The sequence below is a fragment of the Felis catus genome, chromosome A1 (assembly GCF_018350175.1).
Source record: "Felis catus isolate Fca126 chromosome A1, F.catus_Fca126_mat1.0, whole genome shotgun sequence".
Classification (NCBI taxonomy): Eukaryota; Metazoa; Chordata; class Mammalia; order Carnivora; family Felidae; genus Felis; species Felis catus.
In genome coordinates, this window is record NC_058368.1 from 85199959 (window position 1) to 85344137 (window position 144179).

Sequence of the window (144179 nt, forward strand, 5' to 3'; positions counted from 1 at the left end):
TTAACTTGAGCAAAAAGCATCAGAAATGAAAGATTTTAGTTCCATTTTATCATGTCATCTAAAAAACAAGAAAGTAAGCATACACAAAAATACCATAAAAGTCTCTAATGTGCAATAACAGAATTAATATACATGATAAAAGTTGAATGATGATTATTATATTTGTAAAATAAACAATAGAAACAGAAAGTATCAGCAGGTTCAGGAAGTGAACACTTGAAATCTCATGTCTGTTTCAGAGGGAAGAAGAGGCAAGTAGGAAGTATGGATGTACAATGACAGTATGTGGAAGAAAGAAAAGGGAACACTAAAATAATGTGCCATCAACCAGAAGAAGAAGAAGGAGAAGAAGAAGAAGAAAGAAAGAAAAGAAAAGAAAAGAAAAGAAAAGAAAAGAAAAAGAAAGGAAACAAGAGGGCAGGAAAAGGATAAACTGAGGAACAACACCAGTAGCAATCAGGATGAAGGGACAATAAGTTTTCAGGTATATTTAAAATCTGAATCAGAAATTTAATTAAATAAGAATAGACTTAAAGCCCCAACACCAAATAATGGCAGAAATTGTCAGACTGGATAAAGAAGAATTTGAATTACACTGTCTATAAATGATGTGTTGTAAAGAGAGATACACATAAAAAAAATAAAGGATAGAAAGGAGGTGCCAAGATGGCAGGGCAGCATGGAAGTTCTCTGTTTCTCTCAACCAAGAAATACAGCTAGATCAGCACCAAATCATTTTGCATACATAGAAAATTGATCTGAGAATTAACACAATGATCTGCATAATTTGAGACCCAGAACTTGGCAGGTATGTGGCACAGGTGAACTGGGGGAGAGATAAGACACAGAAAGTAGGGAGCTCTTTTTGTGGAGAGTAGACAGAGAAAGGAGGGGGAGGAGTACAGGAAAAAGACTCCCCCAAAAGTGGCTGCAGAGAAAGAGAAAGAGTGGAAAGACCCACAAGTGACTGAACAAGAGAGGGAGAAAGGAGAGGGTTTCAATACCAGTAAGAATCTATGAACAGCGGAGAGCAGAGTTGGAAATTCTGCAGCTCAGTGCCTGGTGGTGCTCTGGTTGGGAGGAAGGGAGGATCCCCCGGAAGTAGGTAGCAAGGTCCAAGAGGTCTGCTAGCCACAAGGGGAGAAGTGGCTCCTGTGCTAGGAGGGAATTTGGTAGAATTTGCCTCCCCAGAGGCAAAGATCCTAGCAGACCCCAGAGAACAGTCATGTTTGCTGGTATTGGGACAAAGATGCCAGAGTGTGGTCAAACCTGGTACCAGCTGTGTGTTGCGATTTACCATAACCCCTGAACCTCTGTTGCTGTGCAACTGTAAAAAAATTTTCTGGGGCAAGCCAACACGTGGCTACAATCTCTGAGGCTCTGCAGCAGCATGATCACACAAACATTCCCCCGAGGGCAAGCCAATACCTAGCATTGCTCTGCAAGACCCTCCCCCAGAGGGTCCCAGCCACAGGGTGTCAGAAATGAGGGGGTTGGAAACACAGCCCCATCTAAGATAAATGTCGGGAGGGAGGTACTGCCTGGCAGGCTGATGGCTTGGATATGGACAGGGATAGTGTAAAAGCAGGGAGTGGACAGAAGCTGGAGACAATGAAGGGGTGCTTGATTGTCAGTAGGTGAGATTGCAATGTTCCTGTGCCAGAGATGGGGAAAGCTGTGTGCCACCGCTTTCACCTCTCCCATGCACGCACATAGATGGACCTGCACATTCACAAAACGCAGATCCACCTCCATTAACTAAGCAGCAAGTGAAGTGAAGAACGGAACCATTACACAAAGCCCCTTCCAACTGCATCAACCAAGCCTTAGAGGACCACCACAAGTCTTTCCACCTGCATAGTGTATGGACAATAAAATGCTTCATAGTTTGACTTCTAGGGGAAATGGATGGAATTTCATTCGAATTTCATTCTGTTTGCTGGCCCATCTATTCGTTTCTTTTTGTTTTTCTTTTCTCTTATTTTTGGATACAAAAAGAGAAAAAATATTTTTAATTTTCGTTTTCATAAAAATATTTTTATTTTTTTCTATATTTTTTGTAATTTTTAAAATTTTATTTTACTTTCTTCATCTCATTTTATTCTATTTTACTGAATAAATCTTTGTAAATTTTGTAAATGTTTTCTTACTTTTTTTTTCTTTTCTTTTCTCTCCCTTCTCTATCAAGCTTCTTTCAACAAACAGACCAAAACACACTTAGGATCTAGCTTCTTTTATGTGACTTTTTTGTTTTTCAAATTTTTAATTTTTTAAAAATTTTATAAGTTCATTTTCTTCTATTAAAATGACAAAATGAAGGAATTCACCCAAAAGAAAGAACAGGAATAAATGAAAGCCAGGGACTTAATCAAAATGCCAGAATTAGAATTTATAACCAGGATAATAAGAATACTAGTCTGGGTTGAATAAAGTAGAGAAATGCTTTCTGCGGAGATAAAAAAGAGTAAAATCTAGTCAGGATGAAAATAAAAATGCTGTAACTGAATTGCTGTCTTGATGATTACCATGGTGGCAAGGGTGGATGAAGCAGAGCAATGAATCAGTGATATAGAACACAATATTATGGAAAATAATGAAGCAGAAAAACAAGAGGGAAACTGAGGCAAAAGAGCACAATATAAGAATTGGATAACTCAGAATAAAAAGTACATGAAAGCCAATTAAAATCATAACACCATAGCCCAAAATCTCTGGGATGCAGCAAAGGCAGTCGTAAGAGGGATGTTTATAGCAATTCAGGCCTTCCTAAAGAAGGAAGAAAGGTCTCAGATAAACAAAGTAACCTACACCTTAAAGAGCTGGAAAAAGTATAGCAAATAAAACCCTAAACCAGCAGAAGATGGGAAACAATAAAGATTTGAGCAGAAATTAATGTTATTGATATAATTAAAAAACAAACAAACAAACAAACAAAAACAGAATACAGTAATGGGACCAGAAGCTGGTTCTTTGAATAAATTAGCAAAATTGATAAACCCCCAGCAAGCCAGTTTGATCAAAAACAAAAGGACCCAAATAAATGAAATCAAGAATGAAAGAGGAGAGATCACAACCAACACTGCAGAAATGTGAACAATAATAAGAAAATATTATGCACAATTATATGCCAATAAACTGGTCAATCTGGAAGAAACAGACAAATTCCTAGAAACATAAACTACCAAAACTGAAATAGGAAGAAATAGAATATTTGAACTGACACATAACCAGTGAAGAAACTGAATTAGTAATCAAAAATCACCCAAAACAAGAGTCTAGGGCCAGATGGCTGTCCAGGAGAATTTTTTATTGAATGAATTTTCATTCAAAAGGAATGAAGTTTTGTCATTTGCAACAATGTGGATGGAACTAAAGTCTATTATGCTAAGCAAAGTTAGTGAGTCAGAGAAAGACAAATATCATACGACTTCATTCATATGTGGAACTTAAAAAACAAAACAGATGAATATAGGGGAAGGGAAGCAAAAATAATATAACAGGGAGGGGGACAAATATAATAGACTCTTAAATATAGAGAATAAACTGAGGGTTGCTGGAGGGGTCGTGGGTGGGAAGATGGGCTAAATGGACCAGGGATATTAAGGAAGACACTTGTTGGGATGAGCACTGGGTGTTATATGTAGGGGATGAATCACTGGATTCTACTCCTGCAATCAGTATTGCACTGTATGCTAAAAACTTGTATTTAGGTAAAAATAATAGATCAGTAATAAAATATACCTTAAAAAAGTAAAGCATAGAATAAAGAAATATACAATGGACATAGTAAGCAATGGGAAAATGGAATAACCAGTGACATTTAGCAAATAAATTTCAAAGTGAAGACTATTGCAAGACATAATCAAGAGTATTACATAATGGAAAAAAAGAGACAGCTTCAAGAAAGACATAATATTCCAAATTATGTAACAGTGTAACAGAACATCCAATTCAATAAAGCCAAGTATTTATAGAAGTGCAAGGAAAACTTGGCCACAAATCAAAGAGATTTTAAAATCCTCTTTCTAAGTGATTGATAAATGCTAAGTAATTATCAGTAAAAATATCAGTAAGCATATAGAATTTCCAAATACTGTCACAAAATTTCATACAGTTAAACATTTAAACAACACACTATCTTCAGAACACAAGTTCAATGTGTAGAGAAGAAAAAATTCTGTGCCATCTTAGAGTCTCTGTCTGGACCAAAGAATTAAATTTACACAAAATGAGATTAACAGGAGAAAAGTGTACAAGTTTCATTGAGGTTTTACATATCCATGAAAGTCTTCACGAGGCAATGAAGACCCAAAGTTGTGACCAGAGCAGGAAATGTTGTTTTTCAAAAGAGGGAACAATGAATTTCTGAAGAATTTGCAATGCAGAGGGGTTTGGGCTACAGGTAGAAATGATGAAGAATTAACAAGGTTTGTTTTTACAGCCTCGTCAGTCCTAAATTCCCTGTCTCTGGTGATAAGGATGTCTTCCTCCTTGTATAGGAGGGCACATTTCACAGGGAGTTTTATCTCCTGCTTTCATAATAAAAAGGAGGGTTGTTAGAGCCTGTAACAAAAAAGGAATCAACATGCCAAAGTGGCATATATTGGAGTGAGATGCTCCGAATACCTTCATACTCTCAGGAAGTGAATATGGAAAGTTCATCAAGACAGACAATAGGCTGGCCATTAAATCATTCTCAATATTGTTCAAAGGAAGGAAATCATATGAAGCATATTTTCTAATAATAGAGTTAAATTAGAATTCAATAAAAATAATGTTTATAAAAATCCCTCCCCAAATTGGGAATTGAGTAACTATTTCTACGTAAACCTTGGGAATGAGAAAAAATAAAGAACAGAAATAGAAAATACCTTGAACGTATTTTAATATTGACAACAAAAGCACAACACAAAATTTGTGGCTTCTTCCTAATGCAGCACTTCATGGTGAAATTGTAACTTTAAATGCTTTCATCAGAATAACAGGTTGAAAATATGTAATGCAAATTTCCACATAACATAACCAGAAAGGCCATACTTTACTGAAAGTAGGTAACAGAAAATAGTAATATGGATAAACCTAACTAAAAGTTAAGTAGAAAATATATACAGAATACAAGAATTCAAGCCAAATAAATATTGGTTCTCTGAAAAAATAATAAAATATGTATGACCCTATTGAGTAAAAAAGAGAGAATTCACAAATTATCAATAGGGGTGCATAGGTAGTGCAGTAGTTTAAGCTTCTGACTCTGGTTTGGGCTCTGGTTATGATCAAACAGTTTTATGGGTTTGAGCCCTAACTAAGGCTCCACACTGACAAGTGTGGAGAGTGCTTGGGGTTCTCTCTCTCTCTCCCTCTCTCTCTTCCCCTCACCCACTTATGCTGTCTCTTACTCTCTCAAAATAAGCAAACAAACAAAATAGAATGAAAAATAAAATACCACTGTGTATTCTATGGATTATAAGAGAAAATTATTAAATAATTTTAGTCTAATTACAAATTGAATTTCAGTACACTAAAACAGTGGCTGTTTATTTGGCCTGTAGATGTAGAAGTCCACTGGGCCCAAAGGCACTTCCCCCTGGGGGCTATCACACAGTCAGGCCATGACTGAGTCTGGGTCACATGACTGGCAAGATTGGTATCAGGGCTGAGAAGACTTGTACACGACACATTTTCATGGACTGAACTTGAAGTAACTGAATGTTTTTGTACAGTTTGTGGGGTCAGATGCCTTCTGGAGAATTTGCACATGAATGCCAAGACCACACTCACATTGCAGGTGGTGTTGTGTCCTGTACAAAAGACTGACTAGAATTTTCTGCAAGTGGGGAAATTGGAAATGGAAACAATTAAGTTGTAACCAAGAAGTAATTCAAGTTGTTACCATAAAGATGATTGAGCCAATTCTTCTAACTTTTGCAGTAAAGTTCCTGAAGTGTTTTTACAAAACCACTCTCTTCTCTCCTACAGTCACAGGAACTATGTTGGCAGATACCACTTATCTTGGAGAATAAAATTGCTGATATGGGATATTTAAAGGACCATTTGTTTCCCAAGATCCAGGATAAATAAGAATTTTCAGAATTCTTAAAATCCAAGAAAATAAAACTAAGTAAGCCTTTGAGAACTACTCACAGATGCCAGCATGGACTTAGGTCTCTTTCTGTCCACAAATTTGTACCTATGAGAACAGAGATAGGTGCCGTTTTCTGTGCATAACCTATGTTTCCCCTCCATTGTCCACAATTTGACTGAAGAGTAAAGTCCAAAGTCAAAACAAACAAGGTTGCAGTGGTCCTTGTTGGAGGCCCACAGGCCTGTGGCTTCCCTAAGTCTAACCCTGTGAGTAAGAGACACTCTACCTCCCAGCCCAGCCTTGTCTCCCTGTGCACCTGCTCTGTGCTGGGGCAGAGCCAGGTAATGGGTCCTGGGAACCTGGAGGGAGGCTGGCCTCTGGGTCTGGAAGCCAGGAGCCCCTTGTCTCAGTGAAGGTGCAGTGCCAGGGATGCCCCTCCAGGCTGACCCCACCAGGGCCACCCCTCTTTCACTGCCAGACTGGGTTCAGGCAGTTCTGCTTGTAACTCAAGCTCTGGACTCCCAGTCAGAAACCTGAAGTTCTTAGAGGTGCCAGAGCATCTTCTGTGGATGCAGGTGGGAAGAGGAGTGGGCTGTGACCTCTGCCCTGTGCCTGAGGGCTCACCCTGGGCTGAGTGGCAGTACTTGTTCTGGGCTGTCTGGTGGTGCTGTACTTGTCAGTAGTTATCCTCAGCACAGGCTCATGGGCTGCCCTCACTGGGACTTGTGCAAAGTTGCCTGTGATGGTAGAAGACCTTCTTGGGTGTAAGTGAGACTGTGCAGGGTGTACCCCAGAAGGTGGACTGTCGCTGTGCTCTGTCCCTTAGCATCCTTCCCCTGTCATGGCCTCCTCCCTTCCCCACAGGTTGGAGCCTCCCCTTCTCCCTCTGTGTGCCTGTGGTGCTGTGGAACCTGGATGGGCTGGGGGTGACCCTGTGGAGGCCAGTAGGCTCCCCATTCAGGTGGTACAGGCACGGAGTGTGGTGGGCACTTCCTGTTGGCCCCACTGTATACCACATGGCCCTGATGGCATGGGAGCTTCATGTCTGACCTTCCTAAAACGGGGCTTGGTGTTGTTGCTGGCCACACCTCTAACACACTTTCCTGCCTTTCCTGAGCCACCTGTTGCCTCCCTTCTTGTAGTCCTTCTTCCTGGGTCAGGACCTCAGTTTCTACTGCCCTGATTGCTTGGCCTGGTGCATGGTGTAGACCATCAGAAATGCCGTCCAGGCCCCATCAATAGGAACTCTGCCCCCCCCCCCCAGCTTCTCAGATGGTTTTCTAGCCAGAACCTTCTCCTGGGCATTGACTCTCCCCTGGTCACTTAGGCTGCTATCTTCCAGGTTCTGTTGCTGCTGTTTCGGTGGCCACCCTTCATACCACAGGTGTCAGAACCTGGCCTGCAGGGGGGATCCCTGGAGCAGAGAAGAAAGAGGAAGAGGTCAGTACACAGCAGTAGCCACAGAGGGCACACGGTTGTAAGTATCAATATTTTTTTTTAATTGCTGGATGACATTTTGCTATACAGGGTTTATCATACTCTGTTTCTCCATTCTTTTCCTCATGATTATTTTATTGGGTCTGATATGTGATTATTATAGAAAAAACTGGTATAAACATTTATGTACCAACTTTTTATTTATTTTCAAGTGTTTATTTTGAGAGGGGTGCAGGGAGAGAGAGAGGGACAGAGAATCCCAAGCAGGCTCTCAGCTGTCACCACAGAGCCCCACCCAGGCTCGAACTCAGGAACCCCTGAGATCATGACCTGAGCTGAAATCAAGAGTTGGGCGTTTAACTGACTGCCCCGCGCAGGCACCCCTTACCAACTTTTTATAATCATATATTACTAATAAAATTACTAAATGTTTAGAAGTATAATTGCTGGGTCATAGGATAGGCACATGTTAGATTTTATGTTTGTACATTTTGCCTGAGTGATATATGTTTTTCTGTAACTTTCACCAGCTTTACTAAAATATTATTAATATAGCATATGTGACTTTAAGGTGCATAACATGATTATTTGATAAACTTAATATATTGTGAAATCGTTACCACAGTAAGATTAACTGACACCTCTATTCTCTCAAATAATTTCCATTTATATAGCAATAACATTTCAAATCAAATTTTTAAATAACTTTCAAGTACAGGTGTGCCTGGGTGGCTCAGTTGGTTAAGTGTCCAACTCTTGAATTCGGCTCAGGTCATGATCTCATAATTTGTGGGGTAGAGCTCTGAGTCAGACTCTGCACTGACAGAACAGAGCTTGCTTGCTATTCTCTATCCCTCTCTTCTGCCCCTCCCCCCCTTCTCATTATAAATTTAAAAAAATAAAAAATAAAAAAACTTTCAAGTACATAATACAGTATTGTTAATTATAGGTACCATTCTATACATTTGATCTCAAGACCTTATGGCTCTTATAGGTGGAATTTTGTGCCATGTGACCAACATCTGCCTGCAGCCAACATTCTAATTTCTATTTCTGACTTAGAGATTTTTTAAAATTTTATTTCATTTTATTCATTTATTCATTTTATTTTAATTTTTTTAATATTTATTTTTGAGAGAGAGAGAGAGAGAGACAGAGAGAGAGGATGACACAGAATACAAAGCAGACTCCAGGCTCTCAGCTGTCAGCACAGAATCTGACCTGGGGCTCAAACCCATGAACCGTAAGATCATGACCTGAGCTGAAGTTTAGTGCTTAACCAACTGAGCCACCCAGACCCCTATTTTATTTTATGTTTAATGTTTATTTATTTTTCAGAGATAGATAAAGAGAGAGAACCAGTGGGAGAAGAGCAGAGAGAGGGGGACAGAGGATCTGAAGTAGGATCTACACTGAAAGCACAGAGCCCAATGAGGGGCTCAACCTAACGACTATGAGAGCATGACCTGAGCCAAAGTTGGACGACCGAGCCACTCAGGCAATCCCTGACTTCAGATTGTTTAGACTCCACATATAATAAGGGAGAACATATAGTTCTAACTTTTTCACTTATCACAATGCACTAAATAGTAATTCATGTTGTAAATGGCAGAATCCCCTCCGTTTTATGGATGAATAAGATTCTATTATATATTTATATACCACATTTTCTTTATCCACTTATCCATCAGTGGAAACAGGTTGGAAACAGTGGAAACGTTTCCATATCTTGGCTCTTGGGAATAATGCTCCAGTGAACATGGGGTGCACAAATCTCTTAATAATTATATCATTTCTTTGGATATATAACCAAAATGAGATTACTACACTACATGCTGGTTTCTATTTTTAATTTTCTTAAAGACTCTTCATGATGGTTTCCTTAGTGGCTGTAACAAGTTACATTCCCACCAACAGTGCACAAAGGTTCCTTTTTCTCCATATCTTAGCCAACACTTGTCATCTCTTGTCTTTTGAATAGTAGCCATTCTAACTGGTATGAAGTGATACGTTGTTGTGGTTTTGATTGTATTTCCTTGATGAGGAGTGTTTGGAGACAAGGTCCTTGGGGACTGGACTGATCTGAGATGGGCTGGGGTTTCTGGCCATGGGAACTGGCTTGATGCTGGGGTGAGATGAAAGCATGGATCTGTGGTAGTTGGCCTGGCACTGGGCCCAGGTAGAGGCCTTAATTTGCCCAGGTGGAGCCCAGGTTAGCAGTGACTGCTTGGAGCCTGTGGTCACAGAAATCACCTGGGCTGCAGGAGCTAGACAGGGCCAGAGTGGGCCAGGAACCTGAGTTCATGGTGGCTGCCTGTGGATCACCAGAACTGCCTAAGTCTGCAGAAGTCACCTGAGACCACTGGAGCGGATATGTGCTGTGCAGAGCCAGAAGCTTGTGTTAGCAGGAGCCTTCAGGGATCCACCTAGTGCCATGGGGTCATCTTTGTGCTGGGGCTGGCTAGAACAGGGCACATGGTTGAATTGGGCTGTCACTTCACTCTCCTCCCCTGGGGAAGCTCTATTTTCTTGCCCTGGTGCTGTCCAGGTATGTGGGAACAATGATAGAGGTAATGTGATTCTATCTTTCCTACCCTACTCAATGTATCTTTTCTTGTCTCTGTGCTTTATTCCGGAACTCTACTTCCTTACTTGGAATTCTTGGCTCTTGTGAAGGTATTTTTGTGCCTGAATAGTTATTCAAATGGAAGTTTCCATGATATGGGGCAATGGGTTTTAGAAGTTTCTATGCCACCTTTTTGTTAATGTCAGTCTCCCTCATGATATATTGATCAATGTGTCCTGCCCCATTATATTTCCTTCCTTCATTTGTTGGAGATAAGTGTTCATGAATGTTCAGGTCTATTTCTACAGACTTTCTTTTCCTTCATTTATTTACATTTAATGCCCAATCCGTAGTCTTCATTACTGGAGCACTGGAGTAAACCTCTACATCAGACAGTGTAAATCATCTAAATCCGATAGATTTCAATTAAATATTTTTCCACAATTCTTTCTATTATTCATACTCTTGTTTTTTTAAATAAATTTTATAATTACTTTGTTAATTTCTCCCAAAAATTATGCTTAAATGTGGTTAAGATTGAAATAAATCTTATCCTTTGGGTTTTTAATTTCAGTTATGACATTATTGACCTCTGTATTTTTCTTTCTTTACCTTTGTATGGTTTTCATTTTTTTCAATACCTCAAATTTGTCTTCCAACTTCTCAAACATTTTATCCGTAGATATTTAAATCTATGTCAAATAACACTGGCATTTATTTTGAGGTTTATTTCCCCATTAGAATTGAAGATTTCTGTTTGTTTTTTCTGTAGAAAACAAAACTCTTTTACTCTATCACCATTTCCTAGAAATCTACCCGGCATATGTTTTATGCTAAAAGTGTTAACTAAATCAATGAGTAACAAGAAAAAGTTATATTTCTTAAATTCAATGTCACAAATTCATTTTTCTTTTTTAAGGACATTCAAGTCAATTTACATCATTTTTAATATGGACACATTTCCATCCCACTGCTTGAAAATTTAATCAAATTATAAAGGCTGTTGTAGTTACTGGGATAGATAAATGGTGCCCTGAAAACACCAATGGTACGAATTCTGTGCTGTCTTAAATGTCCAAAATGTCTTAAATTGCAGAGCTTTCTGTTTGCCAAATGGAAGGATATCACCGTCTTGCAAACCAATCTCTCAGTGTCACATGTATACCATCCTACTCACAAGGGACACAAACACTAATTCATTAGCTCCAGTTCTCAAAATCTGGCACATTCTTGTTTTTTATTTCAGTAACTTTACAGTTGTCATAATTGTAAGGCAAGAAATATACTATTTTCTCATACTTGAAAAGTATGAACAAACAGATACTCAAAACCCTTTTAGCCACTGTGAATTTTGTATTGGCATACTTTAGTGATACCACTGGAATACGTGCTCACATTGAAATAAAATTTACTTTACATCATCTTGTTGATTATGATCTGTTCTAATAGAATACAAAACATAAGCCAAAACATTTGAAACCCTCCCTTGAATGATCCTAGTCTGGAAACACTTCCACATAAGAAGCTTTTGCTCCTATATGAATATAGTGCCACTAAGAATTCGTTTTGAAAATCTCAATAGAGTTTCTTCTCTTGTTGAGGTGATGGTGTTAACAGGTTTCATCAAAGATAACAGATTATTTCTCTCATTTGTTAGACTTTCTTTGTGATAATTTTTTTTTGTTTGTGTAGCTTTTTATATCTGAAGATAACTAGCTCCTCTCAGTGTTGTTTGGAACTTTGTACATGCTAATACATTTCACTAAGTAAATTATATTCTCACTTGGAATTTGTCACCCTTGCCTAAATCAAACAAAAAAACAAACAAACAAATGCCAAAGAACTCATAATGGCATTTTTACCTATTTTTCAATTCCTCTTTGTGCAATAGAAAACTGGATAATTAAGAAAGAGAAAAAGGAAATATTAAAGTAGAAGAGAGGCCTGGATAATGTATATATTAAAATTGATAATGTACAAATAAGGGGACCTGTTTTTTTTAAACACTTATTTATTTTTGAGGAGAGTTCAAGTGGGGGAGGGGGAGACAGAGGAGGCAGAGGATCTGAAGTGGGCTCTGCACTGACAGCAGTGAGCCCAATGTGGGGCTTGAACTCAGCAGCTGGGAGATCATGACCTGAGCAGAAGTCAGACACTCAACCAACTGAGCCACCCAGGCACCCTGAGAAGACCTGGTTTTATTAGAGTAGACTCATTATAATTCATGTGACTTCCATGGGGCTGAGTAGCATGTTGCTAAAAAAGAAATATTTTAGTTGAGAAAAAGAAGATATATTTGCTAATTGAGGATTAGGAGTAACTCTTTAGTTGAGGACTGCATAGTGTCATGTAGGATGGGTAAATTCACTTGGGGGCTGCCAGCACAAACCAGAGTAGGCATAAAGCAGTTCCTTTACCATCATAAGGTAAGGATGTTCTGGTAATCATATTGCAATATTGAAATGTATCAAATCAACATGTTGTATACCTTAAACTTACACAATGTTCTATGCCAATTATATCTCAATAAAGATGAAACACTAAAACATTTTAAAAGAACCAGACAGGTAAGTAACTTTGTTCTTTTCACACTGCACTTACTCTCTTTTGAAAACAGTGTGCACAGGGGTGCTTGGGTGGCTCAGTTGGTTATGCATCCAACTTTGGCCCAGATCATGATCTCACAGTTTGAGTTTGAGCTCTGCATTGGGCTCTGTGCTGTCAGTGCAGAGATTGCTTCAGATCCTCTGTCTCCCTCTCTCTCTGCCCCTCCCGTTTGTACACTCTCTCTCAAAAATAAATATTAAAAAAATAATAAAATAAAAGGTGTGCCCACTGCATACCTGTATACTTTGGAAATTTATATCTTATCATTTAATCTTCCTAGAGTTTTGGGATACACAGAAAGAAAAGCAAGTCTATCAAGAGAAATTGACCCATGTGATGGAGCATAATTTATGTAAACCTTCTTAAGTCACTGAAAAAATGACAGGAAAGAAAAAGTGTAGAACCAGAACAAATGAAAATATTGAGTGGAGGGAAAATGATGAATTAATTTCAGGGTTCACCTTATACTATGCAAACTTTAAGCCTATTTGTTCACCTTACATTTTAGGGTCTGCTTCCTTCTGATACTCTTACAAAATATATTCTTTAGGGATAGTCACTATTATGTGAAGAACACATGGTTTTGTTATTCTCCAAGGTGCTGTACAGAATTTGCATCATATCATCAGACTAATCACTTACTATAATCAAGAGGGTAAACAACCCAAGGTTTGGGTAAGTGACTACCTGAACTGGATCATTATAGACCTGTGTGCATGTTGGATTTGTGTGTAATACCATTAAGGACAATTTACACCCTTTACAGGAAATGATTTTTTATGAAGTCAGTGGTAGAAACTTTGATACCAAATTATTTCAACTATCAAAGATATTCTTCTTTCTGTATATTGAGGTTACAAAATACTTAGAATATATGTATTATGTGTCAATGTTTCCGATATGGTATTTTTTTATTTTTATGGTTGAGGAATGAAAAAATAATAATTTTTGGCAAGTCTCACTGTTCTGAAATTCACATGCTTTTAAAATTTTGTGAAAATTATTCTTGAAAGTCTAATGTAGAGTTGTGAAGTTTGAGCATGAGATATTTGAGGTCATGAATAAAAAATTGCATGGTGAAAAGATACTTGCCACATAATTATGAAGAGTTAGGAGAACTGTAGATGGTGACAGATGATAATTAGAATTGTGAGCACTGCATAATGTAGAGAATTGTCAAATCACTATATTATACACCTGAACCTAATATAAAATTGTATTTCAACTATACTTCAATATACAACTTTTTTAAAAGTCAATTTGAAGAAACATTACATAAAATTGGAAAGTCCCTAGTATTGCTTGTGAGGTTTTATAGAAGCAATGTAATTGTATATATTCATATAATTGTACCATACAGCCTCTATTAAACGTTTTAGTTTTTAAGCCAGTCCATTCAACTTGGAAAGAGGTAGTGGAAATTATCTGCCCTTTTTGTAGTACACATAGGGACTTAATTTTATTTTCTTCTCTCAAATGTGTTAATGTTTGGATCATAGCAAAACTGATAGAACAATTCTGTTTTTTTTCTAAATAATCAAATGTATGCCCAATAAAATGTCATTTTTATTCAAGCTATATGTAATTAGGGTTGCATTTGGTGGTGTGAGATGTTTGGTACATTTTATTATTTCTATATGGGATTTTTACATTTTTACATACAAATTGTAATGGCAAAACAGGGATGAGGGTTCCAGGACCATCACCAACCTGTTTTTTGTGGATTTTCCAGTTGCCCCAGTTCCAGTTCTCCTTTTCTTCCACTTCTTTCTGGTCTACCTCATGAATTTATTTGGAAACACAGTCATTATCACCTTAGTCATTCTGAACTCCATTCTACAGATAACCATATATTTCTTCCTCTGTATCTGGCTGGCTTTTCTTAACATGCTGTTTGTATCATTGTTTTCCTCCAGGTGTTCTTAAACTGTTACGAGCAGAAAAGGCATATATTACTTCTGCTTGAGCAGGACACAACTGAGTACTGTCTCCTTGTATTGACGGCTTTGGATTTCTCCACGATCATTTGTTACCTCTATGACCTTGTCTATTTGTGGCATTGCCTCTGGGGGCCTAGACATCTGTAGTGGTGCCTCTCTACTTCACAATCCTATTTCATGGTCCATAAATTCTTGAATATATTTTCTGGTAATAGCCTATTCTTCTTCACACATGTTCTCTGCTGAAGTATCCTTACAAAAGACCATGATGGTCATAGGTTGGGCTAGGACAATGTTATTCCCATTCCCCCTCATTATACTCTCTTACCTTCATTTCTTAGTGGCTGTGATGAAAGTAGAATCAACTAAGGAAAACCAGCAACAACAACAAAAACCTCCAAACGTACTTCCCTCATTATTGTGGTGACCATACAGTATGGAACAGGATTGATCACTAACATGAAGCCCAAATCTCTCTATTCATCAGAGGGAGACAAACTGATTTTGTTCTATATGGTCATCAACCTTATGTTGAATCCTTTCATTTGTAGCTTGAGAAACAAGAAAGGGAAGGTAGTTGTGTGAAGTCTTGAGGAAAATAAATCTATACATATCTTTAATAAATAAAACAAAGGAAAATACATATTTATATGGATTATTTGACCACTAGAAGCATTTTTGAAGTTCTAACTTGCACCTCTTATATCATGTGTTCTCTTAGTTTTTTTTTTTTGGTTGTATTCAAATTTTCATATTTTTCAAATTATGTTTCAAATAATTATAATTTATGCTTAATAATTTAATAGTTTAATAATTATTTATATTTAAATAATTACATTTTAACCGAGGTTAGTGACAATTAATTAATACTTTGAATAAATAATTTTAAGTAATTTTCCAAATGAAATGTAAATTGTTTAAAAACAATAATAGCATTGTCGAATATTTAGGTAATTTTACACAATATTTTTTTTCCAAATTTGAATGGATTTCTCAGAACTAATGACGATATGGAGCAAATTAGGAAAGCATATATATTTTTAATTTTTTTAAGGTTTATTTATTTTTGAGAGAAAGAGAGAGAGAGAGAGACAGAGTGTGAGCAGAGGAGCGGCAGAGAGAGAGGGAGACATAGAATCTGAAGCAGGCTCCAAGCTGGAGCCCATCACGGGGCTTGAACTCATGAACCGTGAGATCATGACCTGAGTTGATGTTGGATGCTTAACTGACTGAGTCACCCAAGCACCCCTATGAATGCATATATTGATCATACTAAAGAGGGCTTTTGTCCTCTCTACCATGAGCTTTACAGAAATTTTTAAATTTATGCTACTTTCCTTGTATGTGTGCATATACTGATTATTGTGAAACATAATGACAATAGTTACGGATTACAGCTATCTTCACCATAACTATGATTTTTTATGTAACAGAAATATTTCTTCAAATATCAGCTGTATGTTTCATAGGTTAATATTTTTGTAACAAGACACTGTTCGCTACCAAAATTTGTATTCACATTATGAAGCCTAAGAAAATTGTGTATACAACTATCAAATTTAAATTATAATGGGATTCACAATAATGTCAGAAGTTATACTGGCAATAGAATGAAATTCCTGTGAATTTATTTTATGCACTCAATGAAAAAAAAAGGAACATTATAAAAATTAATTTAACTTATTTTGTAGTAGATAACATCAGTATATCATTTAACTGCTCTAAAAACTCCATTCCTGAAATTTAAACTGATATATTAATAGATAAGGCATCATTTGCTATCCATGCATAAGGAAATATGGACTATAAATGAGGGAAGTTAATTAAAGAAAGTATTAATTTAAGTAAATTGTCATGTTTTATACATTTGCATGTAAAATTTTACACACCTGGTAAAATATCATCTTTAGAGTATAGTAACAGTGGCTGTATTGAAAAATCTAGTTCTGATTTCCACACAAGGATACGATTATGGCAAACTTAATGGTTGATAAATATCAACAAACATGTTTGACAAATTATGTAATTCATACACACTCTTGAAAATCAGAAATTCATTACATGTTTATTTAAAGTGTATGTTGTTTTGAGCTATTGCTATGAAATATATATTGCCAAAAACCCACATTATAAAGAATAATGTGAGTGTGTGTGTGTGTGTGTGTGTGTGTGTGTAGATTTTTCAAAGACTAAATAAATGCCTGAACCCACTTAACAGAATCATATGTATTATTCAATATAATATGCACCAAGCAGGCATGAGTGCTCAGCCTCTATATACATGTGCAGATTATTATTTTTCTTTTTCTCCTCCTCCTCCTCCCTTTCTTCCTCCTTACCTATGTTTTCCTATCCTTTCTACTAAGTCCCCTAACTAGCAGCTGGATAACTTCTGTGATCTAACAAGTGTGGCATAAGCCATGACAATACTGGCTGAAACCCAGTATATTCGGGGTCACCATATTGAGTGCCTTATTTATAATCATTTTATAAATGTACCATACTTAGGACCTTATTTATATAATAATTTTATAAATATAAAATCACACTGATAAAGACAACTGTGTGCTATCATCAAATAATACTCTTAGATATTCTCCATCAATCAAGGATCAAGAAAAGATAGAACTAATTCCTATCACCTTTTAAAATCTGACCATGTATAAAGATGGAAACCCAATTCCTGCATATTCTTCTCACATGCCATTGGCTAAACTAGTCTGTGAATGAAGTGGGAAATACCAAGTAAAGATTTACAAACTCATCTTGGCTTGCTTCACTGCTTACTTAGATGTGGTATTCATCCCTTGAGGTATCCACCACTAAATTACCAGCTGACATCATGTTTCATCTTCTTGAAGAACATTCCTTATTATATGTTTCTGCACTGGTACCATTAGCTCAGTTTTTATGTTAAAAAAAACTACCTTTATTTATTAATTTTTTTGTTTATTTCCTGAAAATTTGATAATATATTCCAAATGTCAAGATATTTTACCCATATGTGTGTGTGTGTGTGTGTGTGTGTGTGTGTATCACCAAGTAGTTACTTAATACATTTCTCTGTATAGTACAAATAACACACACATCAGGCTCAACATTCAGAAAATTTTTTTTCTTAATACTGAGTTCATAATAAAATTTTCCCAAGTGAGAGCAGAAAGTCATGATAGAAAGGAGATGTATTTTCTATTATCTCAATGTAAAACAATATAAATTAATAAAATATACTTTCCCAGTTGTACTGCTTTCATCTCCACATTTTTTCCACTTGTCTGCATGAATAGAGAGGTGTTTCCCTCATGATGAATACTTTGAACAATTATTGATGTGTCTGTTGTCCATCTGTATGTCTTCTTTGGAAAAAAAATGTCCATTCATGGCTTCTGCCCATTTTTTAATTGTATTATTCCTTTTTTTCGGGTGTTGAATTGTACACGTTTTTTATATTTTTTGGATAATAACTCTATCACATTCCTCATTTATAGTTATCTTCTCCAATTATGTAGTTGTCTTTTAGTTTTGTTGACTATTCCCTTCACTGTGCAGAAGCTTTTTATTTTGATGAAGTCCCAATAGTTTATTGTAGATTTTGTTTCCTTTGCTTCTGAATACATATCTAGTAAGAATTAGCTATCAGCAGATGTCAAAGTGGTTACTGCCTGCATTCTCCTCTATGATTTTAATGGTTTCATGCCTCACATTTAGGTCTTTCATACATTTAGAATTTATTTTTTATTATGGTGTAAGAAAGTAGTCCAGATTCATTCTTTTGCAGGTTGTTGTCCAATTTTCTCAACACCATTTGTTGAAGAGGCTGTCTCTTTTCCGTTGGACATTTTTTCCTACTTTGTCAAATATTAATTATCCATATAGTCATAGGCTCATTTACAGGTTTTCTATTTTGTTCCATTGATCCATGTGTCTGTTTTGTAAAAGTACCCTACCGTCTTTATGTCTAAAACTTTGTAATATAACTTGATGTTCAGAATTGTGATGCCTTCCACTTTACTTTTCTTTTTCAAGATTACTTTGGCTCCCTGGGGTCTTTTGTGGTTCCATAATTTTAGTATTTTAGGATTGTTAGAAATCTGTGAAAACTGCTGGTGGTATTTTGATAGAGGTTGCATTTAATGTGTAGATTGCTTTGGACGATATAGACATCTTAACAACATTCATTCTTCCAATCCATGAGCATGGATTTTTTTTTCTAATTCTTTGTGTTACCCTCAATCTTTCATCACTGTTTTATAATTTTCATGGTATAGATCTTTTACCTCTTTGGTTAGGTTTATTCCTATGTATCTCATGGTTTTGGTGTAATTGTAAATGGAAGGGATTTCATGATTCCTCTTTCTGTTGCTTCATCAGTGGTGTATAGAAATGTAACAGATTCCTGTACATTGATTTTGTATCCTGTGAGTTTACTGAATTTGTGTATCATTTCTAGCAATTTTTTGGTGGAGTCTTTTGTTCTTTTTATATAGAGTATCATGTCATCTGCAAATAGTTAAAAGTTTGACTTCTTCCTTCCCAATTTGGTTACCTTTTATTTATTTTTGTTGTCTCATTGTTGAGACAAGGATTTCCAGTACTATGTTTTAAATAACAGTGATAAGAGTGGACGTCTCTGTCTTGTTTCTGACCATAGAGTAAAACCTCTCAGTTTTTCCCCACTGAGGATAATATTAGCTATGGGCTTTCCATATATGGCCTTTGTAAAGTTGTGGTATGTCCCCTTTAACCTATCTTGTTGAGGGCTTTAATCATGAATAGATGTTGTACTTTATCAAATTATTTTTCAGCATTTACTAAAAGGATTATAGGTTCTTATCTTTTCTTTTATTAATGTGGTATATCTCATTGATTTGCAAATATTGAAATACCCTTGCAGCTTGGGAATATATCCCACTTGATTGTGGTGAATGATTCTTTTAATGTACTGTTGGATTCAATATCCTAGTATTTTGTTGAGAATTTTTGCATTCATGTTAATCAGACATATTGGCCTGTAGTTCTCTTTTTAGCGGAATTTTTGTCTTGTTTTGGGATCAAGGTAATACTGGCCTCACATAATGAGTTTGGAAGTTTTCTTTCCACTTATATTTTTTTGTTAGTTTCAGAAGACTAGATATTAACACTTCTTTAAATAATTGGTAGAATTCCCCTGTGAAGCCATATGACCCTGGACTTTTGTTTGTTGGTAGGCTTTTGATTTAGTTTTTCAATTTCTTTGCTGTTTTTTTGTCTGGTCAAGTTTTCTATTTCTTCCTGTTCCAGTCTTGGTAATTTACATGTATCTAGGAATTTATCCATTTTTTCCAGGTTGTCCATTTTGTTGGCATATAAGTTTTCATAATATTCTCTGATAATTGTGTCTCTGTGGTGTTTTTGTTAGTTCTCCTCTCTGATTTGTGATTTTATTTATTTTGGTCCTTTCTCTTTTCTCTTTGAGAAATATAGATAGAAGTTTAACAATTTTATTCATTTTTTTTCCAAAGAACTAGATCCTGGCTTCCTTGATCTGTTCTTTGTTTTTTTTTGTTTTTGTTTTTGTTTTTGTTTTTGTTTTTGTTTTTAGTTTCTACATCATTGATTTCTGCTCTAATATTCATCATTACCCTTCTTCTACTGCCTTTAGGTTTAATTTGTTGTTTTTCTAGTTTCTTTAGGTGTAAGGTCAGGTTGTTTGAGATTTTTCTTGCTTCTTGAAGTATACCTGTATTGCTATATACTTCCCTCTTATGACCCTTTCTTAATCCCAAAGGTTTTGGGTGGTCAACTTTTCATTCTAATTTGTTTCCATGCATTTTAAAAATTTATTCTTTGATTTCATTGTAGACCCATTTATTCTTTAGTTGCACGTTGTTTAACCACCATATATTTGTGGTCTTTCTGAATATTTTCTTGTGGCAAGTTTCATAACATTGTGGTCCCAAAAATATACATGGTATAATCTCAGTATTTTTGTACTTGGTGAGGCCTGATTAGTGACCTAGTATGTGATCTATTCTGAAAAATGTTCCATGGGTACTTGCAAAGAATTTGTATTCTGCTGCTTTTGGGTGAAATGTTCTGAATATATCTGTTAAGTCCATATGGTCAGTGTGTCATTGAAAGCCACTTTTCTCCTAGTTGATTTTCTGCTTAGATGTTCTATCCATTGTCATAAGTGTGGTGTTAAAGTCCTCTACTATTTTAATACTGTCAGTGAGTTCCTTTATGTTTGTGATTAATTTATTTATATATTTGGACACTTCAAGTTGGGGCATAAATATTTATAACTGCTAGATCTTCTTATTGGATAGTCCCCTTTATTATGATACAGTGTCCTTCTTTATCTCTTGTTATAGACTTGGTTTAAAATTGAGTTTGTCTGATATAAATGTTGCTACTCTGGTTTTTATTTTATGACCATTTGCATGATAAATGTTTCTCTATCACCTTAATTTCAATCTGCAGGTGTCTTTAGTATCTAAAATGAGTCTCTTGTAGGTAGCATATAGTTGTATCTTCTTTTTGTTTTTGTTTTTGTGTTTTATTTCCCATTGTGCTACTCTATATCTTTTGATTGGAGCATTTAATCCATTTACATTCAGAGTAATTACTAACAGATATGTATTTAGTGCCATTTTAGTATTTGTTTTGTCATTGTTTTTGGAGATTTTCTCTTTTCCTTTCTTGTGTTTGTTACTTTTGGTATTTCCTTTCCACTCAAAGAACCCCCTCTAATATTTCTTGTAGGGCTTGTTTAATTTAATGGTCATGAACTCCTTTAGTTTCATGAACTCCTTTAGTTTCTGGGAAACTTTATCTCTCCTATTCTGAAAGATAGCCTTGATGGATATCTGTATTCTTGGCTACAGATTTTTTTTTCCCCATTCAGCACACTGAATATATCACACCACTGCTTTCCAGCCTGACATGTTTCTGTCGAGAGATCTTTAGCTAGCTTTGTGGGTCTTCCCTTGTCAGTTAAGGAATTATTTTGTCTTTCTGCTTTTAAGATTTTTTTCTTTGTCACTATATTTTGTGATTTAATTACAATATATCTTGATGTTGGCCTGCTTTTGTTGATTTTGATGGGAATTCTCTGTGGATGCCTGTTTCATTTTATAGATTAAGTAAATTTTCAGTTATTATTTCCCCAAATAAATTTTCTTTTCCTTTTTCTCTCTTCTCCCTCTTTTGGGACTCCTTTGACATGAATGTTATGATGTTTTATGTAGTCATTGAGTTCCCCAAGTCTATTCTCCTGTTCCATAATTCTTCATTTTCTTTTGTTCAGCTTCAATTATATTGTCTTCTATATCACTTATTGCACTGAGTCTGTTTTGAATTTGTTATTGCATTTTTCATTTGTTTTTTCTTAACTATTTTATCTCTGCAGTAAGGGCCTCCCTGAAGTATCCCATTCTTTTTTGCAGCCTGACAAGTATCCTTATGATTGCTACTTTAAATTATCCATCAGGCATATCACTTATATCTGTTTTACTTAGATATCTGTCCATGACCTCATCTTACTGTTTTCTTGGGATGAACTCCTATGTCTTGACATTTTGTCTAAGTCTCTGTCTTCTGTGTGTTAGAAAAGCCAGTTACGTTTCCTGTTTCTGAGAGTAATGGCTTTATGACGAAGAGGTCTTATAATCTTCAGAGCCTAGTGCTTCAGTGAGTGTCTCTGGTGTTTGCTGTCTGCATTCTGCTGCTGTGTTTTGGTCAGTCATCTGCAGAGGTCAATGTTTCGACCTTGGGCAGTGTGGTGAGTTTTAAATAGGTGTGCTGTGGTCTGCTTGTTGAGTATTGATGATACTTCCACTAGAACTAAAGCCTTACAGAACTCTCTGGTCACAGATGTGTTGTGCATGAGAGTTTCTGCTAGTCTTCTAGGGAAGGATGCACTTCACTGGGACTTAGGCACATTTGCTGAGAAGAGCAGTAGCATCAGAGCACATGAGGGTGGGACTTGGTATAATCAGGTTAGAAAGCCAGTATTGGTGCTGTGTACTGAAGTTGATTTATGCTGGAGGGAGGGGAGGGAAATGCATAAGCCAGCTCCTTTGTCCAGGGTGAGGTATCTCAGCACTTGCTGTTCTTAGGGAAGCACTCCTAGCAGAGATAATAATCTCCCCCTCATGTGTCCCATGCATTTTTCGGATCTCCATTTTCATGTTGTTTGTCTATTGGCTGTTTACCTGGAAGGAGCAACACAGTGCTTATTGGACTGTATCCCAGCCAAACCTGCTGATCCTTAAAACTCCAAACTCATTGGACATGTTGTGGCAAGGGCCAGTGCTGATCTTCTGGGGGACGGTTTAATCAGGCTGGGACCAACACAGGTTTGACCAAGAAGTGAAGTTTCACCAGAGTACAGTGGCATGGGACCTCCAGCAAGCAAGCTAGGCATCAGTGTCAGGGTTAGCTGTTCTCGGCAGGTGTTTCTGAATCTATGCTGGGTGGAGGGAAATGGTGCCTGTGGGCTCCTTTGTCTCAGAAAGACATCTCTTTAAATGCCACCTCTCAAATATGTGCTCCAGGAATATGTGAACAATGTCTACCCTGGGAATCTTACACACTTCTCCTTGCCATCTTCCACAGGCTTTCTCTCCAGGAGTAGGGCAGCACCCTCAGGGCTCTATCCAAACCATGTTCACTAACCTTTAAAACTCCAGGCTTTAAGCTCATCTGGTTGTCAGACCTCACAAAAATCAGCTCCTCTCATTTTCCCAGTCAATGGCTTTGAGGAAATGTTCTCCTTGTGCATTCCAATGCAGACTCTATTCCCTCTTACCCTTCTCCACAACAACGGTTCCTTCTGATCTGCACCCTGGAAATCCATTTTCCCCCTAAAACACATCTCCACACTTCCTATGTCCTACAATGTGTCTTCTTCATTCCCTTTAGTTGTATGGTTTGTTCTGACAGTCTTCAGGTTGATTTCTGGGGTCTTTGGAATGATTTGATAATTATCTAGTTGTGTTGGTGGGAGGAGATGAGCCTAGGGTTCTCCTACCTGGCTGCCATCTTCTCTTCCTAATAAAAAGAATCTTAAAAACAGAGAACAAACTGATGGTTACAAGAGGGGAGGTTGGTGGGGTTTGGGTGAAATAGATAAAGGGGATTAGGATTACAATTTTCTTGATGAACGTTGAGAAATGTATAGAATTGGTGAATCAGTATATTGTACATATGTAACTAATACAACACTATATTTTAATTACATGTGAATAAAAATGAATAAGTAAATACATAATAAATATCATTAATCATCCAGGATATCATATCAAGACTACAGTGAGAGGAAGATGGTGGTGTAGGAGGACACTGGGCTCAACTCATCCTGCTGATCCACTCACATCTTAGATTCCACCCACATCTGCCTAAATAACCCAGAAAACTGCCAGAAGACTAGAAGAATGGACTCTCGCAGGCAAGCATAGAAAAGAGGCCCATGGAAGAGGGTAGGAAGGGCGGACAGGCGGTGTGTGCTACACGGACTGGCGGGAGGGAGCCAGGGAGGTGCAGGGGCAGCCGACTGGGCAAGGCAGAGCCCCTGAACTCTGGCTTGCAAAAGCTGAGGGGTCAAACTCTGAGTTCTGACAGCTAGTGGGACTTAACATCTGGAATGTTCAAAGTCAATAGCTCTGCTCTTGGAGTGCGGGGAGGGTGAGTGGACAACAGGAGGGAGAGTCGTTGAGCCCTAGAAGACAGAGGTCAGCTCGGCAGGGGAACAAAGGCCTTGAAAAGCTCCACCTCCCTCTCCCATCCCCAGTTGAAATTCCAAAGGGAACCAGTTCCTGTCACCTAACTTGCTTGCACCACACAAACACCCAATGCTGGGCTTCTGTGGATCCATCCCTCTGATGGGTCAGCCTCTCTCAAGGTGCTGCAGGGCCCCTCCCCCAGGGGAGCTCCTACAGCAAAGGGAGCTAAACCTGCCCCTTCTGCCTCTATGCACTTTGTGGATCCACCCTGGCTAATACACCAGATCCCATCAAAGCAGCACCAAAAGCCTTGCGGTCTGCAAGTAGCCCAGACAGGGGCCACACCACTCCACAGTGAGTCCTGCTTGTAGGAGAGGGGAAAATAAGGTACACACCAGTCTGTCTGTGGCCCAAGCAGTGGGCTGGGGGTAGACATCAGGTCTGTGGCCCCACCCACAAACACAAGTTACTCCTGACAGCACAGGGGAAGTACCCTGCAGTTTGGAGCCACCTCAGGGACTACCCAAAATGAAGAAACAGAAGAATGAGGAGAACCTCAAAATAAACTCCAGGAAGTAGCGACAGCTAATGAATTGATCAAAAATGATTTAAGCAATATAATGGAACAAGAATTTGGAATAACAGTCATAAAATTAATCACTCTGCTTGAAAAAAGCATAAAAGATATCAGAGAATTTATTGCTACAGAGATCAAGGGACTAAGAAATAGTCATCAGGAGCTAAAATATGCTATAAATGAGGTGCAAAATAAAATGGAGGTGGCCATAGCACAGACTGAAGAGGCAGAGGAGAGAATAGGTGAATTAGAAGTTGAAATTATGGAAAAAGAGGAAACTGAGAAAAAGAGAGTTAAAAAAGTCCAGGAGTATGAGGGGAGAATTAGAGAACTAAGTGATGCAATCAAACTGAACAATATCCGTATCATAGAAATTCCAGAAGAGCCCCCAAATATATAAAACAATTAATCACAAACATAAGCAACCTTAGTGATAAGAATGTGGTAATGGTAGGGGACTTTAATACCCCACTTACAACAATAGATAGATCATCTAGTCACAAGATCAATAAAGAAACAAGGGCCCTGAATGATACATTGGATCAGATGGACTTGACAGGTATATTTAGAACTCTGCATCCCAAAGCAACAGAATATACTTTCCTCTCAACTGCACATGGAACATTCTCCAAGATAGATCATATACTGGGTCACAAAACAGCCCTTCATAAGAATAGAATAATTGAGATCATACCATGCACTCTTTCAGACCACAATGCTATGAAACTTGAAATCAACCATAGGAAAAAGTTTGGAAAACCTCAAAGTCATGGAAGCTAAATATCACCCTATTAAAGAATGAATGGGTCAACCAGGCAATTAGAGAAGAAATTTAAAAATATATGAAAACAAATGAAAATGAAAATTTAACAATCCAATTACTTTGGGATGCAGTGAAGGCAGTCCTGAGAGGAAAATACATTGCAATCCAGGTCTATCTCAAGAAACAAGAAAAATCCAAAATACAGAATCTAACAGCACACCTAAAGGAACTAGAAGCAGAACAGCAAAGACACCGCAAACACAGCAGAAGAGAAATAACAAAGATCAGAGCAGAAATAAACAATATACAATCTAAAAAAAACTGTAGAGCAGATCAATGAAACCAAGAGTTGGTTTTCTGAAAAATTAACAAAACTGATAAACCTCTAGCCAGGCTTCTCAAAAAGAAAAGGGAGATGACCCAAATAGATAAAATCATGAATGAAAATGGAATTATTACAACCAATCCCTCAGAAATACAAGCAAATATCAGGGAATGCTATGAAAAACTATATGCCAACAAACTGGACAACCTGGTAGAAATGGACAAATTCCTAAGCACCCATACACTTCCAAAACTCAAACAGGAAGAAATAGAATACTTGAACAGACCCATAACCAGCAAAGAAATTGAATCAATTATCCAAAATCTCCCAACAAATTAGAGTCCGGGACCAGAAGGCTTTCCTGGGGAATTCTACAAGACAATTAAAGCAGAGATAATACCAGGCCTTCCAAAGATGTTCCAAAAAATAGAAAGGGAAGGAAAACTTCCAGACTCATTCTATGAAGCCAGCATTACTTTGATTCCTAAACCAGACAGATACCCAGCAAGAAAAAGAGAACTACAGGCCAATATTCCTGATGAATATGGATGCAAAAATTCTCCATAAGATAGTAGCAAATCAAATTAAACAGCATATAAAAATAATTATTCACCATGATTAAGTGGGATTCATTCCTGGGCTGCAGAGCTGGTTCAAAATTCACAAATCAATCAATAGGATACATCACATTAATAAAAGAAAAGAACCATATGATCCTGTCAATCGATGCAGAAAAAGCATTTGACAAAATTCAGCATCCTTTCTTAATAAAAACCCTCAATAAAGTTGGGATAAAAGGAACATACTTAAACATCATAGAAAACATTTATGAAAAGCCCACAGCTAATATCATCCTCAATGGGGAAAAACTGAGACCTTTCCCCTGAGATCAGGTACACGACAGGGATGTCCACTCTCACCACTGTGGTTTAACATAGTGTTGGAAGTTCTAGCATCAGCAATAAGGCAACAAAAGGAAATCAAAGGCATCAAAATTGGCAAAGATGAAATCAAGCATTCACTGGTTGCAGATGATATGATATTATACACGGAAAACCAGATGGACTCCGCCAAAAGTGTGCTAGAACTGATACATGAATTCAGCAAAATTGCAGGATACAAAATCAATGTACAGAAATCAGCTGCATTCTTATACACTAAAAATGAAGCAGCATAGAGACAAATTAAAAAACTGATCCCATTCACAATGACACCAAGAATTATAAAATACCTAGGAATAAATCTAACCAAAGATGTAAAAGATCTGTATGCTGAAAACTATAGAAAGCTTATGAATGAAATTGAAGAAGATATAAAGAGATGGAAAAACATTCCATGTTCATGGATTGGAAGAATAAATATTGTTACAATGTCAATACTACTCAAAGCTATCTACACATTCAATGCAATCCCAATCAAAATTGCACCAGCATTTTTCTCAAAGCTAGAACAAGCAATCCTAAAATTTGTATGGAATATCAAAAGACCCCGAATAGCCAAAGTAATATTGAAGAAGACCAATGCAGGAGGCATCACAATCCCAGACTAGAGCCTCTAGTACAAAGCTGTAATCATCAAGAGAGCATGGTATTGGCACAGAAACAGACACATAGACCAATGGAATAGAATACAGACTGCAGAATTGGACCCACAAAAGTATGGCCAACTAACCTTTGACAAATCAGGAAAGAATATCCAATGGAAAAAAAGACAGTCTCTTTAACAAATGGTGCTGGGAGAACTGGACAGCAACATAGAGAAGAATGAAACTAGACCACTTTCTTACACCATTCACAAAAATAAACTCAGAATGGATAAAGGGCCTGAATGTGAGACAGGAAACCATCCAAACACTAGAGGAGAAAGAAAAGAAAAAAAAAACAAAACAAAACAAAAAAACAACAAAAAAAAAACCTCTCTGACCTCAGCCGCAGCAATTGCTTACTTGACATATCTCCAAAGGCAAGGGAATTAAAAGCAATAATGAACTATTGGGACCTCATCAAGATAAAAAGTTTCTGCACTGCAAAGGAAACTATCAACAAAACAAAAAGGCAACCAATGGAATGGGAAAAGATATTTGCAAATGACATATCAGACAAAGGGCTAGTTCCAAAATCTATAAAGAACTCACCAAACTCCACACTCAAAACAAATAATCCAGTGAAGAAATGGGCAGAAAACATGAATAGACACTTCTCTAAAGAAGACATCCGGATGACCAACAGGCACATGAAAAGATGCTCAACATCGCTCCGTGTCAGGGAAATACAAATCAAAACCACACTGAGATACCACCTTACACCAGTCAGAGTGGCTAAAGTAAACAAATCAGGAGACTATAGATACTGGAGAGGATGTGGAGAATTGGGAACCCTTTTGCATTGTTGGTGGGAATGCAAACTGGTGCAGCCACTCTGGAAAACAGTGTGGAGGTTCCTCAAAACATTAAAAATAGATCTACCCTATGTCCCAACAGTAGCACTGCTAGGAATTTACCCAAGGGATACAGAAGTGCTGATGCACAGGGGTTCTTGTACCCCAATGTTTATAGCAGCATTTTCAACAATAGCCAAATTATGGAAAGAGCGTAAATGTCCATCAACTGATGAATGGATAAAGAAATTGTGGTTTATATACACAATAAAATACTACTTGGCAATGAGAAAGGATGAAATATGGCCGTTTGTAGCAACGTGGATGGAACTGGATATTGTTATGCTAGGTGAAATAAGTCATACAGAGAAAGACAGATACTATATATATATATATATATATATATATATATATATATTTACTCTTATGTGGATCCTGAGAAACTTAACAGAAGACCATGGGGGAGGGGAAGGAAAAAAAAAGTTAGAGAAGGAGGGAGCCAAACCATAAGAGACTCTTAAAAAGTGAGAATAAACTGACGGTGATGAGAGTGGGAGGGAGGGGACGGTGGGTCATAGGCATTGAGGAGGGCACCTGCTGGGATGAGCACTGGATGTTGTATGGAACCGAATTTGACAATAAATTTCATTAAAAAAAGACTACCGTGAGATATCACCTTATACCTTTTAGAATGAATCAAATCAAAAAGAAAAGAAATAAGAGCTGGCAAGGCTGTGGAGGAAAAGCAGCCCTTGTGCACTATTGTGGGAATGTAAACTGGGGCAGCCACTGGTGGATTCGGTGCGGAGGTTCTTCAAAAAATTCAAAATAGGGATACCATATGTTCCATCAATCCCACTGCTGTGTATTTACACAAAGAAAAGTCCTAATTCAAAAAGACAGAGTCACCCTATGTTTGTACAAGCATTATTTATAATACTCAAGAAGTAGGGGTGCTGGGTGGCATAGCTGATTGAGCATCTGACTCTTGATTTCAGCCCAGGTCACGATCCCAGGGTTGTGGGACTGAGTCCCACATCAGGCTCTGCAATGAGCATGGAGCTTGCTTAAGATCCTTTCTCTCTCTCTCTCTCTCTCCCTCTCTCACTCTTTTTCTCTCTCTCTCCCACCTTTTCCTCTCACTAATACACACTCTCTCTATAAAATAAAAAAAATAGTCAAGATATAGAAACAACCCAAGTGTCGACTGATAAATGATAAAGCAGATGTGTGTACATACAGTAGAATATTAGTTAGGCATAAAAAAGAATGAGAGCTTCCCATTTGAAAAACACGGATGGATCTAGTATGTATCCTACTAAGTGACTTAATCAGAAGAGAGAGAGCAAATATCATGATTTCATTTATATGTGAAATCTAACAAACAAAATAAATGAACAAAGAAACCAAGAAACAAAAGCCAGACTGCTAAAAATAGAGAACTGGTGGTTGCCACTGGGAAGGTGGGGGTGAGGAATGGATAAAATAGATAAAAAGGATTAAGATGTGCAAACTTCCAATCCAGAAGTACTGTACTTAACACAAGTAGGTCAGGGGGATGAAAAGTACGGCATAGGAAATGTAGTCAATGATACTGTATGAACACTGTATGGTGACAGACTATGACTACACGTATTGTGGTGAGCATTGTGTGATGTGGGAATCATTGCATCAACATGTTGTATTCTTGAAATTCATACAACATTGTCTGTTAATTATACTTCATTTAGAATAAATAAAATAATAATAAAAGATAAAAAATTAAAAAAAAATCAACCTGGGACTAATTTAGGTCGAATTGCTTAGTATCTCTCTCCCATTGTATTTCAAGGCCAGTGTGTGGACATGCTATACTTCTTGTTCTTTTTTTTTTAAGTTTATTTATTTATTTTGAGAGTGAAAGAGACAACATGAGTGGGTAAGGACAGAGAGAGGGAGACAGAGAGACAATCCCAAGCAGGCTCTGCACTGCCAGCAGAGTCTGACACAGGGTTAGAACCCACAAAATCGTAAGATCATGACCTGAACTGAAATCAAGAGTCAGGCGCTTAACTGACTGAGCCACCCAGGTGCCCCACTCCTTGTTCTTAATGCTGCTGAGAATATTTTTCTCCCACTCTATTTTGGAAACATCTTTTAAGTTTCATGTTAGGGAAGTACAAACTAAATCATCCCTCACTGAAACTATTCACTTAACTACCTAGTCTCCCTTATAGATGACACCTGTGTTTTTGTTTGTTTGTTTGTTTTATATCTAAGTCTGCCATTTGGTCTCACCAATTTGACAACACATCAGGTCTTTGACTCTTTCCTGTAATGTGATTTTTTTAATCTCACTTGTCCCTAATCATATTTTGCACTTTGTTGTCATCTATAATGGAACCATATGAAATTGCAAATTTGGTTAGCCATACTATTAAGTATGACATTGTATCAGTCCCTATAGCTCAAAAAGCTATGACAACAGCAATTTTTAAATTTTAACTTGTATCTCATTGTTTGCTCTTTGCCATCGGAGACTCTAATATCTGTCACTCCTTTTCCCTTATCTCCAACTACCTGGACAGATCTAACCTGCCTTTCAACATATGTGTCAGATTCTAAACTACAGGCTTAGTGATCTTAAACCAAAGACAAACAGGTAGGACAAGGTCATAATAAGTTGATCATATCCTACTCCCTAGATACTAAATTTGATGCCAAATCCACCTATGACTTTAGTCAGTTGTCAATTCCAATTTGCAAAAGGACTATGAAATGCCTTTGACATATTCTTCAAAACCTATCCTCACTTTTTATAGTAAAAAAATCTGATGGCATTATCCTGGACTTAAAAACTGAAATGTAATCAAGATAAGTTCCCATGTGAGATCTTGCACATTGTCTGGCCTCTTTTTCTTTAAATGCTCATCAGATTGCAATGATCCTGTCTCTTTCCCTCCTACAGTAAATGCTTTTCTTATTGAATCTTGATATGTCCAGTTTCCCTAGTTCCCTTCCATTTTAGTCTCAGACTATCAATGATACAGATTTTTGTCCACTAGTGGATGGACACTTCCCACAAATGTTCAAAGTTACTCAGACAATAAATTTTACCATCTAACAAAAATACACATACCCCATTAACATCCCACCTTTTCTCACCTCTTCACAAATGCTTTTTTCAGGGTAATTTTGCTTTCATGCACAAATGCTTCTCTTTCTTTATAAAACCATTCCCTCTACCATCATTGTATGGTGTGCACCCTCCTCAGGCCAAAAACTCCACCCTTTCCAGGAAAACACTAACTCTGTGTTGAGAACTTTTACGAAAAATTTTCAGTCCTCACTTTCCATACATAATGCCTTTTCCTTTTGAGACCTCTCTCATCCCTTAGAAGAATATGCTTAACCACCTTATAAATGTTCTACTTCTGTGACTGTTCTTTCTTATTCCCCCCATCTTTTTTTTTTGTTCCTCTCCCATAACTTAAAATTCATATTTTGAATTCCCTCTGTGCTTGCTCATTTATTTGTGTTATACTCTTTTGCTGAGAAATTTTCTTTATCCCCATATTTTCAATTACCATCTATATGTTAAAATCTTCCACATTTTTAATTTATTTTGGGGAAGAGAGAGAGAAAGAGAGAGGTCATGATTAGTGGAGGGAGGGAGGAAGAGAGGGAGGGAGAGAGAGTGAGGGAGGGAGAGAGAGATCGAGAGAGAGAGAGAGGGAGAGAGAGAATCCCAAGCAGGCTCTGCACTGTCAGGGCAGAGCCCAACTTGGGGTTTGATCCCATGAACCATGAGATCATTATCTGAACTGAAATCAAGAGTCAGCCGAACCATGAGATCATTATCTGAACTGAAATCAAGAGTCAGCCACCCAGACTGAGACACCCAGGCACCCACAATCTTCTAAAAATTTAACTGTAGATCAAGCCACAACTTTAAGCTCCAGATACAAGTATCCAATTGTATTTCATATCATTTTTTGAAGTCTCTCATATGTGTATAAATACTTTTTTTATCTCAATATGCAGAGCCCAGGACTTTCATTACCATAGATGTGCCCAACAATTAACGCTAAAGGGAGTATTCTGGTTGAAATGAAAAGATGATAGACAGTAACTGTAGGTCATATGAAGCTATAAAGATCTCCAATAACATAGAACATAGAACAAAGTATTATAATTTTGGTTTTTAACTCTATTTCTTATTTATTCTGACTTAAAGTTTAAGCACATTAAAACAATGTTAAATCTATTTTAAATGGAAGTCAGCATCATGGTGGCATGAGGTGTCCCTCCTTTGCAACTTCCTCTTTATTTACAATAAATAAGACATTCATACATGATCAAAAGTGACTCTGTGGAAGTGGCTGGACCCAACACCAAACTCCAAGGGAGTCACCGGCATGAACATCTGCTTACAGATGTAGGCAGAAAGATGTAAGTATGGGCATTGTAAAGAGCTGGATTCAGCAAACCTGCCCCACACCCTCTCAGGTGAAGTTGGGAAAAAACTAGAGTCTGCTGACTTGTACAGATACCCATGGACAAGAAAGAATTTATAGCCACACATCCTCACCAAGAGGACATGCCAAGAACCAAGAAAACTAAATGGAGAAATGTTGTCTTCAACAAATGCTGTTGGGAAAACTAGATAGCCATATATAAAGAAAAATGAATTTGTATTTCTACCTTATATCACTCACAAAAATTCATGTGACATGGATTAAAGATTAACATAAGACCTGAAACCTTAAAACTTCTACAAAAAAAAAAAAAAACTAAACTAAAAAAACATGAAAGAAGCTTCTTGACACTGAACTTGACAATGATTTTTTTTTTTGGATATGACACACAAAAATACAAGCAACACATGTAAAAATCAACAAGTGAGGCTACAACAAACTAAAAAGCATTTGCCCAGCAAAAGAAAAAACAAAATAAACACATAACCTATGGAATGGGAGAAAATGTTTGCAATCCATATGTCAGATAAGGAGTTGAGACATATAAATAATATCCAACTGGACAACAACAAACAATCTGATCAAAAACTGAACAGGAACTGATACAGGAACTGAACAGAACTTTTTCCAAAGGAGATATCCAGATAGTCAACAGGTACTTGAAAAGATACTCAACATCACTAATTATCAGGGAAATGCAAATCAAAACCACAATGAGACATCACCTCATACCTGTTGGAATGACTACCATGAGGTAGACAAGACGTGGTCAGTGGTAAGGAGAATGTGGAGAAAATGGAACCCTTGTGTGCTATTGGTAAAATGTAAATTGGTTCACTTAGTATGGAAATCAGTTTGGAAGTTCCTAAAACAATTTAAAAAAGAAAAAAGAAAAAGAAAAAGGAAAGGAACTACCATATGATCTAATAATCCTACTTCTGGGAATATAACCAAAGAAGATAGAGTCAGTATCTCAAAGAAAATTCTGCACTCTTACATTCAGTGAGGCATTATTCACAGGAGTTAAGATGTTAATGTTTTGTCAATGAATGAATGGATAAAGAATATGTGGTGTTTATGTACAATGGGATATTATTTGGGCATGAAAAGGAAGGCATTTGGGGCATCACTGATGTAACTCTAGGGCATTTTGCTAAGTGAGATAAGTCAGACAGAGTAAGACAAACAATGAATGACATCACTTATATATGAAATCTAAAAAAGCCGCACTTGTAAAAACTGAGAGTGGAATAGTGGTTAACAGGGGCAGGGCAGCAGTAGGGTAGGGACATGCTAAAGGATACAAACTTGTAACGAGTAGTAAGTTTTGGAAAACTAATGCACAAGCAGCAAAAAGGTAAAAATGAAGTATTGAAACCAAGATGAATAAAAAAGAGAATGAAGAATAGAGAAGATCAAAGGAGCCGAAAGTGAAATGGGGACACTGGGGCCCAGATCTTAAGATCTCATCCTGCCCTATCGTGCACTTCCGCTAGGTGCGTCTGTGAGGATGATCCAGTGAGGGCTAGGGGACAGCACAGTCGGGACAACGCTCCTCACCAACCCCAAAGAGCCCCAAAGAGTCTGAAGAGTGGTTACGTGGCTTGGGCAGTTTGACAGATGTAGCCAGAGCCTCCGTTAGGTTCCATCTTTATATTTGCCATTGCTGGGTGACAGGGAGAACCACACTTCTGGGATTCACTGTGCACATACCGTGGGGAGTCACTACTTTTCTGCATGGAGTGTTTGCAGTAGGGGTCCACCGGGAGGCTGCTGTCCTCTACAGCAGACTGTATGCGTGAATAAACAAAGCCGACCTTAAAGCAGGTTAGTAAATTCTGTTTTCCTTGTTTTCCTGAGGACCAGAGCCACAGAGCACACTTACAGAATGCTGGGAAGAACCGCTAAGACTTGTTAGCTACAGGGCATCGCAAATCCCAGATGGGTGCCCTCAAGCAGTTCTCCAAAAAATTGCTCTTCACAAGGAATAATTTGTTTAGCTTGTAAAAACTAAGGTTTCCTTTTTTTTTCTTTTTTAATTTTCATATAGACACTAGAAAGACCCTTAGGTCATCGTAACACACTATGTTCCTATCACACCTTATTGTCGGAAAACACTGCTTGCATGCCCTCACCTAACTGGTTTTCTGGTTCTCCCAGGTTTTGGTGTCTCCTTACCTTACCTGAGATGGTCCGAGAAGGCTGACATCAGTCACCTACTGCAGTTTTGGTGCACAATGAGATGAGACAGAAAGTAGCAGGAAACAGACAGAGACAGGAGCACCTTTCGGGCACCATATTTGTTCCCTCCGTTTTGGTAAAGCCCAGAGGGTCGCTTGCTTGTTTGCGCTCAGTCTCACCCCACAGAACCCACAGCTGTGGGGTCTGTGAGCACATCCGCTCCTGACCATGGCTCTCAGAGGTTCCCAGGCTGTGGTTAGACAGTGACTGCGCTTGCGCACCTGCTGGCCGGACCTCAGAGGAGCAGTGTGGGCCGTATTTGCACATGCGCAGCAGTCTAGTGCTCACAGAAGTAAGTTTGCAGGCCTTGCGTAGGTGGTGTTTGTGCATGCGTCCTCTCCATCCCCTTCAGCATGGCTCTGTCCTCTCCCTCATGGCTTGGCCGGGTTTGCGGCAGATTGATGTCCCTTTCTGAGGAGGTGGCTACTGGGATGAGGACACAGTGTTGCATGATAGCTACAGGTCACAATGGACAGGAAAATTGTAAAGGCAGCCTAGGGGGTGGGGAGGCGGAAGTTCCAGGGGGCATGCAGGTGGCCTTTTGTTCAGGAGGAGGGTGGGGACGCAGAGGACACGGCTCCCGGTGGCCGCTCCACCTCAGCTCTCAGACGTCGGTGTGGTCCTGGACTGGCGGTGCCCACGCGAAGGCCCTGAGGTCAGTCCACATCTCTCTACACGAGGGGTTCCGAGGAAAGGGGCTGTGGGGTCTCCGGAGAGGGGGCATCCTGCGCAGCATAGTGAGATTGGTACAACAGAGTAGGACCATGACCTAGACCAGGGTTAGAGCCCTGAGGAGGAACCTGACCTGGACCTTAGGAAGTGCGGGGACAGCCTCATCATAATTGGATGGAGGAGTCTGCCCTGGATGGGGCGGGAATCACCGAGGAGGTGAGGGCAGAGGAGTGTGGGGGAGAACCTGACACAGGGGAACCCTGAGCAGGACAGGGGAGGATCCAGACTGTGGTCAGGGTTGGGTTGATCCTGATCCAGAACAAGGAGGAAGGGGACTTAGGTCTACATGGAAAAGGCTTCCGAAGGGTGGAGTAAGTGAAAAACTCAGATAAAGTGGTTTGTCTTTGCTCAGATGGAAGTTATGGACACTTTTCTTGGGCATAGTGAGTCCACAGTGAAAGTAGTGAGCTGTTTTAGGCCTGAGGTCTGTGAGAGAGTCAGGAGCCAGCAGGGACTGTGTGCACAGTTGTGTGTCATTCACTGCACAAGGTCGTGCAAGTCATTCACTGCACAAAGGCAGCTGGCTGAGGGGTGAGGGGAGGGGTCTGCAGTCTGGCCTGTGCTCTGGGCTGTGTGGACATCCTGGTGCTGGGGATGCCTTCCTCTGGCTCTTACACAGGCACCACATGCTGACAGACTGTATAGGGATGGGGGCCGAATCTGCCCAAAGGACTCCTCTGTCTGAATCACAACGCTACAGGATGTGTGTGCTCATGAGCTCCTTGTGTGGGGAGGCTGGCTGCAGGAAACTGTCTAAGTTTAAGGGCAAGAAGTAACCTGCCTCCCCTTTCTTGGTGTGTTAGTGACAGGCAGCCATGGACAGCAACCTGAAGTTGCTGTGTGATGGCTCCCGAAGCTTCCAGATGTTGCACATTTTCAACAAGTCTGTGGGGAAGCTGCAGGGGCTGCTGTGCAAGGGGGAGTACGCCCTGCTGAAGCACTTGCTCATATTTGAGAGTGACTTTATACAGGTGAGGTGTCCCACCCCCTCCTCCTCCCTCCCTTTCATTCTTTTCTGTCCACAGCAATTTATTGAAGACTTGTTACATGCTGAGTGCACAGAGAGTCTTCAGTGACATCTCCAGCAGGTAGAGGAGAGATACAGTTGTTCTGTTTTGTTTTTTTCACTTACTTATGTACACACCCAGTTTTAACAGGTGGCTGATCCCTCCCATACTTGCATCAGAGGTATTATTGTTTAGAGGAAAACAAAAACCAAACATGAATATGGTTTACTCTTCTGGACACACTTCCCTTGTTGCATTTCCATTTCTCCCCAGTTACCACTATCTCAAATTTGGTCATTATTCTCATGCAGGTTTTGTCCTTTCCTATATATTTACTTATTTTTTAAAGTTTACTTATTTATTTTGAGAGAGAAAGAGCAGGGGACAGGCAGAGAGAGAGAGAGAGAGAGAGAGACAGAATCCAAGCAGGCTCCACGCTGTTAGTGCAGAGCCTGATGTGGGGCTCGAACTCACAACCGCAAGATCATGACCTGAGGTGAAACCAAGAGGTGGAAGCTTAACCGACTGAGCCGCCCAGATGCCTCTGTCCCCTTCTATATGCTTACTAAATGTTTTATGACTCTGGGAGGCACAGTGCAGTCTTCTCATGTTGTACCTATGGATGTTCGACATGATTTCACACGGGCTGTGCCATTTGCAGCTTGCTTTTTCTCGTTCAGTGTGTCGTAGGAACTTGAGGCTCCACAGTCCTTCTTATTTTTCTGATTCTCTCCAATATCCAAAGCAAAAAACAATTTGGTGTCCATTTCCTGTGAGCCTTACAACAACCTTTCTATGGAGGCACAACAGACATCCCCATTTTGCTCAGGAGCAAACTGAGTTCCAGAGAGTAAAGTGAGTTTCTCAGACCATCAGGTGGCTGAGGCCCAGGTTTTCTGGATTTCAGCTCAAAGAATTTCTAGTCTGTACTGGTTTCTGGATGAAGGTGTGGGTCATGGCAGTGCAAACCAGATGTTGGATGTGAGCAACTACACACCTTGTGAGTGTGAGAGAGGAGGGGAAAGGAAACACATGAGGACCAGCCAGGGAGCTGCATGATTTATCATTGATTCTCAACCTCGACAAGTCCTTGGAATTACCCGCAAAGTGTAGGAAACACTGTACCCAGGACCCACTCCCAAGATTCCTGCGGAATGACTCAGGCTCTCTGGGCAGCAGACACTTCTGAGCTTCCAGCTGATTGAAATGTACAGGCAGGATTAGGGATCAGTAAACACATGCAGACACAAGACACAAATGATTAATCTTGCTCAACTATTTGACAGTTTGGCGTAAGTGGTTGCATTATGCCCCTTTATCCTTAAATTCTTCATGCATCTTCTCAGAACTTGGACTTTGCTTGTGCAACCATGATGCAATTTGTTGAAATTTGATATTGATAGAATGTGTGTTACATTTTCTCATTTGTCTGAATAATAGCTGTATTTCCTAATCCAGAATCATGGATTACACTTGATTGTCACACCTCTTTAATCCTTTAGTCCAGAATGATCCCTTTGCATTTCATTGTTTTTTTGCATTAGAATTTTTGAGGTGAAAAAAGCTTTTTAAAAATAAAAATTAATAAAACGTTCATTTTGCACAAACTCTACACTTGATCTTAGCCAAAAGGCCGAGAAGCGATATTTTGGGGGGAAAATTCTAAATTTGTTTACTTAGACACTTACTGAGAAGTGCTCAAGTTATGTCCAGTGTCTTATTGTTGAAATTATGGTGATGAACAACTTTGTGTGTGTGCAAGTAAATGTAGAATACATTTTCAGAAGTTGAATTGCTGGGTCTTAGGCTGTGCATGTTTTTGTTATTTTACTAGTGATCACATGCACTTCTAGGTAGGAAAATAACACATGCACCTTGAGGAAGGGGGGTTTGGCTCCTATGACAGGTCAGATTGCAGAGGGAGATGTGAATCAGTTCTGTTGATACAGGGCTTGAACTACCTGTGAGGGAACACTATCATCCCTTTGAGTTCTTGCCACAGGCCAATAACTGCGGTGGCCACTTTATTTAGGAGCAGAGCAGAGGAGTGCAGATGCAAGAGAATGTAAGATAAGGCCTTTTCCTGTTTCTTCCAACAACAGATCAACAAAAGAGGAGAAGTGATTGATGTGCACAACAGCGTGCAAATGGTGACAGTGGGCATTGCATACACTAGCCAAAACCTAACAATACCTGATATCGTGTTGCTGGCACAGCCAGCTGTGAGCTATGCAGTCAGTGCCAGAAATGACCAAGATACCCAGGGAAAGGGCTTCAAGTCCACAAAGAGCTTGGAGCTGACTGGGTGACTCCAGGAATTTTAGTGCCTCCCTGTAAGATGTATCCAGGAGGAACATGACCATCAGGCACATGATTCCCCATAACACAGAGCCCTCCGTGACCAGACCAGTAGCGGTGGGGTGGATTCAGAGGAGAAATCAGACACAGCTATAGGATCCACAAGGCTTTGTTGGGAAAGTGGTTGTTGATTAGGTAGGAAGGGTTATGGGAATAAGACTGGAAGAAAAGCTGGGAACAAATAGTAGGAGGCCTTGCATGGCAGAGTCAGTGAGGGGTTAATTCCTACAGTTTTGGGAGGTGGTCAGGAGACATCAAGGGTTTTTTTAAAATTTTTTTTAACATTTATATATTTTTGAGAGATAGAGAGTGTGTGTGAGCAAATGGGGGAGGGGCAGAGAGAGAGGGAGACACAGAATCTGAAGCAGGTTCCAGGCTCTGAGCTGTCAGCACAGAGCCCAACATGGGGCTCTAACTCATGAACCATGAGATCATCACCTGAGCCGAAGTCTGATGTTTAACCAACTGAACCACCTTGACGCCCCAGGAGCTATCAAGCTTTAGTCAGGAGTGCGATGAGTTACATGATGTACCCTGAATTCAGACTGAACCTGTCAGTGCTAAGGAGGTGGATGTGAGGGCTGAGATCAAGTGGACAGGGCTCATGGAATGCTTCAAGAGAGGATTAAATTCTGACTAGCCCTAGAGATCCCCTTACTCCTCCTTCCCACCTACCCCAACCTAATCCCCCACTTTGCTCCCCAACAGGCTGCTTCCTTTGAAGTTTGTGAAGATATCCATCTACAATTAAAAAAAAAAGTTCCACTTGAAGCTTGTCACTGGACGCTCTTTTTACCTACAATTTTGCATCCCCCAGATGCAAAGGAAGATCTGTTTGCATGCTGGGAAGACTTAGTGTACCTGCGGAGACCACCAGTAGAGGCTTACAGTGGGACCCTGGGCCAGCCGGCGGGTGACATCATCTCCATTCCTGTGCTGGAGGGGGAGAACAAGAAGAAACCAGCAGTAAGTCTCTGCAGAGACTCTTGGAGAAGGGCCAGGGTGATTTGGAAAAGCTGCCAAGTCTCCTCCAGGCTTCTCTCTGAGGCTTAGCGGGAGAAGGCATTTCATTTGGAAGGATTCAGGCCAAATAAGGCACCGTGTATAGACCTTCCTACCTTGGAAAGGTTCCAAGTGCTTCTGAATATCTGTGGTCCCTTAGATGTCACCTCCTCTAATCTCATACCCAGTGTTGTAATGCCCTCAACAGCATCCCCGCTGTCCAGTGCATTCTGGAACGATGACCATGACAGCCCAGGCAATCTGATCTGCTGTGGGATACTTTCAAATAGTAGAAAGTCTTTCCTTGATTTCTGTATACATCTGTGGCCTGGCAGCATGCCCTGTGTATATGTGCACATTTTGTTCTTAAGCATAAGACTGTAAAATGGCATAGCTCTTGACCAGCAGCCTCACTTTTAGGAATCTGTTTTGCAGAAATGCTAAGACGTGTATGAGATAAAAGTGTGAGGATGGTCGCTGGTGAATGGTAGTGGTTCTTTTCTGGCAGTGGAACTATGCGCAAAAAGTGGGGTGAGTGCTGTGGGGGTGCAAGAGCAGGGGTTACTGCATCCGCTGGACTTGATGACCTCAAAGTCTCTCCTAATTATAATCTTGAGTGGTTTGCTTCAGGAAGGCAAGTGACAGTCTTCCAGTCTCACACTCTTCTCTGCTTCCCTGTTTTCTCCACTCGGCACAGGCCATGGAGCTCCACAGAGAAGGGGACCAAGATCGGCTCAGCATCCAGAGCCTTCCCATGGTTGCTGATGTGTCTGCAGCCACTTGCAGTGTTGCTTACACTGGTGGGGAAGGAGTCCAGCAGCATGGTTCCCACACACGCTGTGTGCTGAGGAATACACAGTCTTTTCTGATCCCAGCACCCACAGGGCCTGACTGCTTGGCAGCTCCAGGGGCACTGGTAACTCTCAGAGGCAGCAGTGTGGTTTCAGGAGGGCAGACCATCAGCAGACCTGTTACAGAGACCACTGAAGGCCCGAAAGTGGAAGCCTTCATGTCAGCCCTTCAGAGGGAAGGCGATGTGAGCAGAGTCTCCCAGCTCCAGGCGGAAGCCTCAGGGCAGAGAAAGGAAAAGGAACAAGCTCCCACCCAAAGGCCTGACCATCTTGGTAGGGTTGGGGAGGACAGTTCTTCCCTATCGTCACATAGAACTACTTGGGGAGAGAAAACAGAGGAGCAGAGCAGCCTGCAGGGCCAAGGACACGGCTCCCCCTTCCCTGAATATTCCAGGCTCAGCTCCACCCTGAATGGGTCCTGGTGGGTGCCCATATATCCCTCCCTTCTTGCTTTCCGTTGGCTTTACCTCATTCACTCATTTTCAGATGCCTAGGACTCAGGTGTGCAAGGTGAATCAGGGTGAGGGAAAGGATAGCCTAAGTAGCTCATGGTACAGGAGAAGGAACTGGACCCTCCTTTTCTCACTGCAGAGAATCCCAAATGCTAAAATCACGGATAGCACAGGAAATGAGCACCACAATCAGAAAACATATTGTGAGTTTGGTATGGACTGGCTATGCCGGTCTCTGAACTGTGAGCTCTGAGAGTGAGGGGACATGCATGGAGGTCACCTCCACTGTGCAGTGAGTAGATAGCTCCTAAGGAAGAAAACTAAAATTCCCCTCCTCCTCCTCCTCCTCCTCCTCCTCCTCCTCCTCTTCCTCCTTCTTCTTCTTCTTCTTCTTCTTCTTCTTCTTCTTCTTCTTCTTCTTCTCCCTTTCCCTCTCCATCTCCCTCTCCCTCTCCTCCTTCCCTCGTCTTCTTCCTTCTCCTTCCTCCTCCTCCTCCTCCTCCTCCACTGCTTTTCTTCTTCTTCTTCTTTTTCTTCGTCTTCTCCTCCTCCTCCTCCTTCTTCTCCTTCTTTGTCTTCTTTCATCTTCTTCCTTCTTCTCCTCTTCCTCCTCCTCCTTCTTCTCCTTCTTTGTCTTCTTTCATCTTCTTCCATCTTCTTTCTTCTCCTCCTCCTCCTCCTCTTCTTCTCCTTCTTCTCCTTCTTTGTCTTCTTTCATCTTTGTGGGGGGCTGGGCCCCGGTGCCAGGCTGAGACCGGGTCGAGCAACATTCCCTGTTGACTTAGCCAACCCGGTGGTTCCCCCTCCCATTACCACACTTTCAAGGGCATACAAAAGCCTTGTCAAGGCTGAGAAAGTTAATTCCTGAAGCCTGTGGTCTGCAGGTGTTGGCAGTAATGCTACCTCCCTTTTTCCACCCCAAGTCAGATAGAAACAAACATGGGAATTGTGTTTTGCTAGCAAGCTTATCAACAAGGTCTTGTTGTGACCCGTTTAGAAAATTCACCAGGAACACAGAACTAAATGTTTTGGTTGGCAGCGATTATGTGAAACCTGTTTATTAGAATGGCCTGACCCATAAGAGTCTGGATATAAAAGATTGTGTACAGCAACAATAAAGCCGTCACTTGGGCCCTCAGCCCAGGGGACCCTCCTGTTCCCAAACTTTCTTCTCTCTCTTTTTTCTTGCATTCCCCTACCCTCAGGACCCTGACATCGGTGTTTGTCATGCCGGTCATGACACATCTTCTTCCATCTTCTTTCTTCTTCTTCTTCTTCTTCTTCTTCTTCTTCTTCTTCTTCTTCTTCTTTCTTCCTTCTTCTTTCTTCTTTCTTCTGTGTTTGTTTATTTTTCAGAGAGAGCAAATGGATGCAAGTGGGGCAGGGACAGAGAGAGAGAGAGAATCCCAAGCAGGCTCTGCACCATCAGTGCAGAACTCAACACGAGGCTCAAACTTATGAACCATGAGATCATGACCTGAACCAAAACCAAGAGTCGGGCGCTTAACTGACTGAGCCACCCAGGTGCCCCATTTTCTGCTTGCATTAATTGGGATCCACTGTTAGGATCCCTTTTTTGTTTCTATTCAACTGTTTATTTATGATGTGTCTGTATATTCTATGGGTTATAATTATTTTATTTTTTTACTACTCTAAGACCAATAAAAACTCCTTCACGTTGTATCCTGTTTCTTTAACAAGCCCCACCTTTTCTTTTTAGAACTTTCTGGCACTTCCAGATATCCCAGCTCATATTTTCCTACAGCATCCTTGCAATCAACTGCTTCTCCAAGAAGTCTCACCCCTTTTTCTTTTTTTAATGCATATTCATTTTTGAGAGACACAGAGTACGAACAGGGGAGGGGCAGAGAGAGAGAGGGAGACACAGAATCCGAAGCAGGCTCCAGGCTCCAAGCTGTCAGCACAGAGCCCGACGTGGGGCTCAAACTCACCGAACTGCGAGATCACAACCTGAGCTGAAGTCAGATGCTTAGCTGACTGAGTTATGTAGGCGCCTCTTGCTCTGGCTCTTTACTATTGAAAAATGGTGTTTACGTATCAAGATCTTGTCACTACATTGTACTTGTTTTGACTAGGTTTGTTCTGTTTTGTCTTTCAGGTCATCTCAGAAACTGAGGAGTAGCTGGTCTAAAACCATGTCAGGTAGGGGACCATCATCAGAGGTTGGGTCTTTATCCCTGCAACTCTTGTGAAGCTCTTCCTGGTCTCGAGGGAACACACGTTAGCCATTCATGAAAGTCAGAGATATCAACTAGCATGGATATCACATGCCATCACAAGTCACCCACACATTTCAAAGATGGGGAAACATAATTTTTCTGAAGTGGGTCAATTTATTTATTTCTTGAAGCACTGAAATGCCTCCTACATGCCTTGACCTGTGACAATAGCTGGCATATATAAAAAAGCAAGGCAGAGTGGGGAGTGCCTCCACATATAGATATTTACACGTATCTATGTATCTAGAGCTTACACAGTCTCAAAGTGTGGAGCCAGCTGGGTGAGTTTAGGAAGCTCACAGCTCAGTGTCCTTGGAGCAGCAGGGGATACATGGGGGAAAATGTGCCCAGGCAGTTGGAGTGATGGATCTACAGAGACATGTGGGGCACAGAAGTGATTTGACCACACCTGTACTTTTAATGGTCCCTGCATACATGAGCTCAGGAAAGATGGAATCTGAGAAGCCATTAGGACTGTGGCCATGCAGGGAGAGATGGTAAAAGGCCCAAACAGCAGGCACCTGGAGCAGTTGTGGTCATGGACCCTATAGAACATATGAATGATTAGGCAAGGGAGTGAGGGCTGAACGAGGATGTGAAATGACACACAGGTTTTCCACATGATGAGTGGATGGTAGTGCTGCTCATAGAGGTGGGAAGAATCAAGGGGATGAGCAAATGCACTGTTAGTGAACTAATCTGGACAGATCTGACTTGGTCTTGGTATATCAAAGTGTTCCAGTTTAATAGGACCGGATCATTACTCTTTAGGTACAACACTGGCTTTGTGCGTGTTGTGTGTCAGAGTCTTTTGCTCTGAACAAGATAGGGTAAGGTGTGCAGCCTAGTGAGTAAAGCCTGTAAGGGGCTCACAGTCTCTGTAGGGAGATAAGCTGTATTGAGGGTATAAAACTGAAGCATGAGTCAGAGTTGGAACAATGCTTCCCCAGTACCACATGCTAAAGGGAAAGAGGAAACATGTTCAGGAGACACTCACTGGTCAAGTGTGGCTCAAGTTCAGTGAAGGAGCAGTTGCCAACGAGATGTTTAAAATGAGTGGGTCCAGATTGCCACAGGCTTCAAATACCATGTGCATAAGTTCATATTTGATTGTGGGCTTTTTTTTTCATTTTTAATATTTTATTTCTTTTAAGTTTATTTATTTATTTTGAGAGAGACAGAGAAAGAAAATGCAGGAGGGGCAGAGAGAGAGAGAAAGAATCCTAAGGAGGCTCTGCACTGTCAGCACAGAACCCAATGTGGGGCTCAAACTCACGGCGAGATGATGACCTTTAGCCAAACCAAGAGTCAGTTGCTTAACTGACTGAGCCACCCAGGTACCCTGATTGTGGGCTTTTTGTTAACACAAGGAATGATAATGTTCAATGGTAGAATCCATGAGTGAATTAAGTGAGGGTCACAATAAAAATAACTTCCTTTCCTCATTGTCAGTGGGGTTACCTTCACTGTTTCTCATCCTGACTCACTTTCAGTTCTTCAGAGCCCTCCCAATAGTTGTTTCTTCAGAGCTTCAGAGCTCTTCCTAATGCACAGGCAGCAGAAACCAGTTCCTGACAGCAAGAGCTTCAGTGAGATAAGTTCTTTACTAAGAAATAATAATATTGGTGAGGTAGGGACAGTGTGGAGGGGAAGAGCATGGAGGCAGTCAGGCAGTCAGCAGGGTGTGGTGAGGGCTTGCCATCTGTGACCATGGAGGCGGTAACTATGTATGTCCATCATAAGGGTCATGAGAGCAAGCTATTTCCAGATAGCTTCCTTTGTGCATTGCGTAATTAAGACTTGCCTTTTCACCATAAAACACTATTGTCTTTTTAAATTTACATGTTCCACAGCATAGTAATGACCTCAAAAGATTTTGTGACATCCCCTAAGCTGGTGCCTAAGACCCCAGTTCCCTGCCTGGCACAGTCCCACTCACACCTTTCCTCCTAGAGCCCACAGTAGAGCTGCTCCTCGCCCTCACCACTGTCTGTCTTTGGGTCCTCAGGCTGTCCTCAAGGTCACATCCTGTCAGCCAAGGAGCACCTCCTTCTCCCTCCTCATTCTTTTTCCTCTGAAGGTCGACTGACAGAGATATTACATCTGTTGGATTAATAAAGAAAGGATACTCATGGTGGAGGAGAAAGAGTAGAGACCCATGTTTCAGTAATTAGAGTAAGAAAAGCCATCATCTAGAGTTAAGCAATTCCACATCTAGGTCAGTACCCGCAGGAAACTCACACACGTGTTCCAGAAGAAAACAATGAGAATTGTGGAGCAAAGCACAGAAAATCTCTCCCATGTTCATCAACTGGAGAATTGATGAATTGTGGTTATGCATGTGCCTTGGGATAGTACACAACACTGGCAGCTGTGCACATCAGCATGGGTGAGTCTCACTGCTGAATGACAGAAGCAGGTCGAACATAGAACCCCATTTCTAGAATGGTTTGAAAATGAGATCAAACAAGACATGGTTACATATTTGGTAGTTTCTCTTGAGAAAAGTATGCCTGTGGTGGAAAAGAGATGTCATGTTGAAAATATGCATAAAATGTTCAACGATGCTGGAAATTTTCCTATTTCATAAATAAGGTTTTGTATATACAAGTATGAAATTTTCACATTTTAACATTTTTGAAGGCAGAATGATCCCTAAGTGACATTGTTGTCATTGTCACAGAAATAACCAATTTATTTTAGCAAATTTTCATATATTTACAAGAGTGACATGTGTCAAAAATTAGCCTGAAGTACTAATGACTTAATGAGTATCGAATACAGATTTGTAGGGACAAGTCATTGTGTCCATTTAGTTGGCATTGGTTTTCTCTCTTGAACCACTGGCCTTGTAGTTCAAGTGAAATACGGATTTTTTATTTAATCCATACATGTATGACACATGGAGTGTCTCACATATGTGATGTATTTTGTGATAAATAATCTATGGTCTTCATATCTCCATCTGTATACAGATACAAAGATCTGTAATTTAGGACTCCTCAACAGGGGCATGGGAGGGATTGTGGCACAGACTTCTAGTTGACTACTTCATGTCCATTCTTCCTTTCCTTACTAAAGACCTTAATCTAATTGGGAAGAGTTCCCGCCCCCACCCCTCATAGCACTGATTTCTTACTGCCTGAGGACAATTAGAGAAGAAAATGGGGCTTATTAACATTGTTAGTAAGTGCCCCGCTTGTTGAAATGAACCTTTTAATATTTCATCACTTTTTAAAAATATATTTTCATGGGGCACCTACGTGGCTCAATTGGTTGGGCGTCTGACTCTCGGTCTTGTATCAGGTCATAATTTCATGGGTTTGTGAGTTTGAATCCCACATCAGGCTACACACTGTCAGTGCGGAGCCCTCTCTGTGTCCCTCCCTTGCTTGTGTGCTCTATCAGAATAAATAAATGAACTTCAAAACAAACTTAAAATATATACATATATTGAACACACACACACACACATACACACACACACACACACACACACACACACACACACATATATATATGTATATGTATGCTAACTTTTCTTATTAGAGATGTTAAGATTTTACATTTTATTTGCCAGTGTGGCATTGTATTGTGGTCTACTCAAGTGTTTGAACACATCCTATGGAGAATGATGATCTTTGAGTTTGTATCTCACCTGGCTAGGTTCAGCCATAGGTCCTACTGTCACCTGTGGTTTTTGCTTTCTACATCGGTATTTCCAGTGTGATTGCTATCTGTCCCCATTCAGTGTGCATAGTTTGGAGTCTATGGAAGTCTACCACATACTTTTGTTTTCAAAGATTTGGATATGCTCTTTACTTTTAGATTCAGGCTTCTACAGTCTGGATACAAGTCTAGTTTATACACAGATTCATAGGATTGCTTATTATCTCAGCTACCTCCCCACCATTTTCGTATTCCTAGGGGTCTTTTCCTGGTCTTCTTACTAGAAACTGGAACTTTTGTTATGTTGTTCTGATGTGCACTTTCCATGACTGTGTCTGTTTCCCTCCCAGGCAATGAGAGGATGTGGAACAAAAGACCAACAGGAATGCTTGCTTCCCATACTCGTAGGATTACAGATCCCGTAGTCAGAGAGGAGTGTTCTGCCTCCATCCTATTATATATGCCCATCTGGTCACTGTGGGTACTGGTGCCACAGGATTAGAGAGCTCTTTCTGTGAGCTATCAATATGAAGTTCTAGGTTTCAGGTTTCCTTTGACTACAGGCTAAGAGAAACCAGAAGAATAATTTTGTAAAAATTAAAAAGGACAATTTTTTTTTGTTAGGTAGTACTTCAATATATATTTTCCTCAAGTATTTCATTATGTATCTATAAAATCTAGGGGCGCCTGGGTGGCTCAGTCGGTTGAGCATCTGACTTCAGCTCAGGTCATGATCTCGCAGTCTGTGAGTTCAAGCCCCACGTCAGGCTCTGTGAAGACAGCTCAGAGCCTGGAGCCTCCTTCGGATTCTGTGTCTCCCTCTCTCTCTGCCCCTCCCCAGCTCATGCTCTTTCTCTGTGTCAAAAATAAATAAACGTTAAAAAATTTAAAAAAATAAAATAAAATCTATAGATTTATATTTCCACTACCATAATATTGTTGCCAATAAAGTTAACAATCATGGCTTAATAATTCAGTAACTATTTAAATTTCCTTAATCATCTCATGATATTTTCAGTAGGTTCATGCTAAATAAGACTCAGACTAGATCCATGCCTTGTGTTTGGCTCATATGTCATTTAATTTTATGGCAAAAAATTGTGGTCTATGTTTGTAAATAATCTATGAAGAATTGAAAAAAAATATGTATTCAGCCATTGCCTTGTGGAGTGTTTTCTGAGTGTCACAGTTTTGTGTAAGTCTAAGGTATCCTCACTGATGTTCATCTTTTTAGTTCTATCAATTACTAAGAGATTTAAATATTTGACTATAATCCTAGATATGTTGGCTTTGCCTTCCAGGTCTACCAGTTCTTTTTGTTTTTCCCATGTATTTTGAAACATATCTATTTTTTTTTTAATTTTTTTTTCAACATTTATTTATTTTTGGGACAGAGAGAGACAGAGCATGAACGGGGGAGGGGCAGAGAGAGAGGGAGACACAGAATCGGACACAGGCTCCAGGCTCTGAGCCATCAGCCCAGAGCCCGATGCGGGGCTCGAACTCACGGACCGCGAGATCGTGACCTGGCTGAAGTCGGACGCTTAACCGACTGCGCCACCCAGGCGCCCCGAAACATATCTATTTGATGAATAAACATTTAAGATTTGTTTTTGATACATTGGCTCTTTTATCATCTTGAAATGGCCATCTTTATTCCTGATGATATTATACATTCTGAAATCTGATTTGCCAGATATTAGTAAAGAGCCACTCCACCTATTTGGATATTATTATTAGCATAGTGCTTTTCCCTCCTTTTATTTTTAATGTTTGTTTCTATATAGTGAGTTTTTTATAGTGTTTCTTTTTAAATATTTTAATGTTTATTTATTTTTGAGAGAGAGAGAGAGAGAGAGAGAGAGGGAACAGGAGGGGGAGGGGCAGAGAGAGACGGAGACCCAGAATCTGAAGCAGGCTTCAAGCTCTGAGCTGTTAGCACAGAGCCCAATGCCGGGCTCGAACTCACAAACCGTGAAATCATGACCTGGGCCAAAGTTGGACGCCCAACCTACTGAGCCACCCAGGTGCCCTATAGTGAGTTTCTTATACACAGAACATAGTCGAGTCATGTTTATATGTGTCTAATTTGACAAATTTTGTGTTTTAATTGAGTCACTTGGGCTACATATAATCAACGTTACTAGTGATATGTTTGCATTTAATTGTACCACATTTCTGTTTATTTTCTATTTGGCCCGTGTGTTCTGTGGTGTCTTTTTCCTATTATTTTGGCTTTGTTTTTGATTAAATAGTTTTGGGTGATTACATGTTATTGCCTGATAGATTCTTAACCAAGTGTTTACAGTATATATAGTTAATTCATCATAATCTAACTTCAAGTAATACTATATTCAGGTAAAGTTAAAAAACATGCAGTAGTTTACTTCTGTTTACCCCTCTTCTGGATTTTGCACTATACTTGACATACATTTTACTTTCACTTAAATTAGAAAAGCCACACCACTATGTTATTCATTTTCTGTTAGTCATACCATTGTTTCTTAAAGAGATTTAAATATTTAAATATTAAAATATAGTTTTCTCTACTTTTATCATTTTTCATTCTTTCCACTCTTTTTGTAGATCCTGATCTTTATCTGTTATAGTTTCCTTACAATTAGACAACATCTTTTTTTTTTTTTTCTCAAATTGACCTTAGTGGCATTTATTAAATAATCTAGTCAAGGACAGCAAAATGTACATTCACTTCATGTGCACATAAAACATTTAACAAAATAGGTCTGTTTTTTCTTAAGAGTTTATTTAAATTCCAGTCAGTTAACATACAATGTAATGTTTCAGCTGTAGGGTATTGTGATTCAACAATTTCATACATTACCTGGTTCTCATCACAACAGGTGCACTCCTTAATCTCCATCACCTATTCACTCTGTCACTTCACCCACCTATCCTCTGGTAATGATTAGTTTTTTTTCTCTGTAGAGTCTGTTTCTTGATTTGTCTCTCTTTTTTCCCTTTTGTTCATTTGTTTCTTAAATTCCACATATGAGTGAAATTACATGATACTTGTCTTTCTCTAACTGACTTCACTTAGCATAATAATCTCTAGCTCTATCCATGTCCTTGCAAATGGTAAGAATTTATTCTTTTTGATGGGTTAGTAAATATTCCATTGTAGATGTATATACCATATCTTCTTTATCCATTCATCAAAACAAGAGTACTTGGGCTGTTTCCATAATTTGGCTATTGTTGATAATACTGCTATAAACATTGAGGTAAATGTATCCCTTTGAATTAGTATTTTTGTATCCTTTGGATAAATATCTAATAGTGCAATTGCTGGATATTAAGGTAGTTCTACTTTTCATTTTTTTTTGAGGAACTTCCATACTCTTTCCCTCAGTAGCTGCTCTAGTTTGTGTTCCCTCCAGCAGTGAAAAAGGTGGTTCTCCACCCACTTTGGAGAACATCTTTTAAAATTTCTTTTATTTTGGATGTAATGAATTCTTTTAACATTTGTATGTCTGAATAAGTCTCTGTATTATATATACTTTTGAATGTATTTTGCTAGATGAAGAATTCCATATTTATTTTAAAATATTAGTACTTTAAAGAAATTTCTGTATTTTATTTGTACTGTTTCCATTGAGAAGTCTGCTGTGATCTCACTCATATGTGGAACTTAAGAAACAAAACAAATGATCATAGGGGAAAGAAGAGAGAGGCAACCAAGAAACAGATTCTTAATTATAGAGAACGAATTGAGGATTCTCAGAGGGGAGGTGGGTGGAGGATGGGATAAATAGGTGACGGGCATTAAGGACTGCACTTGTGATGAGCACGGTGTTCTATGGAATTGTTGAATCACTGTGTTGAACACTTGAAACTACTATAATACTGTATGTTAACTAACTGGCATTGAAATTAAAAAAAAAACCCTCTTTTTCTGTTAGCCTACTTAAGTTAACACACAATCCCATTATAGGATTAGTAGTTTCTAAATGTAACTGTATATTTACTTTTACCTGTGTTCTGTACTTTGATATGTTTTCATGTCTCTGATAATTGTCCTTTTATTTCACCCTGAAGAACTACAGCAGCATTTTTTGCGAGGCACATCTAATGGTGATGAATTTCCCTCAGCTTTTGTTTGTTAAATTATTTATTTGTCTTTTGTATCTGAAGGATAACTTTGCCAGATAGAGCAGTTTTGTTTTTGTTTTTGTTTTTTGCTTTGTTTGTTTGTTTGTTTGTTTTTCTGGAAATTGTTTTCTTTTAGCACTTTGAATATGCCATTCCATTGTCTCCTGGTCTTGAGGGTTTCTTCTGAGAAATCCACTGATAGCCTCAGGGGGTTTACTTTGTAGGTTTCAATATATCTTTCTCTGGGTGCTTTTAGGATTCTCTTTGTCTTTGATATTTGACTGTATCATCATTATATGCCTTAGAGAAGGTTGTTTTGAATTGATATAATAGAATGATCTATTAGCTTTGTGAAACTGGATGTCCAATTGTCTCCAGGTTTGCTAAGTTCTAAGCTATTATTTCTTTGAGTAAACTTTCTGCTCCCCTCTGTTCTCCTTCTGCAACTCCAGTGATTCTGTTTGTATATTTGCTAGTGGTCTGTACATCTGTATCATTTATTCACTGCTTTTTTTTCTTTCCTGTTTTTTTTTTCATTTTCTCCTCTGATTGGGTAATTTCACAGTTCTTATTCTGTAGCTCACTAATTCTGTCTTTCATATTGCCTAGTCTATTTTAAATGCCCTCTGTTCCATCATTTGCCTAACTTATTGTAATCTTCAGCTGCAGAATTTGTTTCTCTCTTATGAGTTCTCTCTTTGTTAAATTCCTAATCTGTCCTCCACGTATTATTTTCCCAATTTCATTGAATTCTCTCTTTTTTTCTTGAAGTTCTTCAGTTTCCTCAAAATGGCTATTTTAAACTCTTTATCAAATAGATAGAAAAATCTTCTGTCTTTGATTTTAAATATTTGAGGTTTATTGTTATCTTTCAGAGGTGACAGGTTTCCTTGATTCTTCATGTTCCTTGGAGTTTTTACATTTGAAGTAGCAGACATCTCAGATCTTTAATAGGGAGTGGGATACACTGTTTGTTGGTCCTGTTATATATGTGGCTTTCTCCAACTTTCTGTGGATGTATTGCTTCACACTGCTTGCTCCCTCTTGTGGCAGAATTCATAAGATTTTATGTCTTTCCTGGTTCTTATTATTAACAGTCCCAGTATCTGAAAACCTCTTTCTTGTATTTTGCAGTGTGGCACCATAGGTAAAGCTTGTGTTTTCTAAATGATGGAGAATGTTCTCACTATGGCACCTGGGAGCACACACACAGGAAGCCTGCCTCCAGTGAAGGAAAGTGTGAATTTAACACTTGGGGCATCAAGGGTGCTTAAGGCCTCCTTGTGGACCCTTATGTGAGGTTTACTCAGAGGCTTACATATAAGCTTTCTTCTGAAGTGCTGTGTCCAGTCAGCAGGGCTGTATCCTTTAATGAACTTTAGCATTCTTATCTGCATCTTTATCTGTTCCTCCTCCCAGTCATCTCCATGACTGGATTCAGTAGGTTGTGTGCTGCTGTAGAGAACCAGGCTTCTTCTTCTTGCACAGCTAGGGTAACCAGGACGCATGCCCACTGTGGGAGAGGTCATCTTTGGCCAGTTTGGCCCCATGCTCTGTTGTTCAGGGAAGGAGAAGTACTGACAGAGTTTCTCATATGCTGTCCAGTATATTCAAACCTCTTCTTTTTTTTTTTTCTTTGAATTATTTTTTAAGTTTATTTATTTACTTGAGAGAGAGAGAGAGAGAGAGAGAGAGTAGAGGAGGGGCAGAGAGAGAGGGAGACACAGAATCTGCAGCAGGTTCCAGGCTCTGAGCTGTCAGCACAGAGCCTGACACAGAGCTCAAACCCATGGATTGTCACATCATGACCTCACTGAAGTTGGACACTTAACCAACTTAACCACCCGGGTGCCCCAGCAAACTCATTTCTTACTTGCTCCCTCCGGATACTCTAACATTCCCTCGGCAAGGCTGGACTTCTGCAGAGTCTCTTTCCTTGGAGGTGGACTGCCTAAGTCAGCACTCTGCAGGTTTTCCCTAGCTGCAGCCAGGGGTTTTGGGGCTGGGTTTGTCAGCTCATATTGATTCTGCAGCCCATACTGAAGTCTGTCCTCAAATTACCATATGCTCAGTGGGTGAAAATTCTTACGTGTCCCTTGGCATGTGTCCCTGGATCCCACAGCTCCCAGAGGGGCACTCTTGTTTGTGGATAAAGGTCCCCTTAGTTGCTAAAAAGGGGGACAAAAAGAGGGACATCTGTGCCACTGTGATGGTGATCTCATCAGCCATTCCTTATGTGTAGGATTGCTACTGACAGATTTTCACAGCTCACTGTCTGTATTCCTGAATGATAACTTTGCTGAATGTAGAATTCCTGATTTACCGGTTTTTCTTTCAGCACTTGAGAAATGTGCCACCTCCTTCTGACTTCCATAGTTTCAGATGAAAAATCTACTTTCATTTAGATGTGTTTTCTTGTACAGGAACTGTCATTTCTTTCTGTCTGCTTTTACTACTTTTTTCTTATCAGTGGTTTCTAAAACTTTTATGATGTTATATCTTGTCATACATTTCTTTGGGTTATTCCTACTTGAGGTTCACTAATTTTTTTTTATTTTTGAGAGAAAGCAAGAGCATGAGTGGGGGGAGGGGCAGAGGAAGAGACAGAGGGAAAGAGAGAGAATCTTAAGCAGGCTACATGCTCAGCATTGGACCCAACATTGGCCTTAGTCTCATGACCCTGATATTATGGTCTGAGACAAAATCGAGTTGGATGTTCAAACAACTGAGCCATCGAGGGGCCCCTATTGGTTTTTTTTTTTTTTTTTTGAATATGTAAGTTTATGTCTTTCACTAAATTAGGGGACTTTTAACAATTATTTAAGTGTTCTCTCCATCCCACATTCTGTGTCCTCTTCTTCCTCTGTAATACCAATCTGATTACTTTATTTTTGTGACACAGATTGATGAGCTCTGTTCATTTAACTTTTGTTCTATTTTCTCTCTGTTGTTCAGATTGACTAAATTATATTGATCTGCCATAATGTTCACTAATCTTAACTTCAGTCATCATGATTCTATGGAGACTATTATAGAATATTTTTATTTCAGTTATTGTTGTTTACTTCTATAATTTTTATTTGGCTCTTTTTTTTATATCTTCTATTTCTTTACTGAAGTTCACTTTTTCATCTTTACTGTTATTTAGAATTTATTATTGACATGTTTTTATAATATCTGCTTTAATTATTTTTTCAGATAATTTCAACAGATGATTCGTCTTAGTATTCAAATTGGTTGATTGACCTTTCTTATATTTTTGATTTTTCTGTTTCCTGGTATGAAGAGGAGTTTCCAGTTGTATACTGGGCTTTTGGGCTTATGTTACAGCCTGTTCTAGTCTTCTGTTCTAGCTGATATTTGTACCATATTTAAGTATAGCATCCAAAGCCTACTTTGGATTACTGCCATTGCTATTTGGTAATATTATATGGTATTTGAGGGATGATGGACTTGGGGGATGGAAGATATTTCTGCTGCTCTCATCTCCAGGTACTCTGTGCTTATGAGTTTGCACTCTTTCTCTGCTGTTGTTCCTGGAGGAGAGAAGTGCTGACTTGTATTCTCTTCTGTTACCCAGAAGAGGGCAAAAGCCACAGGGTCTAGGTGGAGAGTTAGGAGACCCTAGTCCTGATTCCTTGCTGGGGTGGGTGGAAGGCCACTGGTTCCCTTGCCTGGATCATATTCTGTTGCTAGGTGGAGATGCAGGTGTGTCTTCATATGTATGGCTCCCTGCCTTGGACTGGAGGGCCAAAGACACTGGTGCCTTCCTGCTTTCTCTTGCCACTGGATGTAGAAATGGGGGGTGTCAGGTTAAGCACCAGGAGAGGGAACATAGGTGAGAAGAGGGGTCCACCTGTTGCCTCCTGGTGTGGGTTGGTGATGAGGTCAGGTGATGAGTGGATTCTATAGTCAGCAGGTTTGGGACAGGGAATGGGTTAATACCACTAGCTGTGCTGGCAGCACTGATGCAGGTAGATGAAACCAGGCACTGCCACAAGTCATGGGTCTTCCTGCTAAGGCCTGTGGTTAGCTGACCTACACTAGATGTGAGTGGGTGGTGCTTCCAGATTAGGTTGGGCTAAGTCATATGCTGCCATCCATTTGACTTTCTCCTGTATCTGTGAGTTGACTTTAGACCATGGTCTGTTATGAACTGGGCTGAAGAAACTTATCTGTGAAAGCTTTGTCCTGCATTTCTCTAGTTACCTCTGAGTCCAGCAGACTTACCTGGGGTTGTCCATAAGAGTGATAGAGGCAGAAACAAGCAAGTGTGCTTGCATAGGTAATTTCCAACCCTCTACATAACTTCCACTAACTTCCAGTGGCCCAAGTAAGTGACATGGCTGAGTCCAGGGAAGGAAATCTGGGCCAACGAAATGAAAGTCAACTATATATATATTTTTAAATATTTTAAAATACTTCTTTTTTTAAGTTTATTTATTTACTTTGAGAAAGAGAGAGTGACAGGGAGAGAGTGAGAGTGTGTGTGTGTGTGTGTGTGAGTGGGGAAGGGGCAGAGAGAGGAAGAGAGAGAGAATCTCAAGCAGACTCCATGTTGTCACTGCAGAGCCTCACATGGGGCTCATTCCCATGGCTGTGAGATCATGATCTGAACAGAAACCAACAGTCAACTGCCTGAGCCATTTGGGTGTCTGTCAACTATATTTTTAAAGATATATGCCTAATGAAAAAATTTTGAAAAAAATTAAAAGAATGCTGATTACAAAGTTAAGATATGTGGTCATTAAATGAGTGATTGCTTTATAATATTTTGTAAAACTTCACATTATTTCGTAGAAGTTTTCAGTGTATGTTTTACTTTTAGGAATACAAAATACTAGGGTTAATTTCAGGAGGATCTACCAAGTGGATCTGGGAAATATAGTGTATTTTTATTGTTTTAGAATCTGAGGAGGGTTAATGTTACAACCAGGTCATATATTGATCTAAGAGGACAGGTAGAAGGAAGGGAATTGCCGGTGTAACTTATGCACATGTGTTTTGTTCCTTAGACTTGGAAGGTCACTGTCAGTTTCCTTGTTGGTTGTCAGGAAATTAGAAAATGTACCAAACATTCAGTTACTGGTTGTAGTTCCCTCAGAAAGATGAACCAGGAGCTATGCCTTGGGCAAAAGAATCAATCCCTTAACAAAAGTTACAGTTACTTAAAGTTTGCAGTCTTTCATTATATTGGAGAACATGTTTTTCCCTAGGAAAATAAATATCATAGGACAGTGATGTCACGATTTATATGCATCAGTATTAAGAATTATGCACTAAATTTTAGTCAGTGGTGAATTATTTATCTATATTAGACAATTTAAAGTCAATAAAGGCTCATTTAATGAGCATAGAATTATGAAGACCAACCCATGGTCTCCTGGGTGTTTGTGACCATGAGTTCACCCATTTTTTGGTTATTAACTTGGCAACTAAAGTAATACATTGATGTAGATGAGTCTACAATAAGTTTACTTGGATGAGAAGAAGAGGGATTAGAAAACTGCTGCCATGTTTTGAGGACAGTTAAAACCAGGTCATGGAAGTAATATTGACCCAGTTGGCAGGTGTTGAATATGAGTATTTCCTGCAGTGTGTTTGAGGTCACAGCTGTCATTGCCTTAGACAGACACAGTGGCAGAAAAAGAGACTACAAGCCCAGGTTTCCAGTGTTCAGGATCCTCATCTCACCTCTGAGAGAGAAAGAGAGAGAGAGAGAGAGAGAGAGAGAGAGAGAGAGAGAGAAAGCAGGGGAGGGGCAGAGAAAGAGGGAGAGAGAGAATCCCAAGCAGGCTTTACACTCTCAAGAACAGAGCCCAACATAAATTGGGGCCTGAAGTGAAATCAAGGGTCAGACACTTAACTTAGTCAGCCAGGCATCCCGAGGTTTTTTAATGAACATTTTGTCATATACTGATTATAAACCTTCTCCTTCTCTCTAAATGTAGTATCTACCTTGATGGTTAACATGATAGAGTAGTTTTGTAGTAATACTCATTTTTAATTAAAGAAAAAAAATATTGAAATGATTTTTTAAAGAAATAATACAAAGAATCCCTTGTACATTTAGCCCAGTGTCCCCTAGTGTTATTTGGAAAAACTATAGTATCACAACCAGAATATTGACATTAATAAAATTCATCAATGATATTCAAGTTTCAACAGGTTTTTATATGTATTAAATTCTATATACTTTTTATGCATTTATTCTTGAATACCCACAACCATAGACAAGATAATGTTAGTACCACCAACATTTGGATGTACTGTGTTGCCATTTTATAAACATATCCACTCAACATCATCCTAACAATGTCACTAAGTCCCTGCGGTCACTAATCTGATGATTTCTAAAATGTCATTTCAAAATTCTTATTCACGTACAGAATCTTACAGTGTGTAAACTTTTGGGATTGGCTTTTTACTCAACATAAATTCCATGAAAACCATCAAATTTTGTGTTTATTAATAGTTTATTTTTACTGATGAACATTATTCCATTGTATGTATTATAATATTTGTTTAACATTTCATCTGTTGAAAGATATACAGTCTATTCTAGTTATGAGATTATTACAAACAAAACTTTTTTGAACATTCTTTTATAAGTTTTAGTTGGGACCTAAATTTTCATATCTTCGAGACAAATACTAAGGAGTGAAATTGCCTGATCAGTCTAAGAAACTTCCAGACCATTTTCCAGGATGGATTGATCATTTTATATTCCAACCAGAACTGTATGAATGATCAAGATTCTCTGCACCTATCCTCACTCTGTGTTGTCAATCTTTTTTAGTTTAGCAATTCTAATTGATCTGTAGTAATATCTCAATGTATTTTTAATTTGCATTTCCCTTAGGCTGAAGGTAGTTGAACATCTTTTCACATGTTTATTTTTCATCTCCATATTCTCTTTAAAATGAAATGTATGCTCATGTTTTGTCTGTTTTCTAGAGTTACATGGTTTATCAGATACATTGCAAATATTTTCTTCCACCTGCACTTTGTTTTTTTATTATCATCATAACATATTTTATGTAAAAATTTTTGAAGGGGAGTCCAATATGGCAGAGAAGTAGGAGGACCTGAAGTTCCTTAGTTCCTCAAACACAGCAATGTTGAGGCCAAAGGACTTTGAATTCCAAGAGTCTGGGCTGCAGAGAGACAGAGATGTCTCCAGGGGCCCATGGGGACAACTTGGAGGCCATAGGTATATGATTGTGAACTGAGAGAGACAGAACAGGTGACCTAGGCACAGAGGGGAGGGATCCCCTTCTGTGGAGAGACAAAGGGAAGTGAAAGAGAGGCTGTGGAAGTGTAGGATTGTATCCCATGGACCAGGACAGAGAAAGATCCATTCTCTAACTGCGGGGCTTTCTCCAGAACTGGGGCCGGCTGCCATGTTCATGCATCTCGGGAAGAGGGGAGCCAGCCCTGGGCTCAGTAACTAGTTCAGATGCGTAGTCCGCAGTGGGAGAAAGCAATCCCCTCCCCTGAGTGCGGTGGGAAGAAGGTATATAGTGATTACAAGGACAAAGGACACTCCCTGTGCCCGCCATCCAGAGGCCATTTATGGGCAGGTGGAGCAGCACTTTCCTGGAACCAGGGCATGCAGAGCAGGACCCTTTAAGACACTGGGGTTTGAATTCCAGCCCAGCACCAAGGAGGCACGGGAGTTGGCAGAATGGGACAAACTGCCTCATTCACACCCGTGGCACTGTGAGGATGGCCTGAACACAGTGGTTTGGGACACCCAATCCAGGAAGGATAGAAACTAGGGTGTTCCCAATTTCTCCCCATCACCAACAAAGTAAGGCTTCAGGGAGCATCCAACGGGCCCACTGTGGAGGCTGTAACTGTCTACACCAAACCATGTCCCTCCACACCTGGTAACTGCTTATCTACTGGAGCAGGATTGACCCTGAGGAACCAGACAGCCCCTCCTCCAGACCAGCACTGTACCGGTTCCAAGGCTCCCAGCGGTTTCACATATCTTGATTTAATTCTTGGACAATTTTTATTATATGTATACTTTTTTCTTCCTTTTATCCTTATTTCTTCCCTCCTTCAGTCTGGTTATTCTGGTTGTTGGTTTGTTTAAGCAGACATATATAATCTAGTCTCTTTACACCTGTTCTATATCTTCTTTATTTTTCTCTCTGTCTCTGGATTAAGCCATATAGTTTCTCTACCTGGTCTATTTTATTTATTTTATTTTATTTTATTTTATTTTATTTTATTATTTTCCCCCACCCTATCATTTCTGTCTTTGTATGAGATAAGGCTCTTCCATCACCACCACCCCACCTTTTATTTTTAAAAAAAATTTCCCCCAGGGCTACTTCAAAAAAACCAATCAAAGCACACCTGGTGGAAGGTCCAAAACATTACTACAAGTAGGAAGATAAGGCAACCAAAGTCACAAAAGCAGAAAGCAAGCAATGCTCTCCAAAAATCACCTCCTGAAGGGCCAGGTCCTAGACAGTGTGTGACCCCTCTTTAATATAGTAGGGCTTTCATGTGCAGGGCACATAAAAGGATTTTAACACACATAAGGAACAGAAAACTAGGGAAAGTGATGAAACAGAATAATTCTCCTCAAAAGAAATTCCAGGAAGAAATGACAGCTAAAGAATTGCTCAAATCAGATATAAACAATATATCTGATCAAGAATTTAACATTAGTAGTCATAAGAGTAGTCACTGGGCTTGACAAAGATCATATAAGACAGCAGAAAATCTATTGCTGAAGAGATCAAGGAACTAAAAAAAGCAGTCATGTTGAATGAAGAAATGTAAATGAGGTGCAAAATAAACTAGATGCAGTCATGGTGAGGATTTAAGAGGCAGAGGGGAGAATACGTGAAATAGAAGATAAAATTTTGGAAACAGATGAAGCAGAAAAAGAGATAAAAAAATTCTAGACCATGAGGGGAAAATTAGAAAACTTAAGTGATTCACTGAAACGGAATGATATCCATATGATAGGAGTTCCAGAAGAAGAAGAGAAAGGAGTCAAAGGTTTACTTGAACAAATCATAGCTGAGAACTTCCCAGATCTGGGGAAGGAAACTGACATTGAAATCCAGGAGGCACAGAAAACTCCCTTCAGAGGTAACTTGAATTGATCTTCTGCACAACATATCATAGTGAAACTGGAAAAATACAAAGATAAAAAGATAATTCTGAAAGCAGCTAGGGAAAAATGATCCTTAACATACAAGGGTAGACACATAAGGGTAGTAGTAGCAGACATATCCACTGAAACTTGGCAGGCCAATGTGAGTGGCAGGAAATATTCAATGTGCTGAAAATGAAAAAAAAAAAAAAAAAGATTCCGCCAAGAATCCTTTATCCAGTAAGGCTGTCATTCAGAACAGAAAGAGAGATAAAAGTTCCCCCCACACCGCCCCCCCAAAAAAAAGAAACTGAAGGAGTTCATCACCACTAAACCAGCCCTACAAGAGATCATAAGGAGGACTCTGTGAGTGGAATGTGCAAAGACTACAAAGGACCAGTAGAATGTGCAAAGACTACAAAGGACCAGAGTTATCACGACAAGCAGGAATCCTATAGATAGCATAATGACAATACATTTATCTCTCAGTAATAACACTGAATGTAAATGGACTAAACACTCCAATCAAAAGACGTAGGGTAACAGAATGGATTAAAAAAAAAAAAAAAAAAACAAGACCCATCTATTTGCTGTCTACAAGAGACACATTTTAGACCTGAGGACACCTTCAGATCGAAAGTGAGGAGCTGGAGAACCTCACTGTGACTGCATCTATCTACTGGAAGTCAAGAAAAAGCTTGAGTAGCCACACTGATAACACTGATAACAGACAAACTAGATTTTAAATAAAGTCTATAACAAGAGATGAAGAAGAGCATTATATCATCATTTATCACCCCATCATCATTATCATCATTATCATCACCCCATATCATGGGGTGTATCCATCAAGAAGAACTAACAATTATAAATGTTTATGCACTCAATTTGGAGGAACCCAAATATATAAAACAATAATCACAAATATAGGCAATCTTATTGGTAAGGATGTGGTCATTGCAGGGGACTTTAATATTCCACTTACAACAATGGACAGATCATCTAGACAGAAAATCAACAAGGAAACAATGGCCCAGAATGATACACTGGACAAGATGGACTTGACAGATATATTCAGAGCTTTTCATCCCAAAGCAGAATATACATTCTTCTTGAGTGCTCATGGAACATTCTCCAAGATAGATCACATACTGCGTCACAAAACAGCTCTCAATAAATATAAAAGAATTGACATCATACCATGCACATTTCAGATAACAATGCTATGAAACTTGAAACAAACTACAAGCAAAAGTTTGGAATACCTCCAAATGCATAGAGGTTAAAGAACATCCTACTAAAGAAAAAATGGGTCAACCAGACAAATAAGAAATTAAAATATACATGGAAACAAATGAAAATGGAAATACAACAGTCCAAACCCTTTGGGATACAGCAAAGGCAGTCCTAAGAGGAAAATACATTGCAATTCAGGCCTATCTCAAAAAACAAGAAAAATCCCAAATACAGAATCTAAAAGTACTTGTAAAGGAACTATAAGCAGAGCAGCAAAGAAACCCCAAGGCCGGAAGAAGAGAAATTTTAAAGACTAGAGCAAAAATAAACAATATAGAATCAAAACAAAACTAAACAACAACAACAAAAAAACAGATCCATGAAACTAAGCTGATTTTTTAAAAAATAACCAAAATTGATAACCCACTAGCCAGACTTCTCAAAAAGAAAAGATAGAGGACCAGAATAGGTAAAATCACGAATGAAATTGGACTTATCACAACCAACCCTTCAGAAATACAAACAATTTTCAGAGAATATGAAAAAAATATATGCCAACAAAGTGGACAACCTGGAAGAAATGGACACATTCGTAGACACCCACACACTATCAAAGCTTAAATGGGGAGAAAGAGAATATTTGAACAGACACATAAATAGTGAAGAAATTGAATCAGTCATCAAAAATCTCCCAACAAATAAAGAGTCCTGGACCAGATGGCTTCCCAGGGGAATTCTACCAGACATTTAAAGCGGAGTTAATACCTATCCTTCTCAAGCTGTTCCAAAAAATAGAAATGGAAGGAATGCTTTTGGACTCATTCTATGAAGCCAGCATTACTTTGTTTCCCAAACTAGACAGAGACCCCACAAAAAAGGAGAATTACAGGACAATGTCTCTGATGGAAATGGATGTAAAAATTGTCAACAAGATACTGGCAAATAAAATTAAACAGCATATAAAAAGAATTATTCACCATGGTCAAGTGGCATCTATTCCTAAGCGACGGGACTGGTTCAATATTCACAAATCAAACAATGTGATACATCACATTAATAAAAGAAACAATATAAATCATATGATCTTGTCAATAGATGCAGAAAGAGCATTTGACAAAATACAGCATCTTGTCTTAATTAAAAACACTCAAGAAAGTCTGAATAGAAGGAACATACATAATCATAAACACCATATATGAAAATCCCACAGCTAATATCATCCTCAATGGGGAAAAACTGAGAGCTTTCCCCCTGAAATCAGGAACATGACGGGGATGGCCACTCTCACTAGTGTCGTTTAACATAGTGTTGGAAGTCCTAGCCTAAGCAATCAGACAACAAAGTGAAACAAAAGGCATAAAAATTGGCAAAGAAGAAGTCAGACTCTCACTATTCACAGACTATGTGATAACTCTATGTAGAAAATCTGAAAGACTCCACCAAAAAATTGCTAGTACTGATACTTCTCGTAATATGAAATCAAAATACAGAAATCTGTTGCATTTCTATACACCAATAATGAAGCAGCAGAAATCAAGAAATTGATCCCATGTACAATTGCACCAAGAGCCATAAAATACCTAGAAATAAACCTAACCAAATATGTAAAAGATCTGTATGCTGAAAACTATAGAAAGCTTATGAAGGAAATTGAAGAAGGCACAAAGAAATAGAAAAACATTCCATGCTTATGGATTGGAAGAATAAATATTGTTAAAATGTCAATACTACCCAAAGCAATCTACACATTCAACGCAATCCTCTTCATACCGGCATTCTTCTCAAAGTTAGAACAAACAATCCTAAAATTTGTATGGAATCATAAAAGACACCAAATAGCCAAAGTAATGTTGAAAAAAAATGCAAAGCGAGAGGCATCACAATCCCAGGCTTTAGCCTCTACTACAAAGCTGTAATCATCAAGACAGCATGGTATTGGCACAAAAACAGACACATAGACCAATGGAATAGAATAGAGACCCCAGAATTGGACCCACAAACATATGGCCAACTAATCTGTGACACAGCAGGAAAAAGTGTCCAATGTAAAAAAGACAGTCTCTTTAGCAAATGGTGCTTGGAGAACTCGACAGCAACATGCAATGAATGAATGGAACTAGACCACTCTCTTACACCATACACAGAAATAACTCAAAATGGATGAAAGACCTAAAAGTGAGATAGGAAACCATCAAAACCCTAGAGGAGAAAGCAGGAAACAACCTCTTTGATCTCAGCTGCCCCAATTTCTTGCTTGACATGTCTCCAAAGGCAAGTGAATTAAAAGCAAAAATGAACTCTTGGGACCTCACCAAGATCAAAAGCTTCTGCACTGCAAAGGAAACAATCAACAAAACTAAAAAAAAACAACTGACGTAATGGGAAAATATATTTGCAAATGACATATCAGATAAAGGGTTAGTATCCAAAATGTATAAAGAACTCACCAAACTGAACACCCAAGAAACAAATAATCCCGTGAGGAAATGGGCAGAAGACATGAATAGACACTTTTCCAAAGAAGACATCCAGATAGCCAATAGACACATGAAAAGATGCTCAATGTCACTCATCATTAGGAAAATACAAATCAAAGCGACACTGAGATACCGCCTCATACCAGTCAGAGTGGCTAAAATTAACAACTCAGGAAACAACAGATGCTGGCAAGGATGTGGAGAATTGGGAACCTTCTTGCACCGTTGGTGGGAATGCAAACTGGTGCAGCCTCACTGGAAAACAGTGTGGAGGTTCTCAAAAAATTAAAAATAGATCTACCCTACAACCCAGCAATAGCACTACTGGGGATTTAGCCAATGGATACCAGAGTGCTGATTCATAGGGGCACATGTACCCCAAAGTTTGTAGCAGTGCTTTCAACAATAGCCAAATTACGGAAAGAGCCTAACTGTCCATCAACTAATGAGTGGTTTATATATACCATGAAATACTACTTGGCAATGAGAAACAATGAAATCCTGCCATTTTCAGCAAAGTGGATGGAACTGAAATAAGTCGGTCAGAGAAAGACAGATATCAGATGTTTTCACTCATGTGGAACTTGAGAACCTTAAGACCGTGGGGGAAAGGAAGGGAAAAAAAAAAATTAGTTACAAACAGAGAGGGAGACAGGCAAACGATAAAAAACTGTTAAATACAGAGAACAAACTGTGGGTTCATGGGTGGGGGGAGAGGGAAAGATGGATGATGGGCATTGAGGAGGGCACTTGGGGTGAGCACTGGTGTTGTATGTTAGCAATGAATCACAGAAATCTACCCGCAAAACCAAGAACACACTGTAGACACTGTATGTTTACAAACTTGACAATAAATTACATTTTAAAAATAATAATAAAAAATAAAACTTTTTTTTTTTTTTTTTTTTTTTTTTTACTGTCGACGAGGTCCAGTATATAAATTTTACCTTTCATGGATTGTGCCTTCAGTGTCATGTCTAAGAATTCTGCCAACCATAGATCCTGATGATTTCCTTTTTCTTTTCCCTGCAAAACATTTTTTAAGTTTTTGTTTTAGTTCCAGTTAGTTAACATAGAGTATAATATTAATATACTAATACTATCACTAAACTGTGACTCAAAGAGGTACATAGTGATTCAAAAGGGGTACATACACCCCAATGTTATTGCAGCATTATCTATAATAGCTAAATTGTGGAAACAGCCCAAATGTCTTCTAAACAGTTTATAGTTATATTTTATACTTTGTTCATGATCAATTTTGAATTAACTTTATATCTAGTGTGAACTTCAGGTTGATGTTTATTGTATTTGCCTGTGCATGCCCAATTCCTTTGTCACTATTTGTTATGAAAGCTAAACTTCATCCATTGATTGATTGGCACATTGGCTAATACTCATCTGGGCATAATCTTGTGGGTCTGTTTCTACATTTTGTCCCATTAATTTATGTTGCTGTCTGTGGTAGGCAGAATAATGGTTCTGCCAAAATACTCACATCTGAGTTTATGAAACCTTAAATAAGTCATGTCACATGACAGTTGTTAGTTGAAGCATCAGATGGATTTAAGTTGCTAGTCAGTGTACTTTAAAATAAAAGGATTAACCTGGATTATCTGGCCAAACATAATCACAAGGGTTCTTAAATGGGAAAGATGGAGGCAGAAATGTCAGAATCAGAGAAATGGTAGTGTGCAAAAGAATTGACCAGTCATTGCAGGTTTTGAGTTGAAAGGGGACATGAGGCAAGAAATGTGAGCATTATGTAGATGCTTGAAAAAGACAAGAATATGGATTATCCCCTAGACTCCAGAAAGGAGTGTATACATGGTGACACCTTGATTTATGCCCAGTGAAACAAATTATAGATTACTGTCTAAGAGAAATTCAAGTTAATGAGTTAAGTCACTATTTTTTTTGGTAGAAAAGAAAAACAAACAAAGTATGGAAAAATAAGATAAAAACAAACTTCTTATTTGAAGGTTGGAAACTGATAAGCATTAAAGAGAAACTAAAAGAAAGTACAAATTACCATAAGGTTTTCTAAAACCATCAGCATGCTACAGATTCCGCAAATACTGAAAAGATAATATGATACACGGTGAACTTTATGTCAAAACAATGACAACTGATGAAATTGACATATTCCTTGAAAAAAAATCATAACAGATACAACAAAAATATTAATTTGGTAGATATCTTTAAAATATCAGCAGGGTGCTTGGGTGACACAGTCAGTTAAGTGTCCAACTCTTGATATTGGTTTCAGTCATGATCTCACAATTCATAAAATCAAGCCCCATGCTGTCAACACAGAGCCTGCTTGGGATTCTCTCTCCCTCTCTCTCTGCCCTTCCCTCATTGTCTCTTAAAATAAATAAATAAACGTTTTAGAAAAATCTACAAAGAAATTTACACATCTCCATATTCTCATGAGTAATTTTTATGAATATTTATGTAGATATATTTTTATTCCATAAACCATTTCAGAAAATATAGAAAAAGAAGTCTGCCCTATTCATTTTGTTAGCTCAAAAGAGGGGCGCCTGGGTGGTTCAGTCAGTTAAGCATCTGACTTCAGTTTGGGTCACAATCTTACGGTTCATGGGTTCGAGCCTTACATTGGGCTCTGTGCTGACAGCTCAGAGCCTGGAGCCTACTTCAGATTCTGCGTCTCCCTCTCTCTTTGCCCCTCCCCCACTCAATCTCGGTCTCTCTGTGTCTCTCAAAAGTGAATAAATGTTAAAATATTAGCTCAAAAGACCAAAATATAATAATAATTATACAGATTTTTATATAATTTTACATAGCTATATGTAAATAAGTATTTTATAAGTATTGTATTATTGTAGATATTTATAATGCTTTTTTAAATAACATTTAATAATAACTAAGAATCATAATATCAACAATCAAAAACAATGTCCATCAATAATCTAGGGAAAAGTATTTAAGATATAAGTAACAATGATTGTACTCTGTATTGGAAAGCATAATACATCATACATCGATATTTGATCAAGGAATGAGTTTTCTTATATCTTCAAAGTGACCTTTGAAGGTCATTTATTATTTACCAGAATTAATAAGGGAAAACCATATGATCAACTCATTTGATGCAGAAAAATATTTACCAAAATTCAAAATCTGCTCAGGATAAGAAACATAATAAATAGGAATAAAAATGTCCTTGATATCACAGTCATGCTAATAGTGGACCTCTTGGGGGGGGGGGGAGGTAACACTGTATTTGTTAGCATCGAAATCTTTATTTATGGAATAGTTTTGGCAGGATGTGCTTGACTGTCTAGGATTCTTCAGGGAATACAACATTTGAATTTCTCTATGTAGGGACTAAGTCTCCCTGTAAAATATCATCATAATTTAATCATAATATGTCTAAAAAAAACATATTTTTAACCAAAACGTTGTATTCAATGTAAGTGCTATGACTGTACATTACACAGATCATAGAAACGTCATATGTTAAATTGAGTAAAAGGGATGTGTGATATGTGTCTGAAAAATTGCACTGGAAAGCTTAGACTTCATCAATGACAACTGTTTTGTTTTTGTTTATTTTGAGAGAGTGTGAGCATGGGAGGGGCAGAGAGAGATTAACTCCACACTGTCAGTACAGAGCCCAACATGGGGCTTGAACTCACGAATCATGAGATCACGACCTGAGCTGAAATCAAGAGTCAGACACTTAACTGACTGAGCCACCCAGGCGCCCTGATATTTAATTGTTTTTATGTTTGAAATTATACACAAACTTGATGCTAAGGGAGATGTTTGGGTTTTGTAAGCATAATTTGAGAATTCAGTCATTAGTTTTATCTCATACACACCTTAAAAATTATATAACGGTAGGCAAAGAAGAAAAACCTGTAGGACAAAAGAAGAAAAAATAAGGTAGATTAAAACTTGGAATATGGAGGGTCATCAGCAAGCTGAAAAACTAAGAAGCTCCTTCCCCACAAAAGACAGCAAGTTAACAAACATATAGGCATCAGAGTAATTTTGAGAACTCTAGAGACAAGTTGAAAAGCCATAGCACACAGGCCAATGTAAAACTGAAGGGATTCAAACACAAGTGTAGGAAGTTTCACATATTTGCATGCATATGTGTGACACTCCCTTGTCCCCAGTGAGCAGTGAAACTGGGAGGAATCTCCCATACCAGAGTAACTGCCTTGGGATTGAAACAAGGAAGGGACTGTATGTTCAATATTCTACCTGTCTGGAGACAGCCTGAAGGACTGGATAATCTATAGCTTCATTTAGAGTGCTTATGACCTGTGGCCAAATTTGGAAACCACTGAAAATATTTTATAGCTGCAGTTCTGCGAGCAGACACCAGTGGGAACAAGAGATCAGAAAATGTTTCCCTAGTTAAGATGAGATAAAACCAGTGTTTAAAAAAAAAAAAAAAGGAAGTGATGATCGTTTATCCAAATGCCCAAATCTCATGTATAGATCACAATAAATAAAAGTAACAGGGAAACAGGGCCCACCCAAAGGAAAAAAAAAAAAACACAAAAAACAACAGACACCAATCCTATGGAAAAGCACATTTATAATATTCCTGAAAAAGAATTTAAAATAATTGTTGTAAAGAAGCTTAATAGACTAAAACAGAACACATTGAGATAAACAAATCAGGAATATATTGCATGAATAAAATGAGGAATATCAACCAAGAGATAGAAACTATAAAAAAGAACCAAACTGGGGAGTCTGGGTGGCTCAGATGGTTGAGCATCTGACTTCAACTCAGGTTATGATCTCATGTTTCATGGGTTTGAACCCTGCGTCAGGCTCTGTGCTGACAGCTCAGAGCCTGGAGGTTGCTTCAGATTTTGTGTCTCCCTCTCTCTCTGTCCTTCCCCTGATCATGCTTTGTCTCTCTCTCAAAAATAAACGTGAAAAAAATTAAAGAAAAAAGTACCAGACTAATTCTGAAGTTGAAAAATATGGTAACTGAGCTGAAACTGCCCATGAAGACAGGTCATTTGAAATCCATGAGTCAGAGAAAGAAAAATATGGTTTCAATCATATATGAAGTTTAAGAAATAAGTGATTAAGGGGAAAAAGAGAGACAATCCAAGAAACAAACACTTCACTATAAAGAACTGATGGTTGCCAGAGGGAAGGTTGTCAGAGGAGATTGGGGGGGTTGGAGGGAATGGATGAAATCAGTGATGGGGATTAAGGAGTGCACTTGCTGTGATGAGCATTTGGTGACATATGGAACTACTGAATCACTCTAATGTACACCTGAAACCAACAAAACACTGTATGCTAATTATACCGGAATTAAAAACTTAAAAATAAATGAAATGGAGTCAGAGGAGCAAAAATAGAAGGAAGAAAAGTTAGAGGCTATGGGATATATGGGATACCATAAAGGGAATTCCTATATGCATTATTAACATCCCAGAATGGAAAGAAAGAGGGGAAGGGGTAGAGAGTATATTTGGCAAATAATAGCCAAAATATGCTCAAGGAGGAAAGAAATCGTCATAAAAGTTAAAATTTAATGGAAGTCCAGTTTATCAATTATTTCATCCATGGATCATGCCTTTGATGTTCTATCTAGAATGTCATTGCCATAATCAGAGGATGCTAAGAAAGAAGAACGCTCTTATGTTGTTGGTAGGAGTGTAAACTGGTGCAGACACTGGAAAACAGTATGGACATTCCTCAAAAAGTTAAAAATAGAACTATCTTATGATATAGCAATTGCACGACTAGATATTTACCCAAAGAATACAAAAATATTAATTTGTTTTTTTGTTGTTCTTTTGGTTTTTGTTTTTGTATTTTACATGTTTATTCTGACAAAGAAGGTTGTAACACACATAATCTTCTCTTGCCTACACGATATTTTTTTATAAGGTAAGTAATGGGCATATATTTTCATTTTGAATCCAGGGAAGCCAAACCACTTGCCTGAAATTAAAGGAAATCAGAAAAATGGCTGGAAAAAGAGGGAAGGCGTGGTCTCACTGTACGTCCAATTCTGTTTGCATTTAGACCATGCTGCTTCTGGTCTGGTTTAATCAAAATAGTAAAATCAGTCAATAGGCCACTAGCTGGGCTTTAAACACTATTTTAGTAGAATAAAGAAAGCGCATAATCATCTCTGTTTTTGACAGTGTTCCGAAACGACAAAAGAAACTCAAAGCTTTGGTTCCTTTGCTATTTGAAACATGACTGTTTAAAGATCATGCCTGAGTTGCTGAGCCATAGAAGTGTGACAGAAAGCAATGATGGACTCTACAAAACCCACAGAAGAGATCAGTGGTGTGCAGGCGTCAGAGGTGAGCTGGTGAAGTCCCCCTCAGATGCCATCTGGGTGATGACCACGAGTGGTGCAAAGCTGAAGGCTGGCTTCTGCCATTAGATCCCCATAGGGTATCTTTTGAAAACAACCTGGGCTTCAATGGCACTTCTGAAACCAGACTTTTTTTTCTTTTCACAGAATTAATTTATCCTCAATATCATGAATCACAAAAACACATTTTTGCTTGAGCACAGGCATGAAATATAATTCACTTTCTTTTTTGTGTCCAGAAATGCCCTTCACACATATAGTAAATCGTGCTCGTTTGACAATTGTGTCCAAAAATACTAATTTGAAGGGATACATGCACCACAATGTTTGTAGACACATTGTCAACAATAACCAAGTAGCCCAAATTTCCGTCAACTAATGAATGGATAAAGAAGTTGTGGTATATATACACAACAGAATAATACTCAGTCATAAAAATTTATGAAATCTTGCTATTTGCAAAGATGTGTATGGAGCTAAGAGTATTATGCTAAGTGAAATAAGTCAATCAGAGAAAAAAATACTAAAAATAGTATATTATTTCACGCATGTGTGGGATTTAAGAAAAGAAGCCATTATGGGGGGGGGGGTGAGGGGAAGAAAGGCAAACCAAGAAACCAATTCTTTTTTTTATTTTGCAATTTCATTTTATGTTTATAAATTTTTGAGAGAGAGACACGGCATGAGCAGGGGAAGGGCAGAGAGAGAGGGAGACACAGAATCCGAAGCAGATTCCAGGCTCCGAGCTGTCAGCACAGAGCCCCATGTGGGGCTCAAACTCAAAACCACAAGATCATGACCTGAGCCGAAGTTGGTCACTTAACAACTGAGCCACCCAGGCGCCCCCCAATTCTTAAATATAGGGAGCAAACTGATGGTTACCAGAGGGGAGGTGGGTGAGGGAGATGGGCTAAATGGGCAATGGGGATTAAGGAGAGAACTTGTGATGAGCACTGGGTGTTTGAAGTGTTGAGTCACTAAATTGTACACCTGAAACTATTATTACACTGTAAGTTAACCAGCTGTAATTTATTTTTTTTTAATTTTTTTTTCAACGTTTATTTATTTTTGGGACAGAGAGAGACAGAGCATGAACGGGGGAGGGGCAGAGAGATAAGGAGACACAGAATCAGAAACAGGCTCCAGGCTCTGAGCCATCAGCCCAGAGCCTGACGTGGGGCTCGAACCCACGGACCGCGAGATGGTGACCTGGCTGAAGTCGGACGCTTAACCGACTGCGCCACCCAGGCGCCCCTAACCAGCTGTAATTTAAATAAAAACTAAAATTAAAATTTCATTACCATATTCAATGTGATCTAGGATTTTCCCTATGTTATCTACTGGGAGTTTAATAGTTTTCCACTTTCTATTTAGGTCTGTGACCCATTTTAAGCAAATTGTTTTTAAGGATGTAAAGTCTGTGTCTGGAATTTTTTTTTTCCTTCTATTGCATGTGGATGTCTAGTTTTTACAGCACCATTTGTCAAAAAGGTTATCTTTGCTCCATTGTATTTCCTTTGTTTCTTTGTCAAAGATCAGTTGATTATATTTATGATGGCCTATTTTCTGATCTCTCTCTAGTTTCTTCCACAGATCTATTTATCTCTTCCATTCAAATACCATGCTGTTTTGATTAATATAACTTTATAGTAAGTCTTGAAGTCAGGTAGTGCTAGTCCTCCAGCTTTGTTCCTTTGACAATTTTTTACTCACGTGATTTTGTTTTTTTTTTTGTTTTGTTTGTTTTAGTTATTGAGTTGTAGGACTTCTTTATATTTTCTGGATATTATCCCCTTATCAAATATATGTTGTTCAAATATCTTATACCTTTCCATAGTTTGCCTTTTCACTCTGGGAGTTTTCTTCACTGTGAAGAAAAATTCTAGTCTAATGTGTCTTCGTTGTCTATTTGTGTTTTTTTTCCTTGTCCTTTTTGGTGTCATACCCAAGAAATTTTGATAAATCCAATGTCATGAAGCTTTCATCCTGTTATATTGATGGTCTTAAATTTAGGTCTTTAGCTCATTTTGAGTTAATTTTTGTGTGTGTTGTAAGAAAAGTTTCCAACCAATTTCTTTTATATTTTTCATTCTATCCAGTTTTAACAATGCTGTTTATTGAAGAGACCATTTTCCCATTGAGTAGCCTTGATATGCTTGCTGAAGATCATATGATCATATACATCAGGGTTCATTTCTGGGCTCTTTTTTTAATCCTGTAGGTCTGTGTGCCTTTATGCAACTTGTTTGTTTGCAAACTGTTTGTTTGTTTCTTTGTTTTCCCTGTAGCTTTGAATGTTGTGAAATAAGGAAAGGAGCGTCCTCTTAGTTCTTATTTGACTCATTTTTATCACTTGTTTGCCTCTGAAATATTGGGGATAGCTTTGCCCTGTGTCCTCCCATCTCTTGCAGATACAAGAAAAACTTTTTTGCTTCTGTTTTTGTTTGTTTTGGGGAGGTTGTTTGCTTTTTGTCTGTTCAGCTATTTACTTGTTATTAGAATGCAATGACAACTTCTAAATTCCTTACATGCATAACCAGAAACTAGAAATCCGTGGGTTATTTTAAAATTAGGATGGATTCAAGATACTTTCCAAAACTATCAGAACAAGGTAAAGTAAACTTGAAAATATCCAAAGATGAATAAAAATATTTAATAAAATTTTCCACTTTTCATGATATGATTTATAGCAAACCATAAATAGAAGTGGATTTTCAAATTTAATACAGTAAGGTGACCCCCAAAGCCTTCAGGAAACTCTATGCTTGATTGTAAATCTTTGAAAGTTTTTTTTTATACTAGCTATTATCTCTATTTCTCTTCTGTATTGTATTTAGGCTTTCATTTAGTACTGCATTCTCTTTAGCATTTGTTATTGTGACTTATATTAAGAAATGTATATTTGAGGGCACCTGGGTGGCTTAGTCATTTAAATGGCTGACTCTTGATTTTGGCTGAAGTCATGATCTCATGGTTCCTGAGTTCAAGTCTCGCATCGGGTTCTGCACTGTGCAGAGCCTGCTTGTGATTCTCTCTCTGTCTCTCTCTGCCCCATCCATGCATTCTCTCAAAATAAATAAATCAACTTAAAAAATAATGAAATGAATATTTGATTTTATCTTAGTTCCTGGAACAGAACTTCTAAAAACCTTGAAATTTCCCAAGTGATAACAGTGATAAAGATGATAGAGCATTTTTTTGTTTTTCATAACAAATCCCTCTGAAGTACAGTTGAATTTATGTTAATGAAGTGATATTTGGAAAGCTCCTAGTTAATCACAGGATAGGGGCTGGTTGCTAGAAGAACCAAAAATTGCCTAAAGGGTTGAAACTTTGAGTCCTACGCTGACCTCCCTGGAGAAGAGAAGGGATGGAGGCTGGAATAATTATGGCCAGTGGCTTAATGAACCATGCCTAGGTATTGAAGCCATCATAAAAATACCTGAAGTGTGAGATTTAGAGAACTTTTAGGCTGGTGAACAAGAACATAGCCATGTGTTGGGAGAGTGACACACCCCAAACTCCATGGGGATAGAAGCTATTGTGCTTGGGACCCATTCAGACCTGGTCCTGTATATCTCTTCAGCTGGCAGTTGATTTGTATCTTTCAAAATATACTTGTAATAAGACAGTAGTAGTAAATTCCTGAGTTCTGTGAGCCTTTCTGGTAAATTATCAAACCTGATGTTTAAATTGTAGTTACTCCCAATTTGTAGCCAAATCAGACAGAAATTAGAAATCTGAGATGGACTAGTTATGATTGGCCTCTGAGATAAGGTGGGGTAGTCTGTGAAGCTGAGCCTTTAACCCTTGTGATCTGAAGCTAACTCCAATTAGTGTCAGAATTGAATTGTTAATCTATTCAGTGACTACAACTTTACTTGTCTTGTATATGTAATGACTCTCATCCTTCTACTTTGACATAAATTCCAAATTTATATATTTCCCTGCATAAATCAAATTCAGATTTGCTGCACTCTAGGCACCCAAAACTCAGCATCCACAGAATAGATCTAGGTTTCTGTAATTTTCTTAACTGAATTTGTTATCCATTTGTCCATTCATCCACTCACAATATAGTTATTGATTTGATACTGCAAGTCAGAAAATGGGCTTAGTATTTGAGATGCAACATAAGGAACACAAACACGGTCCCTGATATTATAATCTGGTTCAATTAGCTGAATAAAAGTATAATACAAATAATAATAAGTGTTATAAGCATTGTAAAACAAAATGCAATGGTTCCATATACAGGGTGGTCTACATAGCTGAGAAACTGGTAATGTGTTCATATAAAAATGATTAAACAAATGACAAGAATGCCCAGATTTTGAATTGGGGAAGGTGGAAGGATGCAGTAAGAATATTCCAGGAAGTGAAAATATTAGTTGTGCTAACCATAACTTAAAAAATAGTCTGAGAATATGAAAAAATTTAAAAAGTTCAAGAAAGTTGTAATATTGACATTAGGGGAAAGGAGAAAATGCGAACAAGAAATGGGAAAAAAGGAGGGTTAGGAAAAGTATCATGCGGATTAGTAAGATTTGGTTCTTTATTCTAAAGGCAAAAACAGGTGGGGTGTCTGGGTGGCTCAATTGGTTAAACTTCTGACTTCAGCTCAGGTCATGATCTCATGGTTCGTGGATCTGAGCCCCGCATCAGGCTATGTGCTGACAGCTTAGAGCCTGGAGCCTATCTTTGGATTCTGTATCTCCCTCTCTCTCTCTGCCCCTGCCATGCTTGCACTGTCTCTCTCTCTTTCTCTAAAATAAATAAAACATTAAAAAAATTTAAAGGCAAAAACAGGCTATTTGAGAATATTAAGTATCAAATGTCCAATGCAAGGAAAAAGATGTCTTCTGGAATTTATTTGAGTATGATGATGCCTGCCTGAATGATGATGTCTGCTGATTGGATTATTCATATATGAAGTTTCTGTTTTAATAAGCAATTTGTTGCTCATTTGTAAACCAAACATTTTTTTAATTGGTATTTTCTCTCAAAAGTATTATCCCAATTGTTTTTATGTCCAAATTATATCTTTAAATACTATGTAAAAGTATGCAACTTTATTTATCATGTATCTCTTTTTCATCCTTGAGTAACTTCTATGCCTCTGATGGCATGGATTAGATGTATTTCTTCGGTGAATCTAAATATGTATCAATCAATAAGTGTTCGTAATGTTTTTTCTTTTTAAATACTGTATATTAGGTAAATCCATATTTTATAGTTTTCTTACAGTTTTTAATTTATTAACTATGTAAAATAGTTACCACAATTCAGTTTGATAATCAATAATCAGTTTGATGTCAAAAATAAAACAATCTATCTCATATGGTTTTTGTAAAGTTAAAAAGATTCAATTTTTAGAAAAATACTAATACATAGTATTAAATGTAGATGGTGATGGGGTGGCTGGGTGGCTCAGTTGGTTAAGCATCTGACTTTTGATTTCAACTCAGGTCATGATCTCACAGCTTGTGAGATCCAGCCTCACGTCAGTCTCTGCACTGACAGCGAGGAGCTTGCTTGGAATTCTCTGTCTTCCTCTCTCCCTGCTCCTCCCTTGCTCATTCTCTCTCTCTCAAAATAAATAAATAAAAATTTTAAAGTGTAGATGGTGATGGTCATAATGTGGATGAGGATGGTGGTGATGATGATAACAAAAATGAATGTACATCTCATTATTTAATGATTATAAATGACATTATACTGCGATAAACAGATTGATTCTAGGCAAAAGCATTTGTGATGAGTATGTTGTTTTGTTTTTATTTTTGTTTTTAAGGCTTAAACTATTTCTTTTTTTTAATATATGAAATTTATTGTCAAATTGGTTTCCATACAATACCCAGTGCTCATCCCAACAGGTGCCCTCCTCAATACCCATCACCCACCCTCCCCTCCCTCCCACCCCCCATCAGCCATCAGTTTGTTCTCAGTTTTTAAGAGTCTCTTATGCTTTGGCTCTCTCCCACTCTAACCTGTTTTTTTTTCCTTCCCCTCCCCCATGGCTTCCTGTTAAGTTTCTCAGGATCCACATAAGAGCAAAAACATACGGCATCTGTCTTTCTCTGTATGGCTTATTTCACTTAGCATCACACTCTCCAGTTCCATCCACGTTGCTACAAAGGGCCATATTTCATTCTTTCTCATTGCCACGTAGTACTCCATTGTGTATATAAACCACGATTTCTTTATCCATTCATCAGTTGATGGACATTTAGGCTCTTTCCATAACTTGGCTATTGTTGAGAGTGCTGCTATAAACATTGGGGTACAAGTGTCCCTATGCATCAGTACTCTTGTATCCCTTGGGTAAATTACTAGCAGTGCTACTGCTGGGTCATAGCGTAGGTCTATTTTTAATTTTTTGAGGAACCTCCACACTGTTTTCCAGAGCAGCTGCACCAGTTTGCATTCGCACCAACAGTGCAAGAGGGTTCCTGTTTCTCCACATCCTCTCCAGCATCTATAGTCTCCTGATTTGTTCATTTTGGCCATTCTGACTGGCGTGAGGTGATATCTGAGTGTGGTTTTGATTAGGCTTAAACTATTTCTTACAAAAGTTGTTTTCACAAGTTCTTTTCTAATTTGGGAAACTTTTATTTTAATTAGAATTGTCATAAATTATTCTCTAGAGACTATTGTTTCAGTAGAAACCTTGCCCTTAGGGAACCAGCAGTAATGAACTCAGGCTTCCCTCCTGTTTCTGAGTTCCAATAATCTGCAGATGTGATCAGTGGCACTCCATAGTTTTGAATCATTCATTCTTACACAGAGTCCTTATAAAGTCTTCTATAGTCATGGCTATATACTCCCCTCCATAGTTTCTTTACATTCTGAGACTTTCAGCCTGAATGATATCCAAATCAAGAAGTTATAAAGGAGTAATACTCTGAAACCATGCACTTGTACATTCATAAAAACTCTGAGGTACACCTTCAGCAGGTAAGTAAAAAATTGACAATGTTCTACTCTCAATTCATGGTCTTTGGATTTTTTTTCTCTCTTTTATTTTCCCAATCACTGATTTTCTTCTTTTTCCTCCACTTTTCACTCATTGACAACCTAATGCAAAATTTTGGAATTAACTGAAAGGATCGTTATTTTCCCAAGTTGAGAGTTTAGTGTTTGCCTTACATTGCTAGTGCCTCAAGGCATCCGTAGCAGAACACAGGAAAGTCTCTTTCAAATAATACACATTCCTCCACAATTACTTTTTTTTCCTTTTCCTCCAAATTCATCAATATTTATTTTCTATGATTTTAGGAAGCTAGACTGAGCCCTTCATACTGTGTCACTGAATTAACGAATTTAGTCTCTATTAACTAAAATACTCAATTTGTGTTACTGTATTCAGAATAATTATTATAAACAATCATGATGAAAACTCCCAACTTTGATCCAAATTTGTTTTACTCTTTTATAAAGTGAATGATATGCCTATAAGTGAGAAATTTATCTGTGTTCTCACTTGTTTCCCCATTGTTAAGTAAATATATAAGAGTAAGTCAGTGAAAATATAAATAAGTATTTTGGTCAAAAAAATGAGCAAAACCTAAATTAAAACACACAAGGTCTTATTTCTAACATTGATCCTTCTATGATATAAATTTTAGCTAACCATTACAGCATTCACCCATCACATCTACTGAAAAGTAACAATGGAAATTCCCACTTATCTAAAATTAGCCATTCCAACACCTACCAATATCAAATTTGTGTTTCTTATAACCTGAAATTTGAAATCACTCTCTAATCCAAAACTTTATTTAACAAAATTCCTCTCCAAGAATGTTCCTGTGTCTTTTTTCTTCACTTTTTATTCTTCATTTATAATACGAACTGTACTTACACTTTTGCTTCTTCTCTTAGTAAAATTCAGAAGTTCAGTTTCTCTACCCTTCTCACCAAATGTTTGCTCTGTTTGAATTAATTCCAAGATAAATACAATCAGCATTGATAAAGTCATATGTTTGATTCTTTTTCTTATTTTAAAAAGACCTGTGAGCATCTTATGAACTATGAGAAGTGATTTTAAAGTTTATTTATTTACTTTTAGAGTGAGAGAGTGAGCAAGTGAGCATGAGTGGGAGAAGGAAAGAGAGAGAGAGGGACAACGAGAGAGTCCCAGGCAGTCTCCAAGCTGTCATCACAGAGTCCAATGCAGGACTTGAACCCACAAACCATGAAATCATGACCTGAGCCAAGACCAAGATTTGGACACTTAACAAACAGCCCCTCAGCTCCCCTGAGATATGATTCTATATAATGATTACATGAGGCTGACTTTACATTAATGATCAATTTAACAGTAATAGAGGTTGGTACCCATAACTAAAGGGTCATGAACCTATTATCGATCATGTCTAGTTGGGTTTTTTTAGCTTTTTTTTCTCACTGATAATAAAATATCTTTTCAAAGTTATTTTTGTATATGAATATTAATATAGAATTAGACTTGATAGCAAGTCTGTCTGCCAGCATTCTTTTACATCTGAATGGATTAAAGTCACTGTGATGTGCCTATCCCAAAGGGCACTACTCATATGTTCACATGGCTCATGAACAGCTAACTTCACTGTTAGAGTCCATACACTGAGCACAGACTCACAGGTCTTTCAAAAGAACAATTGTGTCAATCTTAATGTAGAAGTGCATTCCACAGTTCATCTCAGGACTTATTTTATTTTGTTTTTATTATCATCCTTCCACAAAGAAAAAGATAATTTCTATAGTAAGGGCACTTCCAAAGTTAAGTTGCAAAGACCAACCATGAACTTATATTTTGTTTATTATGTCAGGTGGAAGTGTCAACATTATGGATCACAGAAACAAGACCAGAGTCATGGAGTTTATTCTTCTGGGGTTTCAGAATGAAAAGGAAGTAGAAATTCTTCTTTTTTATGCATTCTTGCTCATGTACATGACGTCTCTGATTGGCAACACCATGATCGTCCTTTTGGTGTGTGGTGACTACCATCTGCATTCACTCATGTATTTCTTTGTAGCCAATCTTTCCTTCCTTGAAGTTGCCATGACCTCCACAGTGGTGCCTAAGATGCTGGCAAACATATTTTCCCTCACCAAGGCAATATCCTTCATAGGATGTCTCACACAGTCTTTCTTCTACTTCTTCTTGGGATCCACGGAATCCTTCATCCTGGTCGTCATGTCATTTGATCGATACATTGCCATCTGCAACCCATTGAGGTATGCCATCATCATGAACAAACAGACATGCATATTGTTGCTTCTGGGATCCTATTTAGGTGCATTTTTGTCAATTTTAGCACCATCAATCTTAACTGCTCCTCTGCCCTTTTGTGGACCAAATATTATCAATCACTTCTTTTGTGACAGTGGCCCTGTGCTAAAGCTGGTCTGTGCAGATATCGCTCTGGCTGAGCTGGCTGACTTTATCTCCTCTGCTGTGTTGCTCTTGGGCTCCTTGCTCTTCACAGGAGTGTCTTACATGTACATTATTATTGCTATCCTTAGAATTCCTTCTGTCCAGTGACAGCAGAAAGCTTTCTCCACTTGTGTTTCACACATCACTGTTGTGACACTTTATTATGGAAGCTCCATCTTTATTTACATCCGCCCAAAAAAGGGTGATGTGATGGATCTTAACAAATTTGCCACAGTGCTGAACACCGTTGTAACACCGATGTTGAACCCTTTCATCTATAGTCTTCGAAATGAGAAAGTCAAAGAATCCCTGAGAGATGCTTTCAATAAATATGCAGGCATGTTAACAAATTCAAGATCTTTTTTAAATTTTTTTTTCAACGTTTATTTATTTTTGGGACAGAGAGAGACAGAGCATGAACGGGGGAGGGGCAGAGAGAGAGGGAGACACAGAATCGGAAACAGGCTCCAGGCTCCGAGCCATCAGCCCAGAGCCTGACGCGGGGCTTGAACTCACGGACCGCGAGATCGTGACCTGGCTGAAGTCGGACGCTTAACCGACTGCGCCACCCAGGCTCCCCAAGATCTTTAAAACCACAAAAATAATATCTACAACAAAGATATCTTCATGTCTGGCAATAAAATGATTTTGTAATATAACTCAAAGTTAATATGCTTGCATAAGGAAAACATTTAGGAAAACATATATCACTTCCTGATTTTTGTCCAGGTTTACTTAACAGTAAGTCACATAGATCTAAAATTATGTACATGCATTCATAATACATACAAACATACTGATAGATAGATATAAATATGTCAGTAATTATTATTCCCATTTTTTCTGTGCCTCCAGTGTTTTAAAAATCAAAATTTTGTACAGTCTAGGGATTTTTAATTCAAACAAAGCCAGTATTAGGTGTTTCTTCTGTAAGTATTTTCTTAATTTACCACAGTTTTCAAATATTAACTTATATTTCACATTTGATTCATATGGATTGTTTTTAGAAGAAAATATTAAACATGATCTGACTTCAACTTTGAAATGTTGCGTATATTGTCCCTTTGTTACTTAAATTTGGATTTTAATTGTGGACTGATCTACTCATGACTCCATGTCCTTAGCATTTGTACTCAAATTCTATGCCATAGAATATAAGGATATATCTACCTGTGGCAAAGGAATTTATCAGAACTTACAGGCCTCTGCTAATTATGCAGACAACTGATAGGTAAGTAGCAGAAATTTATCACAATGGCCTATTTACAATATTTTTTTTCAGAATAGTAGGAAATTACTTCAGATACTGAACTTTGAACATAAAAATTTTTATAAGAAGAGGTTTTATTAAAAACTAATACTAATAATGACCTTGGAATTGCAACATAACTTAGATTGCATCACTTTTTCACTATTTGAAAGGACAGTAAAAATATCTTAATTAGGTATAAGTGAGAAAATAACTCTAAAGTAAGTACTTAGACTAACATGATCTGTGATCCATCATTGTTACTGTGAATTATATATTTCACGAAAACTGAGCTGTCTCCATAACGAGCACGTAATTTCAATCCACAGATCACAGAGGTACTCGTCTCATATACAACAAAATTTTCTGACCATTAAATACTCTGTAAATGTTTCAAGCATGGCTTTAGCCTTGCTTACAGTAAACTGATATAAAAAACTACAATTTGATTTGTCAATTATTCCCAGATTCCTTCCTATCTGTCTTTTCTGATTCCTAGCTGTTAACTTCTTATACTCTCCACCTCTCTGACTTTAAAATTCTTACTCTTTTAGAAAAGAAAAAAAAACTATTAATAATTGTGCTCATCTATTCTCAGTTAGTACCCCCATGTCCTAGCAAGACTTCTATGGCGTGCCTGGATGGAGACCATTCATGGTGTTGAAATCACTATGTGCGAACAGAAAGAAAATTAGAATTTTCACTCATAGAATGCCTTTGAAGTTATTATTATTTTACTTTACTGTATTGTCATCAATAAAACCTAGAAATATAATTAATGACTGTATGAAAGGGAGCATAACATTTCTGAAGAAAAAATATAAAATCAGCTGGGTAATCACAAGGGGTGACAATAAGATTCCTAGCAACAGATCACTTTTTCCATCATAAGCCTCAGATAAGGCAGACTTCTTCACATTCCCTGGATATTACAGCTCCTAGGACCTCCTACACTAAATTATATTTAACATGGATCACCCTCCCTCTTGCAATTGGATGGCGAATTTTATTTCCTAAAAGACTGAGTTTTCAGAATAGGACATTAATGGTGACTGTTTTATTCATTTGTGTTCCATCCCTGGCTAAATAAGTTTCAATTAAGTGTGTTTCAGTAAGTTACAACTGAAGCACTATACTTTTATAATAAGTCATGTTCATTTTGAATCTGTAAATATATCTTCTAATTATATACTTTTGCATTACTCATATTGTATGTGACAATGCTCTGGGAGGAATTTACAAATTTCCAGAAGTTAATAAAAGTTGATTCATATGTTTCTATTTCCCCCAATAAACTAAAACATGAGAAAGTAAAATCACTCATAGAACTCCTTCAAGTTTTAAGATGAGTTCAACCATTTGTCAACAAAATAACAATTTTTGTGTCTAATATCTTACAAGTATTAGAAATTTTGTATTCAAACCACTAATGTGAAGATGATGAAAATGAAGCAAAGGAAGTTATGTATTATTGACCGTCACAAAACAGTAAGAGCAAGAGTTTAATGGAATTCAGAATTTTAGTCATTGTTTCATTTAATATGTATTTCTAGTTCTGTTATATGCAAAGATAGTTCATAGATACCAATGAATCACAGTAAAGAAAGAAATCTAGGTAAATGTTCAAAATGGCAAAAGGGATAGTGATGAATAAACAATTAATGACAATAGAATTTCATAAATGATCTCTTTTTTTGACCAATATAATTACAACATACTGTTTACATGTATATTCATTTAGAAATGTTTCTATAAATATTTACACATATATTTTAATGTAAATATGGATTATACATGCTACTTTTATTCATGGTAAAATATACATAAAACTTTTTTTTTCTTCTTGAGTGCACAATTCAGTGACATTAAGCACATTCACACCACTGTGCAACCATAATCACTGTCCATCTCCAGAGCTTAGTCATCCTAAACTCTACTCATTAAAATAAGAGCACAAAAGTTGGTACATAGGTTTGGGCTTGCTACATGATATGTGATCAATAAATATTAAAAATTTTTTCTGATGTAACTCAAATGCTAAAGAAATACTATTATCCATTCTTATTCTACCTGTGTCCTGTACCAGTCATCAAGTGAAATTATTAGTACTTTTTCACACTTCAGAATGTCAAGTGTTGATGCCACTACCCTACCTACAGGGATAGGATATTGGTTGCCACCTGGGTGGTGAGTAATCCAATTTCAAAATGTTATTTTATGGGTATGATTTCCAATAACACTTTTTAGAAAGGGGAAATACATCCAGGAGAGGACTCTTGGAATCACTAGAAAACATGTATTCCAGGTTACCCCATCAGTGACAGAAGGTATTTGGTATACCAACTCCTATCAGTCATTGATGAAGAACTGGACACAAAATATATTAGATCTTTGGCACATCTAGTCTGCTACACAACAGGGTTTAATAAGCCAGTAACAGCACTCTGGATTGAAATACAAACATTTCAGTGAAAGTGAACTGATAAAGAATTCCTAGAAACTCACACATTATAAACACTGAAACATGAAGAAATATAAAACTTGACAGACCCAACACCAGACAAGAAATTGAATCAGTAATCAGAAATCTCCCAACAAATAGGACTCCTGGCCCAGATGGCTTCTCAGGAAATTCTACCAAACATTTAAAGAAGAGTTAATACCTAGTCTATTCAAACTGTTACAAAAAATAGAAATAGAAGTAAAACTTGAAAACTGGCTCTAAGAAGCCAGCATTACATTTATTTCAAAACCAGCCAAACACCCCCACTGAAGAGGGTAATTACAGTACAATATCCTGAATGATCATGGATGCAAAAATTCTTAACAAGACACTAGCAAATAGAATTCAAAAGTACATTAAAATAATTATTCACCATGATCAAGTGAGAATTATTTCTGTGCCACAGGGCTCACATCAACATCATACACCACATTAAATAAAGTAAGGATAACAACAATACAATCTTCTCAACAGGCAAAAAAAAAAAAAAAGGCATTTGACAAAATGCAGCATAGGGGAACATACTTCAACATCATACACACCATATGTGAAAGACCCAAATCTAATACCATCCTCAGAGGGGAAAAATTGAGAATCATTCACGTATGGTTAGTAACAAGACAAGTATGTCCACTATTTAACATAGTATTAGAAGTCTTAGCCTCAGAAATAATAAAACAAAAGAAATAAAAAGCATCTAAATCGGCAAAGAAGAAATCAAACTCCCTATTTGCAGATGACATGGTACTCTGTGTAGAAAATCCAAAAGATTCCACAAATATTTGTAGAAGTAATAAATGAATTCAGCAAGATCAACAGATATTAAATCAATGTGCAAAAACTCTCGCATTTCTATACACCAATAACAGAACAACAGACAAATCAAGGAATCACAGTGGTTAAAAAACTTTGAGTATTCATTTGTTCACAATTTCTCACTTTTGGAAAAGTATGAAATAGCAAAATGTTTCTAGCCTTAAAACTATGACATTTATAAAGTTTCTGAAAAAAATAAGCAAGAATGCACATAGTTTTGGGAATTGGAGCTAATGAATTAGTGTGTGCATCCTTCTCGAGTAGGATGGTATACATGTGACACAGATTTGTTTGTGAGATTTGTTTGCTTCCATTGACAGTCAGATAACTCTGTAATTTAAAGCATTTTGGACACAGCACAGAATTATTTTCATTGGTGTTTTCAGGGTACCATTTGTCTATTTAAATAATTATAATAGCTTTTAGAGTTCGGCTAAATTTTCAAGCAATGAGATGGGAATGTGTCAGTGGTGACAACTATCAAAGTGATTTCAATGTCATTAAAAAAGAAAAATAATAATTTATGACATTCAGTTTAAGAAATATAACTTTTTTCTTATTATCCATTAATTTTTTAAGCAATTTTTAACATAAAATATATGCCAGCTCGATGACTGGCAAGTAGTGAAAAGTAAAAGTAATTTATAAAAGTCAAACAGAAATCTTCAATTCTAATGGGAAAATAAACCTCAAAATAAAAGATAGTATTATTTGACATAGATTTAAAATAACTATGGATAAAATGTTTAAGAAGTTAGAGGACAAATTTGGGATACTGAAAAAAAATGAAAATTATACAATGGGAAAGAAAGTAAAATACAGAAGTCAATAATGAAATAATTGAATTAAAAACCCAATGGATAAGATTTACTTCAATCTCAACCAAATTCAAGCATGATTTTTGGGGAAATTAACAAGCTAATTATGAAATATGTATTTAAAAAAGTAAGAAAAATGGAAAGAATTGTGGAAAAAATTAAGTGAAATCTGTCAGATTTAGAAATCTTGAGTCAGATACGTAACTGACTCATCTACCCAGGAAACACTTGAAAATAATTTAAAAAGTTGATTTTAAATGTTATTGCTTAAAAAACAGCAATTATTTGAGGTAATGAAAGTGTCAGCTAACATTATTGCGGTAATCACTTCTCAATGTATAAGTTTATCATATCATCATGTTATGCACCTTAAAGTTACATACGTTATATAAATAATATTTCAGTAAAGCTGGGGAAACTTATGAAAGATACAGGAAAAAATATATCACCTGGGCAAAAATGTATAAACAAGTAAATGAAGAGCACTTCATTCCTTCCTCATTACATATAGAACAACTAAGTTCACATGGATCATATGACTAAATATAAAAAGTAAAATTATAAAGATTATAGAAGAAGGCATAAGCAAAGATATATTAGAGGTGAAACAACCATTACACAAAAACTGGACCTCCTCAAAAAATGGTATATTGGTAGCTTAAAATATACTTAGCATCATTAGTAATCAAATGCAAATTCAAACCATAGAGATATAAAGCTTTCATAGTCTCAAATGACTTTTAATGACTGTTTTAAAAATATGCACAAATCAAAGCATTGAAAAGTATGCGATATAACAGAATTTTTATCACTAGTGGAAGTTTAATGTTATAAAAGCTGAAAATACTCCTTGATGTTTCTTATAAGATGTAAGATGTGCCTATCCTTTGAAACAGGATTAGACTTTTAAACATTAGTAATTTTTATTAGAAAGTGGACCTATAAAAAGTTGGCACATGTTCATACTAGTTTTTTTTCTATAATAATCACACATCAGACCCAATCAAAATCACGAGGAAACAAGGGAGAAACAGAGTATGATAAACTCTATATAGCAAAATGTCACTCAGCAATAAAAAAACAAATATTGATATTCACAACCATGTGTGTGGTCCATGGCTACTGCAGTGTCCAGGTCTCTTCCTCTTTCTCCTCTGCTCCTGAGCTCCCCACTGCAGGCCAGGTTCTGACACCTGTGGTATGAAGGGTGGCCACTGAAACAGCAGCAACAGAACCTGGAAGATAGCAGCCTAAGAGACCAGGGGAGAGTCAATGCCCAGGAGAAGGTTCTGGCTGGAAAACCATCTGAGAAGCTGTGTGTGGGGGGCAGAGTTCCTATTGATGGCGCCTGGAGGGCATTTCTGATGGTCTACACCCTGTGCCAGGCCCAGCAAGCAGGGCAGTAGGCACTGAGGTCCTGACCCAGGAAGAAGGACTACAAATAGGGAGGCAACAGGTGGCTCAGGAAAGGCAGGAAAGTGTGTTAGAGGTGTGGCCAGCAACAACACCAAGCCCCGTTTTAGGAAGGTCAGACATGAAGCTCCCATGCCATCAGGGCCACGTGGTATACAGTGGGGCCAACAGGGAGTGCCCACCACACTCCGTGCCTGTACCACCTGAATGGGGAGCCTACTGGCCTCCACAGGGTCACCCCCAGCCCATCCAGGTTCCACAGCACCACAGGCACACAGAGGGAGAAGGGGAGGTTCCAACCTGTGGGGAAGGGAGGAGGCCATGACATGGGAAGAATGCTAAGGGACAGAGCACAGCGACAGTCCACCTTCTGAGGTACACCCTGCACAGTCCCACTTACACCCAAGAAGGTCTTCTACCATCACAGGCAACTTTGAACAGGTCCCAGTGAGGGCAGCCCATAAGCCTGTGCTGAGGATAACTACTGACAAGTACAACACCACCAGACAGCCCAGAACAAGTACTGCCACTCAGCCCAGGGTGAGCCCTCAGGCACAGGGCAGAGGTCACAGCCCACTCCTCTTCCCACCTGCATCCACAGAAGATGCTCTGGCACCTCTAAGAACTTCAGGTTTCTGACTGGGAGTCCAGAGCTTGAGTGAGAAGCAGAACTGCCTGAGCCCAGTCTGTAAGTGAGAGAGGGGCGGCCCTAGTGCGCTCAGCCTGGAGGGGCATCCCTGGCACTGCACCTTCACTGAGACAAGGGGCTCCTGGCTTCCAGACCCAGAGGCCAGCCTCCCTCCAGGTTCCCAGGGCCCCATCACCTGGCTCAGCCCTGGCAAGGAACAGGTGCACAGGGTAACAAGGCTGTGCTGTGGAGTAGGGGGTGGAGTGTCTCCTACTCACAAGATTAGACTCAGGGAAGCCACAGTCCTGTGGGCTTCCATCAAGGAGCACCACAACCTTGTATTTGTTTTAACTTTGGACTTTATTATTTAGTCAAATTGTAGACAATAGAGGGGAAACATAGATTATGCACAAAAAACGGTCCCTACATCTATTCTCAAAGGTACAAATTTGTGGACAGAAAAAGACTTAGGTCCGTGCTAGCATCTGGGAGCAGTTCTCAAAGGGCTTACTTAGTTTTATTTTCTTGGATTTTAGGAATTCCTAACATCCTTTTTCACCCTGGATCTTGGGAGACAAATAGTGCTTTAAATGTCCCATATCAGCAATTTTATTCTCCGAGATAAGTGGTATCTGATAACATAGTTCTTGTGACTGTAGGAGAGAAGGGAGTGGTTTTATAAAAGTACTTCAGGAACTTTTGTGCAAAAGTTAGGTGAATTGGCTGAATCATCTCTATGGTAACAGCTTTCTCTTCTTTATTGTCATTACTTCTTGCTGACAATGTTTCCATTTCCAATTTCTCCACTTGCATAAAATCTTAGTCAATCTTTTGCAAAGAACACCATAACAGCACCTGCAATGTGAGTGTGGTCTTGGCATTCATGTGCAAATTCTCCAGAAGGCATCTGACCCCACAAACTGTACAAGAATGTTCAGTTACCTCAAGTTCAGTCCATGAAAATGTGTCATGTACAAGTCTTCTCAGCCCTGATACTAACCTTGCCAGTCATATAACCCAGCCTCAGCCATGACCTGACTGTAGGAGTGCCCCCAGGGGAAAGTGACTCTGGACCCAGTGGACTCCTACAGTGGACTCCTTATCCTACAGGCTGGATAAGGTGCCACTGTTTTAGTGTACTGAAATTCCATTTGTAATTGGGCTAAAGTTATTCAATAAGTTTCCCTTATAATCCATAGAATATACAGTGATAGTTTAATTTTCATTCTTTTTTTAAAGTTTGTTTATTTTGAGAGAGTCAGAGACAGCATGAGTAGGGAAAAGGCAGAGAGGGAGAGAGAGAGAGAACCCCAAGCAGTCTCTGCGCTGTCAACATGGAGCCCTATTCAGGGTTCAAAACCGCAAAACCATGAGATCATGATCTGAGCCAAAATCAAGATTCATACATTTAAACTACTGAGCCACCCAGGCACCCCTAATTTCTTTCTTAATATTGATATTTTGTGAGTTCTCTCTTTTTTTACTCAGTAGGGTCTTACATATTTTATTATTTTTTTTTCTAAGAGCCAATATTTATTTGGCTTGAATTCCTGCATTCTGTATATATTTTCTACTTCATTTTGACTTGAGTTTATTCGTATTATTATTTTCTGTTACCTACTTTCAGTAAAGTATGCTTTTTCTGGTTGTGTTATGTGGAAATTTGCATAACATATTTTCAACCTGTTATTCTGATTAAGGTGTTTAAAGTTGTAATTTCACCATGAAGCCCTGCGTTAGGAAGAAACCACAAATTTTGTGTTGTGCTTTTATTGTCAATATTAAAATACTTTCAAGGTATTTTCTATTTTGTTTTTTTTTATTTTTTCTTATTCCCAAGGTTTACATAGAAATGGTTACTTAATTCTCAATTCTTTGAGAATTTTTATAAACATTATATTTTATTGAATTCTAATTTAACTCCATTATTAGGATATATGCTTCGTATGAGTTCCTTCCTTTGAACTATGTTGAGAATGATTTATGCACCAGCCTATGGTCTGTCTTGATGAACTTTCCATATTCACTTCCTGAGAGTTTGAAGGCATTCAGAGACTGTCACTCCAAAATATGCCACTTTGGCATGTGGATTGTTTTTAGTTATAGGCTCTAGCAATAGCAGGTGCATAAGGACACTCGGACCCTCCTTTTTATTCTGAAAGCAGGAGATAAAACTCCCTGTGAAATGTGCCCTCCTATACAAGGAGGGAGACATCCTTATCACCAGAGACAGGGAATTTAGGATTGACAAGGCTGTGAAATCAAACCCTGTTAATTCTTCACTATTTCTACGTGTAGCCCAAACCCCTCTGTTTTGCAAATTCTTCAGAAATTCATTGTTTCCTCTTTTGAAAGATATAACATTTTCCTGCTCTGGTCACAACTTCAGGTCTTCATTGCTTTGTAAAGGCTCTCATGTATGTGTAAAATCTCAATGAAATTTGGACACTTTTCTCCTGTTAATCTGGTTTATGTCAATTTAATCCTTAGGCCCAGCCAGAGACTCTAAGAAGGCAGAAGAGAATTTTTCCTTCTCTACACATAGAATGTGTGTTCTGAAGATAGTGTGTTGTTTTAATGTTTAACTGGATCAAATTGTTTGACAGTATTTGGAAATTCTATATACTTACTGATATTTTTACTGATAATTACATAGTATTTATCAATTATGGGGAGAGAAGATATTAAAATCTCTGACTATGATACAGACTCAGCAAGTTTTCCTTGCACTTCCATAAATATTTGGCTTTATGGGGTTGGATGTTCTGTTGCATTGTTACATAATTTGATAATTTGAAATATTATCCCTTTCTTTAAACTGTATCATTTTTCCAGTATGTAATACTCTTGATTATATCTCTCAATAGTCTTCACCTTGAAATTTATTTGGTAAATGTCAATGGTCACCATTTTCCCTCTGCTTAATATGCCCATAGGATATCTTCTGTATTCTATCCTTTTCTTTTTATGCATATCTCTCTTTAGAATGCATCTTTTATAGACAGTGTAAATCAAGTTCTTCTTTACCCAGTCTGAGACTTTCTGTCATTACTTGGTGTTTTGTGTTTTAAGTCTATTCCTATTTAATTAAATTTCTCATTCCAATTTTAATTCTACCTGATTACTTATTGTCCCTTCATCCTGATTGCTACTGCTGTTGTTCCTCAGTTTGTCCTTTCCTATCTTCTTCCTTCCTTCCTTCCTTCCTTCCTTCCTTCCTTCCTTTCCTTCTTTCTTCTCTTTCATTCCTCTTTCTTTCTTTCTTTCTTTCTCTTTTCTTTCTTTCTCTTTCTTTTTGTTAATGACAAATTATTTTACTGTTCCCTTTCCTTTCTTCCACTATACTGTCACTATACATCCATACTTCCTACTTGCCTCTTCTTCCCCTTGAATCCACCGTGAGATTTTTTTGAAGGATAGAATACACTTTATTAGTATAAATGACATATAACCCTTATAAAGTGGCAACACAAGTAGAAATTTGATAAATTTTTCTATAATTTATAGAAATTATAATTTTTTTCTATGCATTTTTCCTCCTGTATGACCAGAATCAACAATAATTCTTTTATTTTATTTTTACTATTTTACTTTTTGTCCTCATTGTTTTAAATTTAATTCCCAGTTAGTTAACATATAGTGTAATAATGATTTCAGGAGTAGTATTTTGTGACTCATCACTTACATATAACTCCCAGTGATCATCCCAACAAGTGTCCTCCTTAATGCCCATCACCCATTTAGCCCATCCCCTGTTACCACCCTCTAGCAACCCTCAGGTTATTCTCTGTGTTTAAGACACTCTTATGGTTTGTCTCCCTCTCTGTTTTTAATCTTATTTTTTCTTCCCTTCCCCTATGTTCATCCGTTTTGTCTTATTCCAAATATGAGTGAAATCATGTGATATTTGTCTTTTTCTGACAAATTTTTCTGACTCATTTCAGTTAGGATTGTACACTCTAGTTCAATCCACACTGTTACAAATGACAAGATATCATTATTTTTATCACTGAGTAATATTCCATAGTTTATATGTATACCACATCTGCTTTATCCATTTATCAGTCAGTGGACGTTGGACTCTTTCCATACTTTGGCTATTGTTGATAGTGCTACTATAGACACTGGGATGCATGTGAACCTTCAAATCACAATTTTTGTATACTTTGGATAAATACCCAGCAGTGCAATTGCCAGATCATAGGGTAGTTCTATTTTGAATTTTTTGAGGAGCCTCCATATTGTTCTCCAGAGAGGCTGCACCATTTTTCATTCTCACCAGTAGTGTAAAAGGGTTCCTCTTTCTCTGCATCCTCTGAAACCACCTTGAGATTTCTAGTGTCCACTTCCTACACCTGCATACACTTCCTCTTCCTATGCCCTATTTCTCAAATATAATAATCATTAGTCAACTTTTATTACATATATATGTATACGTATGTGTATATACACACACACACACACATATATATATATATATATATATATAAACTCTGTTATTGCACATTAGATACTTTTATGGTGTTTATATATATATACTTACTATCTTGTTAATTGTGTGTGTGTGTGTGTGTGTGTGTGTGTGTGTGCATGTGTGTGTGTGTTTAGTAAGAGAGAGAGAGAGAGAGAGAGCCAGTTGGGGAGAGGCATAGAGAGGGAGACATACAATTCAAAGCAGGCTCCAGGCTCTGAGTTGTCAGCACAGAGCCCGACACCAGGCTTGAACTCACAAACTGTGAGACCATGACCTGAGCTAAAGTCGGACGCTTAACCGACAGCTATCCAGATACCCCACTCTCTTGTCTTTTAGATGACATGATAAAAATAAAGTAAAATTGCTCATATTTGCTAACTTGTTAACCATTTGGTGACTTTTGCTCAAATAAATTAATACAAGTTTCCATTTGGAGTAATTTTCCATCAGCCTGAAGATATCTTTTAACATTTTCTGTCATCTACACGGGCTGGTGACACATTATTTCTGCTTTGTTTTATTTTAATAAGGAAGGTCCTTACTTTATTATCATTTTTAAGGATATGGATGTTTGAATTCCAGAGGTTTTTTAATTATTATTTGTTTTTATTTTTTTAGCCCCTCAACATGTCTTTCTGTTGTCAATTGCTTACCAATTTTTCATGAAAACTCAGAGATGACTTTTAGCCATTTCTCTACATATTAAATGTGACTTTATTTCCTGTGGTTACTTGCAAATTTTATCTTTAGTGCAGGTTTACAGCAGTTTGACTAGTGTGTGCCTAGATGTTGTTAACTTGATAATGATTTTGGTGAGATTTGGTACCCTTATTTTTCTTTTTGTGGAAATATGTCAGCTTAAATATCTGAATTGGGAATTAAATCAATCACTATTTTTTTTTATATTTTTTCCTCACAAATCACCTGTTTCCACTGTGGGGATATAAATATACATAGATTAAAGAATGTCATATTGTGACGAGGCTCCCTTTGGTGCTACTCATCTTTTTCTCATTGTTTTCCCTCTATTCCTCAGTTTAGATAATTCATATGAATTGCCTTCATGTTCAATTTCCCATTTTTCTGCTATCTCTAGCCAGCAGTTTAGAAGTATGGAAAACTTCCTGTATCTTGTATAACCACCATTTTTCCTAAAGAAGAATTTCTAATATTACCGTTCACCAAATTATTACTTCCTAGCTTGTGCAAAAATGGTATCTTAATTGTCCTTAACAAATCCATATTGCTAAATTTCTCCTTCTATATTTTTGCTCTTTAATTATCCTATATTGTTATAGTGCCTCTGTCACTTTAAATGTATTAGATTTTCATGTGTATCAGTATACTAAATTGCAAAACACATGTACTTGAAGAAACTGTGGGAAAAATATATATATCTTTGGAAGGTTTTCATATAAATAGTAATGTCATAAATAAAATTGAACTGACATGAAATATAAAGCAAATTAATAATGCATATGTTATTCCAAAGTATGATAGAGTTTATGCCCCTACTAAAACATTTCAAATTCTATTTCAAGGTGTAATTCTTGTGTGTGTGTGTGTGTGAGTTCAACTTGTTGGATTGTAGACAAAGTTTTTAGAGCAGTCTTATACCTAATGCAAACACACACACACACACATATTAATTACACTTTAATTTATTATGATGATTTAAAATAATATATACATTTCCAACCAACTGATATCTGAAACTGAGTTTTTAGTAAATACTATACTATTACTTCTATTACTAAACACATCATCATCTATTAGCACTTATAAATGAAAATATTAATTATTGTAACAAAATCTTCAAAATCTAACATACACATGAAACCTGTATATTTGGTTATCAAGTTAAAATACTTTCATAGCACACATTATTTGTTAATTTACGTACATCATGGGGCTTTGCTGGAATCATGGATGAAGCTGAGGATCCCAGAATTAAAATGACTCTCACAGATCGTGTCACTTGGACCTCATCCCCTTGAGGAAGTTCCAGCCCTTGGCCAAGCTGTCCTTCAGAACATCTTTCATGGTTTCATTCCGTAGACCGAAGATGAAGGGATTCAGGAGGGGTGTGAGAACACTAGAGAGGATAAAGAGGATCTTGTTGAGATGTAAGCTGCTCTTCTGGGAGAGGTGGACATACACAAAAATGGAGATCCCATAGCCCATGGAGACCACAATGAAGTGAGAGGCACACGTAGCAAAGGCTTTGCGTTGACCTTGACCTGAGGGTATCTTCAGAATGGTGGAGATGACATAAACATAGGAGACCACAGTGAGTGAGAGGGAGCTGATGAGCAGGACAAGGGAGCTGAGGAAGTCTAACAGCTCAATGATGTGGATGTCAGCACAGGCCAAGTGGAGGAGGGGGGCACTGTCACAGAAAAAGTGATCAATCACATTGGGGCCACAGTATGGCAGCCCCACCTTAAGGACAGTGGACGGGAGAATGAGGAGAAAACCACCCACCCAAGAGAGGATAACAAGACGCACACACAGTGAGCTGGTCATAATTGCTGGGTACTGAAGAGGGCTGCAAATGGCCACATAACGATCATAGGACATAACTGCAAAAAGGATAAACTCAGTACATCCAGAGAGGAAGTAGAAATAAGACTGGGTGAAGCATCCACCAAAGGATATGCTCTTTCTGTCTGACAGGAAGCCTGCCAGCATCTTGGGAACAGCACAGGTTGTGGTTAATACTTCACTGAAGGAGAGATTGCTGAGGAAGAAATACATGGGTGAGTGAAGCCTATAATCCATGAGAATCAGCATAATGATTAGGCTGTTTCCAAGGACTGTCACCAAGTAAGCCAATGAAAAAATAAAGAACAGGAGACCCCCAAGAGCTCTGGTGGTTGGTATCCCCACAAGAATAATCTCAGTCACCAATGTCCAATTCCTTCTTTCCATATTTATGTCTCTTTTTTACTGTAAAGAGAGTTATAGCATAGGAAAAAGAATGGTGAATCATTCATCAAATTAAGAAATCAAGGAGAAATTTAAAATAAAATTTTAGCTACTTTTTCTAGCAAAATTGAGAAAGACAATTGATATTATGATTGGGTACACCATATCCTACAAAAATACAGCTGAAGAGCTATGAAAATCAATTTTGATAACTCCATCTTTCCTTTCTATATTCTGTAACACTTGGGTGGGGTGTGCTAAATATATAATTACAACTATATATTTTATCAATAAGAACTTTGTCCAGTAAGTGTTCTGATAAAATACACAAATGAAAGATTAGTTGGTACCTGTAAATATAGAAGCAATTTACTTCCAGTGTTTGTCTCATGAAGACTGGGCTGTCCCAATGTTACAAGGGCACATAGAGAGTACAGACTCCAGCTTCAAGCCAATGGTGCATCTAGGGTTCAAGAGCCACGTGGATAGTGGGCACATCTTGCAGGCACATTTTCTCACCTGAGATTCTAGTGCTCCAATGGCCAGTAAAGGCAGAAAAATAAAAATTAATTAGCTTATCCTCCTTTGTATATTTAAAATTACTTTTTAAAGGTTTTATTTAAATCCCAGTTATCTCTATAGATTTCAACTTGTCCTTCTTTTCTAACATTTATTTTTCATTGCATTGTATTGTATTCCATTGAAGTTAACCTCTTCTTGAAATTTTTACAGTGTAAAATATTACACAAATAATGTGTCAATATTTGCAAAAGTGTTGATAATTTTTCTATTATGCTTTTGGAATGTCATATTTGATGGGACAGGGTGATGATTAAAAGTTTGTTTCTGAATAATTTTACAGAAAAGAGGGTTACAATGACTTGGCAGAAGTACAAAATAATCCTCTAGTTTGACAAATAATCATATACAAAATAACCACGATAAAAAAACTATAGGGAGATTATATAACTTTGGCAGAAATCAAAGGCATCAATAGTGATTTTCTCCCCCCCCCAAAAAAAAATGGGGATAGAGATAAACATAATCTACTTTTGCAATAACAAACAAAAAACACTAAAATCCATTTTGAAAATAATAATCATAAATCTGCAGCAATAAGAATTGTACCAATAAACAATATATTAAGTGGTACAGTTATACATATAGGACTGGAATGAAAAACTAATGCAATTTTCCAGAAATACACACAACATAAAATGATTCAATACGTAAAAAATATAAGCATTGGTATAAATATTTTAGAAAACACGTGAAAAATTGAAATGTGAGTTGTAATACTCATGGTATAAAAACTGTTATCAATGCAAGGAATGCAAAATTAGACAAAAATCAGATCAAAATTTTATGAAACTATATGATATGAGAGATTACATCAAATTTATGGTAGGCAACTTTTAAAAACACAAGCAAAAATAAAAATAACATGGTAGTAAGAAAAATTGACATAATATTTTTATGTTTCAGAAAAATTAAATAATGAATGGTATATGGGGATTATTAAAATAAGGTATTTAGAAATAAATGTTAAGAAATATCCATAATATTATGAATGGAATGACAAGTCAAATCCACTAATTGGAATTAATATTCCAAATTATTTATACATAATATTCAGTTATAACCAAAATATAGGATTGGGTTTATTTCAAAAATGACCAGAGAGCGCCTGGGTGGCTCAGTCGGTTAAGCCTCCGTCTTCGGCTCAGATCCTGATCTGGCGGTTTGTGAGTCCGAGTCCCATGTCAGGCTCTGTGCTACCAGCTCAGAGCGTGGAGCCTGCTTCCCATTCTGTGTCTCCCTCTCTCTCTGCCCCTCCCCTGCTCATGCTCTGTCTCCCTCTGTCTCAAAAATAATTAAAACATTTTTAAAAATGGCTAATATATTTAAAATATAATCTCTAATTTTTATAGACTCTATTTTTAAGCAATTCAATAAATGATTTCACAGTATTAGGTACTATGCCATTATTTAGACAAGGCTAAACAATTCAAGGCAAATATCCCAAATATAGTTTGAATAACTAACTGTAAACATAGTTACATAGTTTAGTTCCCCAAAATAGTTTGAAGAACTATTTGATGAAATGTGCCTTGAAGCAAACCTGGACATTGAATGTTTGGATTGAAGTTAAGATAAGAAAAGGCGAAAAGTAGATATTACAGAAGTGGAGAAATTTTTGACATCCCAAAGAAAGATGTGTGAGAGCATGGAAGTTTATTTCTCATTAAAATGAAGCAATTCTGACTTTCTGAAAGCAAATGTCAGGTTTAGTTCTAATCATATAATATTCTAACTTCCCTAGCATCTCACTTTCACACAAATGTAAAACATTCGATGCAGTTGCATTTGATCTTCTTACTAGAAATGTTTTTACACAGGGAATACCTTTGTTAAGTCCCTCATCTTCTTTCCAAACACAGTAAACCTCTTCCTCTATTACCCCATAGTGTTGTCTCACAAGAAGTGCCCCCTGTCCAATAAAAATGACTTTGATGAAGAAAAAGCAGAAGAAATTCCCATCTTTGTACCACTGGCTTTCCTTTTGAAACTGAATTCTTGGGCCCAGGAAACACTGATTCCCATAAAAACTGTTCAGTCCCAACTCCTTGTGATGACAAAATATCACAGGACAATTCCACAGCACCATGCATTCCAGATGCATAGTTTTGGAGGCTAACATAGTTTTAAAAGCAGCTCCTCAGCCTATGTGCCCACAGAGAGCTTGACTGGGTGGGGAGGAGTCATGTTTTCATTCTCTCTATGTTTGTGAAACTTTTTAATGAGTCTACTCTTCTGAGACTCCCATGTACACAGAGAACTTTGTGTTCCCAGGAGAAGTTTTAAGACTAAAAGGATGATGTACTTCAAGTAAAACTAATTATTTTCTGTGAAAACTTGGCTAAAATGTTTTAGGTAATTCTTTTTTTAATCTATAAGTATTCTGTCCTATGATATCAGGAGCATATGTACTCCATTATTTGTTTTTATTACTTTTCAGTTGATGACTCTGATTAAAGTGCAAACATGATTTCACCATAATGTGCTTGTCTAATAAGTATGAAAGATTTATTCACCAAACATAATCTAATTACTTGACCTGAAGCCTACAAGCGGGATGGTAAATATTGATGAAGAAGTTGTTCACTAAAAAAGGATCCCTGGGTAGGGGCAAGATCTATTGGACATGCAAAGTAAGTTTGTGTGGATGATGATAAGGGTCTCAATTTTTCTGATCATTTTATTATCATTTTTCCCCAAAGAACAAACATTTTTCATTTGTTTATGTTCCTGTATGTACTTGTGGTAGTACTACATGTGTGTATATTTTAAAAAATTTATTTATAATTATTGCTGAATATATATTGTTTTCCTGTCCTGGCAGGAATTATTTTATGTGAGCAAAAATAATATTCTCTTCTACACTGTTGGATTCACAAATGTAATTTCTTCTCCCATAAATGAGTGTCTGCACCTTTCTCATTTAGATATAATGAGATATAATGGAATTGATGTTTTAATGCCTAATATGGATGTCCAGCTAGCTGTGTTCCCTCTGAAAGCATTATAATTACTTTTCTTTCCTCCTAGGGTCCTCTGAATATTATATATATTAATATACACACACTGTGTAGTAACTACACAGTGTAGAAATATACTACATTCTAAGTATATTTATGCTTTTCTCAAACTTTTAGTGAAATTATTCAGAATAAATATTTCATTCACCTTGGATATTTTAATCTTAATATAGTGGCATATAGGAACTGGTTGAAAGTATTTTATGAGTGTTTGAATGAATGAATGAATGAATGACTATGGGAAATTGACAGTATTGTCTGTTATTCATGAAGAGTGGCAAAATCTGTAAGATTTCATTACGTTTCAAAAAAAGGATTGTAAATGCAACCTTCACACTATGGACTGAAGTCTAATGAAGGTCTTATCCAAAAAGAATAGAGAATTTGGAGGCTAGGAACTTATTGAAGGTAAATAAGAAAGTGGCTTCATATAATTTATGATAAAATTATACCATGAAAAGATATTATGGCCTTACAATTCATTCCCAGTGAACAATATCTGACAGAATAAATCACATAATATACAGGAATCCTTGAATTATACATAAGCAAAACTACTATGAGAAAACATTGTATTTTATAGCTTCTTTTGAGGCAGAAGAGAATAGTTGTGCCTTTCTCTATTTCAATTCCTTTCCTCTGTGAAAACCAAAATATTTTTCATTTTTGGAAGTTATATTTCAAAGTTGTGAATTATGACGTTTCTCCTAGTTTAGGGCTCCATAGGACCAAACAGATCTTCCTGACTTTTTTCCATATCTTCCTCTTCTTCAAGGTATAACTTAATATGATCTCCTTGAAAGGGATTTTGGTGCTACTCCACTGCCCACCAACCCATTTCACCTCCACAGCTGTGATTTCAGAAACCCACCATGTGACCATTAAGCTGGGCTGTCATACAAGTTTTAGGTTTTTTGTGTGCTACTTTTATCTGTCTAGAGTATTATGCATTTAAGGAAAGGAACCATACCCAGAATTCACTACTGTTATGTTCAATATCTAGCATGGTGATCAATAATTACTATAATGATTTCTATTATGAATTCTCACACTATTTCCATAGACCTCATAAGATCAGAAAGTAATGAATCTCCTCAAATAGTTAATTTAAAAAAGAGTTATGAAATATAAATTTGGAGAAAGATAATTTATCCATAACTTGAAAATATAAATACATATTATGATAATTTTAATCAACATTTTATATATGTAACATAATTTTAGCAATAATAATCATATACACTTTTATTATCTGCTTTTCTCCATGACACTACTTTATAAACTATACCCTATATGTCTATTCCATATTTTAAATTTATTTATTTGTCTATAGGTAACTTACACAGATGGTATTATCCATCACAGTTGCCAATATGTTTTACATGTAAGGAAAAAATATTATAAACATAGAGGAGGCTCTTTGAAAGAACAATGGGGCAGTAGACATGAAAGGGAATAAAATGATTTTTGAGATAAAAATGTTATGGTAGAACAATGTCACAGCATTTTAAGAACATGATGACAAGTATGAGCATTTAACATGTGAAGATATTAAAAGAATAAATTCAGGAAGAAGAAAAGATAATAATAAGGCACATGTGGTGAAAATATATTGAGAACACCAGACAGCTTATAATGTAATTTAGCTTGATGTAAAAAAAATATGTATATAAAAGCTTAACTAACATTTATTTATTATGTAACAAAATAAAAAAAATTAATGGAAACACAATTTTATATGAATAAATTCTGTTCAATTATTTTGTATGTGACCAAAATCAGAAATAGTCATAAAATATATTTGTGTATCATCATCTTATTATGAAGTACATTACACTTATATAAAAGATATTGTAACTTCATTTGTCAGACTCAGAAATTCTTGGGTTCTGCCTGTTGTCCCAGCAAATTATTAATATTATTTGACATCACCATCACTGTGTCCCACTTTAGACAATAAAGTATATGGTTATTCTACCAACAGGACAACACATTTGGTAATTAATTTCTTAAACTGATTTGCTTCTGCCTTCCCTTCTTTTGCTGATGTTCAGCAACATGAAAAATTCAAGAGCAAGAGAGCAGAATAGGAAATATCAGCTTTTATCACCCTCCCAACACATAAAAACAAAATTGGATTATAATAATAAATAAAAATAAAAGAAACAAACTAAAGTAGCCCTTGCAGGGCTTGAAAGTAAAATTAAGAGTCTACAGTAACAGAGTGGAGCACAATATGGAGAATCACCACACAGAGAGGACCACTCAGGAGACTAACAAAGTGAAGACATCTGGAAATGTGTGGAGAGGCTACACAGACACAGGGGGAGGCTACTAGTATCTGTCATGCAGCAGGTACCATTGCCATGTTGAGTGGCTTCCTCTGCTGAAGACCCTAACAGTCTGGGCTGTTGTGGACTCCACCAGCCTCACAACAGCTACAGACTCCCCACAACTGTCACAGCATGGGGACCCTGCAGTGTTCATCATCACAGACCCGAGTTGACTGCTGTTGCAGAAGACACTGAAAGCTCTCACCACTGAGGTAAACAGCGGCCATTGCTGGGAGACGCAGCTCTGCTCCATCATCCCAGAAGGAATTGCTGTTGTTTTACCACGGGACTAAGGTTGTGAAAATCCCTACCTGCCCTGTGGATCCCCTGAACCCTAGAGTCATAACTCATCCATGTATGCTTGAGCGCCAAACTATAGCTCTGTACACCTGCCCATGTACCCATCCTCCAGACTCCAGCTCCACAGCTATTCCTTATATGCCCATGTTCCAGGCAGTAGGACCAATGCCACTGCAAGCTAGCCAGTGCCCCAGACTCCAGAGCTGTTGTCACACTGTGAGAACCTATGCCACAGTCCCAGCTCTGTGGCTGCTCCACTGGCAGCTACCCATCAGACACTAGTGCAACCACCACTGAGAGAGGTCTCAAATAAACCGCCTAATTTATGACTCAAAGAATAGAAAATGAGAACATTAAATCCAAGTTACTACAAGGAAGGAAATAACTGAGAGCAGTAAAGAAATCAAGTAAATGGAGACTAGAAAAACACTAGAAAAACTAAATTGACAAAAGTTTAGGTACACTAAAGAAAGTGAGAATATGCAAATAAACAATATCAGAAATGAAAGAGGAGACATTAAAACCAATACTGCAGATATACAAAGTATGGATAGTTATATGCCAAGAAATTTGATAACCTATAAGAGTAAGATAAATTCGTAAAAATATAACCCACCAAGATGGAATCATGAGAACTCGGAAAGCTGAGCAAATAACTAGTAAAAGAGATTGAATCAGTAATCAAAAATCTCCTAACAACAAAAGCCCAAGAACAGATAGATTCACTAGTGAATTCTACCAAACAAGTCAAGAATAATTAACATCAATCCTTCTCCAACTCATCCAAGGTATTGAAAAGTAAGGAATACTTCAAAATTCATTTTATTGGAGTATCATTATCTCTGTAAATAAGCAGCTCAGACTTTTGTTAAAGGTCAATCAACCAAAGACCACCTAGTTGCCTATTCAAGTTGTACTTTTCAGAACTTGGGAAATAGCCCCAGGATGGTTTCAGAGACCCAATGAACTCACTGTGAGATAGCCATAAGCTAAAACTCAATTGAATATCTGACCTCCATAAACTCCTACTCTGACTGATGAACCACAGTGATGTTAATTTTCTTGGAATTAATGTCAATATCCATTAACTTCTACAAAATCTGATTGTTCCCCTTTCCTCAATGCACATTTACACTGATAAGTGGCATGGGTTCTTTTGGAGACAGTTGAGAAGGACATTTAACATTATAGTATGTTTTTACTGTAGTGGGATCTTGCCTCAAAGGAACATGAATTCCCCTTCATTCAAAGTGTCCTGGATTTCAAATCTGGGTTAAGTCTGGGATTTGACTGATGATTATGATTTTCTGTTTTGGGATTTCAAGTTAGACTTCTGTTCACTTGACCCACATTGCTTTGACTTATTCAAACCAAATAAGGATTTAGTTACTGCCCATCTAACACTTTTCATGAGTACACCATGATGAGCTAGTTAGTGCCCTACATCTCAGTGAATCATACTATTGTGATTGTTGTTTTGACTCCATTATGCATTATGATAATCACACACATATTGACTGTAATTGATTATTACATACCTCCCAGCACCTGATCCCATTGTCCCCTTTGTATTTAGGGATACCAGTACAGTGGTAGCAGTTTCCGCTGTAATTTCTGATCTGCAGAAAAAAGGACTCCAGAATTTTCCAAAGATACTGGGGCTCTCCTCTCAAAGCAATTACTCACAGTCATGGTGAAAAGTGTATCTACTAGACCTTCCTGCATCAGATGAGTTGGTCTCACATGACAAAGTCCATTCTAATATATTTATCTCCTTATTCTTTTGGATTGTTACTCTAACAATTTTGCATTCCCACCAGCAATGAATGAGAATGGTGTCTGTTGTTCAACATTCTTACCAGCAATAAGTATTTATAGGGTTGGTATTTATTTATTTATTTATTTAATACAGTTCTGGCATTTCAACATCATGTAATGTAGCACATCCTTGGGCCCTTGTTTCAGCCAACTAACCAAATCATCAGAATCCTTACAGGTTGCTTTAAGAATTTACTAAACACGTGGTGGCTTAAAACAACAGAAAATTATTCTTCACAGGCTGGAGATCAGAAGTCTGAAATCAAGGTGTCAGCAGGTTTAACTCATAATGGAGGCTCTGGGGAGAATCTGTTCCATGCCTCTCTCCTATCTTCTGATTGATATTAGTAATGCTAGGCATTCCGTGGTTTATAGGTTATCACTCCAGTCTCTACATCTATATACAAAATTCACATGCAACTTTTTTTATAAACAAAAGTTTTCTAATCAGTTGAATAAATAACAAGGGACATTATTGTCAGATAATATATGTTTAAGTTTAGCTTTGTTAGAAACTGTCAGATAACCCATCTTCAAAAGAGGGTTTACAGGGGTGACTGGGTGGCTCAGTTGGTTAAGTGTTGGGCCTCAGCTCAGGTCATGATCTCAGGGTTTGTGGGTTTGAGCCCTGCCTTGGGTTCTGTGCTGATAGCTCAGAGCCCGGAGACTGCTTCGAATTCTGTGCCTCCCTCTCTCTCTGTTCCTCCCCCACTCACACTCTCTCTTTCTCAGAAATAAACATTAAAAACAATTTTTAAAAAAAGAGACTATACTACTTTGCATTCCCACCAGCAATGAATGAGAATGGTGTATGTTGCTCAGCATTCTTACCAGCAATAGGTATTTCTAGGGTTAGTATTTATTTTTTTTTCATTTATTATCTTACTTATTCTAAAAGGGCTATAGGGAAATTGGTTTTAATGTTCATTTCCAGAATGACCATAGATGTGAAGCATCTTTTCTTAGGTTAATTTTCCACCTCGACATATTCTTTTCCAAGAGGTACATAAATATTTTCCACATTTTCAAAACTGAGTTGTTTATTGGTGAATTTTAAGCTTCCTTTGTACATTTGTATATAAGCTCCTTATCTGATACATGATTTGTAAATATTTTCTCCCAGTCATTGCCTTGGATTTTCACTCACTTAATAATACCTTTAGCAGGGCAAAGTTTTAATTTTAATAAAGTTCAACTTTCAATTTTTTCTTTCTTTTATCATGCTTTGAATGTTGTACCTAAAAAGTCATCGTTCCAACAAATGTCATTATAGATAATCTATGTTTTATTTCTAAAGTTTTATAATGTTGAATTTTATCTATCATCTATCTATTTTGCTCTTTGTAAAAGATGTAAGGTGAGTGTCTAGAATTTTTTTGTATATAGATATTGAATTATTACAGCACAATTTGTTGAAGACACTGCCTTTCCTCCATTGCGTTCCCTTTAAGCCATTGTTGATAATTAGCTAACTGTAATATATAGGTGTGTATTTCTGGGCTTCCTGTCCTGTTTTATTGATCTGTTTGATTTTTCTTTTACCAATACCATACAGTCATGATTACTGTAGATTTATAATAAGTCTTGAAATCAGTTTGTTTAAATCTTCCTAGTTTGTTTTCATTTTCTAGCATTATCTTGGCTATTCTATGCACTTTGTGTCTTAGATAAATTTTAGGATACATCTGTTAATACCTATGAAATTATACTTTGGGATTTTCGCTTGGATTGTGTTGAATATGTAGATCAAGTTGGGAAGAACTGACATCTTGACAATATTGAATTTACCAACATGTAAACATAGAAAATATCCATGTGTATTTAGATTTTTTTTATTTATTCCATCAGTATTTTTGTAGTTTTTCACATATAGAACCTGTAAATATATTGTTGGATTTGTGTAGAAATATTTCATTTCGTTTGGTACCATTGTATATATACCTATATATTTTTAAATTCTAGCTGTCCATAGCTGGCGTATAGGACAGCAAATGAAGCTTGTGTACTGCTCTTGTACAACACAACCTTGATAATCTCTTAATAGCATCGGAGTTCTGAGCTGATCTAAGAGTCAATAGATATAAAGTTGGTCAATTAAGGCCATGAACCAAAATGAAAGTAATAACCAAAAACTTTATTCATTTAATTAGGCAAGAGGCAAGAAAGAAGGTACCAGCTGCCCCAGTGTTCCCTTTTTTCCCCATGGAATGACACTGGGTTAATGTCATATGGATCAGATTACAAGGAGGAATCATGTCACTGCTGAGATACCCCCATGTTGGGGATCATGATCAAAAAGACATGACTGCCAATTGACCTGTAAGTTAGACCCAAGCACTTGCAGGCTCTCTGATCTTTGTCCTGCCCCTGGAATGTGGGTTCTGCTTAATTTTCTGGTTCCCAGAAGCTGTTCCAAGGACATAGCCTTGAGATGTAATACGATATTGAAAACACCTACATGATATATATGTGACTGCATCTAGTTAGGGCTTCTTTATAAGCTTTTAAAATTTGGAGAGTGGGAACAAGGATCCATTCATCTTGCTGACATCCAAGACAAGCCTCATATGTAAGTTCCCTCTGCTCTTATTGAAACTGTCAACTACCAAGCTGTAGTGGCCCGCCTCTTCCTTTGATTACACCAGGGAAGATTCCAAGACAGTTGTGAACCTACTCAAAACCCCTTCAACAAAAGGCCCTTCTTAAGATGATTCTAGGGGCAGGGGAGGGGAGTTTGAAGGGTTAGTAGCTGTAAAGGACTGAATCATGAATCACAGTGGAGAAAGGAATCTTTGAGAGCTCCTGATGAGTAGGTGTCTCAGAAGTACCTGAAGTGTTTGGCCAAATATCTCTGATTATGAGACCTCTGAATAAAGATACCTGTGCTAGGAACGTATTTATAAGAGCATGCTGGCTGGAGGGCCAGAGTCCTTAACTGTAACTTCCCACTAAGTCTGCAGTGTGCCAGCTGTGCACCAAGTCTGGAGTAGTGAGGGCAGCTTTTCCTTCTGGGACCTGTCGGGTAAAGCACTTGTAATAGCCTGTGGTTGGACCTATAAGATCATGAATGGTGTTTTGTCTGGGAGCCAAACTCTTCAACTTTATCTCCTTAGTTTCTTGAGCTCAAATGTGAAATAGACTAACTCAACATTGAACCAGATAGGTTTGGCTTTGAATAGCTGTGCCAAAAAACTGAGTAATTAGCCTGAGGCCATAGGGAGAGGAAAGTCACAATCAAGATCATTCCAAGAAGTATTACCAGGGCTACCTGGAGGATAGAACTTAGCCATAAGCTCCAATCATTGCCAAGCCAGGAAAAGATATCCCAAAATAAATCTTTCTTCAGAGAACCTGAAGTCTTCTTTTATAAGCTGTACAATGGACTGTATTTTGCATTCCATTGATCCAGGTGCAACACAAAGTGTTAGCAATTGCACAGACTTGTCTTGGCTGGCCATCAGGAAGTTGAGGACTGTGGTCATTCAAAAATCCTGGGGCCAAAGAATTGGGTCTCATTCACTGTGCCTCCAAAGTTTAAGGTATTATTAATCACCTCAGAAAAGATCAAGGACAAGTTTTATACAACCTTTTCTTTTTATTTAATATGAAATTTATTGTCAAATTGGTTTCTATACAACACCCAGTGCTCATCCCAACAGGTGCCTTCCTCAGTGCCCATCACCCACTTTCCCTTCCCTCCCACCCCCATCAACCCTCAGTTTATTCTCAGTTTTTAAAAGTCTCTTATGGTTTGGCTCTATACAACCTTTTCTAACTGGAGGACCCTGATAGTGGGGATAATTCCCTGGTTCATTTATTTTAGCATAGTTAGTAATATCACCTGGCATTTCCTTCACTAATCAGCATCTGCCTGGTTTTGGAGTTACTGCCTTACTTGTCTTTGTGTGATATTGCTAATTAGAGGGACTATTTTGATTATTTTGAAGTTTCTTATTGCTGACCCATATGAGCATGTTACATTGCTAGGGAAAAGACAAGTAAAAGTCTGGCCTTTAAAAAAAGAAATAGGGGCCCCTGGATGGCTCAGTCAGTTAAGCATCTGACTTTGGCTCAGGTCATATCTCATACCTTGTGAGTTTGAGCCCCATGTCAGGCTCTGTGCTGATAGCTCAGAGCTGACAGCTGACAGCTGACAACTCTGTCTCTCTCTCTCTCTCTCTCTCTCTCTCCCTCCCTCTTTCTTAAAAATAAATAAACATTAAAAAATTAGAAAAAAATATCCCAAAGTGGCCCTCACAGTGCTAAGAGTGTAATAATACTACCATGGAGATCAATTCATCACAAATCCCTGCCAAAGGGAAGATCCGTTAAGTGGAACTGAACAGTCTATATAAGGCAGGAGCAAGAATGGGATAGGAGAAGGCTGCCACTATCAAGGCCAAAACAACCCTAAAGTTTTTCATCCTTTTCCCATACATTCTGATCGTCCCCATCTTTGACAGGGATGAGCTAACATCTTGGAAGGTGTTTTATTCCTACAGTATAAGAGTTCAGCTGTGGAACTCTGGGTCTAGATTAATAAAGTTGGGGTATATTAGGTAGCAGAATGTTCCATTTTTAGAAAAATGTCCATTCATAGTACAAAGTGGCACAGAAGCCATGTTTGTCGGTGGGATTGGACAATGAGTGACATATTCGTTAGTCAAGTTCAGTGCATTGGCAACAGCCTGGGACATATATATCAATAAATTTGGTGAGGTGGGAGTCACACAGTCTACTCTTTAGGAGAGAGAGAAGAGGTATTAGATCCGCATGCCTCCCTCAAGCTTATCCAGGCTCACTGATCTGAAAATGATGATGTTCTATCATTTGGGGGACTTTTCCCCATCAACTGAGACAGGGGCAGTCTTTTCTGTACGATGAGTAAACATAGTATCTTTCATGAATCCTCCAGTGGGGGAAACACAAATATTCACATATGGATCTCCTCTTGTGGCTCAATAGCACTTTCTATTCTAGACATTGGTACCCATCACAAGGGGCTATCCAAAAAAAAGCAGGAGGACCACCTTAGGAAACTAGAGCCTTAAATTAATGGTCATCAATTTCAAAGTCTTTGTAGGCAAAACTTCAGAATGATTCTAATCTCCTTATCTGTTTAAATTTTCAGCAAGTGGTCTAAGAACATGGGAGATTATAAGAGGGAAAAACAACTTTGTTTTAGTTTACACTATTACTACTCTCAGTACTTTTGGCCAAAAAATGTATGGGCCTTTCTCACATCAAACAATTCTCCAAATTTCTGTGGACACCAGTTGGGTGTCCTACAATTCAATTTCATTCTCACACTACCTAAAGATAGATCCCACAGATTAAAGTCTCCATACTTCAAGACTACTCCATCTCTCACACATGCACACTTCAGTTACAGATCCATAGTCATCTGTACTTCTGAATGCTGTCTCTATACAGAGATTCCCATGATTCTTTTCTTGAGTTTGATAATTTGCTACAGTGGCTCACAGAACTCAGAAAATCATTTTACCTTCTAGATCATTGGCTTATTATAAAAGGACATAACTCAGGAATAATAAGATGCAAGAGGTGCATAGGGAAAGTTATATACAAAGGGACATAGAGCTTCCAAGCCCTCTTCAAGAGCATTACACTCCTAGCACCTCCAAATTTTCCTAGAAGCTCTCTGAACTCCATACGTTAGGGATTTTTTATAGAAACTTTAATACATAGGTGGGCATGATTGATTCAATCATTGACCATTAATGACTAAATCAACCTCCTACTTTTCTCCCCTTCCCAGTGGTCAGGGTTGGAAATGAATGCTCCAATATTGTAATCACATCATTCATTCCCCTGGCAACAAGTTCCATCCATAGGGGTTTTCCAAAATATAAACTCAAGTGTGGTTGAAAGGGACTTGTTATAAATAGCAAGACATTCCTTTACTCTTATCACTTAAGAAATTACAAGGGTATTAGGAGCCCTGTGCCAGAAATTGGGACAAAGACCAAAGATATAATTTTATTATTAATCACATTATCAAAAGGTCTCTTTATTGGGGTGTCTGAGTGGCTCAGTTGGTTAAGCATTGACTCTTGATTTCAGCGCAGGTCATGATCTTATAATTCATGTGTTTGAGCCCAGAATCAGACTCTACTGATAGCCTGGAGCCTGCTTGGGATTCTCTGTCTCCTTCTCACTCTCTGCCCCTCTCCCACTGTGCATTCACTCTCTCCTCCTCTCTCTTTCTCTCCCTGTCTCTCAAAAGAAATAAATAAACATTTTTAAATGGCCCTTTTTGTGTCCACCACAGAAATTGATGAAACAGACAGCACAAATAATAAATGCCCCTTCAAAAAATGCTGTATTATGATGACAGGTTTCTCACTTGAGATGTGTAGTTTGGACTGTGGTTATTTTCTCTTCTCTTCTAATCCACCACTTAAGCATGCCCTTCAATTTTTATTAACATTTCATCTTCTCTGAGGCTTGGTAGAAATATGGAACATAAATAATTCATTGAATACCCTTGATTGGGGCCACTGATGTGTAGCTTCAGCCTCAAATATTGGACTGTTGTCATATGCAATGTGCTCAGGACATCCAAACAGGAAATAAATGTGTTCTTGTAGGGCTTGGCTAACATGGCCCAAGTGGAACACATGAAGTGTCTATGACAAACCAATAAGAAATTTCAATTGTGGTCAGAACCCAGTGGGATTTTTGGGATGGGATGAGAGTTCCAATATGATCTAGTGGAAGGAGTGTCCTGGCCCATTGGATCAAGAATAAGTCCCTGGGCAAAGTTTTGGCCTTGGTCAGAGTCTGGCAAATAGGGAAGATTTTCCATGTTATTTTTACATCTTCTGAATATATTGGTTGTCCAAACTTTGTTTCTATATTTATTAAATCATCATCAGTTAATATAGATCTTCATGAAAGTATGATAGCTTCCATGGAAAGCCATGACTTATAAATCATTTTAATACATTTATTTGAGACTTCTTGCCTTCCTTCATTCACTCTCTTCATTTTATGGGGAAGAAGATTAATGATATTTGTATTTCCACATATTATTTTTGCATTCACTCAAGTTACATTTGCTTTTGTTGATGTTTGTTTTTTAAAAATTTGTTTATAGTGGACACATAAAATCACATTACTTTCAGATGTACAACATAGTGATTCAGCTTTTAAATTTTTATTTTGAATGTTATAGCAACTTACTGAAGGAGAAAGATCACAATATTAGAAGTGTAAGGGTGCATTTCCCCCCAGTTAAGAGACTTTTAAGCATACAGTAATTCATTACCACAGCTGATAATCTAATAGTGCTCACAGAACACATTTCATTGAGACCTCCTAAGTCAATTTAATGGTGAACATCAACAGAATGCATTTTTAAAAAGACCCTAAAAAAAAAGGATCCTGTCATATATTTTCTAGATGAAAGTCACTTCAAATATAAATACATTGGTAGATTAAAATTAAAATGATGAAAAAATATATGCCATGGAAACATTAATTTTAGCAAAAAACGAGGAGTGAATAAAATAAAACAAATAAAATCATTAGAGAAAAAATGAGATATGGTGTATGAATAAAAATATCAATTCACCAAGAAGATATAAGAATTTTAAATGTATATACACCAAACAATAGAGTTTCAAAATGCATTAAGAAAAAACAACTAGAGCTAAAAGAACAAAAAACAAATACACACTTGTAATTAGATAATTCAGTCTTCCTTCTCGGCAACTAGCAGAATTACTAGACAGAAAATCAACAACAATATAGAAGAACTAAAAGAATGAAATTCACTAATAGGAACTACATGGATATACATGTAGAACATTATATTCTGACCTGAATTAGACAGTATTCTCCTGAGATTCTATCAATCTATCTATCTACACACACACACACACACACACACACACACACACAATCTAGATTTTCCCAGATTAGATAGATAGACAGATAGATAGATAGACATATCTATATATAGAGAGAGACAGAGAAAGATGGAGAGAGAGAGAGACAGAGATGGACAGAGACAGACACAGACACAAAAACACAGTGATAGAAGCAGAGAGGCAGAGGTAGAAAGAGAAGCAGTATAAGGAATATTTTTATACAATAAGGTAGGCTGAGAAGTCCCCAATCTGCTGTTGTCAAGCTGGAGATCAGGAGAGTTGATGGCATAGTTGCAGTCTGAGTCCAAAGGCCTGGAAAGAAGAGACAGTGGTGGATATTCCAGTATAAGAGCAAGAGAAAACTAATATTTCTGCTCAGCATTCAACCAGGAGATGCTTCCTTCTTAGACTTTTTTGTGCTATCCAGGTATTCAACTGATTGAGGTCCACTCACAAAAGAGAGAGCGATTTGTTTTATTCAGTCTCCCAATTCAAACATTAATCTCATTAAGAAGCAACTTCACAGGCACACTAAGAAAAATATTTGTCCATATTTTTGGGTACATCCTACCCAATCAAGTAGACACATGAAATTAACCATCATACTTCTAATACGAATGAGGGTCTGGTTTATTATGGGAGAAATTCTCCTGAGGATCGGGTCAGTAGAACACTGAGAAAATTTTGATGATTAATGCAGGCAAAGGGTAGGTATTTGAACTTTATAATGAGGAATCAGAGCACTGTTACAACACTGGCAAGCTTCCCATGAGATATGGAACTGAGGATACTGGGACAATACAGAGAAACTTCTGACAGAAATGCAGGCAGTGTTTACTATTGGGCAATTTAAACATTTTATGATCATTAATATTGGAATGAAGAATAGAACACTAATATCTTACCAAAAGTATCAAGGGGCACCTGGGTGGTTGAGTCAGTTGAGCACCCAACTTTGGCCCAGGTCATAATCTCACAATTTGTGAGTTCAAGCCCCACTTCGGGCTCTGTGCTGACAGCTCAGAGCCTAGAGCCTGCTTTGGATTCTGTGTCTCTCTCTCTCTTTGACCCTCCCCTGCTCGCACTCTGTCTCTCTCTGTCCCTCAAAAATAAATTAAAATTTTATTTAAAAAATATATCAAAATTGGGACAAAAAGGTAGAAGAAGCCCCATCATACCTTGTTCTCCCACAGAGACACAAACGTAACATTATACAACCCAAAAAAATCTTTATGAAAATGCCAGAAATCAATTCAGAAGGTGCAATACCCCAAGAAGGCGAAGTTAAGGACAGCATGATGAAATGTGTAAGAAGAGCTGTTGAATTTAGTCTACGAAATCCCTTCCCCAAGCAAGCAAATATTGGCACAATTTGGACAAAAGATCCAAGTTGAAGTTTTTCCTTTGGGAGAAGAATAGAAGAGTGGAAATGACTTCCAGTGTTTCAGGGACTTTCCTGAGGGACTGGTTTTTGTCTTGCATAACTTGTGGAGTGATGATGGGAACTAACAAATATTGGACACCATGGGGTTGCTGAAAACAAAGAGAGGAGAGGGGTCTGTGACACTACCAGGGAATTTGCATTACCATGGGCAAACATCAATGAGAGCATGTTTTCTGAAAAAGACACTGGCAAAAATCTTTAAATGGGAAATTGCATGCACAAGACTAAAGGAGATTTGTCCAGAAAAGTTTTCAGAAGTTCCCAGAAACTCTACCCAGGCTGGTTGGTGAAAGGTTTTCCCTGTATAAAGGCAATGGCAGAATATACATTCTTCCCAAGTGCATAAGTATATCATGTGGTAGCCCACAAAATAATTATTTTTCCCCATAACTTTTAATTATTTCCTCTTTTTTTTTTAATTTTTTTTTCAACCTTTATTTATTTTTTGGGACAGAGAGAGACAGAGCATGAACGGGGGAGGGGCAGAGAGAGAGGGAGACACAGAATCGGAAACAGGCTCCAGGCTCTGAGCCATCAGCCCAGAGCCTGACGCGGGGCTCGAACTCCCGGACCGCGAGATCGTGACCTGGCTGAAGTCGGACGCTTAACCGACTGCGCCACCCAGGCGCCCCTAATTATTTCCTCTTATAGACAGAAGTGCCAAGTATTCCTTTTGGAAGAAATTTTCTTTGAACTACAGGTGTCTGCTTTGCTTTGCTTTATTATTTTGGTTAACATACAGTGCTATCGTAGGTTTAGGTGTACAATTTAGTGATTCAACACTTATGTACAACACCCTGTATCATCACAAGTGTACTCCTTTGTCCCCATCACCTATTTAACCCCTTCTTCCACCTATCTCCCCCCCCCCCCGGTAGCCATCAGTTTGTTCTCTATAGTTAAGAATCTGTTTCTTTGTACTTAAGTTTATTTATTGATTTTGGGAGAGAGAGAGAGAGTGCAAGCAGGGGAAGGGCAGAGAGAGAGAGAAAAAATCCCAAGCAGGCTCTGTACTGTCAGCATTGGGCTCAATCCCATTAACTGTGAGATCATGACCTGAATCTAAATCAAGAGTTAAATGCTTCAACACCTGAGCCACGCAGGTGCCCCAAGAACCTGTTTCATGATTTGTGTCTCTCACTTTTTTTTGCTTTGCTCATTTGTATTCTTTCTTAAATTCCACATATGAATGAAATCATAAGGTATTTCTCTTTGGCAGACTTATTTCACTTAGCATTATACTCTCTAGCTCCATCCATGTCATTGCAAATGGCAAGATTCAATTATTTTTTATGGATGAGTAATATTCAATTATATATGTATATATACATATACATACCTCGTGTGTGTGTGTGTGTGTGTGTGTGTGTGTGTGCGTGTGTGTGTTATCTCTCTTCTTTATCCACTCATCAACCAATGAACATGTGGCCTGCCTCAATATCTTGGGCATTTTAAATAATGCTGCAATAATCGTATGGCTCATGTATCCCCTTAGATTACTGTTTTTGTATTCTTTGAGTAAATACCTATCAGTATGACTGCTGGATCATAAGGTAATTTAATCTTTTTAACTTTTTGAGGACCCTATATACTGTTTTCCACAGTAGTGTCTGAAAACTTTTTCTTCTGTGCATAGCTACATATGTATTCATTTTTATGCCAGTACCATACTGTCTTGATTATTACAACTTTGTAATGTAACTTGAAGTCCAGAATTGTGATGCTTTCAGCATTGCTTTCCTTTTTCAAGATTGCTTTGGTTATTCAGGGTCTTTGAGGTTGCACACAAATTTTAAAATCGTTTGTTCGAGTTCTGTGAAGAATTCTGGTGGCATTTTGATAAGGAATGAATTAAATGTGTAGATTACTTTAGGTAGTGGAGAAAATTTAACATTTGTTCTTCCAGTCCATGAGCATGGAATGTCTTTCCATTTCTTTGTGTCCTCTTCAGTTCTTTAATCAGTGTTTTATAGTTTACAGAGTACAGATCGTTTGCCTCTTTGCTTAGGTTTATTCCGAGGTATTTTGTTTATGGTATAATTGTAAAATGGATTGTTTTCTTAATCTCTCTTTCTGCTGCTTCATTTTTGGTGTAACAGAAACACAACAGATTTTTTTACATTGATTTTCTGTATTCTGCAACTTTACTGAACTCAGTTATCAGTTCTAACATTTTTTTGGTGGAGTCTTTCAGGTTTTCAATATATAGTATCATGTAATCTGCAAATAGTGAAATTATTACTGTTTGCAAATTGGATGCTTTTATTTCTTTTTGTTGTCTTATTGCTGTGGTTTGGACTTCCAGTACTATGTTTAATAAAAGTGTTAAGAGTGGACATCCTTATCTTGCTCCTGATGTTAGGGGAAAAACTATGTTTATTCCCCTTTTTTGGATAATGTTAGCTGAGAGTTTTTCATAGATGGCATTAATATGTTTAGGTATGTTCCCTCTAAACCTCCTTTGTTGATGGTTTTTTATCATGAATGGATGTTGTACTTTATCATATGCCTTTCTGCATCTATTGAAATGATCCTATGTTTTTTATTATTTCTCTTGTACATGGGATGTATCACAATGATTGATTTGTGAATATTGACATGTCTGGATCTCCATAATAAATCCAATTTTATTGTAGTAATGACTTTTCAATGCACTTATTTTTTTTAAATATTTATTTATTTCTGAGAGAGAGAGAGAGAGAGAGAGAGAGAGAGAGAGAGACGCGGGGGGGGGGGGGGGACACAGAATCCAAAGCGGGCTTCAGGCTCTGAGCTGTCAGCACAGAGCCTGATGTGGGGCTCAAACTCATGAACTGCAAGATCATGACCTGAGCTAAAGTTGGGCGCTTAACTGACTGAGCCACCCAGGTGCCCCTCAATGCATTTTTGAAGATGGTTTGATAGTATTTTGTTGAGGACTTTTGCATCTGTGTTTGTCAGGGGTATTGGTCTGTGTAGTTCTGTTTTTTAGTGGTGTCTTATCTGGTTTTGGCATCAATGCAATACTGGCTTCATAGAATAAATTTGGAATATTTGTTTCCTTTTATATTTTTTGGGCTAGTCTGAGAAAAAATAGGTATTTACTCTTCTTTAAGTGGTTGGTACAATTCACCTGTGAAACAATCAATTCCTTAAATTTTGTTGTTGGGATTTTTTTTCATATCATTTTAAATTATTTGCTGGTTATTAATCTGTTCAAATTTTCTATTTCTTCCACTTTCAGTTGTGGTAGTTCATATGCTTCTAGGAATTTATCCCTTTCTTTTAGGTTGTCCAATTTGTTGGCATATAATTTTTGATAATATTCACTTAAAACTGTTTGAATTCCTGGGTGTTGGCTTTTCTCTTCTCTCATTTATGATTTTATTCACTTAAATCTTCTCTCTCTCTCTTTTTTTTTAATAATATTGGCTAGAGGTTTATTGATCTTATTGACCTTTCCAAAGAACCAGATCCTGCTTCATTGATCTGTTCTTTAATTTTTTTAAGTTTATTTATTTTGAGAGACAGTGGAGGGGTAGAGAGAGAGGGAGAATCTCAAGCATGCTCCACGCTGCCAATACAGAGCCCAATATGGGGCTCTGATATGGGGCTCAAACCCACAAAACTGCGAGATCATTACCTGAGCTGAAATCAAGAGTCAGATGCTCAAACAACTGAACCATCCAGATGCCACTTCATTGATCTATTCTACTGTTTCTTTAGTTTTTATGTCATTGGCAGATGACATGATATTCTACAAAAAAAACCCTGGGTCATCTGGTGGCTCATTTGCTTACGCATCCAACTTTGGCTCAGGTCATGACCTCATAGCCTGTGGGTTCAAGCCCCACGTTGGGCTCTGTGCTGACAGCTCAGAGCCTGGAGTCTGTTTTGGATTCTGTGTCTCCCTCTTTCTCTGCCCCTCCCCCAGTCACGCTCTGTTTCTCTATATCTTACACAAAACTAAAAATAAATAAATAAATAACCCAAAATACTATGCACATATAAATTGCTAGAACTGATATGCGAATTCAGTAAGGTCATAGGATAAAAAAATGTTCCATTTTTAGACCTATGGAACAGTTTTGTAGAAATTTATTGCATTTCTATATACCAACAATGAAGCAACAAGAATAATAAATCAAGGAATCAAGGTCATTTACAACTGCACCAAAACCAATGAGATACCTAGGAATAAACCTAGCCAAAGAGGGAAACATCTGTATTCTGAAAACTATAAAATACTGATAAAAGAAATTGAAGATGACACAAAGAAACGGTAAAACATTCCATGCTCATGGATCAGAACAAATATTATTAAAATGTCATACTACTGAAAGCAATCAATACAGTTAGCACAATCCCTATCAAAATGCCAACAGCATTTTTCACAGAGCTAGAACAAGCATTAAATTTGTATGGAGCAACAAAAGACCCCAAATAGCCAAAGCAATCCTGAAAAAGAAAAGGAGGCATCACTATTTCAGACTTCAACTTATATTACAAAGCTATAATCTTCAAGATAGTATGGTACAGTCACAGAAACAGACACATAGAAAAATGGAACAGAATAAAAAAAACCCAAAATGAACCCACATTTATATGGTCAATTAATCTTTGACAAAACAGGAAATAATATCCAATGTAAAAACAAAACAAAACAAACAACTAAAAAAACGGTCTCTTTAATAAATGGTGCTGGGGAAACTGTACAGCAACATGAAAAAGAAAGAAACTGGACCACGTTCTTACACCATACACAAATGTAAATTCAAAATGAATGAAAGACCTAAAGGTCAGACAGGAAATCATAAAAGTCCTAGAAGAGAGCACAGGCAGTAACTTCTTTGACATAGAACTTAGCTACTTAGCTACTTCTTACTAAATATGCCTCCTGAGACAAGGGAAGTAAAGGCAAAAATAAACTATTGGGACCTCATCAATATAAAAAGCTTCTGCACAGAGAAGTAAACAGTCAAAAAAAGTAAAAGTCAAAATTCAGAAAGGGAGAAGATATTTATAAATGACATATCTGATAAGGGGATAGTATACAAAACATACCAAAAATCTTATAAAACTAAACACTCAAAAAAAATAAATAAACAGAAACAAATAACCCAGTTAAAAATGAGAAGAAGAGGAGAGGAGCCAAGATGGGGGAAAAGTATGGAAGTTTTTGTATGTCTCACGTCCTTGAAATACAGCCAGACCAACACTAAACCATCCTACACACCTACAAAACTGATTGGAAGATTAACACAACAATCTGCACAACATGAACCACAGAATTCAGCAGGTGAGTGGTGTGGACAGGTGAACTTGGGGAGAAAGAAGCTGGCAGCAGGGAGGGAGCCACTTTTGCAGGTGGGGAGAGGGCAGAGACTGGGGTGAGGGGAGAGAGTACAGAAAAGCACCCCTCCCCAAAAGCAGCTGGAGAGAAAGTGGAAAATTGGAAACAGCCACAGGGACTAAACTAAAAAGGGAGAAAGGAGAAAGGAGAGGGTTTAAATTCCATTAAGACTGTAAACAAAGGGAGCACAAAGTCTGCAACTCTGCAACTCCATACCTGGTGGTGCTCTGTTGGGAACAGCGAATCCCCAGGAACAGAGTGGGGTCCGGGAGGTTCTTGGGCCACACGGGAAAAAGCGGTTCCACTGCTAGAAGGATATTTGGTAGAGAATGTTGAAGCCACCTGGTCCCAGAAGACTGCCACATTCGCTGGTGCTGGAACAAGGTCCTTAAGGGTGAAGCCTGGTGCCAGATGTGTGTTGTGATTTTCCACAATCCCTGAAACACTGTTGCTACACTATCTCAGGAACTTTTTCTGGGGCAGACTGGCACCTGGCTGCAGTCTCAGGCACCAGCAGCAGCAGGGTCCAGCAAGTGTTCCTGGGTGCAGCCAGCATTTTGCCATTGCTCAGTGAGACCCTCCGGCGGAGGGGAGGAATGGGTCAAAGCCACAGTCCTTCTGAAGTAAGGGGCCAGGGAAAACTGCCGCATCTGAGACAAAACTCAGAGAGAGGTACTCCCTGGGGCTTGGTAACAGACAGTGAGGAAGCGGAAAGTGGATGAAAGCTGAAGACAGAGGACAGGTGCACAACATCATCAAAATAAAAAGCTTCTGCACAGTGAAGGAAACAATCAGCAAAACTAAAAGGCAACCAACAGAATGGGAGAAAATATTTGCAAATGACATATCAAATAAAGGGTTAGTATCCAAAATCTATAAAGAACTTATCGAGCTCAACACCCAAAAAACAAATAATACAGTGAAGAAATAAGCAAAAGACATGAAGATACACTTCTCCAAAGAAGACATCCAGATGGCCAACCAACACATGAAAAAATGCTCAACATCACTCATCATCAGGGAAATACAAATCAAAACCACAATGAGATACCACCTGACACCTGCCAGAATGGCTAACGTTAATAACTCAGGCCACAACAGATGTTGGTGAGGATGAAGAGAAAGAGGATCTCTTTTGCATTGTTGGTGGCAATGCAAGCTGGTGCAGCCACTCTGGAAACAGTATGGAGGTTCCTCAAAAAACTAAAAATAGAACTACCTTATGACCCAGCAATTGCACTACTGGGCATTTATGCACAGGATACAGGTGTGCTCTTTTGAGGGGATACATGCACCCCCATGTTTATAGCAGCAGTATCAACAATATCCAAAGTATGGAAACAGTCCAATGTCCATTGACTGATAAATGGATAAAGCAGATGTGGTATACATATAAACAATGGAATATTACTCAGTAATAAAAAATAATGAAATCTTGTCATTTGTAGCAATGTGGATAGAACAAGACTGTACATCCTAAGTGAACTTAGTCAGTCAGATAAAGACAAAAATCATATGACTTCACTCATATGAGGACTTTAAGAGACAAAGCATATGAACATAAGGGAAGGGAAACGAAAATACTATAAAAGAAGTGAGGGGGACAAAACAGAAGAGTCTCATAAATATGCAGAACAAACTGAGGGTTACTGGAGGGGTTGTGGAAGAGGGGATGGGCTAAATGGGTAAGGGACACTAAGGAATCTATTCCTGAAATCATTGTTGCACTATAAGGTAACTAATTTGTATGTAAATTTTAAAAAAATAAAAAATAAAACAAGTTAATAAAAAAATGTGAGGAAGACATTAATAGGCATTTTCCCAAAGTAGGCATACAGATGGCTAATAAACACATTAAAAGATGCTCAACGTCGGTTATCATCCAGTAAATACAAATCAAAACTGTAATGAGATATCTCCTCACAACAGTCAGAATGTCTAAATTTACAACACAGGAGAGAACTGGTGACCCAATGGCAAGTGATTAATGAATGGATAAAGAAATGTGGGATGTGGTTGGTGGTAGAACATATTATCCTAAGCGAAATTAGTCAGAGAAAGACAAATACCATATGATGTCACTCATATGTGGAATTTAAGAAACAAAACAGATGAAAATAGTGGGAAAAAAAGAGATGCAAACCAGGAATCAGACTCTTAACTATAGAGAAAAACATGAGGGTTACTGGAGACGAAGTGGACAGGGAGATGGGTAAAATGGGTAATGGGGATTAAGGAGGGCACTTGCTGTTATAAACACTGGGTGTTGTATGTAAGTGATGAATCATAATTCTACACCTGTAACTAGTATTACACTCTATGTTAACTAACTGGAATTGAAATATAAACTTGAAAACAAAACACAATTCCAAGTCAAGCAAGAATCTGCTCTGTAATTTGATTCACACATTCATGGACATCACCCCTTGAACCCTTGATGTGTAGACCTATGCTCTATTACACTATAACTCTTCCCACAATGATAATTATGAAAAAAATATATACTGAAGTTTGTTTAAGCAGTTTGAATTTTCTTTGTAAATTACTCATATTTTATTCACACATAGACATGTTGCTATAACTTGCTTTTATGTTAACAAAATGAAAATGATATTTTCCAATGGTTAAAGTGTAAGCAGACCACTTTGACAAAGTTGAATTCTCTAGAGTTTTTACAAAATTTCATTTAAGAAAATTCATGTTTATTTTATTTTTTAATGTTTATTTATTTTGGGGAGAGAGAGAGAGAACATGAGTGCACTTAGTCAGGGAGGGGCAAAAAGAGAGGGAGAGAGAACCCAAGGCAGGCTCCAAGCTCAGTGCAGAGCCCAATGCAGGGCTTGATCTCATGACCATGAAGTCATAACCTGAATTGAAATCAAATCAGACACTAAACCCACTGAGTCACCAGGTACCCAGAAAAATTCATGTTTACTTAAAAAATACACCATTAACATTAACTTTTAGAACTGATAAATTGAGATGTTTCTCTTGGAGAAATAATGGAATTTACAGGTGTGACTGTAAATAGAAAGCTAAGGATTACATTTAATGAGCTGGCTGTCACTAGCAGTAAAAGGTGTATAAATTATTTTGTTTTTCTTTCTTACATGAAGTTAACTAGCTCCCCTTGGGGTCCAACTTAAAACTTTTCCTCTGTTAATAAATAGACTTTACTTACTCACTGAAGCATATACTCTGGATTTATAATTCCTGGCAAATAATCTTTATTTACCCTACCCTCTTCTTCCACTATATTCCATATAAATTTGGGATAATTAAGAAAAAGAATGAAATATGAATTTGTGTGCTAAAATTAAGAATATAAAATCAGGGGAACAGTTTTTGCGTATCACCAGCCATAGCTGCCTCTTTCTATTCAACATAACTGAAGAGCATGTTTTCAAAAGACAATTTCTGGGTAGGGTTAAATATGGTGAATTCTAGTGGTTGACAAGTGGCTATGGTTTTCATGCTGTCTCCTTTACAGGTGGAGATTTGATAGTTGGACCCTGTCCAAGACCCTCTTTTCATTTATCAGTTTCCAGTACGGAGGAGACTATAGAAGAAAAGCTTTCCTAACAACAACAACAACAACAAATAGGGCATGTATGTCAACTGTTTTTTTCTCCTAAGTGTACTCTCTTCCACAAGTATGCAGTTGAAATTCTGCCTGTAGACACTCTGTCTCTGTCTTTCACTATCTCTCTCCCTCTCCCGGTCTCTCTGTCTCTTGTTTCTCTGTCCTTTCCTCTGTGTTTCACTCTCTTGGTTTCTGCCTATGGACTCTCTTTCTCTGTCTCTTTGTTTTTCTCTCCCTCTCTCTGTCTCTCTTTCTGTTTCTGTCTCTCTTTTCCTTTCTCTCTCTCTACCCTTCCCTCCGCCTGTCTTGTTGCTGTGTGAGTCCTGTGATCTGATCGTCTAGTAACTTAGGTTGTGCAAACAGCAAAAAATACTCAATAGAGAATTAGAAAAAGGACTAGGAAAGTCTTTCACATAAAAGTCTACAAGGAAATAACAAAAAAGAAGAAATAAAGGCAGGACAAAAAGACACACTGGAAATATGAGTTAGTGGAGAAAAGAGAGGTGTTAGAGTACAGAGGGTTTAAAGGACTTTATGCAAACTTCAGGCTATATCTTTTACATTTATGTTCCTCTGTGTTTAAATATTCTCATAAGATTAAAGATTCTCATAAACATTTTACTTTCTTTTTATTTGGTTAGTGTTGTGGTGCTTTGTTAATAGCATCTAGCATTGGTATGGAAGGTAGTCAACACATTATATAACCAGTCTATATCTTCCATTTAAGCACAGGCTAGCAAATTTAATTCAAAGATTTTGATAAAGAACACAAGTGTATCACTAAAAATATATATCCACAAAGGAGACATAGGCCCATAAGCAATTTCACACTGACTTCAAAATGGTAAAAAAGCTTAGCTTTGAAACAATTACTTTTCTAAGGTCATTACTATAAATTTGGAAGTTCAATTGTTTAGAGCATTAATTATATTATTCCTTCTAATATTGAAGTAGTGAAAGTAGTTAAAATAAGTAGATTTTGTGCATTATTGTACTTTTATGACATTGGAATTTATGTTCCATAGGAACTAAGAATGAAAACAAAAAAATCAATCCTTTGTCTTGCTAAATGTAAACTTTATTATTATTATTTTTTTCTTATAGTAGAAAGAAAATGGAATTATTTTTAACTATTATATTTTATACTAGGAATTTGGGAAAATCATTTTATTTTGCAGAATTTCTAGTTCCTTTTTAGAAAATGGATATTAATATTTGATTAGTAAAATGTAGAAGTGTGCTGTGTAGTATATATGATATAATGAGTAGAGGTGGGAGAAATTCTCAGTGTGAAACCAAAACCACGTAATTCATCAAAAACAAGCAGTTGCATGATGCAGACAGTGATTTGGAAATGTTATGATTCCTTTGAATAGAATATTTGTCCAACAAAATTTCACAAATAATTGTTTATCCAACTTAAGATACATTTATCTCTAGCATTGTAGTTGATGTAATATGGGAATAGATTTAATGTCACAATTTTAAAATAAGACCATTTTTGGTTTTTGCCTTCCTTTCATTTCAGCAGGAAACTTTCAATAGTCAAAATGGGTCATGGGAATTTCAGTGTCATCAGTGAGCTGATCCTTGTAGGATTTTCCAATTACCCCCAGACTGAAATTCCACTCTTTTTTCTATTCTCTCTGGTCTACTTGGCAAGTCTCTTTGGAAACACAACTGTCATCACTTTAGTCATTCTATATTTCTCTCTCCAGACACCCATGTACATCTTCCTCTGTCATCTGGCCTTTCTCAACATATCAACATATTTTTTAGCACATTTGTGGTCCCCAAGATGCTTTTTAATTTTCTCGCAAGCAGGAAAGTTATATCTTACAACTTCTGTATTGCTCAGACCTACATCACCTTATTCCTGGAGTCAACTGAGTGCTTTCTCCTTGCAGTAATGGCTTTGGATCGCTATGTGGCCATTTGTTACCCACTGAGATATCTGCTCATCATGAACTGGTCTGTGTGTGTGGCATTAGCTCTGGGGGCCTGGACCATTGACTTTTTTGCCTCAGTGGTGCCTCTCTACCTCACAATTCTTCCACTCTGTGGTCCATATGTTGTTGACTATATTTTCTGTGAATTGCCCATTCTTCTTCATATGTTCTGTGCTGATACATCCCTGCTGGAGACCATAATGGCCACAGGAGGGGCTGGAACAGTGTTATTCCCCTTACTCTTCATTATACTCTCTTACCTTCGCATCCTGGTGGCTGTGATGACAATAGACTCTATTAAGGGCAGAAAAAAAGCCTTTTCCACATGTATTTCCCACCTGATTGCTGTGATCATGTATTATGGAACAGGAATGATCCGGTACTTAAGACCCAAGTCCCTCTATTCAGCAGAGGGAGACAAACTCATTTCTGTGTTCTATGCAGTCATCAACCCTATGCTGAATCCTTTCATTTACAGCCTAAGGAACAAGGAAATGAAGGAGGGTATGAAAAAAGTTATGGGCAAATACAAAATTAAAACAAAACAACAAATCACAGACTAGAATCTTTATGATTCTATAAGCATTCTTATAAGTGTTCTTATAAGCGTTTAAGGCAATGCTTATTTTTTTTAACCTGTGTTCATATCCAAATACTATGAGACTAAGCTCCACCCCAAGTAATTTGGATTTGGCAGAGTTGCAGATGAAAGTTGTCATTACATTTTTACAAATCTCCTCGTTTCCAGTTCAGATTTCTCCCATGAGTTAATATTTATGTATAGTTGTTCTTTAAGTGTTAGAACATTGTTATATCAACTCAATCAAATAGTTTGTGACCTGCATGATGAATTCCAGGTCAACACATTCTTATCCTCTGTAGCCACTCAATTTACAGTATTTTATTCTCTATTTTTCCATTTATTTTGCAAAGTTTCAAATTATGACAAGGTGACCAATCCTACTCTACTCATATGATCCATCCTTTGAGGGATATAAATCTGAAGATACAAGTCTCAGATCTTTACAGGGGTAAAAAAAGGCAGGCTAAATTCTGAAATACATGTCATTAACTCTTACAAAAAGAAAATATATCTGAAATTACTAATGAGAATTTTTTAAAGAAATATAAAACTCTGTCCCCATTTTACTGGTTTTACTTTTTATTTACCTAAACTTTTACTTTTTGGTCTCTAATTTTAGGAAAAGGGTATGATTTTTTGAAATTGAAAACTGAGAAAAAAACTTCTTAATTACTTAAACTTTAGTTATCTCCATATGGAAAATAGCTTTAGGAGTAAATACTAACCGTCATTTAATTTATTAACTTTTTAGCTATTTAAACATGTTGGCTACAATAGATTTGCAACTATAGTATTTTGAGGAGCCATATGCTAATTAGTTTAATACTGCTAGATTTGGAGGCAAACTGAAGAGTTAATCCTAGGTTCAGTCACTTAGTTGGTGCATGTCCTTTATCAAAATCTTCCCTGTGCTTTAATATCCCACTTGAAAAATCAAGAAATGCAATGTATAGGAGTGTAAAAGTGAACACATATAATACAACTAAACTATGGGAGAGGCTTAAAACACACAAGACAAGATCATTCTCCATCTGCTATTGAAAAAAAGAAAAAACTTTGTTCTAGATTCTACAATATTTTATAAAGAAAAGAAATGTACAGTAATTACACTAAATAATTTTTTTCAGATTATCTTTTCTAATATCTGTTGGAAATTGATGTTCCCATGAAAGTGGAAATTCCTCTTTTCAAGGTTAGGTTTGTACACTTGGAATAATCTAGAGGATCTATTCATGTGTCTAAGTATGAGGCCCAAAGAACTTAATGTTTCCAATTAACATATTTCATACCTGTGTACCAGAGGAGGGCTAATACATATCCCTGTGTAGCAGCCTTCTGACCTCTTCAAAGAAATTTAATTCTAATATATGGAAGAACCAGGATTTGTTCCTCTGTCATCAAATTTTATTAAATTCCAATGTATAATTCATAAGGAAAAAAAAGGAAACAAATCTTAATGTGGAATGAAGCAATAGGTGTCTGATTTGTAATATTTTTTTGCAATACTTAGGATTCCATGGCAACATTGTACAAACTATGCATGTGGATGGTTTTCTTTATTACAAGTTCATTTAACAGTGGCTCTATATTAGTGAATTTTCTTGAAAATAATACAATATTTGTAGTGATCCCAAATGTTGTCATCAAAACCAATACATAGTAACATTGTATCTTGCTCTTATAACCATTTATCCAGCAAGCAGAACATACTGGGGTAATCCTTTGAAAGGGAAGGAGTGAGAAGGCCTGAATAAAAACTGAATTTAACTCAATATATGCCTTGAAATCAATGACAAAACTATCCTTAGTTCACTGCAAAATGATCTTTCCTTTTAACTAGAAAATAGTTCTGGGATACCAGAACTGTCGCCCAACCTACTGAGCCACTGACTTCGGTTCAGGTCATGATCTCACAGCTCTCGTGAGTTTGAGCCCTGCTTCGGGCTCTGTGCTCACAGCCCGGAGCCTGGAGCCTGCTTTGGATAGTGTGTCTCCCTCTCTCTCTGCCCCTAACCCACTCACATTCTGTCTCTGTCTCTCTCAAAAGTAAATAAACATTAAAAAAAAATTAACTAGAAAGTAGTTCTAATGAATCTTTCATGACTCACTGTCAGCAATGCAAGAATATTATGTGAGACTGTGGTAGTAATCAAGTGACTCTAGAACCAACATATATAGAGTAAGACCAGTTATTTTTCTGTTATTGCTTAAAATTAACAACATATTTAGTAAAATGACTTTTAAATAACAAAATATAAATTAAGTGTGAAATAATAATCATAGATCAAGACTTTGATTAAAAGTATTTTTCAGAGAAAGTTTATAGCCTCCCCAAACCCCTGTGTTTGAATTTCATGTTGAATATTTAGATATCTCTCAATGAAAATTTCCTGAGAATATAAATTTTGTCTGCTTTCTAGAGATTTCTGTTGTTGTTCACCTCGTGGATTATATAAAAAACACAAAATATATCAATTTAGTTTATTAAATTATTATCACTGTTAAAAGTTTTGAGAAACAACCTTTGACTAAATTTTTCATTTAATCCAGTAAATATTTGATTAACTCACTCTTATCTTGGTTAAACCAAATTTTGCTCCCACAGCAAAAATTAATTTTGAACTCGCTATTGACAATATGTTGACATAGGTAATTTTAGCAATTTTGCAAACAATGGGTCTGTTACTGGAAACCATAAGCTAGAATACAAATGGACAAGAAAGAGCAATTATGGGAAAACAATGTGGAGGGAAATCAGTTTCTCTAAGAATTAATTGTGAGATACTTCTTGCTCAAGTAACTAGCATAGGCTTTCCACACATCTTAATGAGATCATGGTAGGGAAAGGTATTTCTTCGTTTTGCCTCAACACACCGTCTCAAACACCAATGAAGACATCTTTTTTTTTTTTTAAATGTAAACACATTACTTTGATTGAGAAGAAATGACTAGTTACATAGGTAAGTAAATTATATGCCCACTAAGTTCTTTCTTTTTAGCTTACAAAGAGGGCAGACTTGCAAGGAGTGTGTGTGTGTGTGTGTGTGTGTGTGTGTGTGTGTGTGTGTAAAATATATGGACTTGATAATTAACTGTGTTGTAGGATCTAACCAAGTAAAATTTTAATACATTGTGAATACTTGAAGGCAATATAATTTTTAGTGTCTTTAAAGTAATGTTCTCAGTATCAGGAATTAATGATGTTTACTCAGAAAATATATTTATTATATTTATTTTCTCTTTTTTCTTTGTTTTAAAATTTTTTAATGTTTATTTATTTTTGAGAGACAGAGAGAGATAGAATGTGAGCAGGGGAGGGACAGAGAGAGAGGGAGAAAGAGAAGCACAGAGCCCTACAAGGGGCTTGAACTCACTAGCTGTGAGATCATGACCTGAGCTGAAGTCAGATGCTTAACCAACTGAGTCACCAAGATGTCCCTCTCTTTTTGTCTTATTCCACTCTAAATTTCTTTCCATTTCATTTGAAAATGACATTGCTTGGGGCACCTGGGTGGCTCACTTAAGCGTCTGACTCTTGATTTTGGCTCAGGTCATCTCATGGTTGTGAGATCAAGCCTGGTGTGTGGCTCCTTGCTGAGCATGGAGCCTGCTTAATGTTCTCTCCCACCTTCTCCCTCTGTGCCTCCCACTTGTGCATGCTTGCACTTTCTTTCTTTCTTTCTTTCTTTCTTTCTTCTCTCTCAAAAAAAAATGACATTGCTAGCACTCTGTTACTCAACCTATACTGGGACATCCAACCTCTTAAATAATATTCCCCTTGCTGAAGTTGTTTCTCTTATTAAATGTTACAGAGTATAAATAAAATCTAACAAAAAACCTCAATATCCATTTAACTTGTGATCCCTCTAAAAGGTATATGCAGCCAATTGACAGCACATTTTATGTATCTCTACTGAGGATGGATATGACATGTGCCAAACTGTTTCTTAACAATTTTCCACAGTGATAAATCATTTTTATGTTCTTAGTGTGTCACTTCTTATCTGGGGAAATTTCGATATATTAATTAACAAGAATGTACCACTTCAGAGGAAAATAAGGGTCCTAATACTGCCTGTATTATATATGTATATATTATCTATACAACATATATGTATAGTAAAAAGAATGTATATATGTATATATATATATACACACATACATATACATACATATATATACACATATATTTATACACTATAGTATAATTACTATATTTTATTTATATATATAATATATAATTTATATATAATTATATTATAATTATAATATATATTATATATAACTATATATGTGTGTATATATATATGTATATCTGTATCTATATCTATATCTATATCTATATCTATATCTAACTTATTTTAAGGAATTATCTCAAGTGATTATGGAGGCTTGAAAGTCGAAGTCCAACCCAAAACATGCAGATGGACCAACATGCTGGAAACTCAGAAAGAGCTAATGCTGTAGTTGATATCTAAAGGTCTTCTACCTGCTGAATATCCTCCTGGTCAGGAGACTTTAATATTTTGCTCTATTTAGGCCTTCAAATGATTGAATAAAGCCCACCCACATCATGGAAGGAAAATCTGCTCTTCTCAAAATCCACTGATTTAAATGTTAATCTCATCCAACACACTCTTACAAAAACATCTAGAATAATATTTGACCATATATCATATATCTGGGCAACCATGGCCCAGCCAAGTTGATATATAAAATTAACCATACAATTCTTTAGTTTGTTCATTTCTTGCATATAGTAGCTCATTGTTTTTTAGGTGTTCATTCTGTACCATACACAGTATGAATGAATCGATTAGGTCAAATAGTTATTTAATATATTATTTGGGGTTTTCTATATATAAGATTGTATTAACTGTGAGTATAGATCTTTCTCTCCACTTTGGATACCTGTTATTTGTTTAAATTCTCTGAATAGTATTTCCAATACTATTTGGAGTAAAAGTGACAATAGTAAGTGCATCCCTAATTTGTTTTGTTCTTGATTTTAGAGTAAAATATTTCAAAATTTTGGCTTCACTGGAAAGATGGCAGGGTAGGAGGACCCTAAAGTTGCTTTGTACCACGGATACAACTAGCTGACACTCACAGTAGTGTAAATCACCCAGAATCTGCCGAAGAGTGGCAGAAAAAACTCCATAACTAAAGGTAGGGAAGAAAAAAATCAAAGATGGTGGGAAGGGTGAGACTTCTTGGAAGAAAATTAACTGGCTGTTCACAGTGGGGAGGGAGTTTGTGGTACAAAGAAGGGTGGAAAACAGACATTCACACTGGGAAGCCCACAAAGGGGGAGGATGAATCCCTATTATATTTTCTTTGAAAGCTAGAGGGACTGAATTCAGTGAGTTCTTATAATCAGTGGGAGTTAAATCTTGGAATTTTAAAAATCAGTGGGTTAGGTTCTGGGAGATCTCAAAAGGCATTAGGAAGCAGGATTCCCTTGCTTAAAGAAAAAGCACCACCAACAGCCACTACAGATATAGCATACAACAAGTAGTTTGAAAAATGACAGGGAGGGGGAAAACAGAAAGGAGAGTGATTTGTCCAACTCATACCATGGCCCAGAGAGACAAGGATCACACTCCAGTAACAAAGGAGGTGGTAGGTGCCATCCACCTCTCCCAACCCCAGCATAAACAATGGCCACCTGTGGGAACCAGTACTGCTTATCTAACTTCCTTAAAAAAGCCCCCACCCATGCATCAGGGGAGTCATGCCCTTTGTAGGCCCTGCACTGCAGGTGCCTGCCTAAAAATACCAGCACAAACCATGCTTATACCACATCTCCTGATCTTCATGTTTTGTGGGACCTCAGTCTGGCAAGAGTGGGGCAGCTCTCATTTCCTAAGCAGACAACTACACACCTTGTCACAACAAGCCCCACCCCTGCTGGGGACCAAAAGCTGCCCACATTAGGCAAAAAGAGCTTCTGCAGATGACTGGACTAAAGGAGAAATAAGCCAATATGCAACAGCAAAGCACACATAACATATACAAGAAACACTCCCTAAAGCACTAGGCCCTGGGGAACAAGGGACACTTCACTGCAGAGCACTATTGGACCACTTCTTCATAAAGCTATTTATAAAAGCAAGAGAAAGAACTGACTTTCCTAACACACAGAGAAATAGACACAGAAAGTCAGATAAAATGAGGAGACAGAGAAATATCTCCCAAGTGAAATAACAGGACCAAACCATAACAGGATACCAAAGTGAAATGAATATAATTAATATGCCTGAAAGCTAATTTAAAGTAATGATCATAAAGATATTCAGTAGACCTGAGAAAAGAGTAGAGGACATCAGTGAGACTCTTAACATAGATGAAAAACCAATCAGAGATCAAGAACACAATAAAGAAAATGAAAAATACACTTGAAGGAATAAATAGCAGGCTAGGTGAAGCAGATAAACAAATTTATGACTTGGAAGAATAATCGAATGTAACTAAGCTGAGCAAAGGAGAGGAAATACAATTATTCAAATTGAGATAGTTATAGGGAACTCAGTGATTTCATGAAGTATAATAGCATTTATATTCTAGGAATCCCCGAAGAGAGAAAAAAGGGGGCAGAAAGTGAATTTGAAGAAATAATAACTGAAAAGTGTCCTAATGAGGGGAGGGAAACAGACATCCACACCCAGCAGGCACAGAGATCTCCCCAGAAATTCATCCTAAAAAAGTCCACACCAAGACACACAATTATGAAAATAGCAAAAAGTAACCATAAAGAAAAAAAATTAAATAAGCAACAGTAAAGAAGACAGTCACATTCAAGGAAAATTCCACAAAGTTATCAATGGGTTTTTCTTTTTTAATTTTTTTTTTTCAACATTTATTTATTTTTGGGACAGAGAGAGACAGAGCATGAACGGGGGAGGGGCAGAGAGAGAGGGAGACACAGAATCGGAAACAGGCTCCAGGCTCTGAGCCATCAGCCCAGAGCCCGACGCGGGGCTCGAACTCACGGACCGCGAGATAGTGACCTGGCTGAAGTCCGACGCTTAACCGACTGCGCCACCCAGGCGCCCCATATGGGTTTTTCAACTAAAAGTTTGCAGGCCAGAAGAGAGTAATAGCATGTATTTGAAGGGCTGAATGGGAAAATTCTACATCCAAGAATACTCCATCCAGTAGATCTATCATTCAGAATGCAAGGAGAGTTGAAGAATGTCTCAGACAAACAAAACTAAAGGAGTTTGTGACCACTAAACCAATCCTGCAAGAAATCTTAAAGGAGACTCTTTGAGTGGAAAGGAAAGCACAAGTGAGCATATAAAAACTAAAAATCACAAAACCATAAAAATAAATATTTCTGTGAAAATAAGTCAATATTTCATAAAAGGATGTAAAATATCACACCATGTACCTAAATCACGGCAGCGGAGGGAGTGGAGTAAAGAATGGTTTTAAACTTAAGCAACCATCAACTGAATATAGACGGCCTTATGCAGAAGATGTTATATACAACCCTAACAGTAGCCACAAATCAAAAACCACTATGGGATATACAATGATAAAGAGAAAAGAATCAAAATCTATGACTGAAGAAAGACAACAAACTTTGAAACAGACCAGGAGAAGAAAGAATCAGAGGAAATCTATACAAAAAACGAAAAACAAAACTACAAAACAAGTAACAAAATGGCAATACATAAATATCTATCAATAATTATTTTGAATGCAAATATACTCCAAACAGAAGACACAGGATATCAGAATAAAGATTAAAAAAATCCATGTATATGTTGCCTATAAAAGACTTTTTTCAAGTCTAAAGACACCTGCAGATTGAAGGTGAGGGTATGGAGAAATATTTGTCATGCAAATGAATGACAAATAAAATCTTAGGTAGCAATACTTACATTGAACAAAATTGACCTTAAAACAAAGATTATAACAAGAGACAAAGAAGTACATGTATAATCATAAAGGCAATACAACAAGAGAATATAGCAATTATAAATATTACGCACCAAACATGAGAGCACACAAATACATAAAACAATTAATAACAACATAAAGAAAATATTGGGTAGTAATATGATAATACTAGGGGACTTTAACACCACACTTACATGGATGGACGGATCATCCAAACAAATCAACAAGTAAGGATTTAAATGACACACTGGATGAGATAGATTTAACAGACATATTCAGAACATTTTATCCTAAAAGAGCAGAATACACATTCTTTTCAGATTCACATAGAACATTCTCCAGAATAGATCACATTTTAGGCCACAAAACAAGTCTCAACAAATAAAAAAAAAAAATCAAAGTCAAAACTATAGATCTTTTCTGACCACAATGCTGTAAAACTAGAAATCAATCAAAATCAAAATTCTGGAAAGAACACAAATACATGGAGGTTGAATAACATACTGCTAAACAATGAGTGGCTAAACCTAAAAATCAAAAAATTGAAAAGTACATGGGGACAAATGAAAATGAAACACAATGGTCCAAAATCTTTGGGATGAAGCAATGTGGCTCTAAGAGGGAAGCATACAGCAATACAAGCCAACATCAAGAAGAAAGAAAAAATCTCAAATAAACAACCTAACCTTACACTTAAGGGAGCTAGAAATAGAAGAACAAAAGAAACCCCAACCCACCTAAAGGAAGAAAATAATAAAATTAGAGCAGAAATAAATAATACAGAAACTAAAAACAAAACAAAACAAAACAACATACAAACACACACACTAGAGGAGGTCAATGAACCCAGGAACTGGTTATTTGAATAGGTCAACAAAAAAGAAAAAAGAGAGAGAAAGAGGACAAAAATAAAATTACTAATGAGATAGGAGAAAAAAACAGCCAACACCACAGAAATACAAATAATTATGAGAATATTATGAAAATTTATATCCCAACAATTGGAAATATTAGAAGAAATGGATAAATTCCTAGAAACATATAACCTACCAAAACTGAAGCAGGAAGAAATAGAAGAAATAGAAAATTTGAACAGACCAATTACCAGCAATGAAATTAAATCAGAAAAATAAAATAAAAGCCTCCCAACAAACAAAAGTTCAGACAGTTTCACAGAGAAATTCTACCAAGCATTAAAGAGGAACTTTTAAATTATTCCAAAAAATACAAGAAGAATAAAAACTATCAAATTCATTCTAGGAGGCTAGTACCTAGCCTAATACCAAAACCAGATAAAGACACCACAAGAAAAGTAAAGAGAGAGAGAGAGAGAGAGAGGAGAGAGAGAGGAAATCACAGGCCAACTACTCTCATGAATATATGTAATAATTCTCAGTAAAATATTAGCAAACAGAATCCAATAATATTTTTAAAAAATCATTACCACAACCAAGTGATAGTTACTCCTAGGATCCAAGGGGGGGTTCAATATTCACAAAACAGTCAACATGAAAAGGCACATCAATAAGATAAATAATATGAACCATATTATCATATTTTGCTTCCCTTCCCCTATCTTCATCTGTTGTGTTTCTTAAATTCCACATGAGTTAAATCATATGATATTTGTCTTTCTCTAACTGAATTATTTCACTTAGCATAATACACTCTAGTTCCATACACGTTGTGGTAAATGGCAAGATCTCATTCTTCTTAATCAATGAGTAGTATTCCATTGCATGCATATATATATATATATATATATATATATATATATATATACATATATGTATATATATGTATATATATGTATATATATGTATATATATGCACATATATGTATATATATGTATATATATATATATATATATATATATATATATATATATACCAGCTCTTCTTTATCCATTCATCAGACATCAGATTTTTGGGCTCTTTCCATAATTTGGCTATTGTTTATAGCACTGCTATAAACATTGGTGCGCATGTGCCCCTTCAAGTTTTTATATTCATTGGATAAAAATCTAGTAGTTCAATTGCTGGGTCATAGGGTAGTTCTAATTTTAATTTTTTGAGGAAACTCAACACTGTTTTCCAGAGTGTCTTCACCAGTCTACATTCCCACCAATAGTGCAAAAGTGTTTTCCTTTTTCCTCATCCCTTACAACATCTGTTGTGTCCCAAGTTGTTAATTTTAGCCATTCTGACAGGTGTTATATGGTATCTCCTTGTGGTTTAGATTTGTATTTCTCTGATGAGTTATGTTGAGCATCTTTTCATGTGTCTGTTAGCCATCTGGATGCCTTCTGCCCATTTCTTTACTGGGTTATTTATTTTTTTGGGGGGGGTGGAGTTTGGTAAGTTCTTTATAGATTTTGGACACTAATCCTTTATGTGATATGTCATTTGCAAATATCTTCTCCCATTCTATCAGTTGCCCTTTAGTTTTGTTGATTTTTTGCTTCACTGTGCAGAAGCTTTTTCTTGATGAGGTTCCAATAGTTCATTTCTGCTTGTTTCCCTTGCTTCTGGAGATATTTCTAGTAAGAAGCTACTGCTACCAAGGTCAAAGAAGTTGTTGCCTCTTATCCCTTGTAGGATTTTGAAGGTTCCTGTCTCACATTTAGATCTTTCAGCCATTTTGAATTTATTTTGTGAATGGCTTAAGAAAGTGGTACAGTTTTATTCTGATTATCACTGTCCAGTTTTCCCACACCATTTGCTGAAGAGACTATCTTTTTTCCATTGGATATTCTTTCCTGCTGTATCAAAGATTAGGTGGCCATGTTGTGTGGGTCCAATTCTGGGTTCTCTATTCTGTTCCATTGATTTATGTGTCTGTTTTTGTGTCAGTACTATTCTGTCTTGATGATTACAACTTTGTAATACAGGTTGAAGTCTGGGATTGTGATGCCTCCAGCTTTGGTTTTCTTTTTCAAGATTGCTTTGGCTACTTGGGGGTCTATTCTGTTTCCAAATTTAGGGTTGTTTGTTCTAGCTCTGTGAAGAATGCTGGTGTTATTTGGTAGGGATTGCACTGAATGTATACGTTGCTTTGGGTAGTATAGACTTTTTAACAATATTTATTCCTCCAATCCATAAGCATGGAATGTTTTTCCATTTCTTTGTTTCCTCTTCAATTTCTTTCATAAGCTTTCTATAGGTTTCAGCACATAGGTCTTCACCTCTTTGGTTATTCTTAAGTATCTTATGGTTTTGGGTGCAATTATAAATGAGATCAATTCCTTGATATCTCTTTCTGCTGCTTCATTATTGGTGTGTAGAAATGAAACTGATGTCTGTACATTGGTTTTATATCCTATGAGTTTGCTAAGGAGAGTGAGGGAGGCAAACCATAAGAGACTTTTAAATAAAGACAATCAACTGAGGGATTCCGGAGGGGCGGTGGGGGATGGACTAAACGGGTGATGGTCATTAATGAGGGTACTTTCTGGGATGAACACTGGGTGTTACACATAAGTGATGAATCTCTAGGTTCTACCCCTGAAACCAACACTACACTGTATGTTAACTAACTTTAATTTAAATAAATAAATTGAAAAAAGAACCATGTCATCATTTCAATGGATGCATAAAAGGCATTTGACAAAATATAACATCATTCATAAATAAAATACTCAGCAAAGTAGGTTTAGAGAGAATATACCTCAACATAATAAAGGTCGTCTATGAAAATCACACAGCATACACCTTCCTTAATGGAGAAAAGGGAGAGCTTTGTTTCTAAGGTCAAGAACAAGAGAAGGATATCCCTCTCACCACTTTAACTCTACACAGTCCTGGAAGTCCTAAGCCACAGCAATCAGACAATAGAAAAAAGTAAAAGGCATCCAATTAGTAAAAAATATGTAAAACTTTCACTATTTGCAAATGACATGATACTATATACAGAAAACCAAAACATTGAAAAACTTCTAGAACTGATAAATGAATTCAGTGAAGTCACAGGATACAAAATCACTGTATAGGAATATGTTGCATACAGGAATGTGCTGTAATGAAGCAGCAGAAAGATAAATTATGAAAACAATACCATTTACAATTTCTCTAAAAGCAATAAAATATCTAAATATAAACTTCACCAAAGAAGTGAAAGACCTGTACTCTGAAAACTATAAAACACTGATGAAAGAAATTCAAGATGACACAAAGAAAAGGAAAGGCATCCATGCTAATGGGTTGAAACAATAAATGTTATGAAAATTTCTACATTGCCCAAAGCAATCTACACATTTAATACAATACCTATCAAAATACCAACAGTTTTTTTCACAGAACTATTAAAAAATCCTAAAATTTGTATGGAATTGTAAATGACCATGAAGCCAAAATAATCTTGAAATGAAAAGCAAAACTGGAAATATCACAATTTCCAATTTCAAGTTAAATTACAAACAGCAATATTAATTAAATTAAAACAATATGGTATTGTCATAAAATAAACATATAGATCAATAGAATAGAAAGGAAGATACAGAAATGAATCTGCAGTTATATGGTTCATTAATCCTTTACAAAGGAGGAATGAAAACACAATGGGAAAACGACTGTCTTTTCAACAAATGGTGTTGGGAAAACTGGACACAACATATAAAAGAATGAAAAAGCACCACTTTCATTCACTACACAAAATAAACATCAAAAATAATTAATGGTCTAAATGTGAGACCTGAAACCATAAAAATCCCTGAAGAGGGCACAGGCAGTAATTTCTCTGATATTGACCATAGCAAAAATTTTCTAGTTATGTCTTATAAGGCAAAGGGAATAAAAGCAAATGTACACTTTTGGGATGATATCAAAATAAAATCCTTTTGCATGGTGAAAGAAACAATCAATAAATCTAAACCTACTGAATGGAGGAAGATATTTGCAAATGGCATATCTGATAAAGGGTTAGAATCCAATGTATATAAAAAATGGTACAACTCAACATCCAAAAAACAAATCATCTAATTAAAATGTGCAGAAAACATGAACAGTTCTCTAAAGAAGGCATACAGTTGACCAACAGACACATGAAAAGATTATCAATATCACTCATCATCAGGGAAATGTAGATCAAAAACACAATGATATATCACATCACACTTGTCAGAAAGGTTAAAATCAACACAAGAAACAACAGGTGTCGGCAAGGATATGGAGAAAAAGGACGCTTTTACACTGTTGGTTGAAATGTAAACTGGTGTAGCCATTCTGGAAAACAGTTTTAGAGGATCCTCAAAAGTTAAAAATAGAACTACCCTATGATCCAGCAATTACACCACTAGGTATTCACCCAAAGGATACAAAAATGCTAATTCAAAGGAAGACATGAACCCCAGTGTTTATAGCAGTGTTATCAACAATAGCCATAATTATGGAAACAGCCCAAGTATCCATCGACTGATGAATGGATAAAGAAGATGTTGTATATATATGCTATGAAATATTGCCACCAAAAAGCATAAAATCTGTCAACTTTTAAAGCTCTTTACTACACGGGTGCCTGGATGGCTCAGTTGGTTGAGCATCTGCCTTTGGCTCAGGTCATGAACTCATAGTTTGTGGGATCGAGCCCCGCATCAGTCTCTGTGCTGATGGCTCAGAGCCTGGAGCCTGCTTCAAATTCTGTGTCTCCCTCTCTCTCTGCTCCTCCCCTGCTCATGCTCTGTATCTCTCTCACTTTCAAAAATAAATAAAAACATTAAAAAAAATTAAAGCTCTTTACTACATTATTATGTTGAGGAAGTCCTCATCTATTCTTTGTTTTCTGAGTACTTATATTAGGAAAGAGTGTTGGATATTATTAAATTCTTTGGCAGTTGAGAAGGTATTTATTTCCTTTGTTCTATTCACATGGTGTACTACATAGACTGATTTTCTTAGTAGAATCATCGCTGTACATCTAGGATACATGTACTTGGTCATGGTGTTTAATCCTTGTAATGTGTCATTGATTTCAGTTTGCTAGTATTTTGTTTAGAAAATTGCAACTGTGATCAGATAATTAGGAATAATGATCTGTAGTTTCTTTTCTTTCTTGATTTCTTGGCTTTTTAAAAAATATAATCACTGAGTTGGTTTTTGTATTTTATTATCTGCATGTATTACCTTTCATCATTAATTTTTTCTATGTATCATACTTTCATTTTGTATTTATTTTTATTGAAGTATAATTAACATACAGTGTTATATTAGTTTCAGGTGCACTGCATAGTGATTCAACAGTTATATACATTCCTCAGTGTTCATCACAATAAGTATGCTCCTTTCTTTGATTTGTAGTTTTTATTTTATTCTAACCAACATTTAACAGGATATGGCTGTGCTTGTTTTTTTTTTTATATTATGCCTTGTGATATTTCTATATGTGGAGTTCTTTTGAAAGATTAATTTTATTTTTATTCATTTTATTATTTTAATTCCAGTGTTATACAGTGTTATATTAGATTTACATGTACAGCGTAGTATGTAGTACAAAGTGATTCAACAACTCTATACATTACTCAGTGCTCATAAGTATACCTTTAATTCTCTTCACCTATTTCACTCATCTGCCTGCTCAACTCCCCTCTGGCATGCACCAGTTTGTTATCCCTATTTATGAGTCTATTTTTTATATTTGTTTGTTTTGTTTCTTAAATTCCACAACTGCATGAAGTCATAGGGTATTTGTTTTTCACTGACTCATTTCACTTAGCTATAGATACTCTAGGTCCATTTATGTTGCTGCAAATGACAATATCTCATCTTTTTTATAGCTGAGTAATATTCCAAGACATATGTATTTATCAATTCATCTATGGATGGACACTTAGGTTGCTTCCATATCTTGGCTATTATAAATAATACTGCAATAAAAGTAGAAATGCATATATTTTTCTGAATTAGTGTTTCATTTTCTTTGGGTAAAAACCCAGTAGTGGAATTATTAGATCCTATGGAGTTTTATTTTTACTTTTTGAGGAACCTATATAATGTTTTCCACAACAGTTGCCACCAATTTGCATTCCCACCAACAATGTACAAGGATTCCTTTCTCTCCACATCCTCATCAACATTTGTTATTTCTTGTGTTTTTTTTTTTATTTCTTGTCTTTTTGATTTTAGCTATTCTGACTTGCATTTTGATTTGCATTTCCCTGATGGTTAGTGCTGTTGAGTATGTTTTCATGAATCTGTTGGAGATATATATATATATATATATATATATACACACACATACACACACATACATATGCATATGTGTGTGTGTGTGTGTGTGTGTGTGTGTGTGTATATATATATACTTTTTTGGTAAAATGTCTATTACATATTTTTTAATCAGATATTTTTGATGTTGAGTTTTCTAAGTTCTTTATATACCATGGATATATACCCTGACTTCCTGGCTTTGATATTAGTGTTAATTTGGCCTGACAAAATGAGTTCGGGATTTTTCCCTTCTCTTCAATTTTTAGAACTTTCTGTGAAAGATTTGTATTAATTCTTCTTTAACAGTTTGGTAGTGATTACCACTGAAGACATCTGATGCTAGGCTTTTGTTGAGAGGCTTCCCCGTTATCAATATCCCCACCAGAGTAGTACATTTTTTTTTTGAATACTGATTTAATCTCTTATTCAACGATGTTGCTATTTTATATTTCCTTTTGAGTCAATTTTCAGAATTTGAATATTTCCAAAAAATTTTGTCAAGTTCATCTAGGCTATGCAATTGGTTGGTGTAGTTTGCTGATCACAGTATTCTATTGTGATCCTCCTTGTTTTTGTAAATTCAGTAGTAGTATTTTCACTTTAATTCTGATAATAAATATTTATGCCTTCTCTCTTATATTCTTTGTCAGTCTAAATAAAAGTTTGTCTATTTTGTTGCTATTTTTAAAGAAACAACATTTTTTTCAGTGATTCATTTTCTGTTGTTTTCTATTCCCTATTTTATTTATCTTCACTCTATTTTTTTTTAATTTCTTTGGCTAGCTTTGGGTTTATTTGATTTCTTTTAAAACTTCCCTCAAGGTATAAAATTAGGCTATTGAAATGAGAATGTTCTTTTTTGGTGTAAGCATTTATAGCTATATATTTCCATCTTAATGCTGCCTTAGCAAATCCCATACGTTTAATATGCTATGTTTTCTTTCAAAATCATTCTCAATATTTTTGGTAGATTTTATTTTAAAGTGTATATATATATATATATATATATATGCAGCACACTTGATCAGAAAGTATAAAGTGTCCTTATAAGTCCTCAACCCCATGCATTCACAGCCTCCCCCATTATGATCACCATCAGAGTGGCACATTTGTTAAAAACCATGGCCCTACATTGAGAAAGCATTGTCATCTAAAGTGCATTATTTACACTAGAGTTAAATCCTGATGTACATTCTGTACTTTTTGACAAATGTATAATTACATTAATCCACATTTATAGTGTCATTAGGAATAATTTCACTGTCCTCAAAATCCTGTCTCCAACCTGTTTACCCCTCCCACCCCCCCAGTGTCTGGAAACCACTGATATTGTATTGTCATCATGATTTGGCCTTTTCCAAAATATCATATAGCTGGGATCCTACAGTATGTAGCCTCTTCAGATTATTTCACTCAATAATATGCATTTAAGTTTCCTATATGTGTTTTTTTTTCTTGCTAGTTCATTTCTTTTTAGCACTGAATAATATTCCATTATTTGTATGTACCACAGTTTATCCATTCACCAAGATATCTTCATCACTTCCAAGTGTGGGCAATTGTAAATAAAACTGCTATAAGAATTCATGTGCAGGTTTTTACTAAAACATAATTTTTCAACCCCCTTTGTGTAAATATCAAGAGAAGTTATTGATAGAATGTATGACTATATTTTATTTCATAAGAAATTGCCAAACTGTCTTTCAAGGTGGCTGTAACATTTTGCATTCCCACCAGCAATGAGTGAGAATTCCTATTTGCCACATCCTCATTGGGATGTGATATTGTCAATGTTTTGGTTTTTGACCATTCTAGTAGGTGTGTAGTAGTATCTCATTGCTGTTATAATTTGCAATCCATTGAGCATGATATTGACCATCTTTTCATATGCTTATTTGCCATCTGTATGTCTTTTTCAATGAGGTGTATATTCAGAACTTTTGTCCATTTTTAATCAAGTTGTTTATTCTCTTATTGTTGGCTTTTAAGATTTATTGATATATTTTGGACAATAGTCCCTTGCTATATATGTCTTTTGCAAGTGTTTTCTCCCAGACTGACTTATCTTTCTATTCTCTAGAGTGTCTTTTGCACACTTGATTTTAGTGATGCCAAGTTTATCAATGATTTCTTTCAAGATTATTCCTTAGGTGTTGCATTTAGAAAGCCATTGCCATATTCTAGGTGCCCCAGATTTTCTCCTCTCTTAACTTCTTAATGTTCTCCAACTTGTTCATTTCCTTGAATATTGTGTTGACTACTCTCTGTCTTTTGCTTCTCCATATAACCTTTAGAAAAAGCTATTGATAACCAGAAAATAATTTTCTGGGATTTTTATTGTGACTGCATTGAACCTATATAACAGGTTGAGAAGAATTACATCTTGACAATATTAAGGCTTCCAATCCATGAAGATGCATTATGGTATTTTAAGTGATGCCATAAATGTGTGATTGGGGGAAACAAAAAGGATCTCAGAAATACCAACTCTGCAGTTTCCTTCTGAGACTCTCAAATTAACATACTATGGAAACTTCCCCTACGTGTTTTTCATCTTTACTTACCTTTATGTGGATGTTCTTTTTTAACACATAACTGCAATCATTCTGTGTGACATAGAGAACTACACCAATGATTCAGTAGAAATAATAGAAGTTTAATGTCCTGAGTAAAGGGAATGGAGAAGGGATAGGTTTAAAAGACATTATAGATACAAATACAACAAGCAAGCATTGTGGAATAATTCAATGAGAGATCAGATGCACCATGGAGAAGACAAGATGTCAAGGAAGAATATGCCAAAGGATTTAAATGTTCTGGAGGACACACAACTCTTTGCAGGACAGTTTCCTAGTCTTCACAATTTTTATCATGGTCTTGAAAAAACAAAACCAAGAATGGCTTGTTTTCTCAATTTGTTTGAGTGAAACTGAGGGTACCTTAAACATGTTCTTTTAATTGCCTGGGAAAAGGAATTTTTTTTTATTTTCAAGTTGTTTTTAAGTATATATAATAACACTTTGTTATGTACAAGGCCATTTATGGCTTAGTGCCATTCTAAATTCCCTACCTTCATCAAACTTTGAGTACCTCAAGTTTCCATTAATGCTGGTAATTTCAATTACAATTATGTATGACTATTGTAAAACCCTGAAAAACATTTCTATCTAAATCTTTCCCAAGGCTCTCCAAACTGTTCGTCAGCAAATCTCACCGTGGTGCATATGTGCACGTGAAAGCATGTATGTGCAGGTGTGTACATGTGTATCACATGTGAAGCTATACCTGCTCATTATTGCCACAGTTCTTGGTGCACGCTGGGGAGTCAGAATTCATTGGGATGAGCACTGGGTGTTGTATGGAAACCAATTTGACAATAAATTTCATATTAAAAAAAAATGAAGTGCCTCTGACTGTGATAAAAATGGGAGGGGGTGAATGAAATACCACAGTGACCAATGGAGTTAATTCTTCTCAATGTTTACACTAATTTTCAACAAAAATGAGAAAATTTCTCTCCTCTCTATTTCAAAGTGAAGGTGAACAAACATTTTGTGTCCTCAAATCTGATAGAGGTGTAAGAGATGTGGATAGAGCTTCTTAAACTCTATGACCCTTACATCAAGTTTGTGTGCCAGGATTAGTAGGCAAATATTTTGTATTTCACCCCAAATCAGCCGTCCCCACTATCCACTCATTTGGCATATTTTACTTACTCAAAAAACAAACAAAAACAAAACAAAACAAAACACAAACACTCAGATCTATCTTCTTCCAGATTTTATCCATGTGTGACCTCTCATCATATATACATTTTGTTGACAGAAATCAGCTGTCTGCCAAACCCATGATGTTGCTTGGATCGTACTTAAGCCATAGTCTTCTTGACTTCTCTGAGTTAGCAACACTGGAGCAAATGACAAAATAGAGAAAAGTGTAGCCACTGCATGCACGGTTTCTTATGCCCACTGTACTCTCAGTATGCCCAGCAATCCCCTTCATGCTCCTATTATCTCTAATGCATCCTCCTAACAGAGATTCTAGTTCTTAACCATTGTGGACAAATGCCCTCCTATTATTTCCTGTACTATTCTGAATAATTCATTTTGCAAAAAAAAAAAAAAAAATCAATCAATTAATTAATTAACTTAGAGAGCATGAGAGGGGAGGGGCAGAGAGAGAAAGATAGAGAAGGTCTCAAGCAGGCTCTGTGCTGTCAGCGCAGAGCAAGCCAGGAGTGGGGGTGGAGGGCTTGATCTCACTCAGAGTGAGATCATGACCTGAGCTGAAATCAAGAGTCAGAGGCTTAAGCAACTGAGCCATCCAGGAGCCCCTCCAAGGACTCATTTTTACCTCAGGTTTCAGAGGGAAGAGAGTAAATAGAAAGAACCAGAGGTAGGGATTTCTTATCTCTATTCTTTTAAATTTTAAGTGCATCTCTGTGTCTGCATCTTATACTACATCCTGTTCATACAGAAAGTTCCATTATTATTATTTTTTTATCTATGGATATTCTCGGGTGAGTTTTTCCTTGTCACCTCATGATGCTTGCTGCCATAAGGACAGTATTTATCTCTAGTATTCTGCTATTTCTTAGTCCTGCCCCATCAGCATTTTAATATACCTAAATCTTTTAATCTCAATTTAAAATTGAAATGGAGTGGAATAAAATGAGGTAATGTTCCCTTCGTTGACATTTCTTTGAATACTTTCCATAGTCTTGCAATCTCAGGATGAAACTTATGAGGTGCATGCGAAATTTTCATATACTCTGTGCTCTGTCCCTATTTCTTCATTTAAGATCTTGGTAATTTCTTCATTTAAGATCTTGGGATCTTCATTTCTCAATGTGCTGCAAGTTCTATCAAATCACAAATAATGTCTCTATTTGTATGTTTAATGGATGTTTAAAAATGACTGCCATTTAGTACACTAGTAATTAAATTTCCTCAGATTTTTGATTCTTTTGTTTTATAGTCACTATATTTCTAGCTTTTTCCTTAATTATAAATGTTCTGACTAGTGAGCTTATGTCAAAGGAATATCCAGTAAGTTGTCTTTTTTTTTCTGTTTCTCACTTTCTTTTAGTGTCATTATGATTTGAGGGACATCTACTATATTTTAATTCACTGACATCAATACTTATTATGATGCTCAAATTGTCCAGTATAATATTTTAAACACAATTTCATTGTCTTTGACAGATCATTACCAGCTGAAAATCAAGATGACTCAGGCTCATCCTGCACACCCCCGTTCCAGATATGGAATTGGCCATTTTCTGTGCAAATTTGCTCCATTTATTTTTTATGGGG

General features: G+C 37.2%; 4 protein-coding genes and 1 pseudogene across 4 annotated transcripts; 3 read left to right on the plus strand and 2 right to left on the minus strand.

The window, feature by feature from the left end:
• Nucleotides 1-36374: 36374 nt before the first annotated feature.
• Nucleotides 36375-71004, plus strand: LOC123385087 (protein FAM71C-like). Its single transcript, XM_045056483.1, has 4 exons — nucleotides 36375-36778; nucleotides 39881-40138; nucleotides 43597-43640; nucleotides 70492-71004. Exons 1-3 carry the CDS (start codon nucleotides 36623-36625, stop codon nucleotides 43618-43620), a joined length of 438 nt encoding a protein of 145 aa, XP_044912418.1. The 5' UTR covers nucleotides 36375-36622; the 3' UTR covers nucleotides 43621-43640; nucleotides 70492-71004.
• On the minus strand, nucleotides 38314-38459 carry LOC111557068 (annotated as a pseudogene).
• Nucleotides 71005-79500: 8496 nt separating the features above from the next.
• Nucleotides 79501-80199, plus strand: LOC123386464 (olfactory receptor 49-like). The gene has a single exon (XM_045061005.1). It carries the CDS (start codon nucleotides 79501-79503, stop codon nucleotides 80197-80199), a length of 699 nt encoding a protein of 232 aa, XP_044916940.1.
• A 13489-nt stretch (nucleotides 80200-93688) lies between these two features.
• On the minus strand, nucleotides 93689-94923 carry LOC111556985 (olfactory receptor 6M1-like). The gene has a single exon (XM_023240355.2). It carries the CDS (start codon nucleotides 94921-94923, stop codon nucleotides 93967-93969), a length of 957 nt encoding a protein of 318 aa, XP_023096123.2. The 3' UTR covers nucleotides 93689-93966.
• Nucleotides 94924-122577: 27654 nt separating this feature from the next.
• Nucleotides 122578-123736, plus strand: LOC102900767 (olfactory receptor 2A12-like). The gene is given in 2 exon segments (XM_011283180.2): nucleotides 122578-122981; nucleotides 122984-123736. Coding segments are annotated over 2 exon segments (960 nt in total). The 5' UTR covers nucleotides 122578-122774.
• The last annotated feature ends 20443 nt before the right edge of the window (nucleotides 123737-144179 follow it).

Excerpts from the sequence above, each read along its gene's own strand:
- LOC123385087 (XM_045056483.1), top strand. The coding sequence starts at position 36,623 with ATGGACAGCAACCTGAAGTTGCTGTGTGATGGCTCCCGAAGCTTCCAG. Across the intron at positions 36,779-39,880 it reads TTGAGAGTGACTTTATACAG|GCTGCTTCCTTTGAAGTTTG; the intron begins GTGAGGTGTCCC and ends GCTCCCCAACAG. Across the intron at positions 40,139-43,596 it reads AGAACAAGAAGAAACCAGCA|GTCATCTCAGAAACTGAGGA; the intron begins GTAAGTCTCTGC and ends TTTGTCTTTCAG.
- LOC123386464 (XM_045061005.1), top strand. The coding sequence starts at position 79,501 with ATGGATCACAGAAACAAGACCAGAGTCATGGAGTTTATTCTTCTGGGG.
- LOC111556985 (XM_023240355.2), bottom strand. The coding sequence starts at position 94,923 with ATGGAAAGAAGGAATTGGACATTGGTGACTGAGATTATTCTTGTGGGG.